The following is a 131694-nucleotide window of genomic DNA, read 5'->3' as shown; positions in this document are numbered from 1 at the left end:
CTTCTAAATAACACATGGGTCAAAGAAGACATCTCAAGAGAAATTTTAAAATATTTTGAACTAAATGAAAATGCAACTTCTCAAAATTCATGCGATGCAGCAATGCAGTACTTCGAGGGAAACTTATAGCATTAAATACATATATTTTAAAAAGAGATCTAAAATTGACCATCTAAAATAAGGAAATGAGAAGGAAGAGCAATACAAGCCTAAAGCAAGCAGAAGTATAAAAATAATAAAAATTAGAGAAATCAATGAAACTGAAAACAGGAAACAATAGAGAAAATAAAACAAAAGCTGTTTCTTTGAAAAGATCAATAAAATTGGTAAACCTCTAGTCAACCTAACCAAGAAAAAAAGAGAGAAGGCAAAAATTACTCATATCAGAAACAAAAGAGAGATCATCACTATGGATCTCATAGACAATAAAAGGATACTGAAGGAATATTACAAATGAATGGAGCCACTTGTGTATGGCAAGCTTGGTTATTCCTTTTCTTTCTTATCCTGAAATAAGGCAAAGGGTCCTAGCTCTCCATAATACTTTCCCTTCCTCACCACCTCACTCCCTTTCTCTGAGGGAAATTGAGACATGAATCTATCAATCCCAGGAAAATCATGTAATCTCACTGGGCATTATTTTTTCCCATATTTTAGCCAAAATATATGCTAAAATCTCACCACTCAAAAAAAAATGGTTAAAGAAGTTTCCCAAATTGCATAAGCTTTAGGCCCCATAGGAACTCTATCTGCTTTGTTTGCCACACTGAAATTTCTGCTAAGATCCAGAGGGGGAGCAGGGGCAGTCAGGGTGAATTTGAGGCATCGGTTTGGTGCGCCGGAGTTTTTCTTTTTCAATAAGGTGTTTTGTGGTTGAAGAAATAGCATTGTAATTCCTACAGTGTAAGAGCTGAAAGACATTAACCTCCTTGAGTTAAAAGTTAGAAAACAGAAGCACAAAAGGACAAGAACAGACAATCCACAAACAAAAAAGATAATTCAAGTGATTACAGATCTACAGAAAAACCGTCAACCACAATAAAAATCAAAGGAGATTGTAAAAATTGTCCCACTTCTTGCTTCTCTCAAAATAACATTGATGCATGTACACACACACACATACACACACACACACACACTCCACACATACTAAGTCCTCACTTAACTTCATGTATAGGTTTTTGGAAACTGATTTTAAGCAAAATAACATACAGCAGATCCTCAAAAAGTATTTTTTCATTCAATGTTGTTTTGTTACAATGTTGATTGAAAAAATGGTTTTATTATATGTTGTTTGGCTTAAAGTTGCAGTTTCCAAGAACCTATGGATGACAGTGAAGACTTACTATATGCGCGCGCGCGCGCGCGCGTGTGTGTGTGTGTGTGTGTAATTTTTTTTAATTCCTGGGGCTGACCAGGGGTTAGTGAAAGAAGAACTCTGATGCAGCCAACAGTATACATCTGTCAAATCTTTAAAAGGCCAACTTGCCTTTAACAGCCATTTCCTTCTAAAAATTCAAACCAAGAAAATAATTCAAATGCACAAAAAGATATATAAGCCAAAATGTTTCTTTGTTTATTACTTTAACAGCCATGTGGTTTTTATATTCCATAACATCACTTTAAAATATATAATGCACAAACTGTTAAAAATATAAAGAGGAGGCCGGGCGCGGTGGCTCACGCCTGTAATCCCAGCACTTTCTCGGAGGCCGAGGCAGGCGGATCACGAGGTCAGCAGATCGAGACCATCCTGGCTAACACCATGAAACCCCGTTTCTACTAAAAAATACAAAAAATTAGCCGGGCGTGGTGGTGGGCACCTGTAGCCCCAGCTACTCGGGAGGCTGAGGCAGGAGAACGGCGTGAACCCGGGAGGTGGAGCCTGCAGTGAGCCAAGATCTTGCCACTGCACACCAGCCTGGGCGACAGAGCGAGACTCCGTCTCAAAAAAAAAAAAAAAGAAAGAAAGAAAGAAATATAAAGAGGAAATAGTAAATCCACAAACACATCTGAAAAACTTACAGCTCTTTCAGAAATTAGATCAAGTAGATAAAAATTTTAAAAAGACATAGCAGATATGGATAATACATTTTACAAAGCTTGATCTAATATAAAGAATTTTGTGCCCAATCATTTATACAAAACTGTGCCTAAACTTATTTACGAAATCAACCATCAGTCAAAAACTTCAATTTCAAAAAGCGTAAATACAGCCACATTCTCAGACCACAGAGCAATAAAATTATGAACCAAGGAAGGGGGAAAAAACATATCCACTTAAAAATTTGTTATCACCTTTTAAGAACTCTTACGATAACTAAGAAACAAAAATTGAAATTATACACTATTTAGAAATTACTGTATCATAATTTAAAAAGTACACACGACCTTAATGTCTAATTAATTTGGCAAAGTATGAGTGGAATATTATGCAGATATCAGATAAGATTCATGAAGAACGTGTTATAAAAGAAATTGGCTGAAATAAAATTTTTATGGAACTTTACGATTAAAAAATTTTTAAAGCAGGCTGGAGACCTGAGTAGGAAATATGATGACAGTGATGGAAAAAAATTAAAAATACATAAGCATAAGATAAAAACGAAGCAAATACAAAACAATATACCAAAATGTTACGAGTGATTATAATTCCATATTGGCACTATAAGCCATTATTTTTGTTTTGTTTTCTATTCTCCAAAATATTTTTAACCTGAAAAAGACAGCAAAAGTGAGGCAGAGAGGAATTTAGGGACTTGCTAAAGTCACAAATTCAATGCACGGCCCAGGCCACCCCCAGCTTCCATTGCTGTGTCTAATCAGCCCGGGACTTCAGTAAACAACAACAACAACAACAAACGAGGATTCACATCGCCAGGAGAGAAACGGGCTCGGCCAAAGGACTTGGTGGTGGCTGACAGCAGGACACGCTTCGACTAAGGGGCTCTGGTTCCAAGCACCCCCAGAGCCAGCGCAGGAGAGGACCTTCCAGGTAAACTAAAACCAAGAGCGGAATGAAATCGGCGAATAAGCCAAAAGAACCTCAGAGAGACCTTGGCTCCCGCACCCCGCCCCGCACCTTAATGCTGCGAGCCTTTCCCCGTCCCTAGCGCGCAAGGCTGTCAGATCCTTACGCCGACCCTTCTCTGCACCGCGACCTCAGTGTCCTGCGCGGGACATCAGAGGCCGGACGCTCCACCTGCCCCAGGGCACGCCCCGAGCGCCCAAGCCCATCTCCTTCCTGCCGGGTGCTCACCTCTTCCTCCCTGCGGGCCCAGGGCCTTCTTGAGGAGCTGCGGATGCGAAAGAGCCAGTGAAGGGCCGCCCGCGGCCCCTCGGCACCTCTGCCCAGCCGTCCCGACCAGGGGACCAGCTCAGCCCCGGTCGGGGCCCCGGCACCCAGGACCGCTCAGGATCTCCATTCCAGTCCCTTCGCACTTTCTGACAGGGAAGGAGAGTTGGGAGAACGAGACTCTCAAGTCTGGGAACTTCTACCCACCATTAAAGCTTTGACATTCTGGCCATTTCTCTTTCTTTCCTTTCTTTTCTCTTTCTTTCTTTCTTTCTTTCTTTCTTTCTTTCTTTCTTTCTTTCTTTCTTTCTTTCTTTCTCTCTCTCTCTCTCTCTCTCTCTCTCTTTCTTTCTTTCTTTCTTTTTTTTTTTTTAGACGGAGTCTCGCTGCCGCCCAGGCTGGAAGGCAGTGGCGCGATCTCGGCTCACTGCAAGCTCCGCCCCCCGGGTTCACGCCATTCTCCTGCCTCAGCCTCCCGCGTAGCTGGGACCGCAGGCGCCCGCCACCTCGCCCGGCTAATTTTTTGTATTTTTAGTAGAGACGGGGTTTCACCGTGTTAGCCAGGATGGTCTCCATCTCCTGACCTCGTGATCCGCCCGCCTCGGCCTCCCAAAGTGCTGGGATTACAGGCGTGAGCCACCGCGCCCGGCCCCATTTCTTTCTTTTTAAAAAATTATTATTATTTTTTTATTTTTAGATGGGAGTCTCGCTCTGTCGCCCAGCTTGGAGTGCAGTGACTCCATCTCCGCTCGCTGCAACCTCCGCCTCCAGGGTTCAAACGATTCTTCTGCCTCAGCCTCCCGAATAGCTGGGACTACAGGCTTGCGCCATCACGCCCGGCTAATTTTTTTTTTTTTAAGACGGGATTTCGCCATGTTGGCCAGGCTGGTATCGAACTCCTGACCTCAGATGATCCGACCGCCTCGGCCTCCCAAAATGCTGGGATTACAGGAGTGAGCCACCGCGCACCGCGCCCGGCCCATTCTGGCCATTTCTATAGATGGATGCGTTGCACAGGAGGCTCAGCACTAATTGGTAGATACTGCGAGATGCTGGGAGGTTAAGGGGCCTATCCGCAATATCTCTGGCCAATGTCTTGGGCTAGAAATGCCATAATTAGCCGCTCTTTTGATACCTTGCAAAATGCGAATTCCGCCGCACCTCCACCCCACCCGAGTGGTAATCTCCTAATGGTAATCTAAGTGAGCCTGTGATAAGATAGGTAGCTCCTGGTGGTGGGGGTGAGAAATTGGGGAGCTGGAGCCCCAGCCAGGGGCGAGGCTGTAGGGGCTGGGGCGAAGATGGAGGCTGCTGGGCTCCCAGATGGAGGACGGTAACGTGCACCCGCTTTGTTTTTGCTCGAGGTCAGTCAGGTGCAGACTGAATTCGAAGTCGCTCCCTCCTCCGCTCAACCGCGACCAGGCCAAAACTAAAGCAGCACCGCCTCCTGCTGTGCCGACAGGGCATCAGATTTTGCTGGACGCGGGTGACGGGCGAGATAGGGAGTGTCCCTGCTGCTAGCCTCCAGTTACCTGCAGTGCTCACCCTCCCTGGGCCTCAGTTTTTCTTCCTCTGTAAAATAAATGCGCTGGGCCGGATCTTTTCTGAGTTCTCTTCTCTCTACGAATTCTAGATCCCTCCTCTGTCCTCCCTGAGTCAGGGACCTTCGGGCGACCCTTCCCTGTACCCCCACCCCATCCTCTCTGGACTCCGTTTCTGCCTCAGTACGGCGCGCTGAGCTCTGCCCCCTGCCCAGGCCCTGACCTCCTCAGGAGCCGCGGTTTCCTGGGGTAACAGTGGGAAACGTGTCGGCCGTCTCCGCTCAGGGACTTGCTGTGCACAGAAAGGTGAATTCGTGGGAAAGGTGGCGGAGGGATCCAGGCTCTGGTGGACGCTTTACAGCTCCACCAACGCTGGCCCCGAGATTTGCGCAGAATGAGCGGCTGAGGATGGAAGGGCCGCAAGATCCACCGCCTTACTTAGCTGGGACCCGGCCCTACCTCCTCTACAGCCGACCCTGTCTCCACCGGTGCGGTTGGTGCTAGGTTCCCAAACACACTGCTGCCGTTTCTGGTCTGACATCGCAGCCCTGCTCCTGCCTGCCTTCAGCCTGGCTAGCCCCCCGCCCTTCCCCCCGCTCCCTGCCCCTGCGCCCACCACACTCCTCCTCCGTCTCCTTTAGGCTGATTCAGGCACACCGGCTCTCGTCGCCCTGGTGGCCCTCCCCAGCCCTCCTCCGCGCCTGCTCCGGGTGGCGCTCCGCTGGGCTCCTCGTGCGCCTGTCCGCGACCGCACCCACCGCATCCTGGCACCCCCATCGTGGCATCACGTGTTCCCTCATCTGTCCTCCTGGCTGGCGTGCCCCTCTGCGGTGGGACCTGCAGAACAGGAATTGGTGCGGGGTCAGCAGCCGGCGATGAAGCCGGACGAAGCCTGCAAACCCCACCCATACGCCAGCTTCACATAGCTCCTCTCCATTGCACAGCAGCGTAGGGAAGCACCGTTCTCTACCCTCCAAGTAAGAAGCTGACTATGGGGCACAGGGGAGATCCTATAGCATGGCTCTACTTTTGGGCACGGGCAGAAACATTCCCAAATGAATTTTTTTGTTGTTGTTTGTTTTGTTTTGTTTAAGAGACAGGGTCTTGCTCTGTCGCCCAGGCTGGAGAGCAGTGGTGCAATCACGGCTCACTACAGCCTCGACTTCCGGGCTCAAGCGATCCCCCCACCTCAGCCTCCCAAGTAGCTTGGACCATGGACCGTCGCCAGCACGCTGGCTTTTTTTTTTTTTTTTGAGAGAACCTGATTTCCTTCCAACCAATTGTGCTCTCCTGATTCCAACAACCAAATGAAGCTTCAGCGCTTCGTTTTGTTCAGAGGCCTCCTGAGTCCTGTCCTACTCACAGGAAAGGCTCTGGTAAAAACAAAAACAAAAACATCATGGGGCAAAATAAACTGCATCTTAAAAAGACTCATTTCTCTCTCTCTCTCCAATTTGTTATCTTGAAACGGTTTACCCAAAATAGAAACTTGAAAAAAAATAGTGGAAAATTTTCTTTCTGCACAAGATGGTTAATTCTTTTGGGTGCTGGCCTGGGATCCATGAAATAACCTACACTCGACCATAAAGCTTTTCACTCCCATGTTTTGCAAACTGACGACCTTGCTGGGGGCAAGCTCCCCGTGTGACTTTACGAGGGAATTTGAGTGGTGCAAGCCGGAGGATGGGGCCTCACTATGTTGCCCAGGCCGGTCTCCAACTCCTGGGCTCAAGTGATGCTCCCCTCACGGCCTCCCAAAGTGCTGGGATTACATGTGTGAGCCAACGTGCCCCGCCCAAAGGGCAGTTGACCTCAGCGTCTGAGGTGTGGAGGGAGCAGCTCGTTCCTCTTTTTCCTGCTCTACTGGGAAGGTACAAACCATACTAAGAAATCCTCTCCAGTCTGTCCCCACAAAAAGAGAAAGAGGAGTTGCTGCAGGCCAAGGACAAGGAGGAAGGGAGGAGAGAGCCCTTGACTTCTCCCTCTTCTTGACTTTCCTTGCCGTGGTCTTTCTTTCCTCTCTCCAGGTCCACACCTCTCCTTCTATAGTCCTAGAAATGGGTCACCCCCTACGGGAGTGAAAGCCTTCACCCAGCCCTCATGCTCTCAGGGTAAGTGGGTGGAAACAGTCGCCTTCCCTCTCGCAATGTTTCCATCACTGCATACTCCAGCTTGCACCACTCAGATCCCCTCGGAAAGTCACACGGGGGGCTTGCCACCAACAAGGTCGTCACCGTTTGCATAACGTGGGAGTGAACAGCTTTATGGTCGAGTTGAGGTTATTTCATGGATCCCAGGCCAGCACTCAAAAGAATTAACCATCTTATGCAAAAAGAAAAATTTCCACTGCTTTGCAAGGTTTCTATTTTGGGTAAACTGTTTTAAGATAACAAATTGTCACATACACATAAAAGAGAGAGAGAGAGAAAGAAAAAGAAATGAGCCTTTTTTGGATGCAGTGTATTTTTCCCCATGATTTATTTATGTATTTATTTATTTAGTTAGTTATTTTGCCAGAGCCTTTACTGTGAGTAGGACAGGACTCAGGAGGGCTCTGAACAAAAAGAAGAGTTGAAGCTTCATTTGTTTGTTGGAATTAGGAGAGCACAATTGGTTGGAAGGAAATCAGGTTCTGTAAGCATCAACAAAATTCGTATTTTAAGTGATGTGAGGTATGGAAGGCAGAGACTTCTTGGTATACGGAAGTTACTGAAACAGAGCAGTGGACAAACAGGCAGTCTGCAGAAGAGGAAAGCTGAATAGCCGGCAAACATGGGGCCAGATGCTCGGTCTCAACCTTAATAAGAGAAGTCAGGTTTAAACAACAAGATACCATCACACCTTATCAGATTGGCAGAATTAAAAAGACTGACAAAACCAGAAATAACAAAGCTCGTGGGTAAATGAAAAGTCCTCCACAGCTGGTGTGAGTGTGGGCTGGAACCATGACTTGGGAGAAAAGCGTATCAAAAGCTATGGGGCACATCTTTCGAATCAGTCACTTCTCACAAGGTTGCCATACTCCTCAAGTCATTCCTTTTCCAGGAAAACACCTTAGAGAAAATCTTGTATCTGGACTCTAGGGAATGTATACAAGGATGTCCATTGTAGTTTAGCGTATAACAGCAAAACCCAGCCGAAAAGTACATCAACAAAGGAATGAATAAATAAAAGTGGCAGTTGTCATTAAACCTTTTTCCTGTTCTTGTATCACCCCAAAGTATGAAAGACTAGGGACTCCTTCACTCATTAAAAAAAAAAAATTTAGGTCAGGTGTGGTGGCTCATGCCTGTAATCCCAACACTTAGGAAGGCTTAGGCAGGTGGATCACTTGAAGTCAGGAGTTCGAGACCAGTCTGGCCAACATGGCAAAACTCTGTCTCTACTGCAAATACAAAAATTAGCCAGGCATGGTGGCACGTGTCTGTAATCCCAGCTACTCAGGAAGCTGAAGTAGGAAAATCGCTTAAGCCCAGGAGGTGGAGCTTGCAGTGAGCCAAGATCGCACCACTGCACTCCAGCCTGGGTGACAGAGTGAGACTGTGTCTCAAAAAAAAAAAAAAAAGATTTAGCAAGGAACAGTGAATGGCTCACACCTGTAATCTCGGCACTTTGGGAGGCTGAGGCAGGAGGACTGCTTGAGCCCGGGAGTTGGAGGCAGCAGTGAGCTGTTGTCACACCAATGCACTCAACCTGATTGACAGAGCCAGACTCTGTCTCTTAAAAAAAAAAAATACTAATTTATTGTGGCAAAATACACATAACAATCTTTCTTAGCATTTTAACATTTTAAGTGTACAGTTCAGTGGTATTAAGTTCATGCACATTGTTGTGCAACCTTCACCACCATCCTTCTCTGTAACTCTTTTTATCTAGAAAAACTAAACCCTATAACTGTTAAACATAACTCCCAGTCCTCCCTCTCCCCAGCCTGTCCCAACCACCATTCTACTTTCTGTCTCTATTATTTTGACTACTTTAAATACCTCAAATACATAGAATCATGCAGTATTTTTTTTTTGTGACTGGCTTAATTCACTTCGCATAATATGCTCAAGATTCATCCATATTGTGGCATGTGTCAGAACTTCCTTTTTAAGGCTGAATAATATTCCACTCTGTGTATATACCACATTTTGTTTGTTTAAATAAATTTTATTGTGTATATGTAAGGTATATACAACATAATGGTATAAGACACACATATTTAGTAGAATGGATGCTATAGTGAAACAAATTGATTTATCCATCATCTCACTTAGTTACCCATTTATTTCCTCCTGTAGCAAAAGCAACTATGCTCATCTAGCAAAAATCCTGGAATAATACACTATTATTAACTATAGTCTTCATGTTGTACTTTATTTGACTTGTTCATCCTGTATGTTTGCTTAGGCCTACATCTCCCCATTTCCTCTCTCCTACTCTAATCTTGATAACCACTGTTTTATTCTCTATATATTTGAACTTTTTAAAAGATTCTACAGGCCAAGCACAATAGCTCACACCTGTAATCCCAGCACTTTGGGAGGCCAAGGCAGGTGGATCATCTGAGTTCAGGAGTTTGAGACCAGCCTGGCCAACATGGCAAAACCCCATCTCTACTAAAAATATAATTAGCCAGGTGTGGTGGTAGGTGCCTGTAGTCTCAGCTACTCAGGAGGCTGAGGCAGGAGAATTACTTGAACCCAGGAGGCAGAGGTTGCGGTGAGCCAAAATTGCGCCACTGCACTCCAGCCTGGGCAACAGTGAGACTCCGTCTAAGAAAATAAATAAATAAAAGATTCCACATACAAGTAAGATCATGCAATATTTTTTGTCTGTGTCTGGCTTATTTCATTTAGCATAATGTCCTCCAGGCCCGTCTAGATTATGGCAAATGGTATCTCCTCCTTTTTTAAGGCTGAATTCCCTTGTATATATCCATACCACAATTTCTTTAGCCATTCGTCCATTGATGGTTGTCTAGGCTGTCTCCCTATCTTGGTTATTATGAATAATGCTACAATAAACACACAAGTACAGATACCGTGGTGAGGTGGTGATTTCATTTCCTTTGGGTATGAGCCCAGAAGAGAGATTCCTGAGTCCACATTTTGTTTATCTATTCATCCAGTAATAAACACTTGGGTTGCTACCACATTTTAGCTATTGTGAAAAATGCTGTTATAAAATGAATGTACTTCTTTACTCACTTTTAACTTGACATCAAACATTTTTCATCACTATAAAGGATATAATTTCCAAAGTAAATGTTGATTTTTAAAATAAAACCTTATTCTTTTTAATTATTTCTAATAGCACATAAATAATATATCAATTTTATTTCAGGCATCACTCATTTTTAAAATGTAAGGAAAAGTTCTTAACTTTTGGAAATTTTTCATCACTCCTTTTTCTCCTTAAACTTATGAATTCTAGGCCAGGCGCGATGGTTCACACCTGTAATCCTAGCATTTTGGGAAGGCAAGGCAGGCAGATCACTTGAGGCCAAGAGTTCAAGACCAAGTTGGCCAATAGGGTGAAACCCCATCTCTACTAAAAATACAAAAATTAGTCGGGTGTGGTGGTGCACACCTGTAATCCCAGCTACTCGGGTGGCTGAGACACGAGAATCACTTGAACCAAGGAGGCAGAGGTTGCAGTGAGTGGAGATTGTGCCACTGCAGTCCAGCCTGGGTGGCAGAGTGAGACTCTGTCTCAAAAAAATAAAGAATAAAAACAAATGGACTTATGAATTCTATTCTACTTCCTCCATAAAAGTTTAATATAATAGATGCATATGCTTAAGGACCTTATATTGATCAATATTTCATACTTCTCTGCCAAAAAAGCATATGAGATGAATTTTTAATTTCCTGCAACCATAAGTTTCTAAATATTAAAAGTCTTAGATTATGTCATCATTGCGACTATTAATAGTGCACAATTGTCCTTTATAGCATAAATAAACTGCAAGTCTTCAAAATTAATGAACATTAAAAGTAACCTTTGGCCGGGCATGGTGGCTCACACGTGTAATCCCAGCACTTTGGGAGGCCGAGGCAGGCAGATCACTAGAGTTCAGGAGTTCGAGGCCAGCCTGGCTAACATGGCAAAATCCCGTCTCTACTAAAAATACAAAAATTAGCCGGGCATGATGGCGGGTGCCTGTAATCCTAGCTACTAGGGAGGCTGAAGCAGGAGACTCACTTGAATCCAGGAGGCAGAGGTTGCAGTGGGCCAAGATCACACCACTGCACTCCAGCCTGGGCAACAGAAGAAGATTCTGTCTCTAAAAATAAATAAATGAATATAAATGTTAGGGGAAATTGGGTGAAGGGTATGGAATTCTCTGTACCCTTTCTTGTATGTGCATGTCAATCTACAATTATCTCAAAAAAAAGCTTTTTAAAAAATAATTTTGGGGGAAAATTCAGCTCTTAATGAAAATGGACCCCCCACAAATGAATTTTGGGGTCCAATAATTAATGAACCCATAAAATAGCAGGATTTATTGATTGCTAGAATGAGACGAGTTCAGCATTAATTTTGTTTTGTTTTTGTTTGTCATACAATGTAAGTACTGAGAAATTGTGTCTCCATAAATAAATAGTTGGTTTTGTTATAGCAGAATCACTAAATCTTTTAACTTTTTCCTTTTTTTTTTTTTTTTCAAAAGGACAAAAGCATGAACCAGGTGCAGTGGCTCATGTCTGTAATCCCAGCATTTTGGAGGCAAAGGTGGATGGATGGATTCCTTGAGTCCGGGAGTTCAAGACCAGCCTGGGCAACATGGTGAACCCCCATCTCTACAAAAAATTAGCCAGGTGTGATGGTGTGCACCCGTAGTCCCAGCTGCTTGGGAGGCTGAGGTGAGAGGATTGCTTGAACCCCGGAGGTTGAGGCTGCAGTGACTCCACTGCACTCCAGCCTGGGCGAAAGTGCAAGACCCTCTCTCTGAGGAAGAGAGAGAGAGAGAGAGAGAGAGAAAGGGAGAAAGAGAAAGAGAGAGGGAAGGAGGGAAGGAAGGAAGGAAGGAGGGAAGGAAGGAAGATGTTATGTATCATCAAAAATTAATTTTAATGATCTATTAGTTGCTGTATTGGTTTGCCAGGGCTGTTTTAACAAAGTACCACAAACTAGGTGGCTTCAACAAAAGAAATTTATAGCCTCACAGTTCTAGAAGCTAGAAGTTCAGGATCAAGGTGTCAGCTGGGTGTGTTCCTTCTGAGGGCTAGAGAAGGCATTTGTTCCATGCCTCTCACCTAGCTTCTAGTCAGTTGCAGGCAATCTTTGGCATTCCTTGGCTTGTAGAAACATCATTCCATCTCTGCCTTGTTTTCAGATGATGTTCTCCGTATGTGTGTCCTGATTGCCCCTTTCCATAAGGACACCAGTTATATTGGATTAGGACCCATCCTAATGGCCTCATTTGAACTTGATTACCCCTGTAAGGACCTTATCTCCAAATAAGGTCACATTCTGAGATGCTAGAGTATAAAACTTCAACAAATGTACTTGGGGGGACACAATTCAACCCATGATAGTTGCCGAATCTAGAAGGCCTTATTCCAATTTTGTTGAAAGCAAAGACTTAGGAACCACTGACCTGCACATGGATTTGTTACCATCTTTAGATTTATTCACTTTCTCAGGTTTTGGAAGCCGTAAACCAGGTTTTACAGAAGCCTACCAAGTAGCCATCAATGACACCATTCTTCCTCCACCTAAAAACATTGCTGAAATTAACTTGGAAAGTGTTGGGATATTAGAAATACTTTAATTTAATTTCAAGGCAAATTCCAGCACAAACAATATGTGATATAATGCTTTCATCTTTTTTTTTTTTTTTTCCTGAGACAGAGTCTTGCTCTGCCACCCAGGCTGTAGTGCAGTGGTGTGATCTCGGCTCACTGCAACCTCCGCCTCCCGGGTTCAAGCAATTCTCCTGCCTCAGCCTCCTGAGTAGCTGGGATTACAGGCATGTGCCACCACGCCCGGCTAAATTTTCTTTGTATTTTTAGTAGAGATGGGGTTTCACCATGTTGGCCAGGCTGGTCTTAAACTCCTGACCTTGTGATCCGCCCACTTCAGCCTCCCAGAATGCTGGGATTACAGGCATGAACCACTATACCTGGCCAAATGCTTTGATCTTATCATAGATTTTAAACTTGTTAAAATTGTTTTCTTTTTTTTTTTTTTTTCCTTTTCTAAGCTGTTTCTTAAGCGCTAAACTTGATTTTCATCAAAACCTTGGAGCTAAAGATTTGGCTTATTGGATTCAAGAAAATTAAAATACTGCCATTAACCTCATTGGCAAAGCTGGTCTTCAATGTCAAACCAATTAACAAATCAGACTTACTTTCTGTTCAAAAAAAAAAGAAGTCTGGCTTCTTTTGTAATCATAATGAACATGTTAATATGCATCCTCATAATGACTGTCTCACATCTGAACTCTAGCTCTACGATAGAGAGCTGAGTAGAGGGATGAGGCCCCAAAGTCTGCTGTGAGGCACTCTGCCTCCTGCATCCCCTACCAGATGACTCTTTTTTTTTTTGAGATGGAGTCTCGCTCTGTCGCCCAGGCTGGAGTGCAGTGGCTCAATCTTGGCTCACTGCAAGCTCTGCCTCCCAGGTTCACGCCATTCTCCTGCCTCAGCCTCCTGAGTACCTGGGACTACAGGCGCCCACCACCACGCCCGGCTAATTTTTTGTATTTTTGGTAGAGACAGGGTTTCACCGTGTTAGCCAGGATGGTCTCGATCTTCTGACTTTGTGATCCACCCGCCTCGGCCTCCCAAAGTGCTGGGATTACAAGCGTGAGCCACCATGCCCGGTCCCCAGATGACTCTACCTGGATACTGGGGACTATGCTCAGGAGAAATGCATTCTTTGGCAATTTCTAATGGATGGAAATTACATGAAAAATGTTTGGATTTGTCTTTTTATTGGTGGCCCAGAGGATTATGCACCCACCTCTGGGGCCTAGTAAGGAACAGGAGGGTGGGAAGTTTGCCTTTCAGTTTTAAAGTGGGAAATAAAACAATCATGAAAGAATAGGCCAGAAAGGAGAACCAGCACAATGCCTAAACACAGAGACTTGTTCTTGGGCAGATCCATTTTATGAAAAGAGAACCAATGGGAGTTGAGAATCTGGAAAACAATTTCCTTAAAATTATGTGTATCCCCAAGGACAGCCTCCATATACCTCCAGAGAGATGAACACTCTGGTTCAAGAACCACTGAACATGAAACTGTGGCACATTCACAGGATAATACACCACAAGGCATTTAAAATAAATCTATATGTATCAACATAGCTCAAAGACACACAATATGATGACATTTCTGTATTTTGAAACTCTCAGAAAATAAAATTATATAGCATTTATAGATATATATACACATGTACATGTATACATATCTAGTAAAAATTTCAAAACACAGAAGGGGAAGTTGAAAGTAAATGGATAGAAAAAGATACATTATGCAAGCTGGGCGCAGTGGTTCATGCCTGTAATCCCAGCACTTTGGAAGGCTGAGGTGGGCAGATTGCCTGAGGTCAGGAGTTCAAAACCAGCCTGGCCAACATAGTGAAACCCCATCTCTACTAAAAATATAAAAATTAGCTGGGCATGGTGCCGCACACCTGTAGTCCTAGCTACTCAGGAGGCTGAAGCAGGAGAATTGCTTGAACCCTGAAGCCAAAGTTGCAGTGAGATGAGATCATACCACTGCACTCCAGCCTGGGCAACAGAGCTAGACTCTGTCTCAAAAACAAGAAAAAGGAAAAGATACATTATGCAAACGGGAAGCATAAGAAAGCTGTGTTTCTGGCCAGGCACGGTGGCTCATGCCTGTAATTCCAGCACTTTGGGAGGCCGAGGTGGGTGGATCACCTGAGGTTGGGAGTTCAAGACCAGCCTGACCAACATGGAGAAATCCTGTCTCTACTAAAAATACAAAATTAGCCAGACTTGGTGGTGCATGCCTGTAATCCCAGCTACTCGGGAGGCTGAGGCAGGAGAATAGCTTGAACCTGGGAGGAGGAGGTTGCGGTGAGCCAAGATCGTGCCATTGCACTCCAACCTGAGCAACAAGAGGGAAACTCCATCTCAAAAAAAAAAAACAGAAAGCTGTGTTCCTTATGAATAAAAGGTAGACTTCAAAACAAAGTATTACCAGAGGCAGAGGTAAAGATGAACATTTCATAATGATAAAAGAGTAAATTCATCCAGAAGACACAATTCTAAATGTGTATGCACCTAATAACAAAGCTTCAAAATATAGGAGACAAAATATGAACTAAATTAAAAGGAGAAATAGACAAATCCACACTCATTGGACATTCGGCATCCTTCTCTCTCAGCTCCATAGGAAAGGTTAACAAATTAAAAATTAAAAAACCTACCATCTTTCTGTCAAAATTAATGAACAAAACTCCAAATTTAGCTTTTGGTGAGAAGTCAGGTGGGGTGGTACTTGGGAGGGTACAATTTTATCTATAATGTTCATACAAAGGAAATGCGACAAAATGCTAACAACTTATAAAGAGTGGGCATTTTATATTATTTGGCATAATTGTTCTATGTTAAAATGTTTTCAAAACTTTTTTTTTTAAGTGAATAGCAGAAATATTTAAATGAGTGAATAATGAATGAAGTTCGGAAGTCAACATCACTTCATCTGACATTACCCTCCACAGTTCCCCATGCTGCCCCTACCCTCGCTTGTTGGCCTTTCTCCTATGAGTCCTCCTCATCTTATCATCCACCAATGGCAAACATGTGGGACATCCTCATGTGGGTCAGGGACAGACATGAGCTTACAATCTCTACCTGCCACAGGCTTTGATGTCCTCTCTGTGCCTCTCTTATAGCCCAAACCTCCCCTGTGAAGTTTTTCCACCTTCTCAAGCCCCATTCTGAATTTCCTGCACTACCTGGATTCCTTGCCAATGTTTTATTTCCGGCTCTTCAATGTGAGCCTTCCCTGAAGATTCCATATCCTCTTCTATATGTTCTTTCCACACCACCTTCCTTTGTAATGACACCCACTCTCACAATTTATCACCTTCTTCCCAAGGCTACATCCCCAGCCCTGGCCCCTCTCCTGAACTCAAATCCTGGCTCTCCAGTTGCATTCAGAATGCTTCCGTTTCAGTATTATTGAGATTAAAGATCTACAACAATTTTGTTACCGAAACACCAGGGGATCCATCAAGGTCCTTCTGCTCACCTCGCAGAAAGCCAATCACTGAGACAACAAGTATTGCCAAGGAAGAAGAGTTTTGTCAGGTGCTGCGGCCAAGGAGATGGGAGATCAGTCTCAAATCCATCCCTCTGACCTGACTAAAATTAAGGGGTTTATATAGCAGGGAAGACATGTAACCATGTGTGGGAAAACAGGAAGTCGGGAGGAGTAAGGAAAAGGAGTTGGACAACAGGAAGCAGGAGGTTGGTTAGGCCATCATACCAGGTGAAGAGTCTGATGTCTTACTGTTCATAATAAGTGATCTGGTGAGTTTCAGCTCGTTGCTACTATCTGGGAGGCCTGATAGTTGGTTTCTCTAGAAAGGAACTCAGATAAGACAAATGGAACTTTCTCAGGTTTTAAGACTGCAAGGATCAATTTATATGTTTATTCAAAGAAACCACAAACATCAACTCTATGGGACCATTGGATCAGTTTTACAGTAAGCATGTGTCAGCACCAAGGGAGGGGATGACAGAGAGTCAATGCAAGGTGTAACCAAAATGTGTATATTTTTCCCCATTACAGTTCAGCTCCTTACTCTCTCTGTCCAATCCAAACTGCAACAAGCATTCTCTCAAGTATATTTCAAACATCCTGGCTTCCTGGGATGCCCTCTTCTCTTTACTCTTGATGTTTATAATTCACTTTGATATGTGCAAAGATGTATATGTTTTTATTCTTGGCACTAAGTATTTTTGATCTGAGAATGTTTGTCTTTAATTGTGAAAAATTTTCAGCCATGATTTCTTCCCATATTTCTTCTCCACATTCCCTTTGTTCTCCCCTTTCTGAAATCCTGTTTAACACTTCACCGTGCTAATATACATCTCAACAGCTTTTTCAAACTGCTTCTGTCTTCATCTCCCTGTGTTGCATTCTCTGTGAATTTCTCAATGCTAGCTTCCAATTCATTAATTATCCCTTCAACTATGTCCAACCTGGAGTATATCCTAGTTTAATATGTAGAGTGTTCATTTCTCGTATGCTCAGTATTTATCATCTTCAACTGTTCTTCTTTAATTTCTGCATTTTCTACATTTGTTGTTCTATTTGTTTTAAACTTTTTTCAAATTGTTCAATAATTTGCATCTTTTTGGAAGTGAATTCACTTCCACTTGTTGAGTCTTTTTTATGTATACTTTGAATTTTGAGTGTGTGTGCAGGGTTATCTTGAATAGAAATTTTTGAAAATCTCTTCCTCTCTTTACTCTCTCTTTTCCTGAGTTTTTTAAAGTAGCCTCTGACTTTCCAGGGCCCACAGTCAGAACTAGGCCTTACATGGGTGGCTGTGGGCTCTCTTTCAATCAAGAGAAACCCAGATCCAAATCCCTGTTTCAAGCAGAGAGCCTGGCTCCAGCCTTCCTCTATAGGCAAAGCACTGTGAAACTCTGTTAGCTGAAGGAGTCAAACTCTTGGTGCCTCTACACTAAGAACAGACCCTCAAGACCCAGGCCCAAGAATGGTTTGCTAAGAACAGATCCCAGCAAGCCAGCCCCTGATTCCAGCCATTGCCCTGCAATTACATCCTTGAAGATGTTTATCTTGCTTTTGAGTACATCTGCCTTCTCCCCTTCCTCCTCTTCCTTTTGTTTTTAACTATGCCATTAGTCTGTGTTAAAGCATTGTATCAGCTGATCTTGATCAGACATATAAAATGCCTTATTCTAAACAACCTCTCTCCTAATTCTTCCTTTATCTTCAAACCCAACTATGTGTGAAGCCTTTCCTGACCACTCTTACTTGGAATGAACTATCTCAGCCTCCTCTGGTCTGCTGTACCCTACTTCTACCTTCCTTTAGCTTTTACTGAGCAAGAATTTCTTGAGTGTGTGCCACTCAAATGTGTGCCAAGCCCGCTGTTTGGCACCCTGGTGTAAACATGAGAGGGACAAGTCTTCTTCCTCAAGGGACCAAGGGTTTGGTTGTCAAGCTGGACAGGCAAACAAACCATTGTGCTCCAGTCTGCAGATACCCAAGGTCCGGGTGACACAGAGAAGAGAAGGATGTGGTCTGTACTGTCTGGGAGTGGGAGGGGGAAGGAGCTGAACCCCACAGGAAGGAGATGCTTGAGGTGGGTCTTAAGGGAGAGGAGGTCGGTAAGCAGAGAGCAGAGGTGAGAACATTCTTGGCTGAGGGAATAGCATGTTTAATGGCTCTGAAGTGGAAAAGACTAGGGCCCCCTTGAGAAATGAGAGATGCTGAGCCTAGGAGGAGTGAAGAAGGTGACGGGCAAGAGGATAGAGACTATGAAACCAAGTGTGCAGGGCCTCACAGGCAACATTAGGGATCGCTGACATTCTACTAGGGACACCAGGAAGCCCTTTCAGGTTGAAGCAGGGGGTTGGCATGATGAGATTTTCACTAGAAGGGACCAGAGTAGAAATGGGGTTGGCAAGTTAAGAGGCCATTGCAAAAGTCCAGGAAAGAAGGACAGCAGCTAGATGAACTTGGGGAACTCGGGGTGGAGGAAAAGAAAGATGACAGAAATGAGGCCAAATTGATTGGTATTTCTAATTAAGATAAAACAAAGCCCTTGATAACTCTACAGTTTCTAGCCCTGGACAAGCTAACTCCTTCCAAGAACAGCAACATCTCCACAGGCCTGAATTGGCGATGGGGACACAGCAGGCAATTTCCCAGCCATGATTCCAAGACATTGTCCTTGCAGTTCATGTCTTAGAAGCAGTGGCACAGAACCCTGATGAATTTCCTACCACTGCTCTGCCCGGTTTTGCATTTTGAATACGTCTTTAGTCTGCATTAAAATTTTCCTTTTCCATGGACCAGTTTAAATCAGTATAGAAACTGGTTACTATCTTACTCTATCTACTTCTGGATATTTTTTAAAATAAGGGGCTTCCTTAAAGGAGTGCAGTCATTCACATTTCTTCATGCCATCCCAAGTGAGTGCTACGGTGTGGGGTTTGGGAGCTTACCTGGCAGTGATGGACAGGCCCAAACCAGCCCTCTGCATACCTGGTCTACAGAAAGTTTCTCCAGATCTTGTGCAATTGCATCTGTTCTGCCTACTGCAAGGCGGATGTCATTGTGGTTACATCGAAAATCCACCACGTTTTGCAAAAAATATCATTGGGGTCACAAAGCCTCCTTGATGGGTTTGACATGTTGCCTTGTCCTCCCCCCCCAACCCCCATGGTGCTCTGTACAAAGGGGCTGCCACCCCCCGGGTGACACTTTTCTGAGCTGCAGGGCTAGAAGGCCCCCAAGCTGATTTCCGGGAGACTGAGATGGAACTACTCTATTTTAAAGCAGTACACCCCCAAATCTGGCCATCATCATACTCAGGGTCCTGATTCCCAAGATCCAAATATGTGGAGGTTGACTCTGGCCCCCTCAATGCTTCCACTACTGGACAAGTGCAGTTTCGTGTCTAGCCATCTTCCTTACCACCCTCTTGATTGTAGCCTTTGGCCAGCAGGGCCATTTGACACTCCTGATACAGTGCTGGTGGTGCTGAGCAAAATGACAAACTACCATCTACAGCAAGGACTGATGTGTTGGTGGCCTGTCTGGACTTGATTGCTTCCTTGTCTCCCTCATTCATGTGAGTTGAGGGACAGCACTGTGTCTACACAGCAAGGGACCCACGTACCATGCACACACACACATGCATACATCGATAGGCCAGTTATAACCATCATTGTAAAGGTGTTTTCTTCCCCAACCCCCTCATCTCCCATTTGAAAAAGCTGCAGGTACTGGTGCAAGCCCTCAGTGATACAGATACATTATATCTACCACAGCCTTGCTAGTGTTGCAATAATGAGAAATTGCCTAAATGACCACTAACAGCAGAATTAAATTATGGAACACCCATATAAAATGCGCCCATTTATAAGAATGGGGTGGATCTTTATCTGCTGAAAGCTCTCCTTCTACTGTGAAACAACATAGGTTGCAAAAAAATATATATCTCATACAATCCCGTGTGTCTAAGATGATGTATAAACATCTGTTTACGTACAGATAATATCTGAGGGACACATTCAACTGTAACGGTGGTTTTCTGTGGGGAGCAGGTGACAGTGAGGAGAGTTGAGACGGGACTTCGTGTTTGTTTTTGTACAAGAATATATTGCACTGTTGTCACTTAAAAGACATTTTTAAAAAATTCTGAATATAAAATGTTACATGTTCCATGCTAGAATAAGCATCTTGGATGCTTTGAGGGAGCTGGAAGGAGGTACTGAAATCAAAATAATTAAAAAAAAAAAAAGCCCATCCAGGCCCTGATATGGTGGCTCACACCTGTAATCTCAACACTTTGGAGGCCAAGGTGGGGCAAAGCGCTTGACCTCGGGCATTGGAGACCAGCCCGGGCAGCATGGTGAAACCCCATCTCTACCAAAAATACAAAAAATTAGCCGGGCATGGTGGTGCACTCCTGTGGTCCCAGCTACTTGGGAGGCTGAGGTGGAAGGATCACTTGAGCCTGGGAGGTAGAGGCTGCAGTGAGCCGAGATGGTGCCACTGCACTCCAGCCTGGGCAACACAGCCAGACCCCATCTCAAACAAAAAATAGCAACAACAACAAAGAACCCATCCAACACTTAAGTTTGGACCTCACAAGGACAAGAAGAATGCAGTTCAACAAGCACAACTCAGCCCATGCTGTGTTTCTGGGGATGGAGGACACATCATGAAGTCTGGGGCATGGTCCTCGCCCAGCAAAACCCATGGGTGGGGCAGACACATGGAACACAGAATGCCAGGTGTCTTGTCTCTAGGATCAACCAGTAGCAATGTGAGGTGCAGCCACTATGGGATTCAAAGTGGAAAGACTCAGAAACCCTGAAGAAATGGGAAGGGGGCATGCCACTGGAGCTGGAAGCTTTCAGGACAGCAACAGGCAAAAAGGAAAGATGAGCCTGTAGTCCCAGCTACTCAGGGGGCTGGGGCGGGAGGATCACTGGAGCCCAGGAGTCCCAAGGCCAGCCTGAGCAAAACAGCGAGACTCCAGTCTTTTTTTTTTTTAAAGAAACAAAAAGGAAGGGGACACACATGTGTTGGGGATAGAAAAGAGAAAACCACCTCCACCCAAGCATTCACCCACGTCACCCACACCTCCCTGCAGAGCACCCAGAGCTGGGGTGAAAGAAATGAGGTCCAAATGAGACAGCACAGGAGCTGCCTCCAGGGCTTAAACAGACCAGCATTCTATGCAGAGGGACCGCAAGTGCAAGGACGTGAAAGCACAGAGCGCAGGGGTTGAATGACTTCAAGCCTGTGAAGCTGCAGCTGCAGCTGCAGGTGTATGGGAAAGGCAGGGCAGGGGGCTGTGCGGAGGCTGGGAGGAGCCAGTACCCAAGGGCTGGTCAACCAAACTGGGGGTTGAGTTTCCATCCAGCAATGCAGGCCATGGCAGGCTGCAAGGGTGACGCTGTCAGATCCCCTTGGTGAGAATAATTTTTATAACAACGTGGCTGGAGGACTGGTCAGGAGAGAGACTGGTATGGAGGCTGTTGCAATGGCTCCAAGAAGAGAAGAGGCTGTGTGGTGAGTTTAGCCGCTGGATGAAAGGCCGGAAGGATGAGGTCAGCAGCGCACTGACACCGCCACCCAAAGCTTCGGCTGCTGCCGCCCTCATGGAAATCTCCTGGGGGAAGGGAGAGGGTCCTTCCTCGGTGAACCCTGGGGCTGCTCTACGCGAGTTCCTGAGAAGCGGGCAGGTCGCTAGCTCCTCTTCCTTTTCAGCCCTCAGTGCCCATTTTGCCGACAAAAAGCCCCAAGGTGACAGTACAAGAGACTTCTTTAGTGAAGGCAAAAGAAGGGACACTCCCCTCCTTTCCTGCCTACTCTCGCCCTCACTTCTTGAAATCTTTGGTCTCCCTTCACCCACTCTGTCACTCTCACAAGACAACCATTTCCAAGGACTATGTCCAAGCCCTTTTCCTTATCCCCAAACCCGCACTTTTCAGCTGCCCCCAGTTGCCTGGCCAGGCTGCCTCGACGGCCCTATTCACGGGCCCCAGCCTCCTCACTGGGCTGGAAGGCGACAACCGCGAAAAGGAGGGTGACTCTTCTCGGCGGGGGCTTCGGGTGACATCACATCCTCCAAATGCGAAATCAGGCTCCGGGCCGGCCGAAGGGCGCAATTTCCCCCGCTCAGCGCCCCACCGGCTCCCGCGCGCCTCCCCTCGCGCCCGAGCTTCGAGCCTAGCAGCGTCCTGGGGGGCGCGTCATGTCCTTACCCGTGACCGCCTTGCTCCTGCCGCTGGCCTTGATGCTCCGTGAGTTTGAGACCCCCGGGAAGGCAGGGGATGGGGAGGGCGGGGGACGGGGGGCGCGGGATTCGGGGCTCAGCCTCGCTGCTTGCCGCCTGCAGACGCCGCCAGGCCGAGCCAGTTCCGGGTGTCGCCGCTGGATCGGACCTGGAACCTGGGCGAGACAGTGGAGCTGAAGTGCCAGGTGCTGCTGTCCAACCCGACGTCGGGCTGCTCGTGGCTCTTCCAGCCGCGCGGCGCCGCCGCCAGTCCCACCTTCCTCCTATACCTCTCCCAAAACAAGCCCAAGGCGGCCGAGGGGCTGGACACCCAGCGGTTCTCGGGCAAGAGGCTGGGGGACACCTTCGTCCTCACCCTGAGCGACTTCCGCCGGGAGAACGAGGGCTACTATTTCTGCTCGGCCCTGAGCAACTCCATCATGTACTTCAGCCACTTCGTGCCGGTCTTCCTGCCAGGTCCGGGCGCCGGGTGCGGCACCTCTCCGCGTGGGGCTTGGGGTTCACCTCAACCTGTTTTCCACACGTGGGCCCTACTTTCAAGCCTGTTAGCGCACCTGGAAGCGACTTAGATACTGTTCCCATTTCACAGACACAGCAAACTGAGGCTAACGTGCGGCTGAATAGGGACTGGTAATGGCTTTTTACGTCCGGCCGATCTGGGCTCCAGTTAGGATTCTTGTGTGGTTCTGGGCAAATGACTTAAATTCACTGCGCCTCCGTTTGCTCGTGGGTAAAATGCGGACAGCAATCAACCCGCTCTCCAGGGTTGCTGGTTCAGCCCGGGAGAGAGGCCAGGTGCAGGGGAGCCGGCTCCTGCGCTCGGGCTGAGCCGAGGCCCGAGCACAGGGGTCCGCGCGCATCCTGGGGTCCCCATCCTGTCTCCTCTGCCATCCCTTCTCCCAGGAAAACCGGGGGGAGGCGTCCCCATGGGGAAAGGTGCGCGAGGCCGGGGCTGGGGCGGGGGCGCGTCCATAACCCCAGTCTGGCCCCCAACCACGCTCTGTTGCTCCTGCAGCGAAGCCCACCACGACGCCAGCGCCGCGACCACCCACACCGGCGGCCACCACCGCGTCGCAGCCCCTGTCCCTGCGCCCAGAGGCGTGCCGGCCAGCGGCGGGGGGCGCAGGTGAGGCGTACGGGGGCCCGGGGCGGGGGCGGCACGGACCGCGGGGAGAGCCCATGCCAGGGACAGCCCTCATACTGTAGGTAGAGTCAAGGGCTGTCCAAGTGGTGGGAGACCGAGATCCGAGGCGGAGAGACGTGCCCGGGACGGTGGGGCGGTTGGGAGGTCCCCGGCCCGCTCCTAAATGTCTGCGTCTTTGGTGTCGTCAGTGCACACGAGGGGGCTGGACTTCGCCTGTGATATCTACATCTGGGCGCCCTTGGCCGGGACCTGTGGGGTCCTTCTCCTGTCACTGGTTATCACCCTTTACTGCAACCACAGTAAGTCCCGAGGAATCGCGGCGGGGAGGAGTCGGCCCCGCTCCTGCGCTTGGCTCTGCTAGCTCCAGGCAGACCTTGCGGGGAGGGGTGGGGGGGCTTGGGGTTGAGTTTTCTGGGACTCCCGAGCTGCCCCGCAGGTACAGGCACTTCTTTCCTGGAGATAGAATGCGAGAAAGCCCTTCCCGCCCCTCGCGCTCTCGGAGAGGTTTTGGGAGACAAAGCCCAGTTCCCAGAGCCGCTGCAGCGTGTGTGTTCCGTCGACGAAGCCCGCAGCGCGCGCACATGTCTGGACACACGACAAGCGCCCGCCGGGAGGGGGCTGCTGTGGCCCTGGGTCAAGTGCCCAGGAGGGTTAGTCAAAACTACGATCAGTTTGAGGTTCGTCCTTGGCCCTCTTCCGGCGAACCGCCCACCCTGCTTTGGGTCCCACGCAAGGGAGGTGCCTGATCAGGTCTGCAGGCTCACCGCTTTCGCCCGCGTCTGTGGTTGCAATTTTTTTTTTTTTAAATTGATGCTTGAGACGAAGGATGGATAAGAAGCCCTTACCCGGCTCTCAAGAGTTATAATCCTCAAGGAAATAGGGGAAAGGAAGGAGAATTCGTAGAGGCAATTCCCTATTTGCCTCATCCAATTTCAGCCCATGATCGTTCTGAAATGATTTTTTGTAAAACCAAAAAACAGCAGCAACAACAACAACAACAACAAAATACACTGTCTTTGGGGACTATTGATGGATGAGGCACTCACTTTTTCCCTTCTTTTTCCTTATCCAGGGAACCGAAGACGTGTTTGCAAATGTCCCCGGTGAGTCTCTTTTGAACTCTCAGCCTGCTCACCTTGGCCAGCCCTGGGGTGGGGTCCTGGTTTCCCCAGAAGCAAATAGTGGGAACTTTTCCCAGAGAGAGGTCATGGCGGTGGAGTCCTGGAGCAGGGAGTCAGCTAGCTCCTGAGCAAAGGGAGACCAAGGCTGGCATCTGGCCTGTGTCTTTGAGAAAAAGGAGGCCCGGGTTAGGCTGCTGCCGACAGCAGTGTGACTCCAGTAAATCTCCATCTTATTTGGCCTGGCACTTCAAAAAAAAAAAAAAAAAAAAAAAAAACCTGAGGGATTCCCCCAATTCATCCTAGCTCCTCATAGGACTGAACTCCTCTTTATTCTGATTATTCCATTCTGGGTTTTGTTGTTTTCGGAAGAAAACAATTTTTTTTCCTACTTGGCTGGTCTAGTTTTTTGAGGGAGAGCCAATCTTTTATCAGCTGAACCAAAAAAATAATGGCTTTGGTTCCTAACTTCTGTGTGTCATGTAGGACCTTGGTTTGCTGCCAAGGACTGGAGTAGAAAAAAGGAGAATGAGATGCAGGGACAGTTGGCTATCTGGCAGCTCAAGTGACTGCCCCATCCAGTTTCAGCCCATGATCACACACGCGTGCACACACACACACACACACACATTGTCTGTTAAAAACCTCTCTTCACCCGTTGGCTGAGGCATCCCCGTGGTAGCATCTAACAAGTGCCTGTTCTAGTCAGGCACTGTGGTAGGGGTAATACTCCCCATCTCTTTTAATCCTCACAGCAACCTTGTCCCGTTTCACGGCTCAGGCATTAGTAAAGTGGCAAAGGCACAATTAAACTCAGATTTTCAATAATAATAACCATTTGATGAAAGTCTACAATGCACGTTACTTGCTTTATAGATTTTTTTAATTTTAAGTTTTATGACAACTTTTAAAGTAGTCATGATTACCTGCATTTTACAGATAAGGAAACTGAGGCTTAGAACATTTAGTGATTTGTCCAAGGTCATACTGCCGGGGAGCTGCAACTTCCATCCAAAGCTCAGACACCTTCCCCATGGCTGCAGGCTGAAGTGTTAAGGATAACCGACTATGTACATTAGTTCTTTTCAGTAGATGAAATATTTTACATTTTATACCTGGAGTTAGCATTTTGTACTCCTTTACATTTTTCTGAGGAAATCCAAGTTCAGGACTTTACACATTGTTATTTTTAGCAATGGAAATGCACTGAATTTCCAATGCATATGTTACAGGTGATATACCAAGGGAATAAAGACTCTTTAAAAATGAGCCGGGTGTTGTGGTGCATGCCTATAATCCAAGCTACTCAGGAGGCTGAGCAGGAAAATCGCTTGAACGCAGGAGGCGGAGGTTGCAGTGAGCTGAGATTGTACCACTGCACTCCAGCCTGGGTAACAGAGCAAGATTCCATCTCAAAAAAAAAAAGAAAAAGAAAAGTTTTTAGGATTTTTTTTTTTTTTTTTTTTTGAGACGGAGTCTTGCTCTGTCGCCCAGGCTGGAGTGCAGTGGGACGATCTCGGCTCACTGCAACCTCTGCCTCCCGGGTTCACGCCATTCTCCTGCCTCAGCCTCCTGAGTAGCTGGGACTACAGGCGCCCGACACCATACCCGGCTAATTTTTTGTATTTTTAGTAGAGACGGGGTTTCACCGTGTTAGCCAGAATGGTCTTGATCTCCTGACCAGGTGATCTGCCCACCTCGGCCTCTCAAAGTGCTGGGATTACAGGCGTGAGACACTGCGCCTGGCCAGTTTTTAGCATTTTTATTATTCAGGGTGCACTTTGAAACTTTTGCAGAAGAACCATCCCTTTTCTCAAAACTCTCATTTTGAGATGAATAACTGAGAATAAATTTCTGCGTTAAAATACAAAGCTATACAGATTAAACACATCTGGGAAATTCCAGCACCTGAGTTAATATACTCAGTGATGATGGTGGGCCGCTCAGCTTGAGCAGAGAGGTTTTAGAGGGCTGAGAGTGCAGACACGACACTCGTGATGAATTAGCATGTTTACGAGGTGCCAGCCTGGTGCTGAATTAACCATGTTTTTAGCGTAACATCATTTGGCTGATGGTGGTGATTTGCTCACATCCTCCTCTCTCCCTGTGATCCTCCGGGGCTGAGAATCAGGTCAGCTAACGACTTTGGCTATCAGTCTCACTCTCACACCTCTGTGGAGACCTTGACAAGGGCTCCAGGAAGCTAGACTAACTCCGTTTAGATCCTGGCTCAGCCACCTCCTAGATGTGTGACCTTGGGCAAGTTTAACTTCTCAATCTCAGTGCCCACCCTTAAGGCTGCTGTGAGGATTACATGAGATGGTGCAAGTAACGCATTTAGCAGGGGTGCTGTGCTGAGGTCATTCACCCAGTCCCATGCTGGTGCCCCAGGAACAGGTTCTCAGACCTTTCAAAGGCTGGGGGATTGGGAGGCCGGACATGGCTGGATGGATGCTGCACTGATGGGGTTCTTGCTACAATGATGGTCGCTTTCCTCTCTTTCAGGCCTGTGGTCAAATCGGGAGACAAGCCCAGCCTTTCGGAGAGATACGTCTAACCCTGTGCGACAGCCACTACATTACTTCAAACTGAGATCCTTCCTTTTGAGGGAGCAAGTCCTTCCCTTTCATTTTTTCCAGTCTTCCTCCCTATGTATTCATTCTCATGATTATTATTTTAGTGGGGGTGGGGTGGGAAAGATTACTTTTTCTTTATGTGTTTGACGGGAAACAAAACTAGGTAAAATCTACAGTACACCACAAGGGTCACAATACTGTTGTGTGCACACCGGGTTAGGGTGTGGAAAGGGGCAGGCCAGAGCTACCCCGCAGAGTTCTCAGAATCATGCTGACAGAGCTAGAGGCACCCATGCCGTCTCAACCTCTTCCCCACCCATTTTACAAAGGGGGAGGCTAAAGCTCGGAGACAGCTTGATCGAAGGCACACAGCAAGTCAGGGTTGGAGCAGTAGCTGGAGGGACCTTGTCTCCCAGCCCAGGGCTCTTTGCTCCACACCATTCAGGTCTTTCTTTCCGAGGCCCCTGTCTCAGGGTGAGGAGCTTGAGTCTCCAACTGCAAGGGAACAAGTACTTCTTGATACCTGGGATACTGTGTCCAGAGCCTCGAGGAGGTAATGAATTAAAGAAGAGAACTGCCTTTGGCAGAGTTCTATAATGTAGCTAAACAATATCAGACTTTTTTTTATAATCAAGCCTAAAATAGTATAGACCTAAAATAAAATGAAGGGGTGAGCTTAACCCTGGAAAATGAATCCCTCTGTCTCTAAAGAAAATCTCCGTGAAACCACTACGTGGAGGCGGAATTGCTCTCCCAGACTTTGCATTGCAGAGGGGCCCGTGAAAGAGGACAGGCCACTCCTTCACAAATAGAATTTGAGCATCAGTGAGGTTAAACTAAGGCCTTCTTGAATCTCTGAATTTGAGATACAAACATGCTCCTGGGATCACTGATGACTTTTTATACTTTGTAAAGACAATTTTTGGAGAGCCCCTCACGCAGCCCTGGCCTCTGCTCAACTAGCAGATACAGGGATGAGGCAGACCTGACTCTCTTAAGGAGGCTGAGAGCCCAAATTGCTGTCCCAAACACGCACTTCCTTGCTTACGGTATGCTACAAGCAATGCCTGCCCATTGGAGAGAAAAAACTTAGGTAGATAAGGAAATAAGAACCACTCATAATTCTTCACCTTAGGAATAATCTCCTGTTAATATGGTGTACATTCTTCCTGATTATTTTCTACACATACATGTAAAATATGTCTTTCTTTTTACCATGGGATTGTACTATGCTGTTATAAGTGGCTTTAATGAATAAACATTTGTAGCATCCTCTTTAATGGGTAAACAGCATCCGATTTTGGTTGTGCCATCATTTATTTAACTATTACCTGGTATTTAGTTGTTTCCAACCTTTTCCTACTATAACACTATTAAAATGTTGCATATATCTTTGTTTCTTTAGGATAAAAACCTAAAAGCAAAATTATTGAATCAGTCCCCACCTTCACCTGAGCCTGCCATTTTCACATAAGTCAAAACAGATTAGCTTCATCCTGCATCACCCTTCTTCCTTTTGTTCTTTCTTGGTAACAGATGAGACGATGCTCCTTTCATGATAAATCACGAAGTCATCTTGTTGTTGAGGTAAAATATTCGTACTGAAAATTGCTTAAGTTGTAAATGTACAGCTCGATGACATCATAAAGCAAACACACCCATGTAATCAGCCCTCCAGAAGTCTGTCGTTAGTTTTAAAACCAAGATACTTTTAGAGAACAGAAAGCAAGAGTGGCTTTCCATTCCCTAAATGAAGTAGCCTATGTGTGAAAGCAGAAGAGAAAGCTGATAAATTACCCATGAGACAAATTCTCCATGTCGCTCCTCCCTGAGCCCAGCTGACCGGGCAGGAGGTGCCCAGCACACCCAGTCAGGGCAGGTGCCAGGTTTTGAGGCCTCCTGTGGAAGCAGGGCCTGGGCTCGGGGCTATCTCTGGATTCCCTGGGAAGGATGAGCATCTCACAACAGGTCGCTCCCCTTCTCATGGGAGAAACTTGTGAAGTTGACCCTGGAGCACCAATGAATGTCAAAGAATCTGTGCCAGGGCAAAAACAGGAAAAGGGCATTTCTGCCGAAAGCAGCATTTCCTCTTCAACCTTGAGCTCAAAGTTGGTGCTGGTGAGCGGTGGAGGGGCCACCCTTGGGAGGCTCCGGAGAGGGCCAAATACTTACTGATTTTTTTTATACCCTCAAAACAACCAGGATTTCACTTGCCACAAGTAAAATGGTAAACAATAATTTGGAAATTAAAAATATCAATATAGGAACACCCATTCATTAGAGTTGGCCCTCTGGACCAGGAAGAAAATAGAAAACAAATCTGCAAGCCATGCAGGCCTAAAGCATGCTCGTGGTGGGCTGTGAATTCAGGCTTAGCAATCACTGACAACCACAGACCTCCAACCTGTTCATTCTACACACGCAGAAGGAGCACCCAACAGTTCAGAACTGCCAGCCTTGGGTCCAACAATGTTTATTTGCCACTTGCTAGCCTGAGACATTGGTTCTACAAACCCTCTTACTATGTGGAAGATGCCCATAACAGGTTTTTTTGATCCCGAAAAACACAAAGGAGAGAAATGACTCCTCTATTATGCTATAAACTTGTTATCAGCTGCTGGAATCCAGCCTCAGTGTGGTTCATTTAACATTCATTCATTTAATAAAAACATATCCTATTTGTGGAAGAGAAAAGCCAGAGAGAAATTTGTCATTTTCCTTCTCCAGCTTTCAGTTGGTTTTAAGAGAGCCCATTCTACCTTTCAAAATTCCCCATGAATCTTTATCCAAGTGGGTTAGGAAGAAATCTCCCTTTTCTATCAGCCAGAAACTGCCCCCATTCCTGCCCTGGGTCTGTGTGCAAATACTTCTCTGCACGCAATTTTATAAATACCTGGGGGCAGCACCACTTAAGCTGCTCCTAAAAGCAGGGTTGAGCAGCATTTCTCCACCAAAGGGAACTAAAGGATGCCTCAGTAGCATAGTGGTTAAACGCAGAGGCTCTAAACCAGCCTCCTGACGCCAGGCACAGCAGCTCAGGTCTGTAATCCCAGCACTTTGGGAGGCCATGACAGGCAGACCGACTGAGCCCAAGAGTTCGAGACCAGCCTGGGAAACATGGTGAAACCCCATTTCTACAAAAAATACAAAAAAATTAGTCAGGTGTGGTGGCACACAGCTGTAGTCCCAGCTACTCAGGAGGTTCTCTTGGGCCCAGACGTTTGAGGCTTCAGTGAGCCAAGACGGTGCCACTGCACTTCATCCTGCGCGATGGAGCACGACCGTCTCAAACAAAAACAAAATAAACCAGCCTCCTGGCTCTGCTACTTGTTAACTACATGTTCTCTGGCAAGCGACTTAATGTCTTGATCCCTCAGTTTCCCCACTTATAAAATGGAACTAATAATAGTCCCTACCTCAAAGTACATGAGTTTATACATGTTTTCTCAGTTGCCTAGAACAGCTCATGGAACATGGTAAGCAAATAATAAATATATGCTGAAAAAATGAACTTGTACTGAATTTTCCAAACCAGTGTCGTATTGATTATACTCTGAATGTAGCTACTTGAGTCTGATTCTTCTCATTTCTATTCTTCCCCCAGAAGGGTAAACAGTAGCCCTTTCTGACCGGTATATATGTTATTACACATACCCCAGGATCTCGGCACCCAGTGCACGGCAGGCCAACATCTCAGGAAAGCTCCATCCCAGATAGACTCAGCCCCTGACAGCACTGTGTCATTTGAAATTCCCCTCAGCCTTGAATCCTGAGTGCCACCACCCCACTTCTGCTGTTGATGGCTATGGCCATTGATTCTACAAGGGAGCTCTGTCATCCTCTGGGCAGCTGAGGAAAGGCGGAGGAGGAAAAAAGTGTGCTATACCATCTTGCCATCTTGGCACCTACTGAAGGCCCCTCCATCCCTTCAGACACATCTCACTTCTGAGTGCCAGTTACTATTTCCCCCTTTTCTGTTCCTCCTTAGCTGACAGTGTTCTGCAAATGTCATTTATGTTTTATTGACTTAATAAAACTACCAGTTTATTCAACGTTCACCATAGGTCAGTACCTCATTTAGGTCTCATCAAAACTATGATATAGGAACTACTATCATTCTACTTTGCAGATGAGGAAGCAAAAGTGTAGGAAGTTTCTATCACTTGCCCAAGACCACACAATTAGAATCTGAAAAGGTGGTAATGTGTCCGCCTAAAAGCCCACGTTTCCCAGACAACCTGCAGCCATACACAGTGAATAAGGTGCCAGGTGGGGCTTCCAGGAAGGACTCCTAGAGGGGCTATCTCAATGGGGAAGTTCGCTCTTTCCCCACCCACTTCCTCTTCCTTCCTGCCTGGAACACAACTAGGATTAGACAAGGGTAAATTTGAGGTCGTATGTTAAGGCCATGGAGCAGAAAAGAGTCTGGGACCCTGATGGTCATGAAGCCACCATACAAACCCCACGCTACCTACTCCACACTTGCCACTAAGCCTAGTCCTAACGGCACACCCTAGGAAGGACAGAGGCCCTCAGCCCTGTATTTCCTGAGCTACCCTTGAAAGTTTTCAAGACAATTTAATAATGTCCCATGAAATTCCTCTTTAGGGCAGATTAGCTCACTAACCTGAAATAACTAAAGGCAACATAGTCTTGTGCTTAATTAAGAATGAAAGAAAACCTAAAATGCATTTCTAATCTATTCTGAAGGGGAGAGCTTGGCCTTGAATGCTGAGGACATGTCTTCTAAGAAACGTTTTTACTTCAGAGGGGAAATGACACACCAGAATCCTTCATTTGAATGGATCCAACACTTGAGCGATGGCTAAATGTCTTATATATTATTTATTTATTTATTTAGAGACAGAGTCTTGCTCTGTTGCCCAGGCTGGAGTGCAGTAGCCCAGTTTCAGCTCACTGCAACCTCCACCTCCCGGGTTCATGCAATTCCCCTGCCTCAGTCTCCCAAGTAGCTGGGACTACAGGTGCACACCACTGTGCCCAGCTAAGTTTTGTATTTTTTAGTAGAGACAGGGTTTCGCCATGTTGGCCAGGCTGGTCTCGAACTCCTGACCTCAAGTGGTCCCCCCCACCTCAGCCTCCAAAAGTGCTGGCATAAGCCACCGTGCCCAGCCATGAAATGTCTTTAAATAGAGTAAAAAGGCCAACCCCAAGTGGAATTTGGGAGAATTTTACACAACCCACACAGTGTAGGAGACCAATATACAGAGACTGGTGAAGTTAGAAATTCATCCTTCTAGAAAACATAGATAAAGAAAGAAGTGGGAATACAGGTAAAATGCTAGAGCAAGGAAGCCCACTATCACCTGAGACAAGAACATCATACTGCTTCTCTAAGTAATGGGAGGTTCAGAGCACTGTGTGATGTGCACATTGCCTTCCTGTATTTCCTTCATGACCTTGATTCTCACTTAGAGAACAAGTCTGCCTCGTTTACCACTCTATCCGAGACCTCCAAGAGTACCCGAGACCAATACTCAACAAATACTCACATTGACCTTAACTACCTACTGTCCTCCCTGGCTCTAGCCTTATCCCCTCCCCAACCACCCTTCATCCCATTGTAGCTAGAGTGGGCCTTAAAAACACACAATTACAGCTCTCCTTTCTCTTTCAACACCCTCTTGTTATTAACCTCATTACAGGACCTTGGCTCTACTTTTCTGTATTTTCCAGCAGTTTGTAGGCTGTTTCATCTCAGTGCCCAGCAGAGTGGAATTTTAAAAATCTGTTAGATGAGTGACTGCTAAGATGTCATACCACATGTTAAAATACATGTCTTTTTATTAAAGGATTCTACTTTACATGCCAATGTCTAGCATGAAGCACTTTGTACTTTTCTAAGCCAAAAGGAAGTATAGCTAAATAAATGCAACATCGCCTGACACACAGGAGAGCTCAGTAATTAGTAGCTCTGGATTATACAAGCCTTCTAACATTGAGATGTATCGCCACATTTGCTAGCATAGGAGGCTCACACAAAGGTATGAAATACCCTACTGCTACAAGGAAAGTGTTTTTTTTTTTTTAAGTACTTTCTATCATAGATATATTGACAGATTTCAAAGAAGTTTGGTGGATAAGTGGACCACTGCATCATTTTCCCGTCATGCAAGGTTTTAAAAACTGGCTCATTAGCAGTCCACAAAATCAAATTAGTCTTGGTGAGCATTAAAAATAAAATCACACATTTGTAGCACTAAATATTGTTTTGTAAAATGTTTCAGAATTCTAAGTTTTGTGTACACAGAGTTATACTATTAAGCTTCTTACTAGGTGCTGAAGGAAAAAGAAAAGAAAGCCTATCTTCTGCTGGGATATTGTTTATTATCAAGTTTCTCTGCTGGGGGGTGAGAAGCATCAAGCTGTTTGGTTTAAAGACGCATTTTTAGTCCTTATTTTGTCATTACGAAAATTATTTTTCATCTTTGATGCTCACCTTCCCCATTTTGGTGGAGGGGGTGGAAAATGCTTTTTACCATACTGCAAATACAGTACTCCCTCAATTACCTACATGCTTCAAGAAATACACTGATTTTTAAAATTAGAACTAGAGTTCAAAGCACACTAAATTAAAATTTTCTTGATGACTAACAGATTTACCCTTAGTCCTCAAGGGTAAATTCTGTTCAGTATGTGTGATCTTGACCTGCCGCATTTAAGAGGGAGGATACTTCCTGAATAGGAAGCATCCACGACACTCCTTATAAGGGAAGCCCGTTTTCTCACGACCATGCAGATTTTGGTTCAGCAGGGTTGAGCTGAGGCCTGAGATTCTGCATTTCTCACAGGCTCCCAGGTGATGCTGATGCTGCTGGTCCATGGACCATACTTTGAGTCCTGAGGAGCCCCAATGCTGGAGGGAAAGGTGGTGAGACCTTGGCCTGGCCTGCCAGGCCTCTTCTATACTACCTGGGCCACTAGCTGCAACCTGACTAGATGGGACCACAACGGTTTCCATAGGTAAGAAACATTCTAAAATCTCAGGTAACACCAAGTCTTTCTCTTAAAAAATTATACAAAAGGAGTACAAATAAATGCTTGGTCTCTACCACCTTGGCCTGCCATAGAGGACAAGGCAATTCAGTTTCTGTCTTCCCTGGTAATGCTGACAGCACAAGTTCCACCCACTCCAGCAGCCCGGACATCAAGCTGTTTCTGGGCTCCACTTTACCAGTCATACACTCACTGCCACTCTGGTCAGTACACAGGGCAGGGTCCCCGCTGTGCACAGGAGGGGCGAGAGGGGGCAGCAGCCTGCAAACATTAAAACAAACCCCTACTCAGAAACTTGGGACTCAGCCGGGCGCAGTGGCTCATGCCGGTAATCCCAGCACTTTGGGAGGCTGAGATGGGCAGATCACTTGACGGTCGGGAGTTCGAGACCAGCCTGGCCAACATGGTGAAACACTGTCTCTACTAAAAATAAAAATTAGCTAGGCATGGTGGCATAGGCCTGTAATCCCAGCTACCCGGGAGGCTGAGGCACGGGAATCGCTTGAACCCAGGAGGTGGAGGTTGCAGTGAGCCGAGATTGGGCTACTGCACTCCAGCCCAGGCAACAGAGTGAGAGTCTGTCTCAAAACAGTAACAAAAAACAACTCAGGACACTGCCCAGTCACCTTCTCTTCTCACTGTTGGTGGCATAGAAACAGGGTTAAGATGGGGACAGATATTTTCTTAAATTCTTGACATGCAGACCCTTAGCAAATGCAGACAGCAATTTTCTCTTCTCACAGTCAGCACCTCCCTACTCCCTCCTTCATATCTTTGACACCTGGCACATTTATACAGACTGGTTCCACAAAACACTTTTTAAATGTGCATTTCTTTAATTTTTAAAAATATACACAGGAGAAGCCATGTGTTTTACATAGGAATACACACATTAACAAAGCATTTCTTATAGTTTTCCAAAACTCTATTGTATCAGTCTGAAATTTATAAATTAAATATATCAGAATTCTTAAAGTTAAAATGAATTCCCTGAAACTACTGGATATGCTAGACTTTTTCCAAAATCAAATGAACAAAGGATATGGATGTGGTTTGTGTTAAATAAGGTTTATTGTTAGCTTTATTGCCTATAGTCTATAAGATGCAACTTTATTGTGCCTTTGCAAACAGGATACATTTCTTAAAAAATTGATCAAAATTTTCCATACATATAGCTCTATATGATAGATTACAGTGCAACACTATTCTCGTTACATAATTATAGAAATACTATAGAACCCAAGAGCACGGGGTAAGCAAAATAAATACAATCCTGAGCCATCTGAACAAGATGATTTGATGAATCCTTTAGTGTAAGTTTAGAAAACACAGAGAAGGAAAAAAATACATGCATACTGCAGTCATGAGCAAAATACATCAAACACCTGTTCCTTGCTAGGTGCAGGTGGGGGCAATGGTGAACTTCAGACACATGCACACTCACTCACGCTCCCATTTTCTTCTGCTTCCCTCCCAACCCCAACACATTCATTCCCGCCCCTTCCCCAAAAAAAGATCAGGCACTAAATCCTAGTGAACCCCACAACTGCCTTGCTGGAGAAGGTTAAGTGACTGCTAAAATAAGAGTGTATGTAGGTCCTCACCTATAACATGAAACAAAGCACGTGCTGTAAGCCAATTCCAGCTGCTTTTGCCTCTTTGGAAGTAAATGAAGCATATGCCCACTACAGCTTGAAACTGTAGCGGAAATGTCTTGAAAACAAAATTTTGTTTCTCTTGCTATGTCTTGAAGTAAAATCAACAGTGGAAAATTCATCCTAAAACTGCCTCATCTGCTATTAAAATACATTTGTCATTCTATTTTTGGTATCTATTCAATTATAGTTCATTAAGAACGGTTCATGAAGCTTGTACCTGCTTATGATAAACATCAGTGTACCACACAAAACCTGACACAGCTAGACAGGCTTATGAAACACCAAACCTTCTATGCGTTCGTTGCTAACATTCCCTCAAGACCACAGCATTCTAGTGTTACCAGAGATAAAGTACGTATAGTTAAGTGATGAAAGAAAGGTATTTGGTTTGTGTCGTCACCTTATACATCCTAGTGATGAAACTAACCAAACTATGCCTCCATGCCTTCCCTGAAAATAACCTGAGTCGGCTGACTAAACAGACTGAGCAGCATGGCTGTCAGTCCACTTTATCAGAGGTTGAGCTGGAAAACCAGAGGGCTAATGTAGTCTACCAGCAGCTTGTGCGGATAACCAAGTTCTTGGCTGTTGCAGTGTCCACTGTCCCAAAGGCTAAGCCACTGAGGTGGAAATCAATCACAGCATAAAGAAGACTGAACTTAAGCTGCATAACCTGCGAGACTACCTGCAGAGGACAAAAGAGGATCCTCATTTCCCACAAAATGTGGTGTGGGTTTTAGTGTCTCTGTATACATTAGCTGCTACAGAAAAGTTAAGATTTACTTCACAACTTTCTTATTTTCAATTAAATGCTCACACACTCAAAAAATACACACCCTATGAATATGAGGTGGCTCTTTTCTTCAAAATTTTTAAAATAAAGAGGCACCAATACCCGTTCATTTATGTATTAGAAGTCTTGTATAATCACCAATAAAACAGAAATAGCATCTGTGATCACACAACGGAGAAAAAAGATCAAGAGACAACCTTAGCCACTGTAAAACTGTACTTGAACACTCAGATGCTCTGGCTAAGTCAGAATCTAAAGATTTGCTAATAAGGTTTTATTGGTTTAGCATAGTCCCATGGCCTTTGTCTATAACTGATATGTGGAAATGGTTCCCAAGGAAATTTAAGAAACCATTCTGAAATTCTGTCTTTGATGTACATTATAATTAAATGTGACTGTTATAAACATTGCCTCTATCATATTATCTTTTGTAAAGTGGAGGCAAAGAGAGACAAAAAGCATCCTCCTGGACTGCTGACATGCAGAAAGCATCAGTGATGATAGGGTTGTGACAGCATTTATGGAGTTTCTAGGGTAGAGAAGACAGAATGCTGTATCTCAGCATCTTTGGCTAAGGTCTGGCCTCTTTAAATCCACCTCTCCCTCACATTTAGTCTCTCATGAATTTTAAGTCCATGCACTTAAAGACGGTCACAAGATATAATTTCCATGTAATATGTCAGATTCACAACAGTTTCAGATTTTTGGTCCTCACCCTGCCCAGTGGGAGTACCCAGGCCTTACATAGAAAGCTGCAGAGTCCAATGCTTCAGTTAAAGCATGTTCTTTTCAAAGTTTTCTTGAGCTGCACAAAAAACCGTCAACAGTTTTTTGGCTCCCAGCACTGGGAGAGGCATAAAGCTGAGCTCTGGCTTTTGTCCTTAGAAGTGGCCCGAGCCGACTGTATGAAGTGTCTGGTCATCAAACACATTTACCACCAGCCTTCAGAGTACACCTGTCTCATTCAAACCTTACAGGAAGCCTAAACGTTGTGTAGGTGTTTGGGGTGGTGGAAAGATGAGAATAAGCTAAACTTGGCCTAAAGAGAAAAAGGGAAAAAAAAAAAAAAAGAAAGAAAAAAGAAACAAAAATACAACACTCTAGGTTTTAATTCAAAGGAAAAATATATATATAATAAACTGGTTTACACCCTTGGTCAGACCGTTGCCTGGAATTCTCTACCTTCTCTTTCACAGTCCAAAGAGTTTGTCTCTGTTCTCTTCCTTCACTGCTTTAGTAAAGAGAGGGGGAACTTCAAAGAAGATTCCAACAGTGAAGCAGAATCATGGGGCAAAAGTCACTATGGGGCCAGACTGAGGTTGGACCACACAAGCACTCCGAGCTGGGCCAATCCCAAGCGCTGGTGAACCTGCACAGCATGGAGTAGCCATCCACATAGACTTGGCCACATGGTACTCACGCAGAGGTTTTCCACAGTACTCTTTCTCCTCACAAACCAACCCCAGCTCTCCCAGGTAAACATTTCAGAAAAAACATCCAGGCTGGTGTACTACTGTAAAACGCTGCCAGTTTCTAATTAACTTAGCACCAAATCTGTGATTCCCCCTCCCTCGAACCAAGTCCATCTGTAGTTTAAAATGTGAAGTGCCACATTTCTCTTTGCTTCTGTGTTTTCTTTTTTTCATTTTCTTTGAAAGTATTCCTATTGATGTTCACTCTATGTCAGATGAAATAAAGTTGCAAAATATTTGGTGATTTCCGTGTAACATTCTTCTTATACTGAAGTAACTGCATGGGTTTCGGTCAGAATTATGTCCACAGAAGTTTTTTCCATGTAGTTCGTCATACAGAGAGACTCTTACACATGGCTATTTTTTGGACAGTGCATTAAATCAAGATACCTCACAAGAGAAAAGATCATTATCTGTATCCATTAGAATAATATACAGATTCACAGTCAATGAGATGATACACTTTGAAGAGAGGCATCAAACATTATACTATTCAAACACAAAAACAGCAATAAACGTTCTGCACTACAGAAAATTTGCTAGCTTCTAACTTTAAGGATTTAAAGTGATGGGTCTGGTAACTGCATTTTAGAACTGGAACATGCTGCTTTCCTTCCAGATACACAATGTTTGATGCTGGTGCACATATATAATACACACATGCACAACACTGTGTCTGCAATGATATAATAGGGCTACCAAGACCAAGAGAGCAAATATCAACTTAAGAACACTTCTAACTTTAGAATTTCATTTTATTAAACATACTTTTAAAACAAGCACCTCTTGGCAATAAAAGCAAAAAAAAAAAAAAAAACCCCAACCAAACAATAGTACTCCTTCCACTCTATGCTAACGGAAGACTTCTCACACCACCCGGTTAAACAATGAAATTCTTAAACACGCAGCCTGCTGGGGCTGCATGCAGAGCTAAAATGCAGGTGTGCTGACTTCTTGGAGCTGGAGCAGAGGAAAACATCAAAAAGCAAATCTGGAATCTATCACAGCTTTCTTTCTTAAGCAAATAAAAATGCAAATTAGTTTCATAACCACAATTCCATTTATCAAACTTTTTCTGAAGAATTTTCATTTAATTATGTATACATAACAAGAAATAAAACTTTTTCACAAACACTCTCAAGGCTTACGATTATCAAGAAAATGACAAAAGTAAAAGCAGGAGAAATATTAAACACATGGCGGGGAGGTCAATTTCCTTTTCTGCTCTTAAAAAGTAAAAAAATCACCATATAATTAAGTACAAAAACCTGCATTGAATGACAACTGCTGGTGTATTTACTTGATCAGAAATGAAGACCAAGAATATAATAAAGCCCTATGATAATATTCACCGGGAGCACTCCCCTCAGTGTGTGTACACTAACAGGTTGGCAAAGTTTCTGGAGCATTAGCTTATAGAAACACAGGAGTCCTTGGTTAGCTGCATTATATGGAACGTTCTCTTCTGAAATGCACCCACGATTCAGTTTCACTTACAAATTACAAACTAAAGTTATCTCTTCAGAAAAATATCTGTTTGGCATCTCCTGGACTTTGTTCCATTGGACAGTAGGGACATTTTAATCTAAAGACAAAGAAGGAAACACTGAGTGAAGGAGCAGGCTCAGTACTGTGTATTCAATTTTTATCTAGTTATAGAGTATCTTTAACAATCATACACACATATAAGAACACACAAAAACAAGTCTGTTTGTATTTTGCATTGAGGATGAACTATGCTTTCCCTTAATATAGGTGCCAAGATTTGAAGGGTCACAAATACATACCACCCATGCCAGATCCTAAATTGTTTCTTAAACAAAACAAAGGTAACTTTTCTGGAAATTGTTTTTGGGGTTTCGAAAATAAATTCAATTTATCTTTCCCAAAGGTTTAGGTTGCATCAGTCTTTAAATGAATTTCAAACGTACTGGTCACACAATCCATTCAAGGGCAGCAAATGTGATGGCAGCTACAAGCCCACACCAAGAACGGTCCACATGCCTCACAGTGACACATGAAACCAGTACAGCCTGAACTAAGGTCAACAATTTTGGCCAGGCATGGTGGCTCACACCTGGGAGGCTGAGGTGGATGGATCACTTGAGCTCAGGAGTTTGAGAACAGCCTGAGCAACATGGTGAAACCCTGTCTCTATTAAAAATACAAAAATCAACCAAGCATGGTGGTGTGCATCTGTAATTCCAGCTACTCAGGAAGCTGAGGCATGAAAATTGCTTGAACCCAGGAGGCAGAGGTTGCAGTGAGCTAAGACAGCACCGCTGCACTCCAGCCTGAATGATGGAGTGAGACTCAATCTCAAAAAAAAAAAAAAAAAAGCTGAGCTCACTAACTAAAATAAATTACAAATGCATATATCCTTTGAACCAGCAATTTCAGTTCTACGAATTTATGTATCAGGTATAGATAATTCATTCAGCACTCTGTTTTTTTGTTTTGTTTTGTTTTTTGTTTTTGTTTTTTTGAGATGGAGTCTTGCTCTGTCGCCCAGGCTGGAGTGCAGTGGCATGATCTCGGCTCACTGCAAGCTCCGCCTCCTGGGTTCACGCCCTTCTCCCACCTCAGCCTCCTAACTGAGACTACAGGTGCCCACCACCACACCTGGCTAATTTTTGTTTTTGTATTTTTAGTAGAGACAGGATTCCACCGTGTTAGCCAGGATGGTTTCAATCTCCTGACCCTGTGATCCGCCTGCCTCGGCCTCCCACAGTGCTGGGATTACAGGCATGAGCCACCACGACTGGCCTTCACTTAGCACTGTTTAGAGAAACAAATGTTCATCAATAGGGAACTGGCTACCCAATCATATTTCTATACAGTAGAATATACTGTAGCTTTAACAAAAAAATAATGAAGGCTGTTTCTGCAGCATAGAAAAAGATCTCCAAGATACATCACTAAGTGAAAACAGCAAAGTATAGAACATTTTTTAGTATGTGACCATTTGTATAGAAAAGGGGAAAATCTATCACCTACCCCAAAAGTTAAGTTAAAGACATGCTTATAAATCTAATCACCAAATCCATAGACAAATTAAAAATACTCAACTCAGATACCCACTTTGCCAGATGAATAGTTAAGAAATTTATTTAGTTCTAAATCTAGCTACATTTTTTAAATCCTCATCACTTCTTATTCTCCTACCAAGTTCCAAAACAAAATTTATTTGCTAACATTTTTTAAAAGTCAGACACTTACTTGCTACCATTAAACATTTTATTCAGGGCATCTCTTGATATAATATGACCACAGACCAATTTCATGGGTGGATTGTTATCTGTTGTTTGCTGACGAAGAATGGGGCAGGCAAATATAGAGTGATACCAGCACTTTTTACCAAGGTCCACTTCAATCTGTTAAAAAAAAAAAAAAAAACTAAAAAAGCTGAAGTCACATTTCACAAAACCATCCACATGGTAATATACATTGTGCAGCAAAGAACACTGATCAGATCTATTCACCTGAATGTAACTTTCTATAGCACTCTTCTAACTCAGATGGACAGTCTTAGTGATTCAAAGTGTTAAATTAGCCTTCAAGATTATTTTCAAGAAAGCTGACAAAGTGTAAAAACAAGTCTGACAAACAATGACCAGATCACCACCTCTAATGGCTTTAGTGGCTTGACACACAGTCTTTAGGTGAATTCAGATTTTAGTCTGCTCTTAGTGCATGTCAGAGATGCTTACAACATAAATGGGAAACTGCCAGATGCCAGGCACCTGCCTCCACAAAACAAGTGAAGGCTCAAGTTCTTTTCACTTGTTCAAGTTAGCAGCAGTAGAGCAGGAGTGCTACTTGTGTCCTGACCACACTCAGGACCAGGACTGCACCTGTGCCTTTAATCAGAAAAGATCTTTGAGGAGAAGCTGGGGCAACCAACTGACAGGGTTACCCACTGGAAGAACAAGGTAACTGCAAATAAACCTGTGTACAGGTGTGGTATAAAACGGGCAAAAAAACAAATGCGTATGTTAGCTTTTCAGGGTCTGTGACACAATCATGACAGGAATGACAATTCCAGGCCAGAGCCTCAGTGCCTGTCAGAGACCTGGTGGAAACATACATACAATGACCTTTGCCACTTCACATCATAACTGCACCATGGCAGCCACAATTTGAGTGCCTACCATGTATCCCGTCTTGTTCTAAGCATGCTTATGTTATCTCTAGCCTTCAGCAGCCCCATAAAGAGAAAGCTGGTCCTTGTCTTAGAGACGAATACACTACTGCTTAGAGAAGTTCTAGAGTTGGCAAGTGATTGCGCTGATGTTTAAAACCATGGTCTTTCCATGAGAGCAGTAGAAATACAGTACTAGAGACCCACTGATGACTGCAAGTGTTATGACCTTTAAGAGCTCTATACTTATTCTATTGGCATTAGGAAAATGTAACCAGAACAAACTCATGATCTGATCGACACCAATAGTTAAGACAAAAGTAAATCCAATTAAATTTGCGTTTATATTAGAAAAACAATCACAGGAGTGGTTTGTGAACTGCACTGAACACACTGCATGCTACTGTATGTACAACCCTCCCCACTTCTGATGTTTCCCTTCACCAGCTTTCAAAGGCACCTCAAGTCAAAATTATAATACTCCTCCTCCAGGGTTCCCAAAATGTACTAGGCTCCTCATTTGTATTGTTTAATCTTTTATATATCCATAAAAGAACTCCTGTCAAATGGCTACAATGTTTCCTGGTTAAAAGGTAAGATGAACATTTAAAGATGCCATCTTCTTCTAATGGCAGTAAAAGTAAATAGCCAATAGAAAATGGAACTCACAGGTAATTCATCTTTCTGGTTCCAAACTCCAGTACACTGCCTCTGTTCAATCACGGCTTTGATGTTAATTAAAGCTGGCAGTGCCACACAACCTGCTGAGAAACTGGGAGAGCAGAAGAAGAAACGTCAGTGCCAGGCCAGGTGTCAGGCCGCTTGGTCCAAGGAGACATCAATTTCTCCAGACTCTATGTGCCACAGACCCTGGCCACTGGACAGGGTGAGAGCCTTCTGTTCTGCTAAAAGTAAATCCAGCCATTTCCACTAGAAGAAAAATAACTTGTTTTCCCTCCCCTTCTTCCCCAGGCCCACTGGTATATTTCCTGAAGTTACTGAAAACCAATCCCAGTTAAAAAACAAAACAAAAAATAAAACTCTAAATTTTCTAAATAAACCTCACCAATATGGGGGTAAATGCAGTTAAAGAATGCAAACGTTAAAAAAAAAAAAAAAAACTCATCTGCTAGGGTAATTTAACTTTAGCTTACTTCCTCACAAAATAGAAAAATAAAGTTTTAAAACATGCATTTTAAAAAAGAAAGCAACTTTGGAGAACCAATTAATTCAAATGAAGAGCAGAAATTAAGAACTATTACTCTTCCAAATATGGTAGTTTTAGCATCTGAGTTTGAAGGAAAAAGAGATGTTCTTGCACAAAATTCTTCATTCAGCAATATACAAGACATAACTTCCTTTCCTATTCCCTTCCTTACAGACCATATACCACCATATTTATTTTTCTTACAAAATGTGCTCCAAGGTATATGCTAATTAGAACAATGATACTCAAAATGTGGTCTGCAGATGGTGCTGATTTATATACCATTTTCAATCCATAGGAAAGAAGTATAGAATTGAGAATAAGGTTTTTAGAGAATTTCATAACAGCAGATGGTGGTGGCTCACTCCTGTAATTGCAGCACCTTGGGAGGCCAAGGTGGGAAGATTACTTAAGTCTGGGAGTTTGAGACCAGCCTGGGACATAGTGAGACCCCCGTCTCTGCAAAAGATATAAAAATTAGCCATTAGCCAGGTGTGGTAGTGTGTGCCTAGAGTCCCAGCTACTGAGCAGGCTGAGATGGGAGGACGCCAGGAGGTTGAGGCTGCAGTGAGCCACGATCGTGCCACTGCACTCCAACCTGGGCAACAGAATGAGACCCTGTTTCAAAAAGTAAAATATAAAGAATTTCATAATAATCTTACATTAGTGCCAAAAAAGGTTTTATATTGCACAAAACAACTGGATTTAATGGGCTCAGCTTATCAGTCAAATGACATGCTTGCTCCTGAAACATGTTTTCTGCATAGTTCCTCTTATCCCCACATCACCCCTGTCCAGGGTGGAAGCACTCATTTCTCAGATCTGGAAGTGTTGGCAGCCAACTCTCAGCTGTGTCCGTCTCTTCAGTACTGTCCTCAGTTGAAGAGAGTCATCTGACCACAGTCACATCCAGCAATTGCTCCATGTGAGGGTACAAAAGCCCAGCCCTATAGGCCCAATTTGGGACAACTCCACAGGCCCACAGCAGCTCCAGAGCTCCTCAGGGATGGGAGAGACCTTGTTGCCACTCTAATACAGTCCAACTTTCCTCTCTGCCCAATCCTGCTGTTTTCATTCTCCCACAGGTGCTGATGTCAATAAACTTTCTGAATGTACATTCCCACTTCACAGTCTTCCTCAGAGAACTTGATGGCATCAACGCCTCACATTATAGCTAATTGCATCTGTCCACTCCTACTCTAGGATGGAGCACCCTGTGGAATGCACCTTATTCATCTTCATATCCAACACGGTGCCCACAGTGCCTGGCACATAGCAGGTATGCAAAACATTCGTGGAATTAAATGAATAGAAGAGCTAAAAAAGAGTTATTTTCTTACAAGAGTTTCTTAAAATGTTTTGGTTTCAGGACCCCTTTATATGCTTCAGTATTAAGGATCTCAAAGAGCTTTTCTTTTTGTGGATTATATCTCTAATGCATTAGAAATTAAAATGAGAAACGTAAAAGGTGCCGATTAGTTCATGTAAAAATAAAATACCATGCAATTATTGCAAACATTCTTATAAAAAAATAACTACCGTTTCCAAAACAAAAATATATTTGTGAGAAGAGTGGCACTGTTCCACACTTTCACAACTCTCCTGAATGCCTACCTTAACAGAAAGACAACTGGATTCTTATAGCTTACTCTGCATTAAATCTATTGTGATATGTTCTTCTGGTTGAGGTAAGTGAAAAAAAAAACCTTGTTTCACACATATGTGTAGTACTACTTTGATCGCTTTGGATCACTGTGGATACTCCTCCTTAATACCACACCAAAACTGACTTTTCATAGTTTTGGCTAAAATAGGTAGTAAAGTTTTCTAAGGTTAGTTGCAGAGCAGAATCTGAAATTTTACCATTGAATTTTTTGTACCCTGCTACATTGAAATCCATTTGTCTGTCTTGTACTTTGAATGACTCTTTTATTCATGCATGCTTTCGTAAAATCATACTTAATTAAGACCTTTCAAATGTGACAGGCTTGCTTCATTCACTTAAAAAAATGGCTGGGTGATGTGGCACACAACTGTACTCCCAGCTACTCAGGAGCCTGAGGCAGGAGAATCACTTGAGCCCAGGAGTTTGAGTCCAACCTGAACAACATAGCAAGACTGTCTTAAAAATTTAAGAAGATTTAAAAAAAAAAAAAAAAAGAAAAAGAAAAAGAAAAAAGACTGCCAAAAACCTGAGTGTGAGTAACTATGTTAATGATTCTTCCAAGTAAAAACTATTCCATGGCTGGTGCAGTGGCTCACGCCTATAAACCCAGCACCTTGGGAGGCTGAGGTGGTGGATTGCCTGAGGTCAGGAATTCGAGACCAGCCTGGCCAACATGATGAAACCTTGTCTCTACCAAAAATACAAAAATTAGCTGGGCGTGGTGGCAGGCACCTGTAATCCCAGCTACTCCAGAGGCTGAGGCAGGAGAATCGCTTGAATCCAAGAGTTGGAGGTTGCAATGAGCTGAGATTGCGCCACTACACTCCAGCCAGGGGACAGAGGGAGACTCCATCTCAAAAAAGCAAACACAAGAAAAAACAAGTAACAAACAAAACAAGTATGCCATGAAAAAAAGTGACTAGCTAGCTCATAACTCAAAACAACATACTTTTTCTCAAGACAATTACCATACTTTGACATGAAACTGAAGTGCTTTATGCGGATTTCCTATTTTGTCATACAAATTATTAAGATGATGTGTACTGAGAGGTCAAGATTTAATAAAACTAGTAATTTTAATGTTTCACCAAGAACATCCTTTTTTAAAAAAGTTTTTTGTAGAAATGGAGTCTAGCTGTGTTGCCCAGGTGGGTCTCGAATTCCTCGTCTCAAGAGATTCCCCCACCTCAGCTTCTCAAAGTGCTGGAATTACAGATGTGAGCCACCACACCAGGCCAAAAATATTTTTTTTTTTTTTGAGACAGTCTCGCACTGTTGCATGGGGCTGGAGTGCAATGCTGCAATCTCGGCTCACAGCAACCTCCGCCTCCTGGGTTCAAGAGATTCTTCTGCCTCGGCCTCCCGACTAGCTGGGATTAAAGGCACCCGCCACCACGTCCGGCTAATTTTTTGTGTTTTTAGTAGAGACAGGGTTTCACTATGTTGGCCAGGCTGGTCTCAAACTCCTGATCTCGTGATCCACCCTCCTAGGCCTCCTAAAATGCTGGGATTACAGGCGTGGTTAAGTAAAACTAGCATTTCTTAAACTGCAAGTGTGTGGTGGTGAGGAATCCAGCAAGTATTTGTGGAGTTTGTACCACTGCCCCGACTTGTGCTAAGGCTCTAGCAGTTTAGTCCACCACTGTTTCTGGACCATCTATACTAATGTCAACACAGTGGAAAAGGCTCTCAGGATCCTGTGAGGTTCATACACTACACTTTCAAAACCGCTTCTCTAAAACAGCGTCATTGCCAATTGTGATATCTTTTGAAATACCAATTGCACTCTTCTTCAGAAAGACAAAAGTTATTTTGCCTTTAAACATCAAGAACCAAACAAGTTAAGGGAAGGTGATAATGCAGTGCATACTTCAATAACAGACAGGGCCAATTTCCATACCTGACACTGAGAGGGGACTCCACGGAGAGCCCCAGGAGGGCACAAGCATCCCGTGTAAAGATGTCACAGATATCAGCCCACTGGTTTGCATCAAGTAGGTGAACATATGGTGAGTTCTCAATCCCTTGTCTCAGGTACACAAGGCTTCCCATCAAAACCTGAATGTCTAAAAAAAGCACCAGCAAGAAAGCATTAGTTTGCTTGCAGTAATAAGCTGGGAAAAGCAAGAATACCCCCACCCATACTGATACAGCCTAAAATAATGTATTAACAGGTCTTTTAAAACTCTGGTCCTTAAGCTTGGTTTCTTCCTTCATCCTAAATTAAACAGCATGGAGAGAAAAGGGAAGAAAAGGAATGTGGTGAAAATACTGAACTTATAATTTAAATTCTTACCTATAGCATAGTATAATTACCATTACCTAGAGGAGTAACAATTATGTCATCACATTATCTCTGACTGCAGAGTTAATGTATTCCCACACAGATTCGTGGGGTTGACAGTTGCCACCTTGGCTCTCTGACACTTTGCTGTGGCAAGAGCAGCAGCACACAGCCAGGTGGGGGTAGAAAAGAGCAAGTGCACACCTTGCTCTTTCTCAGATCTCCTCTTAGTTTAATATGGAATTCCAAAATCTGCAACATCTCTGACTTCTAAGAGCTTTAATATTTTTGGTTTTGTTCTAGAGCCAGTCAGAGCTTTTCCTGTAAGTGATTATCAACTACAACTGTTTACTGGCAAACATGTATTAGCTCTAGTTAAGAACTGTTAAGTTACAGTGGTGGCTATAGCCCTGTTTCAAACATTAATAACATCTGACTCCAGACTCACCTTTTTGATGATTTAGGGCAAATGGCTGAAAATTTTTAGCATATTGTAATGCCTCTCGCTGATTTGTGGTTCCACCCATTAACAAGCTAATAAAATACAGTCTGTGTAGCTTAAATTCCAAGGAGCTGTTTTGAGCTATAAGCATTTCCCGGTTTGACACTGCCCACCTAAAGAAAAGGCAAAAAAGACTTTAAGAATAATCAAAAGCATAAGCCAGGTGTCTTAAAAACTATTTGAAACCCAGTAAAACAAAAAAGGGGCTTGGTCTGCCATCTTGTGGAAGTCTATGGTAACATCAATCTCTAGGGCTGAGACTTTTGTCAGGAAAGTAACCACCAATAACTACACCTGCAGAGGCCCTTCAGCCAGTGAAAGAAACAGCATTAAGGTAGATGACAATCACTAGAATGACTCTGATGTGTCACATGATGCATCTGAACTTGCACAGGACCACACTTTGAAGCAGTGTCAGCCATGAGATTCACAATTAGATTGCCTAGGTCCACTGCTCTTTTCCTACAAAACTGGCCTAATATATACAAGCATGAATCAAAGATCCTGAAAGGGAACTATACTTTTAAACTTTCAACAGTTCCAAGATTTTGTTCACTTTGGGATTAAAAACAGTAAATACCATTATTTCCCCCCAAGGTGCTTTCAATCTGATCAGGAAGATAAAGCTAGACAAGTATCATACAGTAAATCTTACTCTGCAAAATGATTTGTACAAACAGTTCTAATAAGGGAAAAAACAAGATTCAATTTTAAATGAGCCAAAATACAGCCCCTCAGGCTTCTATAGAACAGTTGGAACAATCAATCTTGAACTGGAACTACCAGGTCAGGTGAGGGCAAAGGCAGGAAAGTATATAGCCAGCTGTTAAAATCAAATTTTGCAATAAGGCAATAAGGAAACATTACTTTATTTCTCTAAATATATTAACATATAGAAGTTGTTAGCATTGTATTATTTAATTTGACCATCAGTTAGACAAATACTCCCCACCTAACCTAATTCACCAAAGACCACTAGAATCTGAACTGGGTAAGAATATAAAATCTCAGTAACTCCATAAACTACAAGAGTAAAACCTTTCAAATTATTTATAATGAATTTGCTGATTGGGATTGGACTTCACAGAGCTGCACTTTACTGGGTCCTAACCTTCCCAGAAAGGGCTGCACAAGCATATAAACATTCTAATTAACTTGCTGATGTATTCACATCTTACAGTCAAATCATGAGGCATCTCTGACTTCAAAGTCAAAGTGGTTTTTAAAAATATTAATCATCTGGATCTTAGAAATATTTACCTAAATTTGTAAGCCTTGGTTCCTTGCCTGGCACTAAAATTATGCAGTCAAGTGGTAACACCAAGTCAAGTAAACCTGCTGACAATAATGTACTTTTTTTTTTTTTTTTTTGAGACAGGGTCTCACTCTGTCACCCAAGCTGCAATGCAGTAGTGTAATTGTGGCTCACTGCAGCCTCAGCCTCTTGGGCTCAAGTGATCCTCCTACCTCAGTCTCTGAAGTAGCTAGGACCACAGGTGCATGCTGCCAGTCCTGGCTAATTTTTTTAAAAATTGTTTTTGTAAACACTATGTTGCCCAGGCTGGTTTTGAACTCCTGGGTTCAAGTGATCCTCCCACCTCAGCTTCCCAAAGTGCTGCGGTTACAGGTGTGAGCTTCCATGCCTGGTCAACCAGCAAAGTACTTCTGGCAGTGGTCTTTCGTCAGTGCCCCACATCAATCAACAGTACCAACAGCACTGTGCTTTTTGCAGTCTAATCTGCCAGGCACCTTATGGATTTCCAGTTCCAAGTAGTGCATTTAAATTAGATCACTTTCCAAAAGTTTATACACCCCTTCAATCATATAAGCATGAGTATGTTTTCCTATTAGCAAATAAGGAAAGGCAGTAAGATTTTTCTTTTTTCTGTTTCTGATATGAGATGTATGTGTAAGGGCTTGTAAAGTCAAAGACTGGAGCTAATAGAGTAACTACAAATTTTAATTTTAAAAAAGTCAATAGAAAAAGAGGAAAAATTCATAAATAGACAATTCACAAAAAAACAAAATCTCATTTTCATAGGAATATGTTCATGATATAGTGTTAAACGGGAGGAAAGTGTGATTTTTTTATTTTTTATTTTTATTTTTGAGAAAGGGTTTCACTTTCGTCGCCCAGGCTGCAGTGCAGTGGTGTGGTCTCAGCTCACCACTGCAACCTCCACCTCCCAGGCTCAAGCGATTTTCCCGCCTCAGCCTCCCAAGTAGCTGTCACCACAGGCGCACGCCACCGCACCCAGCTAATGTTTTGTATTTTTTTGTAGAGACAAGGTTTCACCATGTTGCCCAGGCTGGTCTTGAACTTCTGGACTCAAGCCATCCTCCCGCCTTGGCCTCCCAAAGTGCTGGGATTACAGGCGTGAGCCATCGTGCTCAGCTTGAAAGTGTGATATATATATATATATATATATGTGATATGATATATATATGATATGATATATATTATATATATATATATAAAAAATATAAATTTTTTTTTTTTTTGAGACAGAGTTTCACTCTGTTGCCCAGGCTGGAGTGCAGTGGCAAGATCTCAGCAGACTGCAACCTTCACCTCCCAGGTTCAAGCCATTCTCCTGCCTCAGCCTCCCGAGTAGGTGGGACTACAAGCATGCACCACTGCACCCGGCTCATTTTTGCATTTTTAGTAGAGACAGGGTCTCACCATGTTGGCCAGGCTGGTCTTGAACCCCTGGCCTCTGGTGATCCACCCGCTTTGGCCTCCCAAAGTGCTGGGATTACAGGCATGAGCCACCATGCCCGGCCAAAAGTGTGATATATTTTTAAAAGTAACTTTTAGACACCAGAATGTTTAGCAGTAATGACTCTGGGATTTCAAGCATTATTTATCAACTGCTATACCATGGGCCATGACTAATCGGAACAAGGCACCAACTCTTACATCAGCACCAGGGGTCTGAAACCACCAGGAAGACACACCAATCAATACCAGCTGACCAGCAGTCCATATTACAGTGATTTCTATAACAGTCTATGCTGTCCTATATTTTCCAGGTTTTCTGTAACGAACATGTATTAATTTTACACTTTAAAAGGTAGTAACTTTTTAAGCTAATGTAAAAGTAAAATTTCTTAACTTCCTTTTTTTTAAATGAACAGGCCTATAGAGTAATTATAAATTACTTTTCCTGAAAGTTATGAATTATCAATTTAAGCTTTATAAGCTATAAACACCTGTACTCCACTTAACCTGGAGAGGCATTTATTTAGACAAATACAATTTTTAATGTACTAAATTTATGTTTGCACAGTTTCAAATTTTGCTATAAACAAGGCTATGAAATAAGAAAAAAACTAGCATTGCTTAATTCCTCCCCGCTCCTTGCCAAGAAATATTTAGAAAAGTAAGTAGATACCTTTACAAAAAGGAACTGGGAGGAGGAAAGGACAACACAAAACCCAAATTCATAGAATACAAGTTTTCAAATTTCTTAAAAGTCATATTTCTTTTCATCCTATTCTGAAACAATACTGTCCTCATTTAACTTCTTAATACTATATTAAGCCTAAATTGTACAAGGCAAGGGACTTCCAAGCTTCTCCCTCCCAGGCAAAATGTCATTTTCTAAACCAAGGATGAGACACCCCATTTTTAACTCTCCCAAACATTGAAGCACATGTAAGCAATTAAGGTGAAATCCTCACCTGACATGATAGGACCTCTCTACAGACTCCAGGATTGTAGCCAGAAACCCACATTTGTATTTTCTTGACCTCAATTCCCGGGCCACAGTTAACTGGCCAAATAAGCATAGGTTCTATTCAAAGTTACTCTCCGCAGCTGCCTCCTAATAAGAAAGTCAATCTATTTTTAACTCTATTCACTATTCTTCACTATTCTATGCCTTTTGCTAAGCTCTGGTATCAAGAGTTGCCTTCTGTGATGATCATCGTTAACATCTGCCTTAACAAATCCTTGAAATCTGAGTACAAATTTCACAGTAGCATTCTTACAATAGCAGCTTCTTCAGATAGCTTTACATTAGTCAATTCACAACTTCTGAACATGATAAAAGCATCTTTTCCTGGCAGTGAAGTTCTTCAATATCCTTGTAATTACCATCTTCTTTCAATAAGGCAACTATTATCAATTTGGCCCAAATAGTAGCCAAACTGATTGAGACACACACATACACACATACACACACACACACACACACACACACTTCTCTCTCTCAATCCAAAGTAGAAGTAAATGCTCCATCTAAACCACAAGCATCTTTCTATTCTAGTGCAATATAAGTGAAAAGATGGTGAAGTGACTTTACCCTGGTCTTTATAGTGACAGGACTTTTCCAATATGCTTTGTACCATTAGCTTCCTGTAGGCTTAGGTCTTGCCCTAGCTTCATCTTGCTGTTGTCCTTTTCAAACCTTTCTAATCACATTCAATTTCACTTCTAGAGATTTTTCTTGTCGCCAAGTCCGTCTTCCAATTATCCATTTTTGTAAAATGTCACGTGGGTTTACCCCTGGGAGTTAAGGAGGTGACACAACCACAAAGGTGTTGCCTGAGGGTAACCGACAGTAGATGTGCAGTGATCAAGAGCGAAGTAACAGAACTGGTCATGACCATGATGCACCTGTTATGTACTGATGTGTAGACTGAAGAGCTGGCAGAGAAGTCCGTATTTTATACAATTGTTCACAGTTAATACACCATGGTGACTGAAATCTGAACTGTGTTGTTGGCAGCCAGGTGTTATTTAACTAAACTGTGGTAAAAACGAATTTATGTATGTTAGAAACCCGCAAAGACTGCCCATAGGTTCAGTAAAGAATACAAGGGCTGGGTGCAGTGGCTCAGGCCTGTAATCCCAGCACTTTGGGAGGCTGAGGTGGGTGGATCACCTGAGGCTGGGAGTTTGAGGCCAGCCTGATGAACATGGAGAAACCCCATCTCTACCGAAAATACAAAATTAGTCGGCTATAGTGGCGCATGCCTGTAATCCCATCTACTCGGGAGGCTGAGGCAGGAGAATTGCTTGAACCCGGGAGGCAGAGGTTGTGGTGAGCCAAGATTGCGCCATTGTACTCCAGCCTGGGCAACAAGAGTGAAACTCCGTCTCAAAAAAAAAAAAAAAGAATACAAACAGGAGAGAAAGAACACAGAGATCTCAGTGGTAAGAGGTTACTTTATAAAGACAAGGAAGTTCCAGATTGATATAATGAGGAAAGACATAAAGTTTGAGAACCTGAGCAAGTCAGGGTGTCTGTGGCCCATTCTCATAAATCTTAAAGAATTACAAAGAAAAATTAGTTTTCTATTTCTCACTAAAATGATTCCTGCCCCTGCCCCTCCCCCTTCCTTCCTCCCCACGTTTTTGTTTTTGTTTTTGAGACAAAGCCTCATTCCGTTGCCCAGGCTGGAGTACAGTGGCGTGATCTCGGCTCACTGCAACCTCTGCCTCCCGGGTTCAAGTGATTCTTCTGCCTCAGCCTCCCGAGTAGCTGGGGTTACAGGTGCTCACCACCGCGCCTGGCTAATTTTGTATTTTTAGTAGAGATGGTGGGGCGGGGGGCAAGCAAACTAAAAACGCAGTGAAATTATTAACTCTATAATTTTTTTAAAAAAAATTCTGATCCCAAATTTCCAGCATGGACCACGAGAACACTGTCACCTTTGGAATTACTCCATTTAGAGAAACACTGAAGACCCCAAAAATGACAGTAAGATCAACAGTGTTACACTGATCTCTGTGCACTGCCACTACATTCTTCTGATGAAGAGCCTTTTGGGGCCTTTCCACCAACAAACCCCAAAACAATATTACTTATAAGAAGACTAACTTAGAAGCAATCCACATGTATACAATTACCCAGCAGAAACATTAGCATTAATTATCTTAATTGTCAGGCCTGTGAAAAGACTTGGCACGCAGTTACCTCCATATTTAGAATTTCTACATCATTCCAAAAATAAATACAAGATTTTACCTTCATAGTTAGTGGTTCTCCCTCAGGAAACTAACAGACAGCATTAGTAGACTTATCTCTCTCATCTTACAATTTTGCCAGCCTGGGTGGGTGTCTATTCCTAGTAATACTAGGGAAAAAAAGCCTCTTGCCAATCCCACAGCACATTCCACTATAACCTTTCACAGCATTTAAAGGCTTACAAAAACCTCTTTTTCTAATTTCCTTTAAGGCTATACTCTTGGAGGTAAAAGCTGAAGTCCAGGGGAATTAATGACATTTATTTTTACTCCACAGGTGTGGACCTGGTGAAATGTCCTTAGTAACATGAATCAAATGCTTAAAAATTCAGAGAATGGCAAACCTGACAAAAATCAAAGTTCAGTCAAAAAAGTGAGGAACTCTATAACTTTGCTTTAGAGACTGAAAAGAACACTCAATGTTTCATTTCTTAGATATTTTCAAATGGTAATTTTTCAGCTATGGGCTGAGTCCATTGCTGGAACTACTACCATTAAACTCATCTCAGAGTTGGTGTGAGTCTCTGTCCTTTTCACATGCTATTTAAGAAACCACACAAACTATGGTATTGCATATCTGACTCTATTTAAGACACACACACACACACACACCCTTTTATATGAGGTTCTCAGTAATGCACAGATTAGTAAGAGCTACACATAGGAGTGGTCACCATATTGGACAACACAACTCTACAGATTAGTGATCTTTTTAAAGTACTTAATATGACATTGCCTTATTTACTGCTAGTTTCCTACCACAAAAATAAAAACAAGATATTTTATAAACCTAATACTAGACCTGCATTTTACAAGCACATGTACAGTGTCTTTCCCAGGTCTCCCTTTTCTTTTCTATCATGTGTGTTTAGCCTCCCAGCTAGTTTAGCTCCTTAGGTTTTTAAACATTTATTCTCAGGGACCATTTAAATTTTCTCTTTCTGTGAAGACTCTCAATTTCTCTAGTCACAGATTGCCCACTTATTTCCAATACTGCTCAAGTCTTTGGTGAGGATGTATTCAGATAATGTCTATTCTTTCTCCTACGGAATACCTACAGTCTTGGAATTTCTATAAACTTTCACCAGCAACAAATATAAAATAGACAATAGAAAACAGTGTTATCAACGCAATTTTTTTTTCTCTTCTGGCTTTTTTCTATTCCTTCTTTTCTGTATCCTTCTGAAAAATGGCACCTCTTTCTACTTTCAATTAGCTTCTCTTTAAGAGGTATGCTTTCTCCACCAGACTTAGGGCATAGAGAGTGAGTTAAAATGTATCCATTAACTCTTTCCTCTTCTGCCTTTTCAAAATTAAGACCAAAAGGTGAGGGAGGAAAGAAAAAAAATGAACCTCTGGAAAAAAATCCAACTTGTTCAAGCCTTGATTGTTCCTTCTGTTAGGCCGGCACATCTATCAGAGCCTTGTTTCCTCTGTGGTTCTATGTGGCTATTAAAATGTGCCTGAGTCAGGGAGACCACTCACCTACAGGAAGCCACGAGTAGTAATAAGAAAACAGACACCAGGCCGGGCACTGCGGCTCACGCCTGTAATCCCAGCACTTTAGGAGGCCAAGGTGGAAGGACCACTTGAGCTCAGAGTTCAAGACCAGCCTGGGCGACAACATAGTGAGACCCCATCTCTATCTATTCCTCTATTCAACTAAAAAAGCGGCGGGGGAGGGAGGGAACACTAGAAATTGCTGAATCACCGTTACCCTCATTTCCAGTGATAGTCAAGGCCCCGTGATCAGGCACCTCTGCCTGCTTCCTCCAATTTCATTTTCTACAACTATTTCCTGCTTATAAACTGTTTTACCCATTGGTGCTAGAATTTCTATTAAGTCTGTCAAGCATCTTCACATCTTTAGGACTACTGGCCACACACACCACGAAGAAACCTGTGGCTTCTTTCTATACCCACCTATCTGCTAGCTTTGGAGATGGAGTCTTCCCATATTTCAGCAGCCTGCCTGATATTGTTCTTGGCCTGTCCAATCTAAACCCTTCTGTGGTCTGAAGTAATTTTTTTTTCTCTTCTGTGAAAAATGCTGTAACATCTCTCTTCCCTTTCTCATAACCATTCAGTTGCTTTTTTTTTTTGAGACGGAGTATTACTTTGTCACCCAGGCTGGAATGCAGACACAATCTAAGCTCACTGCAACCTCCGCCTCCCCAGTTCAAGGGATTCTCCTCCCTCAGCCTCCCAAGTAGCTGGGATTACAGGCATGCACCACCACACCCGGCTAATTTTGTATTTTTAGTAGAGACTGGGTTTTGCCATGTTGGCCAGGCTGGTCTTGAACTCGTGACCTCAGGTGATTCACCCGCCTAGGCCTCCCAAAGTGCTGGGATTACAGGCGTGAGCCTCTGCGCCCGGCCAGCTGCTTTCGTTATGGCATTTTACTGAGGCTTTGCTATTAGCAAATTCTTTGAAAAAAGTGTTACAAGGTTCCCCAGAGGCAGTGATGAAATGCTCTCACAGGCCCATGGAAATGATTTTGTAGTATACGTGGTCACATATCTCAGCACTGGTCCCTTCTGCCTTAAGACTGCCCTCAGAGTCAAAGACTTAGCCCAGGCCAGAAGTCTAGTGGACTTAGCCTTTGCCACAGTGAAGGTGTGAACATATCTAGAAAAGATGTGGTTCAACTCAACTCAACTCATATGATAAATGTAAACTGAAAATATGACATGTCATTCTTCCCCTACCACACACACCTATCAGTTATCAGGCTCACAAAGTTTTTTGTTTTTGTTTTTGTTTTTAATGGAAGGAAAATCAGCTGTGACAGCAAGGATGTGAAATGATCTTTGCTATTTTGTGGTAGGGTTGTATTTCAGGGCAACCTTTATAGAGAGAAATGTGGTAAGATCAATCCAAATTTTAAATGTACCTTAACCCAATATTCTAGAAATGTTCCCTACATATCTAGCAGGCATGTTCAAAATAATGTGCAATGGATATTCAATGCTGCATCACTTATAAAGCAAAAGATCGGAAACTACAAATGTCTATCCATAGGAACTGGTTAAATAAAATTAAGGTATAATCCCTAAAAGAGAACACTAAGCAGCCACCAAAAAAAAAAAAGATAGTTCTATATGTTCTGATATAGGCAAATACTTCAAGATTTTTCAAGTAAAAAGCAGAACACTGTGTATAGTATGCAACCACTTGTGCATAAAAATGTACATATACATAACACAGTTAATGGTGGCTGCCTGTTTGGAGAGTAACTGTGATTAGAAGGCAAAGGTGGGGAGATTTACTTTTCACTGTATTTTTATTTTGTTGTGCCTTTTGATTTTGTACTCTTATTTATTACCTATTGGGATACTTAATGCTGACTCAAAACTCAACCAAGGCAAGCCAAGGACAATTTTGAGAAAAGGAGTCAGTGAATGAAGTCTGAACTGCCCAAAGGCTCTGCAACACAACCTCCATGGTGGAGATAATGGCATCAGGACATTTCAGCCTGAGAACTTTGAACATTTTCTAGAACAATCTCCTCTTATTCCAACTCTAGGCTTAGCAAGCTCATGTGCCTTCCACATGGACCTGCCTACCACAAGCTAGTTTCACAGCCACTAATAATCCAAACTATACACGCAGCTTAGCAATTCAGGTTTTTATCGTTTTTAAAGGCCTGTTCTTAGCGAAAACAAAACAAAATAAGGGGCCGGGCACGGTGGCTCATGCCTGTAATCACAGCACTTTGGGAGGCCGAGGCGGGTGGATCACGAGGTCACGAGATAGTGACCAGCCTGACCAACATGGTGAAACCCCATCTCTACTAAAAATAGAAAAATTAGCTGGGCGTGGTGGCACGAGCCTGTAATCCCAGCTACTCGGGAGGCTGAGGCAGGAGAATTGCTTGAACCTGGGAAGCGGAGGTTGCAGTGAGCCGAGATCGCGCCACTGCACTCCAGCCTGGTGATGGAGCGAGACTACATCTCAAAAAAAAAAAAAAAATAAGGACACCAAAAACAAGTTTCCAAGCCTGCAAGGCTGAAAGTCAGATACTAGACTGTGGCAAATCCAGCAAGGTAGTATTACTATTTGAGACACGTTTAGGAAGGCAACCAAGCAGCTTCCCCTAAAGATAGTGCTTTCTTTCAATATGTATGTTAATAATGCCATAGCTACACGGACAGTTTCTATTTTTTCTAATATTTCCCCCACCTTGTTGTATTAAGTTACTATTCTCTCGTTAACACTTAACACTATTTTTGGCTTTCTATCTGCCACCATGAAAGAGGATGACAAGTTTGCTCTAAATTCTCCTGCGGATTACTGTTATTCATTGAGGGCCTACTATGAGGTAAGCACTACTCTAGGCACCAAGAGAAATTCAAAAAGCAAATAAAACAATCTGGGTGAGCATAAAAGAAATCTGGATGAGGGGGAAAATCTGTACAAACTCAGAGGTACAAGGGCACGGAACACAGAAGCAGGCAAGGTCCTGATTAGATCTATGTAATCAGGTGTTGTTCTGCCACATCTCTCCACAATATCACCGTTCCCCTAGGCCCTCAATGGCCTTTAGCTAGGCATATAATAACCACTCAAGAAGAGTTAACTATAATTACCACTACATTCCCTCATGCTGATATTAAACACTATTCCCAGAAACATGAAATGAGAAAATTTTTACTTATGGAACAAGTCCTCTCTCTGCCTGAGAGGAATTGTCTTAAGGCAACAAATAATAGACAAAATTTACAGAAATAATCAATATACATAACATGCTTATCAATAAGAAACATATCTTATATGTGCACAAAGTTAAAAAGGGTCTTAGGAGAAAAGTCTGGAGTACTCTGAAGGCTAAGGCAGCAAATACTATGTGCCAGTGACTATAGATATAGTCATAGTATGTACATGACTAGCATATATGAAAAAAGTTTAATGAAAAAACCTAAGAAACGCATAGATAAGTGAATATTACCTTGAATAACAACCCAAATATTATTTGCTAATCACTATAAAACAACTGGGAAACCCATTACATGTTCATATGTATGTAGGCTTTCTCGGGCACATTGGCCCATGCCTATAATCCCAGTACTTTGGGCAGCTGACCCTCCAGGAGGATCACTTGAGGCCAGCAGTTTGAGACCAGACTGAGCGAGACAGAGAAATCCTCTCTCTATAAAATATTTAAAAATTAGCCAGGTGTGGCGGTGTGCACCTGTAGTCTTAGCTACTCAGGAGGCTGGGGCAGGAGGATTACTTAAGCCCAGGAGTTTGGGAGGGTGCAGTGAGCTACGATCATCCCACTGCACTCCAGCCTGGGCCACAGAGCAAGACTCTGTCTCTCTGGGGGGGACAAAAAAAAAGTAGTTGTTGCCATATTTTGTTTAAGAGGTGTTAGAGGTATTTGGTTGAATTTATCTCCCAGATGTGTCACAATCTGAAATTTGCTTAAACAAATTCTACAAAGGTAATATGCATCTTACACAGAGGTACAGTTCTTAAGTGAGATCTATTATAATTTATACAAGAATTTTATATAAATTTATACAGGAATTTCTATCTAGTCATCTGCGCTGGTTTTAGAGCTATACAAAATTTTCTCAGAACTGAGAAATGGCCGAGTACAGTGGCTCAAGTCTGTAATTCCAGCACTTTGGGAAGCCGAGGTGGGAGAATCGCTTGAGCCCAGGAGTTCGAAACCAGCCTGGGTAACATAGTGAGATCCTGTCTCTACAAAAAAATTTTTTTTTTAAATTAGCTGGGCGTAACGGCACAGTCCTGTAGTCCCAACTACTTGGGAGGCTAAGGTGGGAGGTTGGGGGGTTGGGGCTGTAGTGAGCCATGATTATGCCACTGCACTCCAGCCTGGATGACAGGGAGACCCTGTCTCAAAAAGGAAAAAGAACTGAGAAATGATCAGAAAGAAAAATCTAAGCTATGAAGAATTAAATGGGTTAGTGGAACTAAATTTTAAGGGAAAAAGTGTACATTTTATAAAAGTCAACTTCCCAACTAACCCCGTAACACTGATGGTTAATTTTTCTGGTTTTAAAATACCAGGATTCCAAAGGTATAACCTCACAACAAATCACTGCTTCTATAATCCAGTTTCTTTCCTTTATTTCATGAGCTATTTATTACAAATAACATGGTAATCCTCACAGTAGAAAATTTTAGGACTGGGGCCAGCAAACTATGGCACAGGCCACATACAGCTTGCTGCCTGTTTTGTATAGCAGATGGCCAAGAATGGGTTTTTAAATTTTTAAAGGGTTGTAAAATAAAATGAAGAATATGCGACAGAGACCTTACGTGGACTGAAAAGCCTAAAATATTTCCTACTTGGTCCTTTATGGAAAAGCTTGCTGACCCTGCTCTAGAGTAATATTTATTATAGCTTACTCAGTAATTTCAGACAATTCTTATCAATGAGAGGTTCATGGTCAATTACCAAAATCCACAGTAATTAAGAATAGAGTACCTTTATAAAAATATTTGTTCTCTTCATCCACACCACCTAGAATGCTAGCATAAAACCCAGCAAAACCCAGCACATTATGGAAGCTTAAATATCAAACTTGCACTGGCTGAACAATAGTGCTTGTTGTAATGTCAGCCCACACAAAGTGGTGGTGTAGCCTGGAAACAGAAAACCCTTTTCTCTCATGGGAATTCAGACCAACTGATAAGTGAAATAGGCTCCAACCATTTTCTCATATTGCACACCCCCCATATTTCACTTAGCCAAAATAAATAAAATAATTCTCCTTTGACTTCTCTGAAGTCTACCACAGGTAAGACAAATATATCTAAAAATCTCTACTGTGTTTTCTGATTGAGTTTTTTTACAGAGAGTTCTCAGAGTACTCAAAAGAAAGCAAACTCAATACTCACTCCAGAGCAGGTCTCAGAACTCTGACCTTTAATGCCTCTAATATTCTATTTAACTCCACAAATGGTTCCTTCTGACTTGGGTCTACAGAAAGACCAGATTCCTGGAAAAAAGAAAGAAAGAAAGAACTTTTGTTAGCAGTAATCAGGGTAAGGAGCTAGTGGTAAAAGTATATTCTAGATTGTAAAATATGGGGCAAGCCATTAAAGATAATTCCCTATAGTAGAGACTGATGACTGACCCCTAGTACCATTCTTCCCCTCTTTTCCATAGTAGAATCCCCAAATTTCAGCAGGGTACATAAGCAAATAGAATAAAGCTTGGTATGGCTTTGTAAGAAGTTAAGTTCTGACCAGTGAAATATAAATATGCACTCTGCCCCTTCCTGGGATACAAATGTATGGCTGGAGCTGTGGCTGCTATCCTGGACCCTGAAGACAGGAGACACCCTGGGAATAACAGAGGTACGAGGTGCTAAGTCCCTAAGAGTTTCACGATGCAGAGCTACCAAACATGCTGTGGACGTCTTACTACCGATTTCTGTGCAAGAAAAAAACTTCACTTTTGCTTAAGCCACTGTAATTGTGGGTCTTTTGTTACTTAAAAGCAAACAATCTTCAATGACAGTTTACTGCAGGAAATTACATGGAGACATACACAAAATCCCTGTAAGGTACAGAGAAAAACCGAGTTATCATTTATCTGAATTGTTTAAAATAGAAAAGGCTTAGATTAGAGGTTTGGTTTACAGACTGATTTTAAACTATTTAATTCTTTCGGTCCTTCATGTTTCTAAACAAAAATGCAACAGCACATGGTGGCTTAAAACGGAGTGTGAAGACATCAATCAGGGACTGAATCCCAGTTCTTTCACAAAGAACCTGTTAAGGCCTCGGGCAACTTACTTCTCCAGACCTTAGATTTTTCATCTGTAGAATGGAAACAATAATTTGTACTTCATGGGATTGCAGCAAGGAATAAAGGCGGGGCTTGGCTTAAGGTAAGCACTCAATATATGGCAGCTGCTACTATTATGACTACATGGTGTTTGTAAACTGTTCTAGAGTTCTAACTCGTGTGATAGAAATAAAAGACAAATGCTGCTAATGCGAAGTAAAAAATTTTGGTTGGAAATTCATTTGATAAAATTGTTTAAGCTGGGCTAGAACAGAAGAACAAACATCAATGTTTTTGTCCCTTTCCTCTTATCTGCTATACTAACCTTCTCTATCAAAAATGGAAATAAAGAAAGAATATCGCTTCTGAGCCCTTTGATTCATGAACTGGGACTAACCTTCTGGGATGGGAACAAGAAAAAAATGATCTGGATAACAAGTTCTAGAACTATAATTTTTGCCACTTAAAAAATTCCTCAAAATACGCCTAGTAAAATGAGGTCACCTCTGATAATTTAAATATTAAAAATCTACCTACAGCTAGAGGAAGACTCAAAACCCCATCCTGCAAATACTGTAAACTCCAAGGAGTTCCCTTGTTTCTTTTTCATATCCTCCCAGTTGGCACACTGTTACCTGACAGAGCTCCTCAGCTACATCCAGCATTCCTTGTCGAAAGAAGTGCTCCACCATCACCTCATTGAGAAGCCTTTGGCTGTCTGCCTGCCAGCAGCCATCTATTCCCACACTGCTAATGTCAGAATCAAAATTCTGGGGAAAAAAAAGAGAAAGAGAATCATAAATAGATTATTTTCACCCCACTTAACAGGAAAAAAATGGTCTTTGTTTCAGTCTGAGATACCCCAATAAGTACTCAACTGCAATTTATAGCATACCATAGGAAGGAATTTTTCCACTGCTCCTTTCTAAAACTTGTCATGCTAGAAGAGTAAATAGGTATAATTTTAGATAATATTTTTTAAAGTAGATTTAATAATGGTGTCCATGAATAAAATAAAATCAAGCAAATGAACTGATTCCTAGGCATTATATGCAGCAATATTTTTAGAAGAATGCAATGATGACCTGTAAAAGCATGCTCACTGCAGCACTGTCTATAATGGGAGGGGAAAAAAGGAGAAAAAACACATATGCCTATCAATATAATAATCCATGGCACATCCCAACAACTGCAGTATTGAGGCTGAAAGTGGTTGTGGGGGCATGGCCAAGTAGTTAAGACAGGGGTTTAGGTACACCTCTGGGTTTGCCTTTGAGCTATACATGCATGGTCCTGACTCTAAACAGCATACTACAGATTTTGAAAACTGAACTAGGGAATAGACCTAATTCCTAGGTCCCATATTGGCTACCAGGCGGTACACACACAGGACAAATCTAAATAACTGTAATGGCTTTAGAAACAAAACTAACATTGAAACTACAACCCAGAAAAGACTGGTTAGAACTTGTGGCCTGAATCCAACAAGGTTGATTGCCAGCTAAAACAAAAATACCAACATTCTCCACAGAACTTAAACAAGACCCAGAGTACTATAACACATATTCAAAATGTTCAAGATACTGCAAAATTACTTGGCATACAAAGAACCAAGAAAATCTCAACTCACATGGAAAAAGATGATCAACAGACACCAATGCCAATATGACAGAGATGCTGGAACCATCCAAAACTTTAGAGTAGTTATTATAAAAATACAAACAATCTTGAAACAAAGGGAGAGACTTAGCAAGGAAAAAGCCGATACAGTAACCAAAATAAAAAATTCATTGGATGAATTTTTCAACAGCAGAAGCAAAGTGGCAGTGCAAAAAGTCAGTGAAGATCAATAGAATTCATCCAATCTGAACACCAGTAAAAAACAACAACAACAACAACAAAAAACAGAGCCTCAGGGACCTGTGGGAAAATTGCAAAAGATCTAGTGTGTGTGTCATCAGAATACTAGGAGAAGAGAAACAGTATGGTATAGAAAAAAATAGTTGAGGAGTATTTCCCAAGTTTAGCAAAAGACATAAATCTACAGATTCTAGAAGGTCAGTGAACTCCAACATGGACAAATTCAAAGAAATCTGACCCAAACATCTCACATTTAAACTGTTAAAACTAAAGATAAAGCAAAAAATCTTGCAGGCAGCCAGAGAAAGGTGACATGTTACTTACAGGGGAACCATGATTCAAATGACTACAGATTTCTCAACAGAAACTATGGAGGCCAGAAAGAAGTGGCATGACATTTGTCAAGTACTGAAAGAAAATAACTGTCATCCTAGAATTCTATATCCCGTGAAAATATCCTTCAGGAATGAAGATGAAATAAAGACATTCTCAGACGGAGAGAAACTGAATTTACTGCCATCAGACTTGCTCTAAAAGCACTGCTAAAGTCTTCAGACAGAAGAAAATGACACCAGAAGGAACATGAAACATCAAGAGTGAAAGAAGAGCAAACGTACATCACAGTGTGAAAGCTTTCCCAGCCTAATTCCACTTCAGCACCCTTTATTTTTCATAGGCATTGCTCCCTAATAAATGTTTTGCATTTCTTTTAAAAAATATATAAACTTAACTAGACAAGGCCATTTAGATTTAACTAAAATTGCAATCCTGGTCAACCACTGCTTAAATATACAGTCCAACCAATACACAATTATTTTACATGATGTACAAGAACAGGTAGTAAGTAACCAGCAACAGCAACTGCAAACAATCCACTATTTACAGTCACAATGCAGGAGTGCTTTTCTCCAAAAGTAAGCACATTTTTCTCCCTAAAAAGAGCTATCTACCCTATTTCTAGATGTGAAAACAGTAGCCTAAAACTGAATACATACATTAAGGTTTGGAATCACTCAAGACAAAACAAACACAAAAAAAACCAAGAGTGTTGTCAGTCTTAATTTTTATTCATTTTCTTTTCACAGACATTTTTCTTAGCCAAGTATTTAACCTAAAGAATAGAAATAACGAGGTGGGCATGGTGGCTCACCTGTAATTCCAGCACTTTGGGAGGCCGAGGTGGGAGGATCACCTGAAGTCGGGAGTTCAAGACCAACCTGGCCAACATGGTGAAACCTCGTCTCTACTAAAAATACAAAATTAGCTGGGCGTGGTGGTGGGTGCCTGTGATCCCATCTACTTGGGAGGCTGAGGAAGGAGAATTGCTTGAACCCAGGGAGGCAGAGGTTGCAGTGAGCCTAGATCATGCCATTGCACTCCAGCCTGAGAGACAGAGCAAGACTCCATCTCAAAAAAAAAAAGAAAGAAAAAGAAATAATACAAAGTACCTAGATGCTAAAGCAACAGCATCCATGTATATAATGAAAAAAACTGTTACCTAGCACTGAAGAACCACAACTGCTTGTACAAGATTATCCTGTTTAATTTCTATTTATCAGATTCTGCCTGTTGAGAGCTAATTTTATAACAGTTCATCAGTATTTTTAAGTAAATTATTTTATCTTTATGCTGTCTATGACAACTAGAATACTGGAGATGGCACTGCTTTCTGTCTCTTCTGGAATAGAGGCTCAGAGGCTGATCAGTGCTATTCTCTCCCAAATTCTACTTCCCAAAGGGCCATTCAAATGCATAAAGGAATGGGTTTCTAAAGATCTGAAGATGACAGTTTATTATAAACTCAGGAACCTGCCCATAACTCTCTAAATGTCTAAATGTACAGTATAAGCAAAGAATCAAGAGATTAATTAAGAAAGTTCTCTCCCTAACTTATCAACTGCATTAAATCCAAATACAACCTTCAGGTTTCTGCTTATTCATTTAATGATTTTTCCCCAAACAACAAATTTATTAGTGCCTATTCCTTAGGGAAAAATAAAATAAAACAACGCTGGAAGACACGCTGGTCAGCTCAAAGCACAGATCATGTTGAAACAATTTTATCTGGTAGTATATATATTAGGTCAGAATTTTAATAAGCTACCATCTGACAGTATTTGCTCAGATCAAACAAAATAATCCCTTGAATTCTTTCCTTAATATACATATTAAAAGTAAATATTCATCACCTAGAAAATTACAAAAAAAGTCTAATATTTAAACAATTTTCTTTGGGTTTGCTACAAAGTTTTACAACGATGCCCTATGTGTATCTCTATTTTCTTAAGGCTTACTATGGTCACTACTACATAGGTAAGAAAAGTCAAACACCTTTACACTCAAAATCTAACTACATTCAAGCTCATGACTTATTTGCTGCTCTTGGAAAAGAAGCATGAATGAGCAATGCATTCGATTGTTTTCTGGACACTTCTGAGCTCCCCTTCTACCATTCTGATTTTCCAGTATAAACTACTGAGGTAGATAAGTAAATTTCCATAGCTTATTTTCTGGTCACATGCATTAAAAATTAAAGCTAAGATTATAAAATGTATAGAGGTTGAGGAAATACAATACAGTGTCAAACTCCTTTTGTTATAACTGCAGGTTCTTACTGCTGCATCAGAGCCAGCATTAGTTCCAGTTTCTGTTGCTAGGTAACCAAGCTCGTTTGCATGGCTGCCCAGAAAATCCACAGCACTGCAAACCAGCCAAGAGGTGGCTAATGAAGAGAAATACCATCTATAATTAACATCTTCTGTCTTACTATACTTTTTCTTTTCATATTTTTTAAGCAAAGAAAAGCTTTGGCATCCTGTTCTTAATTGGGAAGAAAGGATCCAAACAAGAACCAAAAGCAAAAAAGCACACATCCAAGGGTGTGTCCATCCGGAGAGGATGTTCTGACTTGGAAGGAGAAATCCAGGACATACTAAATCTAGAAGCTGAGGCAGAAGAGGAGTAAATAACTTTGATACAACATCATTATGAAAATGTGAGATCTAAACATGCCACCCTACCTCTGTGGCCATATCATGAACACATAAATCAATCAGAAATGGCTTTCACTGTTTACCATCAAAAACCAATCCGTTTCTCAAATATATTTTATAAAATTATAATGACTGAGCAGACAGTGGTCACAATACATATATAAAACTCAGTATTTAATTCCTAAGTACCAATTCCCTAATAGTATTAACATGTATTTTGAAACTTCTCCAACTACTTTGAAGAAAAATTAGTGTATGAACCAACAATGTGCCATTGTTGCACCTATCAGGAATTAATTTCCCTTTAAGCATCCAGTTAATCTGGTTTAGCAGTGAGAGGCAGACAGCAAAGGATACTTAACAGAGTAAGAAGACCTGCATTCTGGTTCCCCTCAGACTAACAGATGATAGCTACTTCACATACAAACCACACAAGATTAGTATTCAGAAGAGTCTGAAACAAACACACGTCTCTCAATAAGAAAGACAACTTAACAGAAAAAATGGACAGAAGAACATGAAATGCACAAATGGGAAATTCCTGAAGTTAAACATGAGAAGATGCCCCACCTTCAAGATGGTCAAAGAAAGGCAAAATTAGTACAACTAGATACTACTTCACACCCATCTGATTAATCTTTAAACATTTAAAGTCTGATAATACCAGGTATAGGTGAGAAATGAGGAAGCAGGAAGTGTTATAGGTGTTTGGTAGGGCTGTAAATTGGTATAAACCCTTCAGGGGAAAATTTTACAATACCTAGTAAAGCTGATAATGAGGCACCTGTCCTATGACGAAATAATCCATATTTAGGCATATACCAGATAGTAGTGCTTTACAAACCAAGAGCTGGAAAATAAACTTGGTAGTGTGTCATAATCAGCATTTTGTAGATGCATTTTTTGATGTAGACATTCCATTATTCTCCTTACGGTATTTACACCTCTTCTTTGGTTATCAACATTAAGAGAACGGTAGATTCACACTGTTATGTTATTGCTTTATTTAAAAAAGTGAGGGAGTAATGTGCCGAACCACTCTGCTAGGCCTTTCTGTCACATTTGCATCCCTATCCCTCCACTATCAGTTATCTGCCTTTCTGTGGCTATTTTATTAATTCTCCCAAGGATGATATGTATCTCTTACCATTCTATGGAAAGGAGAGAAATTCATATGAATTCTCTCAAGGAACTCCAGTTGAGAAAGGTTCCTCCAAGTCTTAAAATCTGGGTTTTAATCCCAACTCTGTGACTTCAGGCAGGTTACTTACAAATCTAAGTTTTCACATCTGTATCTAGAGACAATAATCTCGACCTTACAAGTGTTTGGTGAAGATTAAGGTAAATAATGTACACGAAAACCTCTATGAATATCCATCCATCAGTAAACCTTTAATACACAGTAGCTGAATCTGAGAGCCAGGCCAAACCTAACCAAACCTGAATCTGAGGGTCAGGTTGCCACCAAACCGTCTGCTTCTGTATTTAAAAGAATCCTTATTAGAAAATATAAATAAAAACAAATACACAAAAGCATACAGAGATATTAATATTCATTAATTTAAAAGCACTTAAATGCAATTGCAGACTGGATTAGCTAGCACAGTTTAATGGATGTTAAGTCCTTTTGTCCCTCTCTACCCAATACACATACCTTGTTTACCACACACCTACATAAAAGGCAGTTCTGGACTGCTCATCCAGAACTATCTTAAAATATTCTATATGTCATTTTTTTATACCATTACTCCATTCACTCCTTAATACAGTCAGCATTTTGCCTCTCCAATGTAGATACTCCACCCAGTGGCAAAAGATCTGTTTAGATAATGAGGTTTAAAATTTTTTTTAACTATTATTGTTCCCCTTCAACATTACCAGCTCTGCAATGGCCTCAGTGATTTCCTAGTACAGCACAGTGTTTAAGAACAGATTCTTGAGTGAAAACTTTTTCCAAACCTTGATCCACTACTTCCAAATTATATACCTGGGGTAAGTTATTTCATATCATTGAGTCTCAGTTTCCTCACATATAAAATGGGAATAATGCCCCTGCATCATGGGATAGATATAAATGTATGTAAAGCACTTAGCTCAGTATCTGGAACACGGTCAACACTCAATATGTGATAGCTATTATCCTCCTACCTATGACTACTACTTAGTCTGTTTTCATCCTACTTAATGAGGTCAAGTAAATCCTCAACTGCTTTCATCATCTGATCAAATCCACACCTCTCAGGCCTTCCATCATTTGCCCTTCCCTATTCCCAACAGGAGCTGTCACTCTAATCAAGTCAATCTTGAAGCATCTTAAACGTGAGTCAGGCATATTCTCAGTTGCTGTTTTGCCCTTTCCCAGCCTCAAGGAAAAATCTCATCTCACTGTTCTGCTGATCTTACCCATTCTTCCAAGGCAAATTTAAGATAGCAACTACCTTTACTTTAAAATAAGCAGTGTCTATTCCATGCAAACTTCTTTCATGTAGCCTCAGAATTTTTCCAGTTATTTTACATATACAAAACAGCAATCTTATAAAGGACATGTAGTATGTGGTCAGCTTTTAATTATACCACATCAGATTTTAGATATTAAAATCTTCAGTACTATTTAACACATATGCACACATACCTAGAAGTCTAAAGCAATAATCATTTTTATTGACTTTTCTTAAGAAGTAAACTTTAAAAGTCAATTTGACTAAATAAAATACTGAATAAAATACCCTAAACTGGACTGAATTCTAGATTATCTAAAAATGGGAGAGGAAATCAAGAACAGCCCAAACACATTATTTTTACTTAAAAAAAAAACTGTCACAGAGCAAATATTATTTATTTAAAATAAATAATGGGCCAGGCACAGTGGCTCACACCAATAATCTCAACACTGGGAGGCCAGGAGTTCAAGACTAGCCTGGGCAACACTGCAAGACCACATCTCTACACAAAAATGAAAAAAATTAACTGGGCATGGTAGCAAGCGCATGTATGCCCAGCTACTTGGCTGGGACTTGGATGCTGAGGTGGGAGGACCACTCAAGCCCAGGGAGGTCAAGGCTGTAGTGAGCTGTGATGGTGCCACTGCACTCCAGCCTAGGCAACAGAGTGAGACTCTGTTCATAATAATTAAAAGCCAAACAATATCTTGGCTACCACCACCAGAAACTTCTATTCTGCTTACATTTTCAGAGACATGATAGGTAGGGAATTTTAAAACATAAGTATTAAAATATAAAAGGAAAAATACCACTGAGCATGACTAAAATTTACTAATGTTTCTCACTCAAAACCAGCCTGCTCATATAGGAGCCACTGGCTTCTTTGTCCTCACCCTGTGAGGGTGGGAGCATGTGTCCATAAACTGGTACTCACAGGCTGATGGACATTCCAGTTTATTACTCAGGTCTGTTTGGTGTGGTTCTTAAAAGCCTTGTGCCACACTGGATTCAGCTTTATCCTGTTTGGTCACCACCAATCAGGTCCACCCAGCCTTTACAACAGGCTGCCCAGAGCTTACACAACTACCAGGTTCAAATTAAAAGAGCTCCTAGAGGACTTAACAAGTCAATGGAGTCTTATGTGAAACAGCCTACACGGAATTCCTGATGTATGTGAGAAGCCCATTCACAACGTCTAGGTACTTCTATTGGGGAAACAGCTTCCTCTTCAACTGAGGCCAAATAGATGCCAAAAATATCGGGAGAGTGTGTACTGAAAGATATTAGGGAACTGAGTTAAAAGACCCAGGCTTTCCTCTGTGGTGGCAGACTACAGTACCACAAACACTATTCAGTGTCAGCTAAATAATATAGTATGTATGTATTTTTTCTTTTTTTGAGATGGAGTCTCGCTCTGTTGCCCAGGCTGGAGTGCAGTGGTGCAATCTCGACTCACTGCAACCTCCAACTCCCAGGTTCAAGCGATTCTCCTGCCTCAGTCTCCTGAGTAACTGGGATTAGAGGAATGTGCCTAATTTTTTGTTGTATTTTTAGTAGAGATGGGAGTTTGCCATGTTGGCCAAGCTAGTCTCGAACTCCTGACCTCAGGTGACCCGCCTGCCTCGGCCTCCCAAAGTGCTGGGATTACAAGTGTGAGCCACCATGCCCAGCAGACTAAATAATACAGTTTCATATGACAGATGAGAAGAATCCAGAATCCAGGTCACCTAGAACCAAAACTACTTTCACAGGAACATAAAACAATTTTTTGGGCTGGGCACTACTCAGGAGTCTGAGGCAGGTGAATTGCTTGAACCTGGGAGGCAGAGTTGCAGTGAGCTGAGATGGTGCCACTGCACTCCAGCTTGGGCAAAAGAGCAAGAGTCCTTCTCAAAAACAAACAAACAAACAAAAACACCCCATTTTTTTTTAAAGAAACTGTATAAGAATTACTTGAAAAAGTCCTTATAACTTCCAAGGGCATTAAAAAAAAAAAGTCCTCAAAAGAGCAACGAGTAAATTAAAATATGTAATTAGGAATCTTTACCTCAAACACATCCCCCTGCCCAAATAAGCCAGAATGTAGATTATTCATTATAAATGTGTTCCCTTGATATCCATTTCCAAAAAGATACTTCCATTTTTGGCACCAAGTACATCCAGATAATGTTTTGCCTTAAAGATTAGTCAAAATATCTGACAACCCTTATGAATATCTATAAAGACCTGCTAGGTCTGGAGTAAGACATGCTCAGTCAGGCACCATTAGCAAGCAGGACAACAGCAAAAGAAGGTTCTGATCATCATGACAGGACAACAAACATAAACTAGGAAACAGGGACATATATGGCATATATGGTCACCCTACCAGCTGCAGAAAGCATAATCGGTGAATTATTTGCCCAACTGCTCCAGATCCTGGTCAGTAGCCCACACACTAGAATTATAGTTGCTGAGCCCATCTCCCCTTATTCCAAGAATCTCTGATTGGCTGCCTTCGAAGCTTTAGCTCTTCTCACTGTCATAGCACCTTTGGTTCTACCGTCCAAATGCTGACCTTCTGTTATAACTGCAGGCAGCCTGGTAGTCACACAGATGTCCCCAGGAACTTCCTGGGGTTCTCTCTGAACTTTGAGCCATTTAGAATCACCAGGATGCCTTGGTCACTGTCAACATCAGAATCTGAATCTTCTTAGACACCACCAGTAGTTACTGTACCTCTAGAGGAACTGAGGGTTCTTCACCCACAGTGATTCAGACCATCTCTAAAGTGCTCCATCACATCCTAGAAGGATACAGCTGCTGGAAGAAAATAAAGTGTCCCACCACCACTCCCACAGTTCTTAAGCTCATACACACCAACAACCACTCCAGGAACCAACTGAAGACTTCAAATACCATAGTACCAGATAGGGTTTATGCCAAACCCACTTCTAAAACTGTGTTTACTCTCTTGGAGTTATCAAACAGGCTTCACAACCTCAAAGCCATTTCACAGTCTCCCCAAAGTCTCAATCTCCCCACAATCTTCCCAGTCACAATCTCCCCAAAGTCTGCCTTCCCAGACTTTGCTGGTGACTGCCATCACTGACATAACGTGGCTGGAACTCTGCTGCTGCCAAAACCACCCTCCGACTCTCTGGCCAAGTCAAACCCCTCACACCACTATGGGAATGGTGAGAACTCTCTGAAAGACCACTAACACTTCTGTAAGCCACAGCCACCACAACAAGTCCTCTGAGCCCATGCCACTCACAGTCTTGTCATACCACACCTACCAGTGAACAGTACTGCTTTATAAGCACATAGTTCTGACTCAAGCAGCATCAAGCCTAGCCTTTTCACAGGATAATTTCTAACAGTTAGGTCTACCCATGAGTTACATGAACCACTCTCCAGATTCAATGAGCTTCTATTACCTCTGTTACAACTATCACTCTTGTGAGTACAGACTAAGTAACTCATAAGACTGTTTAGAAGATGCCTTTGCTACAAAGGGCACTCCTCGAAAGTTCTTCCTACCCTCCCAGAAATTTATGATGTGTGAAGAGACACACCCCAACCAGTCACAATCTCCCCAATGTCTGAAGCAGTCAGAGGTATCACACGGTAACCTTGAACTACTTCTCTTAGGCCCCAATAGGACTATGAACTCCATGAATAAAATCAGTGGGTACTAGCAATGATAACTGCTTATAAGTCAACCACCAGGTCAAACATGGCTTACTCAAAAAATGTCCCAAGAAAAAAAACATCAAATAAAAGTGACCAGCCTCACTGCCTAGCAACCAACCCACTCACTCATTCACACAGAAGGCAAAATTGAAAGGTAGCTGGGACGCCCATAGGAAGAAAACAGTTAGGATGATGCAGGGGAGACTGATACAAGGCTGTTATTCTAATCATCCCATAACAGAGACAGAGTCACAGCTAGGGAATTACTCACGAATTAGGAAAAGTTACTTCTGGTAAACAAACTCCCACATACTGGGTTAAAATTTCTTTGGAACTTTATTTATCATGACCCTAGGAGCTCTAGTCTTGTATGCAAATGGATAAACAACAAAGCTATAAAAGCAGAGGGTTTTAATTTTGCTTTTATTTTTTAAATAATAGCAACAAGGAACTTTCGTAAGAATAACATAGTAAAACTAGACCTGTAAAAGTTATCAAAAGCAAACATGACAGGAATAGCATAAAGTAATTTGTGAAAGCTAGTGTTATCAAAGTACTGACAGAAGAAAAAGAATTATGCTAAAAAATACAAAACACTTCTTTCAATACCATACCTTATCAATGGCTTTTCCAACCCGAGAAACACTGCTGTGGATGTCTTTGTGGTCTGAGGCCAATTTTTGAACAGTATCCTTTATTCTTTTACAGCACTGTGTCAAAACAAGTGAAAGTGTCCCTGATAATTCAGCATCTTGGCCTATAAAAAAACAAAGGAAGGACTGGTTACTCACTGAAGCAAACCCAAAGATGGCAAGTTTCTAATGGGCCTTTTGGACCATGAAAGATGGAAGAAAAGTGAAGAAAAATCAGTATCTGCTTTGAAGCTGATGGTCATATTCATAGATGTAATTTTTCAAATGGATACTCAAAGATATAATTTTTGGAAATAAGAAAATTTTACTGTGAAAGGAATCAGTTTTATCATTACAAAAACCAGCACAGGCTGTGAATAATACTGTCAAGGCAGTATTATTTTTGAGAAAATACGTCTAAGTGAATAAACTCACTTATTAAACCCAGTTACACTGTTCAAGTCATTCTCAAAACGTTCTGGTTGTTAGTAAATTTCCTCAAGAGAGATGATTTAGTGCAAATGCTTCATATTCCATATAAAGAGGTAGAAGAAAACAAACTTTCCTGGGTACCACGATGTGCAGAAAGGAGTTAACACAGCAGGTCATAGACTACTACCCTTAGAAAGTCCTGCTTACAAAGTCGCCTCTTGGCTGGCATATAGAAACTTGGGAGTTGGGGAGTGTTCCCATCATTCCCTAACTCAGTGTTCCCCAACCTTTTTGGCACCAGAGACCAGTTTCGTGGAAGACATTTCTTCCACGGACGAGGGCTGGGGGGAATGGTTTCGGGATGAAACTGTTCCACCTCAGATCAGGCATTAGTTAGATTCTCATAAGGAGCACGTGAGCCAGATCCCCCGAATGTGCAGTTCACAACAGGGTTCATGCTCCTATGAGAATCTAATGCTGCCACTGATCTGACAGCGGGTGGAGCTCAGGCGGCAATGCTCGTTCACCGCCGCTTGCCTCCTGCTGTGTGCATCCTGGTTCCTAACAGGCCACAGAGGGGTACTGGTCCATACCCGGGAGTTTGGGGACCCCTGCCCTAGCTGAAAAGAATGGCTCATTGTGCCTAAACTGTTGTACAGTGTGATTTATGGTGAACATCTGCTTTCCTTCTGGGAATCTAGAATTTTGATACATGCTAGGCAGTGAGTACCTGGCTTTCTCCTGGCTTGGAGAAAGTTTCCAATAGTCCTCTCCCGTGAAGTCACACGGAACATGCTTAATTCCTGCAGCCATGGTTTGCGAGAAGAGTTAAGTGTTGCCTACCAGGGAAGCTCATTAGAAGCTCAGTGCCCAGAGTTTTTACTGGGGGCTGGTCACCAGGGCACCCACTGCCTAACTCTGGACTGCCTAACTTTGGACTTTTGCCCCATGAGTCTTTTCCCTTTGGTGATTTTGCTTTACACCCTTTTGCTGTAATAAATTTTAGCTAAGAGTATGATTATATGCTGAATTATGTGACTCCTTTTAATGAATCACTGGAACCTAAAGGTGGTTTTGAAGGCCCCTGACACACATGATCAACCGAAAGTTACTACAGTTTACATCCTTTCCCTGAGCCACCTCCCTCCAAATTTTGTTCCTATAGCAGGAAAAAAAGGAGGAGAAGGGAGAAAAAGAGACAGATAAAACAAACCCAGTTATGGTATTTGTCATTTATCTCTCTATCTACATATTCCCACCTGTAAGCAACAGGCCTGGTTTCTGAAATCCTAACCAACATTATATAGCAGAGGTTCTTGAATTTTAATTTACATCAGAATCACTTAAAGTTAAAACAAAGCAGCTGGACCCCATCCCCAGAGTTTCTCATTCAATAGGTCTGGGATGGAACCTGAGAATTTGAACAAGGAGCCCAAGAGTACAACACCCCTAGGATGCCCACTCATTTAACCAATATTTATTGAGCCCTCACTATATATGACAGGTACAGCAGTGAAACAAAATAACCAAAAATCGCTTCCCAAGAACTTAACTTCTGGCAAGAGAGGTAACACACAAAATAAGCAAATTATATACTAAGACAAAAGATGATACATGTTACCTGGGGAAAAAAAGCAGGGTAAGAGAGATGGGGAGTGTGTGTGGGTGGAGCAACCGCAACTTTAAAACAGTGCTGGCATGGTAGGCTTCACTGAGTAGATGACACTGGAGCCAAGACTTGAAAAAAGTGAAGGAATTACCATGTGGCTGGCTACTTTGTGGAAAGCATGCCAGGCTGAGGGGAGAAAAGCCCTATTGCAAAAATACACCTAGACTATTCAAACAACAAAGAGGCCAGTGTGTCAAAAGTGGATTTCTGGCCAAGGAAAATAGAAGAAGAGGTCCAAGAGATAATGGTCCTGGTTTGGTAGGATCTCTTTGGCATTGTAAAGACTTATGCTTTTACTTTGACTGAAAGGGACCACTGCAAGGTTTTGAGCAGAGAAGGCATGTAAACTAACAACAAAAAAAACCCCACAAAAAACATTTTTTTTTTTTTTTTTTTTGAGACAGGGTCTCGCTCTGTTGCCCACACTGGAGTGCAGTGGCACAATCTGGGCTCACTGCAACCTCTGCTTCCTGTGCTCAAGCAATCCTCCTACCTCAGCCTCCCAAGTAGCTTGGATGACAGGCGCCCACCACCACACTGGATAATTTTTGTATTTTTTTGCAGAGACAGAGCTTCATTATGTTGCCCAGGCTGGTCTCAAACTTCTGTGCTCAAGTAATCCTCCCGCCTCGGCCTCCCAAAGTACTCGTATTACAGGCGTGAGCCACCATGCCTGGCCGATAAAACATTTCAATATGGTCAGTCTAACTGGCAATAGGAGTACCAGAACTGAGCAGGAAAATAAGAGGCTGTGGCAGCAATCCAGATGAGAAATGACACTGGCTCAGTCCAGGATTTCATGACTGGACATGAGTGAAGAAAAGGACTCACAGATGTCTCCAAGATTTCTAGCCTGGGTCAACTAGAAAGATGGAGTTGTCTTCAATTAAAACAAAAACAATGTCAGCACTTCGGGAGGCCAAGGCAGGAAGATCACTTGAGCACAGGAGTTTGAAACCAACCTTGGGCAACAGAGTCAGACCCTGTCTCTACAAAACATACAAAAATTAGCTGGGCATGGTGACACACGACTGTGGTCCCAGCTACTTGGGAAGCTGAGGTGTGAGGATCACTTGAGCCTGGGACGTCTAGGCTGCAGGGGGCTACAGCACTACACTCCAGCTTGAGTGACAGAGCGAGACCTCAACTCCCCATCCTGTCAAAAAAGAATAAAGGCTAAGCATGTATGAGGGGTGAGGAGAGACAGAAAGTTCAGTTTGGGGCTTGTTAAGTTTGAGACATTGAGTAGGCACTGCAGTGCATAAGTGGAGGAGTTGGTGAGATATACAAACCTGGAGTTCAACAGCAATGTTAGGGCTGGAGATACAAATTTGTGAGTCACTGACATATATATATATATATATATGCATGTATGACACTTAATGCATGGGACTATATGAAATCACCAGGGGAGTCAGTACAGACACAGAGAAGTGATAAAAGAACTGAGTCTCGAGAACTCCAAGTTTATGAGGCTGGGAAGAAATAGAACGGGAAAAGGAGGCTAACAAAGACTACTGAAGCACTAACTGTGATGGAGGAGGAAACTCAAGAAAAGTATAATGTTGGGGAAACCAAGAGAAGAAAACGTGTCAAGGAAGAAGGAGTAACCAGCTGTGTTGATGTGCTACTAGGTCAAGTAAAATGTGGACTGAGAATTGGCCACTGGATTTACAATGTGGAAGTAATCAGTGATGATGACAAGAATAGTTTCTCTAAAATTCTATGAAAAGACATCCCAGAAGGTTACAGGGAACTGTGAAGAGGGACTATATTAAGTCTGGTTCAATGACAACTACTGAGATAAATGAAAAGATAAGAAAAAAGCTTTCCTTATCTCTAAATACAGTTGCACAAAGTTTCTATCAAGTGTTTCCAACTTCCAATAACACAATTAGGCTTCCAACTTCTAATAACATAATTTAGGCTAAGGCAAGGCTTGGTATTTCAAGAAAATTTCAAAATCTGTTTAAAAGGTGTTCCATAGATTTCTTGGACCAAAAGCATCTGATTGCTTCAGTAGCTCTGTTCTGGCCATTTCTGATCTTTCTGTACCTAAAGCACACCTAACCTCAATAGCCTTATCTTCTCTATGAACCCATCTGACCACAGACTCACTCCCTCTTCTGAATTCCTGGTAACTTCTGATCTCTCCCCTACTCCCCCAGCACTTAATTATAACCCATTTTAACAATTTCATGTATATATACCATCATCAGTCTCTACTAAACATAATCCCCCAAGGGAAGACCAAGTCCTTATTATAAATGGTATACTCTGGTTTTATATTAATAGTGCCCGCAAATGTGCAAGACATGTAAGTATCTGAATTGATGGTAAATAAAGTGAGGAAAAATAGTTTTTTTTTTTTTGCTTTTGTTAGAGCCATATTCAACAAATGGTGCTGAGACAACAAGATATCCACATGCAAAAGAATCATATAATATATAAAAACTAATTCAAATGGGCCAAATGCAGTGGCTCAAGCCTGTAATACAAGCACTTTGGGAGCCCGAGGTGGGTGGATTGCTTGAGCCTAGGAGTTTGAGACTAACTTGGGCAACATGGCAGAACTCCATCCCTACAAAGAATACAAAAATTAGCAGGGGGTGGTGGTGCATGCCCATAGTCCAAGCTTCTAGGGAGGCTTGAGGTGGGAGGACTGCTTGAGCCCAGAAGGTCGAAGCTGCAGTGAGCCGTGAGCATGTCACTACACTCCAGCCTGGGCAACAGAGTGAGACCCTGTCTCAAAAAAATAAAAACAAAAATAAAAATTAACTCAAATGGAATAAAGACCTAAATGTAAGAGCTGAAACTACCAAATTCTTACAAGAAAACAGATGCATTTCTGACCTTCAATTAGGCAATGGCTTTTCAGATATGACACCAAAAGCACAAGCAACCAAAGAAAAAATAATTAAAATGGACTTCATCAAAATTAAAAACTTCTGTGTTGCACACACTATCAATAAAGTGAAAAGACAATTCATAGAAGGGGAGCAAATATTTGCAAATCACATTCTGATAAGGGTCTAGTATCCAGAATATATAAAGAAGTCTTCAAGCTCAACAAAAACAAGACAAACAATGCAATTTAAAAGTGGGCAAAGCACAAGGCACAGTTCATGCCTGTAATCCCAGCACTCTGGGAGGCCAAGGTGGGAGAACCACTTAAGCCCAGGAGTTTGAGACTAGCCTGGACAACAAAGCGAGACTCTGTCTCTACAAAAAAAAACACAAAAATGTGGCTGAGCACAGCGGCTCATGCCTGTAGTCCTAGCAACTAGGGAGGCCGAGGCCAAGTGGATCCCTTGAGCCCAGGAGGTTGAGGCTGCAGTGAGCTACGATTGCGCCACTGCATTCCAGCCTGGATGAAGAACAAGACCCTAACTCAAAAAAAAAAAAAAAAAAAAAAAAAAAGGTCAAGGATTTGAATAGACATTTTTCAAAAGAAGATATACAAATAGGAACAGGCACAAAGGCGCTCAATATTATTGGTCACTATGAGATGAAAATCAAAACTACAATGAGATACTACTTCATGCCCACGAGATTGGCTATCAGGAAAACACAATAATAACTGTTAGAAAGGATGTGGAGAAATTCAAAGCTTTATCCATTGCTAGTGGAATATAAAATGGTGCAGATGCCATAGAAAACAATTTGGCAGTTCCTCAGAACGTTAAACAGTTACCATATGACCCAGAAATTCCACTCCTAGTTATATCCTAGTTAAATACCCAAAACAACATGTCCACACAAAAACCTGAATTAGAATGTTCACAGTAGCATTATTCATAAGACAAAAACTGGTAACAAACCAAACCTCCAAAGAATGAACAGATAAACAATGGATTATCCAGTCATTAAAGGAAATGAGGTACTGATACATACTATGACATAGATGAACCTTGAAAATACTACATTAAGTATTCAATAAGCCAGACACAAAAGGCCACATATTGTGTCATTTCATTTACATGAAAGGTACAGAATAGACAAATCTATAGAGACAGACATAGATTAATGGTAGTTGGAGTGAGAGGAGGCAGGGTGGGAATGGAGAGTGACTGTTAATAAGTACTGGATTTCTTTTGGAAATAAAGAAAATGTTTTTAAAAAGAAGTCATACCTCCTATCCATCCAGACACATTTATTTCTACAACCAGCAGACAACAAGGTAGGAAAAATATAAAAAATAAAAAGGGCGCCAGGTACGATGGCTCACGCCTGTAATTCCAGCACTAAGGAAGGCTGAGGCAGGCGGATCACTTGAGGTCAGGAGTCTGAGACCAGCCTGGCCAATATGGTGAAACCCCGTCTCTACTAAAAATACAAAAATTAGCTGGGCGTGGTGGTGAGCACCTGTAATCCCAGCTACTAGGGAGGCTGAGGCAAGAGAATAGCTTGAACCCTGGAGGCAGAGGCTGCAGTAAGCTGAGATTGCGCCACCACACTGCAGCCTCGGTGACAGAGCAAGACTCAGTCTCAAAAATAATAATAATAAAAATAAAAAAGGAGAAACCAAGCTGGAGGAGAGAGGTCACCTAGAATTTACCACTGAACTTCCATGCACCAACCTTGAAATCCACTGATATTTTCAAATCGTAGTAACTTACATATCTGGAGTTTGGTGCTATTTGTTACCTCCTTTTCTTCCTTTACCATCCACAAATTCCTCTAATTTTTGGTTTTCAATTTTATGAATGACAGATACAAGCAGTTTATGGCCAATTAATTGAGAGTTCTCAGAATGCTCCAAGGAAAAATAATTTCTATAAGGTATTTGGAAACTCAAGAAAAGCAGAATGGAATAATCTGAAAGAGAATCCTGGGAAAGCCCTGTTAAGAGAGAAAGAGTTCACTAATGCATTTTCAAATGGATTCAGTGGAAAGCAGCCAAAGGTTTAAAACAGGTTTGAAAATTGCTATAATGATCAGACTGACAGTCAACCAAACTTCTGTAAGTCCTACTGGGAGAGTTCTAATGTTCTTTTGATTTCTCTGTATGAAAACACAACCTGCTTCTAGGAGAACCTTTATGTGAAAGAAACTGGATTCAGTTCCTAGAAGAAACGCTGGGGAATTACTGTGACAGCCATCTCCACCATAACTACATCCAGGTTGGCCACTGCGGTGGTCACTTGTCACCCAGGAAAAAGTCCTGCACTAACTGTGTCTTTCAATGTAATAAACCCACGGAACCCAGGCCCAATACGTGAGCCTGAAAGAAACAACTCTGACGCAATGCTCACTCATCACTGGAGGGTCATAAGTACTTTTTAAAGTCACTTTTATGATTAAACAAGTGTAAGAATTAGCATGTTCAATATAAGCAAAGAACCAACATATGTAGACCATCTACATGTGTTGCTTTATTAAGTTAAAATTTTCAATAAAATAGAACAACACCTTTTATCATACAAACAGATTTTAAGCATGACTCTCAAAATTTTCAAGTTCTGCCCTTGAGCCTCACTGCTTTGCCATTTTAGGATGTATGCCCACTAGTTTCACAGAAACAATAAATTAGAAAAATGTTTGTTTCCATAGTATCCTATACTTCCCTATCAGAGTTTCACACTTTGTTGTAGTTATTTGTCCATTACGCCCATAAAATTAACTTTAGTAGGAAATATGACCAATCCCCAACGTTTAGTATAGTAACTGACAAATACTACACATTCAGTAACTAGTTACCAAAAGAATATGAAAATAATTAATTATGTATTACATAATCTCAATTTCAAACCCAGCATTGAAGACTGTCTGGTACTATCAACACCCTCTGAAATTGCCAGCAGTTTCACTCAGCAGTTCACTGATCCCTCACTCTCTCACAGAATGTTTGGCGTCTGCTGCACAATAACACTGCAGCCTAAGTTCTGCAAATACCAAGTTAAGTTAGGAAATAATACTGTTCCTATTACTGTCAATAATATTATTGCCTAAGTAGAAAATCCCAAAGAATCTACACACAACCACAATCCAAGAATAGATGAGAGTTCAACAAGGTCACAGTATCCAAGATCAACACGAACATACAAACACACATATGCACACATATTTTCAAATAAGACACACTCACAAAAGAGTCCCCTGGCATCAATTATAAGTTCCTTCTCTCTTCCAAATAACGACCTCTCCCACCAACCCCAGGAATTAATGGGCTTGTGCTCTGACTCAAGTCACTTTTGAGACAGTTTCTTTTTTACAAAACTATTTCCACATTTGTCAAAGATGCAATGAAACATCTCTAATATATAATGTGACCCTATAAAAGTATATTCTAAGTCAGATAGGAAGGTAGAACAAACTTACATATTAAAAGGGTGACTGGTTGCACAAAGCTAAAAACTATAAAATCCCTAGTTATGCCTTGGTTACACCTTCAATACAGTTTTAGCATTTTGTACATACACTTGTTTTACTTTCTTCCCTACTGATCACAAGGCTCAAAAAAACCACGTCTCGTGTCCAGCTCCGTGACAAGATTTGCCCACTATTTTGGCTCACCTTAATACAATCAAGACAAATATATCATTAATATTGACAAGTATGTTTCTCATCCCTACTCAGTATTTGCACTTTTAATTTTCCGTCTGCCACTTATTTTTATGAGATGGGGGGAGGGGGTTCAACTGCACAAACACACTGTTAAAGATAGCATTGCTAAAACTAAACAGCTGGTTGGTAGGCAGCACACCATGTTGTAGCCCGAAATGTCTGCCATCAGGAGATAATAAGTTCTAATTTGGTCTATAAAAGGCAGTTTAAAGGTGTCAATTACACCATGAAATACATGCTGCCCACGAGTCAAACACATGAGAGATGAGACCCACCATACTTGAGAGCACTCTATAAAAAAATAGGGAGGCACAATATAAAAAAGTATTGTTATGGTGATGATTTTCGAAAAGGTTGAAAATATCACCAGCTAAGACTGGAATATTTCGAGAAATAAGATTCCCCAGAAATCACTAAGACCTGGCTTGACATTTTAATGAATATCGATCGTGTAGGCAGGAAAAATTTAAAATATCCAAGTTTATAAATATTACATGTATTGCATTTGAGCTCTTCTGAGTTATGAAAAGTTAACTCCACTTTCATAAGATGGACAGAGATCTTAAATGTAGAATTAAGTGGAAAGCAAAATGGAACACAAGTTTTGATGGAGATAAATACGAAGAAATCCATTTAGGAAACAAACCTAACTGTACCTAAATGAAAACTCAGACCTCATAGAGATATACTCCAGAATTCATTCTAGATTAGCTATTTAAATAAAAACATTAAAATCAGAAAGCTAAAAGAGTATTAGGCATCACTAAGAAGGCTGGTGGGGGGGAAAATCTATGATATACTACTCTTATAAAAGCCATGATGCCTTAAAATACAAAATGAAACCAAGAAAAAACAGAAAAAATATAAAAGGGAGAACTATGACATTTAGAGTCAATTAACATTTATTGAGTGCTGAAGGCCTGTGTCAGCAATGTTCAAGATACTTTTCCCATGTTATGAATTTCTACACAGATTTAAGAAATTTAGAATGGGAATAAAGTAGATAAAGGATAAAAAGATCTAAGATTGACTCTAGAAAAGTCACTGACAAGGTGACCATGGATATCCTTGCGAAGTACTAGAATAGAAAAACTTGAAACTTGAAAAGGTAAGGTTGGTATTTTTAAAAAATAAGGGACTATTTCATTTTGTCTGTAGTAAAATACACTGCGGCCCATTGAAACTTTGGGATTCTTGTGAGCTACTTCAGCACCTAGGACACAGCAGCTGCTTAGAGGAAGGAGAAAAGGCACAAATAGAACACGTTCATTTTTTTCTGGAGGAGGTAAACACTGAAAACAAAATTTTTTCAGTATATTAGTAGCTGGTAAATCTGCAAAGTAAAAGAAAGTATGGTATTTGGTGTTCAACTCCTGACCTTTCAGAGAACGGTAGACTGACAGACACGCGTTCTGATCCAGACAGATTATTAAAGACCACTACATCAAATCAGAGGCACAGTGTGCTGCAAAACCAAACATGAGGAAGAAAAAAAACGAAATAAAGTTAATATTTAGAGCGAAAGTACATGGTACAGACTAATAGTGCTCCTGGAGCAAAGAATAGTATCAATGACTATCATAGAGAAGACAGGAAAGGCTTCAAAGTATATGAGGCAAGAACTGCAGAGAGAAGAAAAAAGATACAGGCACAAGATTTTAAACATGTGTCTGTGACAGTCACATTTTAGAGAACCTGTTCACTCCCTTCAAATTCCAAATAGAAAGACTTAATCTCTAGGCATCTCATTTATCTCTGAAATGAATGGTGGAACCACACTAGGTTTCCCATAGCATTGGAATCTGGATTTCATATTTAAAAATCAAACTCACGCTGGGTGCAGTGGCTCACGCCTGTAATCCCAGCACTCTGGGAGGCCGAGACGGGTGGATCATTTGAGGTCAGGAGTTCAAGACCAGCCTGGCCAACATGGTGAAACCCTATCTCTACTAAAACTACAAAAATTAGCCAGGTGGCAGTGGCGCATGCCTGTAATCCCAGCTATTCGGGAGGCTGAGGCAGAAGAATCACTTGAACCCAGGAGGCAGAGATTGTGGTAAGCCGAGACACTGCAAATCCAGTCTGGGCGACAGAGTGAGATCCCCCCCTCCCCTACCCCCCCAAAAAAACAAAAACAAAAACAAAAAAAATCAAACTCAGATTTCTACCTTCCCCTCTCCTAAACTTCCTATTTTCTACCTGGTTCCATAATGATCTACCCATCATTCATGTTTAAAACCTTGGATTAACCTTTGTTTTTTCCTGCCCTTTTCTCCTACTCTGCCAGACTCCATCCGTGCACCAACTCCTGGTCATTCCTTCCCTCAGAAATCCCTTTCATGTGTCCCTTTAAATTTCTACCACCAGTACCCAAAGACAGGTCCCTATTTCATCAAATCTAGGTTGACAGCCTTAACTAACCTTCTTGCCTCTAGTCAAACCTCACTCCCAACTCTAAACCAACCTAAATACTGCTGACAACTGGTCTCTGATCGTGTCCCTGTCCCCTCCCTATTCAAAATGTCCCCACCCCACCCCCAAGTAATTCAGTATCTTCCCAGTCTACTACTTTCCCTGGTAGCCATGGCTTTACAAAACCTGATTCCAATTTAATTTTAATGCTCTTATCGCCTTTCCCCTGCAATCTGGTCCTTCACCTCTCACTCCTCTACACCTTTGTTCTCGCCATCTTCCCCTCCAGGCACTCCATCTGCTCTTTCTACTATCCATATTCAATCTCTGCTACTAAAACTTCCCATAGGTGAAAAGAGTCTCTCCTTGTCTCAAATCCTACCTCTTTTTGTCCACATCACTCATGTAGCATTTAGCCTAGATACATAACCGTGCATTACAGGGCACTGCTTTTGTTTGTGTGTTTGTTAAAAAATGCCAGTCTTATCTCCCTAACTGGACACAAAGTTCTTAGCGGATGAAAATGCTTGTTCTTTGTAACTCCTAGAAGATTTTGCTTAGTTTTACCTATAAATGGTGATTAATAACTACTGATGAGGTGATCTAAAGTTCAGTTGAAATAATGCCTATCTACTCCCACGCAATTCTTTCTAAGGGCTCTCTCTCTTCACTGGTGTCTGTACTAACCAGAAGCACTGTTATACACTGTGCCATGGTCTTGTTTTTTCCCCCTTTCAAATATGAGTCTGGTCTCTCCAACTAACTTCTAAGTTCCTTAAAGACTTTCTTATACCTTTTAAGCATTCTTTACAATGTTAAGCAGACCACTGGACACAGAATGGTATTTAACATAAACCAGTAATAAAGACACCTAAATAATACCCAAAATGTCTCAATTAAACAGTGCTTGGGCAGGGCGTGGTGGCTCACGCCTATAATCCCAGCACTTTGGGAGGCCGAGGCGGGCAGATCACGAGGTCAAGAGATCGAGACCATCCTGGCCAACGTGGTAAAACCTCGTCTCTACTAAAATAAAAAATAAAAAATAAAAAAAAAATATGCCTGGTGGCATGTGCCTGTAATCGCAGCTACTCGGGGGGCTGAGGCAGGGGAATCGCTTGAACTTGGGAGGCGGAGGTTGCAGTGAGCCAAGATCATGCCACTGCACTCCGGCCTGGGTGACAGAGCGAGACTCAGCCTCGAAAAAAAAAAAAAAAAAAAAAAAAGCTTAACACTTCTTAAGGCACAGACTTTATAAATAACACGTTTACCCTGTTCTACAAATTTCAAAGCCAGTTCACATCTATTATCTATTTCACTCTCATAACTCTGTGATGTCAGTTTACTGAAGGAGAAGCTGGCTAAGCAAGATTGTAGGATCAGGCCGGGTGTGGTGGCTCATGCCTGTAATCCCAGCACTTTGGGAGGCTGAGGCAGGTGGATTACTTGAGCCCAGGAGTTCAAGATCAGCCTGGCCAACATGGTGAAACTCCATCACTACTAAAAATACAAAAGTTAACCATGCATTGTGCACACCTGTAATCCCAGCTACTTGGGAGCACAAGAATCGCTTGAACCTGGGAGGCAGAGGTTGCAGTGAGCTGAGATCACACACCACTGCACTCCAGCCTAGGTGACAGAGTGAGACTCTGTCTCCAAAAAAAAAAAAAAAAAAAAAAAAAAAAAGACTGTAGAACCAGTAAATTGGCAGTGCAAGGATTCAAACCCAGACCTTCTGGGCCCAGGGTCAAAATTTTAGGTACTACTCCCCAAGTACAGATTCATCTTCTCAATTAGCCTCCAAGTTCCTGGAGGACCAGGGCCATGAATAATGTTTCTTTTAAAATATTCTCTCCTCATCTCCTCCTAAATGTCTTCATGTATCAATAAGATGAATTAAACCTATATGAATTCTGCAGATACAAGAAACTCATCATAAATAACACACAACCTGACACTACACTGTGCCCCCATAACATAAGAAATCACCATCCAGGCCTCCATCTTAAGTGGAGAAAGACTTGGTAATATAAGCCTATGGCCTCTCCAAGCGACATTCCCAAACAACCATTTTGAGCTCAGCCACACAATCACCACACCCATATAAGGTGAAAGCATACTGCATTTCTCAAAATCCTCGAGTCCTGCCAGACAGTCTAATCTTTGTTCTTTGAAGGGTTGAGTTAACATCTAATCTAAAGAGAACGGCCAGAAGTGTCTGATACTCTTAGAGCTTTCAAGGAAACGGCCAGTTAGAGAGCATCATCTCCTGGAAGTACCATGGGTCTCCAAGTACACATAGCTCAGAGCCAGCGCCCTCCACAATTTTCTCCCTAAACTGCATTTTTGGATCATTTTTAAAGACTTTGGAAGCCTTACAGATGAAGAAGCAGGGCCCTAAATAAAAATAAGTTAGTTTTAATATTCCAAGTGAACAGTTTGGTAAAATACCATTTTCACCATCCTAAAGACTAAGAGACTAAGACATGAAAACAACAGAAACTTCTCTATTAGCTGTAGTATGACAGTATCACAGAAGTGTTGGCAAGTTTCTCCTTACCAATGTTATTATCCAGAGTTAGAAACTACTTTAGAAATAAAATAACTTTAGGAAAATAACTTTACTATGTCAAGCATTAAAGTAATTTCAAAAAAGTTCCCAAGAGGAACATGAACCAAGTTGTATTCTCTAGTCTATAGATTAAGTCATACTAACAACTCACTACTTGAATTATATGAGCATGATAGTTAGGAGGCCAGGCAAAAGCTGAGAAGGCGAGGCAAGACAGGAAAACATCTCAGAGAATGTTACTGATATAACATGTAGCTGTTCCACCGTAATAGACATAAATTACTCTGTCTGGGTTTAAGTGTTCCTCTCTAGAACTGTCTCTTCTCTACCTGATGAACAGTGTATCATAAGGCCATATACCTCCTGAGGGGGTGAGCACCGCTCAAGGTGGCCAGAAGACCTCACTCCCTGGTCCCAGTTACTGATTCAGGGAAAGGATCCATAACGGAATAATAAAGGTACTCCCTGGAGGATCTCCAACAAAATGGCCATCTTCCTGTCTTTTGAGCTCCACTGGTCATCTCTACCCCATGTGAAGAAAACTCCCCTGAAAATGAAGCCAACAGTTGACAGAAGAGAACAAGATCAGTCCTGATGACATTCCTGGTGCCCCTGGAGCCAACCTAGCCCTAACCTCAGCCTATTTATACATCAACAAATTCCATTTTAATGAAAACTATTATGTCACCTGCCAGTCTAAATGAATACGGTGCCAAATAAAAAAGAATTAATTATCTCCAGAGTACGTCTGGAAAAAAAATGGCTAACAAAGTTAAATCTACTTCTAAACCCAACTGGAAACACCAATATACTGACTTTTTATTCTTACCACCTAAAATGGCCTAAATAACTTGAGAACCAGTCTGTTCTTCTCTTAGAATATTTGAACAATGTCCACCCAAACTTTTATCTATGACCTACTAATATACTATTTTCCAGACTAGATGTTAAAAACAGATATCAAATTGTATTCAAAACAAAGTCACTATTCTCTCAAGAGTGTCTTGTTAGTATTTAGCAAAAGTCTAGGTAACAAATGGGCAACCTGGCTATGTGGCCTACTCCATGCACACCAAAGAATAAGGCTAAAAGGGTAAACAAGCTACTAGTCTACCAACCCCGGATATAATACATTTACTTTCATTCAAAACAATATATTCAACACTGGTCGGCTCTGAAAAAGCACAGATCATTCATATATACAAATAAGCATACTTTTCAACACATATGTTTAATATACACAACCCAAATTCTAGAGTGGAAGATTATACCTAACATGCGACCCTCAACCTCTGGTTTCTGTGTATTGATGCAATATCATACCACAGCAATGAGTTAAAAATGTGACCTCCACAAGTTTCTTTTTTTTCTTTTCGTGTTTTACTTGCCTGCTTACCTTCTCATTTGTTACCTTCACATTCTTAAAAAAAAAGCAGTTCTCCAACTGGTAACCAAAGTTTCAACAGTTTCTTTGATTCACCAAAGAGATAAGGGTAGGAGTTATGGTTTACATGAGTTTTACTACTAGAAGTCACAACGTACACACACACCAAAGGAGTTTTAGGTGCTAATACAGTATATGTTGATCACTCCCATAGATGAAGACATCTTTACCAACTTGCAAAGTGAGATAACACTAAGCCTTCATCATAGTAAATGGAAATACATATCCGATACGTTAAAGAAAAAAGGAAAAGTGACAAATTGTCATTTCACTGGATTCTTTTAAAATTTTTTCTGGAGGTCGGGCGCAGTGGCTCTCGCCTGTAATCCCTGCACTTTGGGAGGCCAAGGCGGGTGGACTGCTCGAGGTCAGGAGTTGAGCCTGACCCACGTGTTGAAACCCCGTCTCTACTAAAAATACAAAAATTAGCCAGGTATGGTGGCAGGTGGTGCTTGTAATCCCAGCTACTCAGGAGGCTGAGGCAGGAGAACTGCTTGAAGCCAGGAGGCGGAGGTTGCAGTGAGCCAAAATCGCACCACTGCACTCCAGCCTGGGTGACAGAGGGAGGCTGTCTCAAAAAAACAACAAAAATTTTTTTTTTCTGGAGACTCGCATTTATGTCTGTGAAGTGGGCAACCAAGTGGTCCAGGAACAAGAGTAGAAAGATTTTTCACTGGGTGTCCTTTTTTATCATTTGAGTTTATACCATTTGAATGTACTATTCACTGGATTATCTTTTTCATTGTTTGAATGGATACCATTTTGAATCTATGACCTACTAAAAATTAATAAATTTTAAATTTAGAAAATTCCTTGAAAGTCACTTTCAGAAACCACATTAGAACTCCGTTAGTCTAAAAATAATCAGAAAAGAATACTGCATGTCCTTCACTCTTACAAAAAACTGCAATTTTCCCAAGTATACTTTGAAATGTGTCCTGAAACCATTACCAACTGTTTCTGCCTAATTTTCTTTCACAAAGTATGAGTTCAGAACACCAGCAAAACATGATAAATAGTTCTTTTGTGTTTTTCCCTTCCACCACAGAGGTGCTAATGGGAAACAATATAAATTTGCCAATAGGAAAAAAATGCTAAAAGGCATATAATCACAAATCAAATCACCAAAATTTAACCATACAGTAGTTAACCCTGTTAATGCAGAGTTATCCAAAGCACGGCTCCCATACCACTGATGCAAATGGTAAATTTTAGCTAGTATGTAAACTAATATTTTAATTGTTATGAATTTATTTTAACATGTAGTTTATTATACCTAATACCTACATACCACATGTAGGACTACACAAATATCATTGCCTAAATCTACTTAAGTAAAATCGTCAATCCATCTGAAAAATAAGAGTGCACATGTGTATGAGTGAAGTTTTAGAAGCACGAGTGCACTATACATATTAGATCGAGGCACACTGGGAATGACCACCAGCCTACATTAACCATAATGAATCTTAGACCAAACTTCATGCTCAGAGGGAAACTCACTGAAAGGCTGGCACAACTAAATGACAGAAGTTGTGATCTCTATTCCTCTTACCTTGGACACCTTACTGCAGGCTCTGGATCACTCCCTACCCTCCTATCTACAACCCTAAGGATTCTAATTCCAAAGGCATGAAGAGAAGTCTAGAGTCAATCAGTCTCCAGGGAAAGGAATGTCTTGGCCTCGGCAGAGCTCTTCAGTATTCTCCCTGGTTCTCAGTGCCTCTTCATATTTCTATTACACCTATGTTGTCCCCGAACCACCAATATTCCCTGTCTATGGCACCAAGTCAAAGCCTGCACTTCCCTCTCAGAGCCTTATATTCCATTATTGTTCTCTGCTGCAGGCCTGATACCAGTCCAACCCCATTTAAAAGAAAAAAAAAAAAAGATATTCCTGTTCTCAGGCTGATAGATTTGGCTAGAGGTGGATTAAACGGCAGAGCACAAATCAATTCACCAGGTATGAGAGACCAGCCCATACTATCCTCATTCCTCCAAGGGTATTTGCATTAAGAAACTTGCATTTTAAAAAAAGATTAACGAGAGAAATTTCATGTAAAAGAATTTCAGGCTACTTAAAGGCGATTTAGACCACCTGAGAAATTTTAGGGCTCACTGCAGGACTATCTCCCAGACAGCAATTAGGCAGTATTTACAATCTGGAATCAGGGTGCTGAGACTAGAAAAGGGTTGTCAATGGGCTAACTAAACTCTTATTTATGTATGATCAGTTTCCATCACAAACTATCCTAACAGCTCATTTAGTATATAGCTGTCTGCTCACAACTTTAGAGATGAAAAAAAAATTTTAACACAAAACATTCATCCTCAGAAACTGAATCAATCCCTTTAGGTTGGCTAAAGGATGCTTCTGCAACAGTCATTCACCAGTATGATGCAATGATGTGTTCTATATAGTCCTCAAAAATTCTGTTTTATTCATACCAGATTCTTGCAAGTACTACCACAAGTAATCTCAGAGAATGAGGTCCGAAGTCCTGACAGAGGGGTCCCAATTAGAGCCTCTCAGGTTATCAGGATCATTTGCCCAGACAGGTATATTCAGAAGCCCAAAAATCTTCCCTTTAAACTTGAAAATAGAGTTCCAAACTCAGTTTTCAGTAAAATACCTTTGAGAAGGGTATATTTAAGTTTCAATGTAATATCTACCACATCACCTGCCGAGAACTTTTAGAAATCATCCGTTTTCAAAAAAACCATAGCCCAGATGCCAAAGCATGATGTTTATCTTTACACAAAAAAAAACACCAAAAGAAGAAAGATTTTATTTGGGAAACTAGACCTGGCACTTGTAGTATTTATTTTCTTTCACGTTTTATAACTACCTTTAGTCACTTAATCCTGTTATTGAAGAATTAAAGGAAATCAAAGAAATACCAATATAAGACTAGCAATTTGGTAGACAAGAGGGAAAAAATTAGGAGGCTGAAAAAGGAACACACAAACTCACCAAGTCAGACTGTTTTTAACAGCATAGCATACTGTGTGGCCAATACCCCTCAAACCATAAATTCTGAGAAAAGTTCCCTAGTACCCAGTGAAGAGTCAAAAACAAATTCCTGCCTCAGCAATTCCTCACCATCATTTTATCCATCTGAGTCTGGCCCTAAATTTTCTAAAACAAAGCTCACAATCACATCCCCCTCCAACTTACATCCTCTCTCATGGAAGAAAGGTACTTTCTGTTTCATCATTTTCCTCTCAAACTCTGCCTATGACCTGGTCCCTAAAAAGGAAATGTTCCTTCCACCTCTCCAAGTCTAGGCCCTTCATTCTCTTCCTCCACTGGTTCCTCGGCGGGGCGGGGAGCACAGAGGGAATACCTCCCACCGCTGTACTGGATTTCCCACACCTCGGTTCACATCACATTTTTCTTCTTAACCCCCAGTAATCTGGCTTGTCTTAGCAATTCTATGAAATTGCAAGCACAGAGGATTACTGACTCCCAAAAGCCAAATAAAAGCCGACCAACCTCTCATTTTCTAAACCCTCGCCCTTTTCGGTTTCTGCTGGCTCTATCTAGCCTTGGCTCTCCACTCACCAAGGAAAATTCAAGACTGTGGTTAGACCCTAGTCTTTCTTCTGTGCAATCTAAGTGATCCCCTCCACTGTCCTCCTAGAAATGACATCAGAAAACAGTCTTAGACCTATGCATCTCCAGCCACCAGTAAATATGAGAGCCCTCGATTCTATCTTCATTAAGCCCTTCAACTTTACTTCACATGTCCAAAACCAAATTCAAAGTCTTCCCAGGATTCCTGTCCCATTCCACCTTCACTTCCCTGTATCTACCAACTATATCATCATCGCCAGGTCAGTCAAATTTCCCTTCACAGGCAGCCACCAAGGTCTGCTCGTTTTTCCACACTAGTATTGCAACTCCTACGAGAATTAATACGGTTTTTCCATATTAATATCTTTATCCACTATGACTGCAGATTTGCTTCCTTCCTGGAGTTCAAAAATGACTGCAGTGTCCAGAATGAGAAGCTGCTGTAAGACTCCTTTCCCATTGACCAGCACCCATCCTCAACTGAAATGCAATCTGGGAAAGTGTGAAAAAATGAAGGAGAGAGACACTCAGCTAACGCCACTGCCCTCATCTCACCTGCCACAAATAATCTGCATCTTCCCCCAGCTACCAAACCGTCCTTCACATAAATTTCTGTTCAGCCCACAAGCTAAGAAGCCCCCTCAGCCTCTTATTAAAGACCCATTAAATAAGTCCTTTACTTCTTGATCAAAAGGAATCATCGCTGTGACTTTAAAAGTGTAAAAAAAACAAGCCTTTAAAAGTACCTGTCCTCAGGGCTTGGGGCAACAACAAAAAAAAAATCTAGGTGAAACACCTTCTATAGGAAAATTTATTTTTTTTTTTTAAAGGACTTGACCAGGCAAAGCAAGTAACTAGCAACATGTGCACAATTTACTTGGGCAAACGTCGCCCGTTCCTCCTCGGTGTCATCAGAAGGTACACTAGGAGAACAGAAAGGTTTGAGCTGGTTTCCAAGGAACCATGTCAGAGCCGCTGCGGAGTTAAGAGCTGCGTCCACACAGCAGCCAAATCATGAAGTTGCAGGAGCGGCTGTTGTTAACCCACAGCTAAGAATAACGCTCGACTTTCCAAAATAAGACGAAGAAACGAAGTCCCCTGGCCAAGGATTCGGGGCGGCACAGAAGGGAAAGGGAGCTTCCTGCACTGCCCTCATCACTCAGAGCCTGGGGTCCCAGGCGATTCGCTCACCGCCCGCAGGACCGCGCCGCGGGCACCACGTGAGACTCCCGGGGCCGGCTGGGGGCGGGGGACGAGGGGCGCCCACTCGGGGGGCGGCAGTTTGCAGGTGCGGTGGGCGGCCCCCTCACCCACGTTTATCCAGACTAGAGCCAGCGGCTCCCGGCCGGGTTTCCGGTGGTTCGCGCTCCTTCTGAATTGGCAGCGAGGTCGCGGCAGGTTCGAGGTAAATCGGGCGAAAAGAGGCGAAAAAGTCTCAGAGGTCTGGGGGCCTCCGCGCCTCAAGGGAGGCAAGGGCCGGGCCAGAGGCGCTAGGGTGGGTGAGGGGTTCCCGCCGCGGGGCCGGGACCGGGGCACGGGCAGTGGGCCCTGCCCCGCGCGCCCAGGCCGGCCGCCCTACCGTGGCTCTGCAGGATCTCGTGCTTGAGGCCGCCGGTGTAGTCGATGAGCTCCTCCAGGCCGCGCTCGCACAGCTGCCCGTAGCCCGAGAACTTGTGCAGCACCTTCTCCAGCTCGCGCTCCACGGTCACGCACTGATCCATGCCGAAGGCGGCGGCGCTCGGCTCCTCGGCGCCCGGGTGTCCGCAGCCGTTCGGCCCGGGCCCTGCCGAGACCGCGTCCTGCTCCTCGTCCCCCAAGCGGGCGACGCGGGAGGCTGAGGCGGCCGAGGCGGCGGGCGCACTAGCCGCGGCGCCTGGGGAGCCCCGCGCAGCCGGAGCCCGCCTGCCCCATGGCGCCCTGGGCCCCCGGCGCGTCGCCGCTGCTCCCGTTCGCTCGCTCCACTCGGCCCCGCGTCCCCAGGCCCCGCTCGCGACGTTCGGGTGCCCGCGACGGCGCGACCGATTGTTTTTGTTTTCACGGGAACCGACCGATGACCTGGTTCTCCCGGGCGGCACCAAGCGCCGCCGACTGGGGGGAGGGGGATGCGAGGAAAGGAGGCGGCGCGGGCCGTACCAAGTACACCCTCGGGGTGGGGGGTGCGACCCGGGGAGAACGGGCGGAGGAACGAGACGGGCGCCCACACGCGCCGCCGCTCTAATGGTGTGGGCCGTACCACGCGGAAAGCGTGCGAGGAAGAGGGCGAGGGTGGAGCGAGGCCCCAATTGGCCTGAGGAGCTAAATAGGGAACTTTGGAGACAGCCCCAGCGCTCGGAGAGCGCTACAACTACGCGCTCCGTAAACAAGGGGGCGGGAAACGGCCATCACCACTCCGCCCAGAAGCGGGGAACCCCAACCAATGGGCGCGGGGAGTGGTAAGAAGCCAATCCCTGTCCGAGGCGTAAGCCTTCAGCCAATCCGGGCTGAGGGGCAAACCAACGGGCTCGCTGTTGGAGGGGGTGACTTAGAGAGTGTACCGACAAACGAGTAGTTTCTGGAAAGCCATGGGGGAAAACTAGACAAAAATAGAAAGGGCTGTTTTCCATAGGTCGTCGTCCTGACCCCAATTTATTTCGTCTCCTCATCGCTCTTAAGGGAAAGGGGTACCGTCATTCCGAAATTTTGGGCGACGGATCCATCTCCTGGGATGAAAAACCAAGCCAGGCCGCCCGGGGGCTGGTGCTGCGTCGGGTGGGGGTCCCTAATGGGAATTAAAGGCGGGGGTGATCCGGCCCGGGTGAGGGGAGCCGCTTGCTGCTCGCGAAAGGCCCGCGCCGGCTGTCAGCGCTGCCCCGGGCTTGCGACACCCAGGAGGTCATGTCCCCATCCCCCGCGGGCCGTGGCCCTTTGGCCCCTTGGCCTGGAACCTCTCCTGACGGTGGCCTCGCCCCAGAGCCATGTGCCGGGCAGCTTAGCCGGTGGAAAGAACACGCGCTGGAGAGCCGGGCAGCCTGGCCCTTGCTCCCTAGGAAGCCTTATGCTATCGGATCCGATCGGCTTTACCCCCTCAGGTAAATCCTTCCCATAGTTTGCTATGGCGTCTCCAGCCTTGGCCTAGACCTCCTTGATCAGCGTCGGCTGCACTACCTTTGCATTTCTTCAGGAGCCCAGCTAGTTCGTGCCTCAGGGCCTCTGCACTTGCCCTTTCCTTGGCCCAGAAGACTCTTCCTCCTACCTTTTTCATCCTGAAGTTCCCAGCTCACTTGTCCCCTTACAGGGTCCTCCCCTGGCTGACCACACTAATGTACTTCCTCCCCACCGTTTAATACCATAACACATTTTATTATTTCCACACCACTTAAACTCTGAAATGATCTGATGTTTTATTTTTCTGTCTGCACCACTTACATAAAACCATGAAGGCAGGCCCCCTGCCTGTCTGAATTTTCTGCCTAGAACAGCCCCTGGCGTGAGGTGGTAGGCAATTCTTTTTCTTAAATTAAAGTGATAACGTTTTTGAGCCTTAACTTCCGTATAACTGAGAAATAATTGGAATTAATACTTAACTAAATTGTTAGATAAAGGAGAATATATGTAAATACCCGTAATAGGCTCATGATAACCACATGATAAAGGTGGTGGTAGTCATTATTAGGGCAGCCCCAACTGATGTTATTTCAGATCTCCCTTCTCCCCACCCCATTTTTCTTCCCTCTTTTCTTGGCAGATGTCTCTGATTCTTCACTGAGATTAAAAAAAAAAAAAATCTAGCTCCAGCAACCTCTATCACTCTTCTCCAAGTATTGCTGTGTACCACCCATTTTGTGAATATTCTCATGTACCCAAAGGACCAGGAGTCCCTTCTCCCTGTCCAAGACAGCCGCTGGGGCCTGCGAGCTGCCTCTCACCCCTGTCCAGATCTTCCCCCTCTTTCTCTGCAGTAGGTTCTTCCTTTCTACTTTCAGCCCAAATGGGTTTGACCTACCTGGGGGAGGAACCTTCATTTAACCCTCCTCAAGCACTCATTTCTTTCACTGCCAAACTGCCTAGACAAATCTATGTTTATTCCTCCCTTTTCTTCAAGGATCTCCTTGATAAGCTCAGTCACCCTTTTCTCAGTCTTTTTTTTTCTTCTTCTTCAAAGGGTTGTTATAGTATGAAATATTCCATTTAAGGCACTCAACAAAATGCCTGGCACAAGGTAAGAGCCATGATAATCCACTGATCACAAATAATCAATGACTCCTCATTACGTACAGCTTCACATCCTCTCTCCAGGACGTGGTCTGCCCAGTGTAGCAACACAGCACAAACCCCTATCCAGGCATGAAGCACTTTCCCACCCTCAGTGTGACCTGAGTACAGCTCATTCATACTTTGTCTTCTCCTGGAACACTTTTCTTTATTCTGTTTTTTGAATCCTCCCTTTCTTAAAGTAACAAGACAAGTCTTACTTTAACTAGTGACACCTTCTAGAACCTAGGCCTGCACTCTTCAATACCATAATCACCAGCCACAAGCAGGTTTTTTTTTTTTTTTTTTTTTTTGAGATGGAGTCTTACTCTGTCACCAAGGCTGGAGTGCAGTGGTGGGATCTCGGCTGACTGCAACCTCCGCCTCCCGGGTTCAAGTGATTCTCCTACCTCAGCCTCCTGAGCAGCTGGGACTACAGGCGCACACCACTACGCCCAGCTAATTTTTGTATTTTTGGTAGAGACAGGGTTTCACCATATTGGCCTGGCTGGTCTCAAACTCCTGGCCTTGTGATCCACCCGCCTCAGCCTCCCAAAGTGTTGGGATTACAGGCGTGAGCCACTGCACCCGACCCACATGTAGCTATTTAAATTGAAATATAAGCTAGATAATTTAAAATTTGGGGTGGGGGGGAGGGACAGCATTAGGAGATATACCTAATGCTAAATGATGAGTTAATGGGTGCAGCAAAACAACATGGCACATGGATACATATGTAACAAACCTGCACATTGTGCACATGTACCCTAAAACCTAAAGTATAATAATAAAAAATAAAAAAAATAAAATAAAATAAAACAAAATTTAGTTCCCCAATTGTACTAACCACATATCAAATAACCACATGTAGCTGGTGGCTACTGTATTAATCAGCGCAAAATAAATATTTCCATCACTGTAGAAAGTTTTGTTGGACAGTGCTGATCTAGACCATGACCACAGTAGTTACCAGCCCTACCTTTAACTGCTGTAAGACCTCTGTGTAAGTCATTTCATGCCTTACTGCATACTGCCCCCATATTTTTAGTTAACTTTTCCAACATGTGCCTTGTTGACTCAACTAGACTATCAGTTTTCAGATCTGGGCTGACTTCTTTTTATCTCCCATGATTTAATCAGCATGAAAAGAAGTGTTTGTTAAAGGAAAAAGAATACGCAAATTAGAGGAGAAGAGGCTTCAGAGTTTACTGGGAGAGAAAAATAGTACTTGTAAGGGCAGAGATTTATGTTGCCTCTTTACTTTGTATTGGCCCTTTCTACACAGTGCCTAATTTCCTAATTGCTTTAAGCCTAAACTGTGAATTGTCAAAGAAGCACCTCTAGAAACAACAGAGAAACAAATTTAGTTTTCAGAGCAACTGCAAATTAGTTTTCTTTTTTTTTCTTTTCTTTTTTTTTTTTTTTGAGACAGAGTCTCGCTCTGTCGCCCAGGCTGGAGTGCAGTGGCGCTATCTCAGCTCACTGCAAGCTCCGCCTCCTGGGTTCATGCAATTCTCCTGCCTCAGCCTCCCCAGTAGCTGGGACTACAGGCGCCAGCCACCACGCCCAGCTAATTTTTTTTTTTTTTGTATTTTTAGTAGAGACGGGGTTTTACTGTGTTAGCCAGGATGATCTCGATCTCCTGAACTCGTGATCCGCCCACCTCGGCCTCTGAAACTGCTGGGATTACAGGCATGAGCCACCACACGCCATGCAAATTAGTTTTCTATAATTGCATTTTCACCACACAACAAAGAACTCACACACACACACACACACACACACACACACAATCCCACTTTAGTATCAAGTGGACTCCTGCCCCCACATGCTGTTCAGCCTGGAGAAGCTTTAATTGACACTCATTCTGGACTTTGCTCTTGTCTTCCCCTCCACTCCAGATTTGACCCTCTAAAATATAAGTAAACATCAAAAAAAGAAAGGAAAAAGAAAACCTTTTGTCTTTCAGCCAAAATGCATATTAATTGTAGGAAAATTAGAAAATACAAACAAGTAAACAGAAATAAAAGTCCCATGAAAGCCCAAGACCCAGAAAAAGAAAATCAGTTTTAACATTCGGGGTGAATTTCCACAGATTTTTTTTCTTTTTTGTGCATACACATAAACTCATATGCACATTTTTATGAAAGAAAGCTCTCATTGTATTTACTATTTTGTAAACAGCTTTTGTTGTCCTCTTAACGTTTCTCCAACAAGAAAAAGTTTTTAGAACTGCTTTTGACATCTTTTTAAAATGCTTAATAGCTGTTACACTAGCTTGTAGCTTATTCAACATATCTCATACATATTCTTTTCACTTTGAATTATTCTTAGAAGACTGAAACCAGAGAGAGACAAGATAGAAAAAGGCAAAATTTCATCTCTTAAATTTGAGAAATTATATTTTTAAAAACCTTCTGCTTTTATGAAAAATACACTTTCAGATAAGGGTAAGAAAGACTTACGTTTATAATTCTATTAATGAAAATGAATCAGCGAGGTTGGCAAAGAATTTACTAATTTCCTGACTACTCTAGCTCAAAACTAATATAAAAGTAAAAGTAAACTGACAAAATATGTTATTAAAAGAAATACTGAATTGCGAAAAATAGCATTTCTTCTCATTTAAACAAATCAATTTTTATCTTGTTTTGTTTTGTTTTGTGTTTTAAGAGTCAGTGTCTCGCCGTGTCACCCAGGCCAGAGTGCAGTGATGCAATTATGGCTCACTGCAGTCTCAAACTCCTGGGCTCAAGCGATTCTTCTGCTTCAGCCTCCTAAGTAGTTGAGATTACAGGCATGAGCTACCCACTGCACCTGGCATATTTTTATCATTTTCAAGTAAAATATATATATCTATCTGAGACATTTCTGGGAATTGCTGCTATGACCAGTTGAAGAAATGGGTGAAAGCGCAACTATTAGCAAAAAGTCTTAATCTGAATATTTTCTACATCTTTTATGTCACCTGTGTGGTTTGGGGCCCGTTTGCTGGCTGGATTAATGATACTTGCTCGCCATTATGACTGACTCTTAGGGATTGGATATGCAGTATTGACAGTATTGCACGTCTGTGTCCACCATCCCCGTCTTTCAGCTCCACTGTTTGTAGAAGATAGCCTCTGCTCAGTGGCATAGCCCTCCTCACTGTGGCCTTCACCACTCATGAAGTCCAGGGCAGTTCTAGTCTGGTTGACTACCAGTTAAATTACCCCCTCATAGACTTCCATGAGGACCTCATAGACTTCCTTGAGTATAGTTTGTAGGCACTGCCCTCGTACCTGGGTGCTTAGCCTGTAGGGGGTTATTTATAACTTTTGAAACCTGCTCTCTCAGGTTTTATTGTCTGAGTCTTTTCCTTTCTGGAATCTGGATGTTTTTCTTAGGTTTGTTTCCTGCTCACTGTTGGTGTGCTTTACCAGCTGTAGCAGGAAGAGTGCTAGCACTGTAATCTTGAAGTAATTCATTCAATCCCTCTCAGCCTCAGATTCTTTATCTATAAAATGAGAAGCTTGGAATAGATGACCTTTAAGTTCCTTCCAGTTCTAAAATTACAGAGATGCCAGGGCTTATTAAGTAACATGTGAGGTGCAACACAACCAAACAGGAATAGACAGAGGCATCTTTCCTGTTTTTGAAAGCTTGGAGTCTGAATCATTACTTCCTCATTATGGAAATGCGATGAGGTTTGTTTTTTTGTTTTGGTTTGGATTTTTGATTTTTGATTTTGGTTTTAATAAATAGCTACAATTTATTGAGTGCTTATAACATGCTAGGCATTCTGCTTTAAATGTGTGATTATCTCAGTCCTCAAAGCAACCTTTTAAAGTAAATAATGTGGGTGTGGTGGCTCATGCCTGTAATCTCAGCACTTTGGGAGGCCGAGGCTGGCAGATCACCTGAGGTTGGGAGTTTGAGACCAGCTTGACCAACATGGAGAAACCCTGTCTCTACTAAAAATACAAAATTAGCCGGGCATGGTGGCGCATGCCTGTCATCCCAGCTACTCAGGAGCCTGGGGCGGGAGAATTGCTTGAACCCTGGAGGCAGAGGTTGCGGTGAGCCAAAATCGTGCCATTGCACTCTAGGTTGAGCAACAAGAGCAAAACTCTGTCTCTAAATAAATAAATAAATAAATAATAAAATTTAAAATTAAATAGTATTTGGATTATTATCCCTGTGTTATAGATGAAGAAATTGAGGCACAGAGGGGATTAGTAATTTATCCAAGATTACACAGCTGATAAAGTGGTAGAGTTGGAATTTGAATTCAAATCTTTCTGACTCTATAACTTGTAAGTCATTGTACTTCAAAAGGTGAAATTATGCTCCATGATTACTTGTTAAGCATGCTATGTCCTGTAAAATAAAAGAGGACAATTTATTCTAGGTAGCATGGTTTGCTAATAGGAGCACAGGGCTAAAATTCACAAAAATTGTTAACATTTTCTCTTACCAACTTTTTAACCTTAGGTAAGAACCTTAACCGAACTTCATTGTTCTGTTTTGTTTTGTTTTGTTTTGTTTTCAATAACAAAGTCTACTCCACCTACCTTGCAACATTGTTGAGAGAATATATATTAATGTTGCAAGGTAGGTGAAGTAAACATTGTTAAATATGTATTTTTAAATTACACATATATTTAAAAATATACACATATTTTTATATATATGATTTTTTTTTAGTGCTCATAAACCATGAAGCCCCCTAGAAGTGCAGGGTGCTATTATTTCCTCCTATGATTTCACTTTCTCTCTTTCCTTTCTTAGCATATGAATTGTACTTCTTTTTTCAACTTTTTTTAGTAGTTGCCCTAAAGTTGCAATACACATTTACAACTAATCCAAGTCCACTTTCAAATAGCACTGTACCACTTCATGGGTAGTGCAAATACTTTATAATAATGAAATATCCCTCATTATTCCCTCCAGTCCCTCATATAACTGCTGTCATTCTTTGCATTTATATATAAACTATAATCATTCAATACATCATTGCTATCATTTTGAATAAACTATTATCTGTTAGATCAACTAGGAAAAAGTTCAGTTTTTTACTTTATTTTCAACTATTCTTTCTCTATTGCTCTTCCTTTCTCCACGTAGATCAGAATTTCTGACCTACATCATTTTCCTTCTCTCTGAAGAACTTCTTTTAACATTTCTTGCAAGGCAGGTCTACTGGCAACAAATTCCCTCAATTTTCGTTTGTCTGAGAAAGTGCTTATTTCTCCTTCGTTTTTGAAGGATAATTCCACAGGATACAGAATTCTACCTTGGAGGGTTTTTTCTCAACACTTGAAATACTTCATTCTACTCCCTTCTTGCTTGCATAGTTTCTGAGAAGTCCTGATATAATTCTTATCTTTGTTCTTCTATAGGTAAGGTACTTTTCTCCTCTGGCTCTTCCAAGACTTTTTTCTTTATCATTGAATGCTCTGGCATATTTCAAAATAACTTTTTCCTTTCTCCTTCCAGAAGCATGGATTTTTTTCTCTGATATTCACTGTGAGAACCTGCCAAAGCTCTAAGAGGTAAAACCCACACAAGTGTGAGTACCTTCTGATAGCCTCACCCCACTGCCCCATCCTAGGGTTTTTAACTCTCAGACTTGTCTACTGTGAGTCTCAGCATTTCCTCAATTTTTAGGTTTTCCTCATGAGTACTGCTTCACTCAGAGATTTCTGTTTCTGAGATTCTGCTCCAGCATGTTGCAATTCTCTGCATCTGCTTATCTGACCCTCCAGCTTAGGAGGCAGCAGTTTGCCCTGTGACCTCACTTCTGTAAAGAATCTAAGAGGCTGGGCGCGGTGGCTCACGCCTGTAATCCCAGCACTTTGGGAGGCCGAGGTGGGTGGATCACGAGGTCAGGAGATCAAGACCATCCTGGCTAACACAGTGAAACCCCGTCTCTACTAAAAATACAAAAAATTAGCTGGGCGAGGTGGCAGGCGCCTGTAGTCCCAGCTACTCGGGAGGCTGAGGCAGGAGAATGGCGTGAACCCCAGGGGGCGGAGCCTGCAGTGAGCCGAGATCACGCCACTGCACTCCAGCCTGGGCGACAGTGAGACTCTGTCTCAAAAAAAAAAAAAAAAAAAAAAGAATCTAAGAATACTGGCCTCAGCAACATGGTGAAAAACACCTCTTCAAAAAAAATACAAAAAATGAGTCAGGCGTGGTGATGTGCACCTATAGTCCCAGCTACGCGGGAGGCTGAGGCGGGAGGATAACTTGAGCCCAGGAGGTTGAGGCTGTAGTAAGCCATGATCGTGCCCCTGCACTCAACTTGGGCAAAAGAGACCCTGTCTCAAAACAAAACAAAACAAAATCTAAGAAGAGTTTGTTCAGTTTTTGCTTGTGGTTAGAATGGAGTGATGACTTCCAAACTCCTTATATGAACTGGAAACCAGAAGTCTTCTTATGTATTTGATTCAGCCTGTTTATATGTCTTATGCATCTGTGCAGGGTAACGTTTGGGTTGTAAATTGATAAAGTACAGGATTCATGGCTTTTGACAACCTGGAGGAGACTCTAGGCAGTAAACTAAAGCAAGTGTTTAAAAATGGCCTTTTGAGGCCAGGCACTGTGGCTCACACCTGTAATCCCAGCAGTTTGGGAGGCCAAGGTGGGCAGATTGCTTGAACCGAGGAGTTCAAGACCAGCCTGGGCACCACGGCGAAATGCCATCTCTACAAAAAATATAAAAATTAGCAGGGCATGGTGGCATGTGCCTGTAGTCCCAGCTACTTGGGAGGCTGAGGTAGAAGGATAGCTTGAGCCCAGGAGGTAGAGGTTGCAGTGAGCCTAAATCACAACACTGCATTCCAGCCTAGGCAACAGAGCCATACCCTGTCTCAAAAAATAAAATAAAATAAAAATGGCCTTTTGAGACTTCTGGTTCCACCAAGATAGAGTAGTCCCATTTTTCCTAGGCCCTCCCAGAAAAACCTGGATATAACACAAAAAACAAGCATAGGAAAACTTTGAAAGGTGGAGAGAAGTCAGACTGCCTAGGGATCTCAAGGCCTGAGGAATGACATGTGGTAAATTCCCTAGTTTCCTCATTTCCTCCTAAATTTCGGACAAGGCACTACAGAATTCTGCAGCCCTGCACCATGAATAGGCACAGACAAAACAAAGACTCGTGGAAAGCCTGTTTTCCCTAGTCAAAGAATAGAAAAAAGTGTGGCCCAACAACGAAAAACCTCATCAGCTTCTTTCCTAGTCCAACCAAACACTGATGGAACAACTGCATTCCCCAAACCTCAACCCCCAGCACAGTTTCAGCAAAGCCAACCAGGAAGTTGATATTCCACCCTACCCCTTAACCTGTGGAAGTGGGAGGCAGCTCTCCAGTTCCCTGTGGGTGACTTTGGCAGGCCTGACTGGGAGCTGACCTTTTATTCCCTACCTTATAGAAGCAGGCAATGCTCCAGTTCCCCCAGCAGATTGGGCAAGGAGCCAAGCTTACATCCCCAGTCAGAGGCATCAAGGTGGTTGAAGTTGGTGCCACACTTTCACTGGGATGTTGTCAGTGGATCAATAGGACAGCTGAACTTCCAGCCCACCATTTGCAATAAGGCCATGTGAGTCAGTACTTCAGTTTTGCCAAGGTACTGTCAGTGGGGCCCAGAGGGAAACTAAACATGCCTGTGAAGAAGAAGGAAGAAGGAAGAAGAAGAAGAAGAATTATTAAATAGGATACAAATCCAAACTCTTATAATATGCTATCCAAAATATGCAGGATACAATAAAATATCATTCATCCAAGAACCAGAAAAATCACAACACGGATGAGAAAAGCAATCAACTGCTGTCAAATGATGAGATAAATCAAGTGTTGAAATTATCTAACAATTATATTAAAATAGCATCATAAAATGCTTCAACAATCATTCAAATTCTCTTGAAACAAAAATTTAAAACCCAGCAAAAAGAAACAGAATTTATTAAAGAATTAAATGAAAATTATAGAGCAGAAAACAGGTACAAGTAAAATTTTAAAACTTGCTGTGTGGGCTCAATAGTAGATTGAAGATACCATAGGATAGAATCAGTGGATTGAGGACAGACCAATAGAACTTACCCAATCTGAACAATAGAGATAGGGGAAATAATGAACAGGGTCTCAAGGATCTGCATGATATTTAAAAGGAAAAAAAATTCAAAGAATAGCTGAAAATTCCCCTTATTTGGCAAAAGAGATGAACCTTCAGATTCAGGAAACTGAACAAATCCCAAGTAGGATAAACCGAAAGAAATCTACGATGCTAAGACGTGGTAATTAAGCTTCTGAAGGTTGAAGATAAAGAAAAAATATTGATACTGAAAACAGCCAGAGAGAAATAGTGCATTATTGACAGGGGAGAACCAATTCAAGTGACAGCAGATTTTTAACCTGAAACCAGGGAGACCAGAGGGAAATGGCGTAACATTCTTCAAATACTGAACTAAAAGAATTGTCTACCTAGAATCCAATGTCCGGTGAAAATGTCCTTCGGTAATGAAAGGGAAATGGAGACATGTCAGATGAAGGAAAGATAAGAGAATTTGTTACCAGCAGACCTACCAAAAAGAATGGCTAAGGAAATTTTCTAAACAGAAAGGAAATTATAAAAGAAGGAAACTTGGAACACGAAGGAAAACCACAGCAAAAAATACGGGTATATACAATAAACTTTCCTCCTCTTGAATTTTTAAAAATCTCTAAATTGATAGTGGAAGCAAAAATTATAGCATTGTTTGATGTAGTTCTAAATGCATGTAGAGAAAATATTTAAGACTATTATAAACAGGGTGATAATGTAAAGGGAGGTAAGGTTTCTATACTTATCTTAAACTGGTAAAAAGATGACACCAGTAGACTGTGATGAATATATATGATGTAAAACGTAGAGCAACCACTAAAAAGATATACAAAGGGGTGCAATAAAAACATTGTAGATAAAGGGGAAGGGGTGTTATTGTTTAATGGGTAGAGAGTTTCTGTTTGGGGTGATGAAAAGATTCTGGAGATGAATAGTGGTGATGATTGAACGAATAACCCACAGGATGGCAGGATACAGGAAATCAGATAAATGAAAGAGAACACACAGAAACAAAAAAGATGGCATACATAAGCCCTAACATGTAATTACATTAAATGTAAATGTACATTTGCAAATATAACAATTAAAAATCAGATTGGCAGAGTGGATTAAAAGCCAGGTGCTGTGGTGCATACCTGTAATCCCAGCTACTCAGGAGGCTGAGGCAGGAGGATCACTTCAGCCCAGGAGTTTGAGACCAGCCTGGGCAGCATAGTGAGACCCTGACTCAAAAGAAAAAAAAATGACCCAACTCTATGATGTCTGCAATAAGTTCATTTCAAATATAATGATACAGGCAGGTTAAATGTAAAAAGATATGCAAACATAATCAAAAGAAAACATAAATGGCTATATTAATACCACCTAAAGAAGACTTAAGAGCAAAGAAAATTATCAGTGACAGAATTGGATAGAATATAAGAGGGTCAATCCACCAAGAAGACATGGCAATTCAAAATATATAAGCACTAGACAACAGAACAGCAAAATATGTGAAATAAAAAACTGAAAGAACTGGAAGGAGAAATAGATCAATTCAAAATAATAGTTGGAGACTTCAACACCCATCTATCAATGACTGATAGAACAACTAGACAAAATCAGCAGGGATATGAAAAAACTCAGCATCACCACCAACAGACGTGATTTAATCAACATTATAGAGTACTCCACCCAATAACATCAAGAATATACATTCTTTTTCAGTGCCCATGAAACATATACCAACATAGATCATATCCTGAGGCATAGAACAAAACTCAACAAATTATAAAAAATTGAAATTTGTTCAATTTGTTCAATTGAAATTGAAGTTATGTTCTGTGAGCACAATGGAATCGAACCAGAAACAATCAAACAGAAAGATAACAAGAAAATCTCCAAACACTTGGGAACTAACCAGCACATTTCTAAAAATCCATGGGTCAGAAAGGAAGTCTCACTTCAAGACACAAGAAAAAGAAGAGCAAAATAAACTCAAAACAAGCAGAAGGAAGGAAATAATAAAGAGAAAAACCCAATAAATTGAAAACGAAAACAATAGAGGAGGCCGGGCATGGTGGCTCATGCTTGTAATCCCAGCACTTTGGGAGGCTGAGGCGGGCGGATCACAAGGTCAGGAGTTTGAAACCAGCCTGGGCAACATGGTGAAACCCCGTCACTACTAAAAATACAAAAATTAGCCGGGTGTGGTGGTGGGCGCCTGTAATCTCAGGTACTCAGGAGGCTGAGGCAGGAGAATCGCTTCAACCCAGGAGGCTGAGGTTTTAGTGAGCTGAGATCATACCACTGCACTCCAGCCTGGGCAACAGAGTGAGACTCAGTCTCAAAAATAAATAAATAAATAAATAAATAAATAAATAAATAAATAAATCGTTTAATGTAAAATGTAAAACTTAGAAAAAATAGATGAAAATCTTTGGAACATAGGACTACATAAAGAGGTCTTAAATTTGACACCAAAAGCACAGTCTATGAAATGAAAAGTTGTTAAACTGAACTTCATCAAAATTAAAAACTTTTACTCTGCAAAGGATTCTGTGAAGACGTTGGAAAAAACAAAATACAGGCTGACAGAATACCTTTGCAAACCACATCTCCTGCTAAGGACTTGTATCTAGACTATGTACATAGAACTCTCAAAACTCAACAGTACAAAAAATCCTATCAGAAAAAGGTAAAGGACGAACATACATTTCATTAAAGAGGCTATACAGATGGCAAATAAGGACATGAAAAGAATTCAACAATTATTAGTTATTAGTAAAATACAAATGTATACCACAATGAGATACTGCTACACACCTATCAAGATGGCTAAAATAAAATATAGTAATATACCAAATGCTGCTGAGGATGCAGAAAAATTGGGATTACTTATACGTTGCTGGTGGGAGTATAAAAAGATACAGCCACTTTGGAACAGAGTATGGTGTTTTGTTTCGTTTACAAAACTAAACATGCATTCAGCAATTACATTCTTGGGCACTTATGTTCCCACAAAAACCTGTACACAAATGCTTATATAAACTCTATTTGTGATAGCTCCACATAAGAAACAACCCAAATGCCCTTCAGTGGGTGAACAGTTAAACTGTGGTACATCCATACCATGGAATGCGACTCAGCAATAAATTGGAATGAACTATTAATACCACAACAACATGGATGAATCTCAAAGGAATTATGCTGAGTGAAAAAAGCCTCAAAAGATTATTTTTATATAGTGTTCTTGAAATGACAAAACTGTAGAGATGAAGAACAGATTGGTCGTTGCCAGGGACTGGGGACAATAAGAGGGATAGAAATGGCTGTGGCTACAGAAGTGTGGCATGAAGGATCCTTGTGATGGAACAGTTCTGTACCTTGATTGTGGTGGTCACACGATTCTACACACATGATAAAATTGCATAGAAGTAAGCACATACACACACAAGTGCATGTAAAACTGAAGAAAATGGAATAAATTCCATGGACTGCATCAGTGTTAATTTTTTGGTTGTAATGTCATGCTGTAGTTAGGCAAAATGTTATTATTGGGGGAAACTGGGTGAAGGGTATATGGGATCACCCTGCATTATTTCTTACAACTGCATTAAATCTACAATTATCTCAAAACCATTTTAATGACTCTTTAAGGATAATTAATGAGGGGAAAAGGCAACCACTCTTTTTATGTCCCTAGTTATATCTACAGCCTCTTCTCTCTGTTTTTAGTGTTACCTCTTTTAATTTTTCCAGTGAATAATTAATACCCCCTTTTTTTCTGTTCTCATTTTTTCTGTCATATTTGGGTCCGATGTGAGACTATTTATTTATTTTTATTTTTATATTTTGAAGTCAGAGTCTCACTCCATCCCCCAGGCTGGAGTGCAGTGGCGCAATCTCGGCTCACTGCAACCTCCGCCTCCCAGGTTCAAGCAATTCTCATGCTTCAGCCTCCTGAGTAACTGGGATTATGGGAGCCCGCCACCACACCTGGCTAATTTTTGTATTTTTAGTAGAGACAGGGTTTCACCATGTTGGCCAGGCTGGTCTCAAACTCCTGACCTCAGGTGATCCACCCGCCTCAGCCCCCCAAAGTGCTGGGATTACAGGCGTGAGCCACCGCACCCGGCCAAGATTATTTAAAGTTACATTTAAATATGGAAACTTGATTGTGGTTATCAAACTTATGACTGATCTTTCCCTTATTCCCAAGAGCAGTGGACAGCATTGTAGTGGTTGGGCACTCCAAGTGGACAGCACGTAGACAGTGTGTAAACAATGTGCTTCTGTTGCTACAAGAGACAAGTGCCTCTATTGCTAATCCCCTAAATCACCTCGTGTTAAAACAAACAAGGTGATTTTTCTGCTCAACTTATTCTGAGCCTCTGTCATTGCACTTGGTTCAGAATCAGGAATTACACTTTTCTTAAAAAGAGTAATGGTTTACTAGAATTCAGAGACGGTGGTGTTTATCAATAGAAATGAAGGTCAGAATATGAAGAAGACCACACTACCTGATTACAAACATTTGAAAGGAATAGTAACAGTCAGTCTTTGCCCCCATACCTTAACATATGCTATTCCATCTGACTGGAATCCCTTTCCTCCGTCTTTCAAAGACTACTTAGGTGTCTGCAAATCTTCTGACCCTTTTATCCTACAGATACAATCATTCTCCATGCTGTAGTACTTCCATAAAGCATACATACTTCTATTATGGTATATGAAATGGCAAGAGGCAGTACAAATGAACATGAAATCTGGCACCAAACTGAGTTTGACACTCAGCTCTACTGTGTGACCATGAGCAAGTTATTTAACCTCATGTTGCCTTAATTTCTTTATAAAATGATGATAGTAATAATACCTAATAGAGTTGTCATAAAGGTGAAATGATTGGCTGGGCACGGTGGCTCACGCCTGTAATCCCAACACTTTGGGAGGCCAACGTGGGCAGATCTCATGAGGTCAGGAGTTTGAGACCAACCTGCCCAACATGGCAAAACCCCGTCTCTACTAAAAGTACAAAAAAAAAAAAAAATTAGCCGAGCATGGTGGTGGAAGCCTGTACTCCCAGCTACTCAGGAGGCTGAGGCAGGAGAATCACTTGAACCCAGAAGACAGAGGTTGCAGTTGCTGTGAGCTGAGATCGTGCCACTGCACTCCAGCCTGGGTGACAGAGCAAGACACTGTCTGAAAAAGAAAAAAAAAGATTAATGATTGGCCAGGAGTGATGGCTCATGCCTGTAATCCCAGCACTGTGGGAGGCTGAGTTGGGTGGATCACTCGAGCTCAGGAGATCAAGACCACCAGCCTGGGCAACATGTCGAAACTCCATCTCTACAAAAAATACAAAAATTAGCCGGGTGTGGTGACACGCACCTGTATTCCCAGCTACTTGGAAGGCTGAGGTGGGAGGATTACCTGAGCCTGGGGAGTTTGAGGCTGCAGTGAGCAGTGATCACGCCACTGCACTCCAGTCTGGGTGACAGAGTGAGACCCTGTCTCAAAAAATAAATAAATAAAATGATTAATGATTAATTAAATGTAAAATGCTTAGAAGAATCTCTGGCATATAGTGAATACTATACTTGTTAGCTATTATTTATGTGCTTAATTTACTTAATTAGACCATATGCTACTTGAGGGCTGTGTAAATTAAGCTCTAAATTACTCCAGACTTACTCCAAAACTTAACATTGTCTCACAGGTGGGTCAGGAATCTGGGAGTGCTTAGCTGGGTCACTCACAGGATGCAATTAAGGTGTTGGCTGAGCCTGCAGCCATCTGAAGGCTTCATCTGTTTTCAAGCTCTCTCACGTGGTTGTTGGCAGGATTCAAGTCCTCATGGGTTGTTAGATTCAGCCTCAGTTCTTCACTAGCTGTTGGCCGGAGGCCACTCTCAGTTCTTTGCCACATAGGGCATGTCCATGGGGTGCTTACAACAAGGCAGCTGGCCCCCCTCAGAATAAGCAAGCAAGAGAGCAAGACAGACGTCACCCTATTTTTATAACCTAATCTCAGAAGTGACTCACCTTTCTGGCATTCTATTTGTTAGAAGCGAATCACTAGATCCAGGCCACAATCAAGGTGAGGGAATTATACAAGAACAAGAATAAGAGGAGGCTGCTGTCACTGGGAGCCATCTAGGGGCTGCCTACCCCAGTCTACCTTCTGACCTCTGTGATTCACATTCCACGTGCACAATATACTCACTGCCTCCTGAAGTACCCCAGAGCCTCATCCCATTGTATGTAGGTGACTACAACTTATTTGTAACTACAGCCACTTTTTCTTATTGATTTGAACAAAAGGAAAAGGGTAATCTTAATTATGAAAGAAAAGTATAGAAACCCATGTCTCTAAAACTAAAGCCATATGAATAAAATTGCATAAAAATACAATAAAGAATAAGATTTTTTTTCTTAGCTGTTAATTTGTATACCCTAATATGTGATGGTCACTATGGGACTGAACAAAGGAGGACAAACGCCGCTTGTGACAGTTACTACGGGACTGAACGAAAGAGGACAAACGCAGAAATGAAAATTTAGGAAAAAAGAATCTATTTTAAAGAAGGGGTCGGGGGCTCCTTGCTTCTAGTGAGCAAGGGCCTTGAGCTTTCACAGCCCTCCGTATTGATTGGATAGAAAGAGCAGAGAGGAGGAGGTAACGATCGGTCAGCTGCTTGATTGAGCATAGGTTCCCATTATTGCTAACAGGCTTCAGATGTGCCTAATCATAAGAAACACTTGCGCCTGAGGCGTAACTGCCCTCAGCATTCCCTCTGGGCGGCAGACGCAGTTTGTCAGTTTGCCAACATTCTGCATTTATGAGAACAGTTTGCTGTTTACTCATATAGCCTCCAGTGGTATACTGAGTTGATCACAACCCTCATTCTTTTGGCCTCCAACACTGATATAGTTGGAGAATTTAATAACTACATTTTAAACATGCGTCGTTTTATTTCACATCCATGTTTGATTCAAGGGCAAAGGTGCAAGAGATCAGAAGGTAAAACCTCATTTTATGTTTTAAATTTTAATAAGCTCGTTCATATAATTCTGTTTACAGTTGGGTTCACAATTGCAAGGAATGTGGATAATTTATACACCTTTTTCCAAATCAACCCCGATCATGGTTATCCAATAATGTACAATCAGCTAAAACACATTATTGCATTGAAATAGATCATTTCTCATCCCATCATATCCAGGGTACTTCTCCAATCCCTAGATATGGGCGCATGCAGTCTTAGTGTCTACACCCCGTGATATGGAAGAAAGACAGAGTAGGTATACATAGTACCATGTGCCCTTTTCTCTCTAACCCTCTTCTCCATGACACATTTTCCAAGGCATAAGCAAGAGCCACAGAACCAACTATTCATACTTTGCCGGGATCCTCTGGCTTGGGTCTGCAACAGCTTTTTCAATGAAGAGTTGAGTTCAATGCCTTGAAGCAAATCGGAGGAAATGAACCTAAGGTCTACAGGTCTGCTCAAGGTGTATATTTCGATGGCATAATGACTGAAATCTTTTTTTTTTGTTTTGTTACTGGTCTAGTGGACCAGAAAATGGTTTTCCTCTTTTTAAACAAGGATTTAAAGACAAAGGTTTTTAGGTTTAAATTACTGAAATAAGGGGAGATTCTCAAGCTACTTTATCTATCAGGGATAAAAATCCTTGTACCTTATCCTGCCAAAAAAAAGCAATAAAGTCCTCCAGTAGGGATCTTTAGGATAAAATATTATTTTTCATGAGAAACTATGAAGGAATTTATTCACAAAAAATCAAACGGTTTATTTTAAATAATAAATAGTTATGTCTGTAAATGACTAATCTGCTGAAATAGCACCTCCAGGGGTCTCCATGCACTGCCCATTTATTAAACCCAATAACCTTCTTTGTCTCTCTCAACTGATCCATTCGTTCTGGAAATTACTTCCTGGCATAAGCCTTTACTCCTGATCTAAATTCATTGCCTTATTTTGTCTGTTCACACTGTTCTTGGTGCTCCCCTCAGCTCCTCTGCTAATCTAGTGCCTTCCTTTCAATCCCAAGTCTGATCCTACTGTCAGAGCCCAGCTGAAATCACACCTTCTCCTTGAAGCCTCCCTACATCACAGGAGCCCTCTGGGACCTCTCCCTCCTACATTTCTCTTGTAGGTAAAATTGTCACTGCTTACTCTGGTTCTTCACCAAATACTCTCTGTTTAGCTATAACCTTTTTTTTTCTTTTTTTTTTTTTTTTTTTTTTTGAGACAGGGTCTGGTTCTGTCACCTGGAGTGGAGTGCAGTAGTGTAATCTTGACTCACTGCAACGGTCACCTCCCAGCCTCAAGTGATCCTCCTGCCTCAGCCTCCTGAGTAGTGGGGACCACAGGTGTGCACCACCATACCTGCTAATTTTTATATTTTTTGTAGAGACAGAGTTTCACAATGCTGCCCAGGCTGGTCTCGAATTTCTGGACTCAAGCAATCCACCCACCTCAGCCCCCAACGTGCTAGGATTACAGGTGTGAGCCACCAGGCCAGGCCTATAATCTTTTTTTTTTTTTTTTGAGACAGAATCTCTGTCTGTTGCCCAGGGTGGAGTGCAATGGCATGATCTCAGCTCACTGCACCCTTCACCTCCCGGGTTGAAGCAATTCTCCTGCCTCAGCCTCCGAGTAGCTGGGACTACAGGTGTGTGCCACCACACTGGGCTAATTTTTGTATTTTTTCATGCAGACAGGGTTTCACCATGTTGGCCAGGCTGGTCTCGAACTATTGACCTCAAGTGATCCACCCGCCTCAGCCTCCCAAAGTGCTGAGATTACAGGTATGAGCCACTGTAATATAACCTTTTCATAAATGTGTCCACCATAAAGCTGTTATGAGAATTGTTTTGCAATTTTAGACCTTTGGAGATTAAATATGTCTATGAAGGGGGGAGTTAGTCCTGCAGATGCTGTACAACTTTACCAAGTGGTGGTAAGCAGTGCTACATTTTCTTGGAATCCTTGGGAAAGGTGCAGGAGCAGAAGATGTCTTTCCTTAACGAAATGATGGGTTTCTGCCTGACCCTATACCAAAGTTAGAGTTCCAAAACACAGCATAGAAATCAGCTAAAACAATTTGCAGTTAAAGTCACCTAAAGCCTATCTCTCTATATATATATATATTTGTTTGTTTGTTTGTTTGTTTGTTTGTTTTTGAGACAGAGTCTCGCTCTTATTGCCCAGGCTGGAGTACAATGGCACCATCTCAGCTCACTGCAACCTCTGCCTCTCAAGCCATTCTCCTGCGTCATCCTCCTGAGTAGTTGGGATTACAGGTGTGCACCACCACGCCTGACTAATTTTTTTTGTATTATTAGTAGAGACAGGATTTTACCATGTTGGCCAGGCTGGTCTCGAACTCCTGACCTCCAGTGATCCACCTGCCTCGGCCTCCCAAAGTTCTGGGATTACAGGCGTGAGCCACCATGCCCGGCCAAGCCAATATTTCCTTAGAATAGTTTACTAAAAATATTGTACATGAGTGTGCATGTGTGTGTATATGCATGTGTGTATATATTCTATGACACATATGGATTTCTTTCCTCATGGTTTCTTCATTCTCTCTAAAACTCTATAATTTTCTAAATTTCCTGAAGTTTTACTTAGACTAAGTCCTTTTGTTGGCAGTTTGTCAAATTTACTACTTTTTCTGGGAAGAATTTTATATGACTGCTCCTGAGACTCAGAAGTAAAATATCTACATGCTTCTGAAAGAAATTGTAAAAACAGTGACAAGATTTTTTCAATCTTCCTTGGGCAGCTTGTCACATATTTTTCCAACCTCACTCTCACTTTTCTCACTCTCATTTCTCCATATAAAACATACAAGACACTGTGTTATAGTCAGGAGCCAAAACTTCTTGCATATTTTCCACCAAACAGAAGATAGTTTTCAGCCACTTAGGAAAATTCAACCTAATTTTACCGTCTCCCATGGCCATCTTAGGCAGGAACCCAGTTTGGCAATTTTAAGTTACTAACCTAAGTTACCAATTTAACAACTCTTTTGCCAGTTTCCCTTGGCAGATCAGTGTTTGCTTTGTATTAAATTTAAAGTGACAGCATCCCTTTTAGGAGAACAGAAAGATAACTGGTTTCAACATACCCGATCACTAAATTGTCCATTTATCTTCAATTTTCTCTTCCCTGCACCTCTCCCAATTTAGCCCTAGTATTTAAGTAGTATAGAAACACTGAATTAAAATTGTGTTTTATGCCAGGCGTGGTAGCTCATCCCTGTAATCCCAGCACTTTGGGAGGTCAAAGCAGGAGGATCACTTGAGCCCAGGAGTTCAAGACCAGCCCGCGAAACATAGCAAGACCCTTCTCTCCAAAAAAATTAAAAATTAGCTGGGCATGGTTGCATGCGCCTATAGTCCCAGCGATTTAGGACTCTGAAGTGGGAGGATCACTTGAGCCCTGAGGGTTGAGGCTGCAGTGAGTCGTAATCACACCACTGCACTCTAGCCTGGATGACAGAGTGAGACCCTGTATCAAAAAACAAAAATTCTGTTCTATAATACAAAAATTATAATATGTCAATGCACTGACTGTTATGAAAAATTCTAGGTCTCCTCCTTTTCTATTACCATTAATATTAACCATAATTATATAAATTTCACTTGTTAGAAATGAAATTTTTAAGACCAAGGAATAATTAGCAGTTTAATACATTACATTGCCGGGTGCAGTGGCTTACGCCTGTAATCCCATCACTTTGGGAGGCGGAGGCCGGCAGATCACCTGAGGTCAGGAGTTCCAGACCAGCCTGGTCAACATGGTGAAACCCCATCTCTAGTAAAAATACAAAAGTTAGCCGGGCGCAGTGGCACGCGCCTGTAATCTCAGCTTCTCGGGAGGCTGAGGCAGAAGAATCACTTGAACCCGGGAGGCAGAGGTTGCAGTGAGCCAAGATTCCGCCACTACACTCCAGCCTGGAGGACAAGAAACAGACTCCGTCTCAAAAACAAACAAAAAATTACATTTAATGCCTGTTGATGAGGGCTCAAGATGATGATACTGCTTAATTTTTCAACAGATTATCTTTTTTTTTTTTTTTTGAAACGGAGTCTCCCTCTGTCGCCCAGGCTGGAGTGCAGTGACGTGATCTCAGCTCACTGCAACCTCCCTCTGCCTCCCAGGTTCAAGCGATTCTCCTGACTCAGCCTCCCGAGTAGCTGGGATTACAGGCGAGCGCCACCGCGCGGCTAATTTTTGTATTTTGAGTAGAGATGCGTTTTCACCACGTTGGCCAGGCTGGTCTGGAGCTTCTGACCTCAGGTGATCCGCCCATCTCGGCCTCCCAAAGTGCTGGGATTACAGGCGTGAGCCACCATGCCCGGCCTCAACACATCAACTTTATACACACATAAAGAGAAAAATGCCTTCTGTAAGAGACTCCATGTTCTTGCTATGAACAGTCACGGTTCTCCCCCTTTAGAACTAAGGGAGTGCTGGAAATCCATGACTCGATTTACTATTGGAAAAGAAGTGACAAAGCATTGATCCAACCACTCCCAATGATGAAAGCCCTGGAACAATTTCCTGAGCTGGTCTTCCTTTCTCATTGCCCAGTCCCTTGTACCCTGAAAGAGTTTGGAGGAAACGTCATGGCAGAGTTGCTGTATTAGTTAAGTATGACTGCATAACAAATTATCCCAATACTTAGCAGCTTGAAACAACAAACATTATGTTACACAGTTTCAGACATTCAGAAATCCAGGAGTAGCTTAGTTGGGTGGTTCCAGCTCAGTGTCTGTAAAATAGATGATTGTTTTTACTCTTTATAAAAATGTGTACATATAGATAATTGCAAATAAGTAAGCACATTTTGTTTTATATGAACATTATGTTTCATCAGATGTGTCATGTGTTTTATTATAATTCCAATTGATTTCTGATCCTTTAAAAAAATAGTTTCTGAAACGTTGCTCTGGCCTGCATAGTTCTGGGAAAAGGAATTCTAGTACAGTGGTCCACCATGTGCCCCCACAAAAGCAGCATTTAATTTAACTGTAATATACATGTAACTATCCTTTATCTTTTATTTTAAAGTTTAACATTAATTAATAATCTTAGTTAATTGATATCATGATTTTGATGCTAATATATTTGCTCAGTGTATTTTTAGTTAAATTATTTTCATGCACACTTTCTCATTTGATTTTATATCAATTCTGTTTACTATACCTGGTAGCAAGAGCTCATCAGGGAAACAAGAGGTGCTCAGATAGATGGCTCACAAGGGGAGGAGTCAGATAAAAACTATTTACCATCCTAATCTTTATTGATAATTTACTTCACATGATAGTTTGTAGAATACAATTGAACTTCTGTGTTTTCCCGAGTTATAAGCAAAAGGGTTCTGTGAAGAAGATAGAATGAATATGAGAGTTTTGGGAAAACCCACTAAAGTAACAATAGAGATGTAGAAGACAAACAAAATAAGATTAAACAAGACGTGAATTAACAAAGTAAGTCTCAGTCATAATGAGGGTGGGAGGGAAAGGTTTTTTAACCAGAAGATCCCAAAGAAAAAGGAAGAAAATAGAGGGAAAATCTTAAGAACCACAAACATGAGACTGAAGCAACTGAATTGACTGTAAGAAAAGAAAGTAAAAACAACAAGACCTGAGGACTACAAATTAGGAAAAAACAGTGTTATCAAAAGATAGGTCATAGTCATAGAGTAACAGGGTAGGGGAAAGAGTTATTAAAAGCTTTCTCACACAACATAGGTTTGCTTCCCCAAGAGAAACGAGGCAATGTAGCTAATAAGTAATAAAGGAAACAACATGAAAACATGTCTCAAGCCATGGGGAAGTTAAGCAGAGAACCCTTAAATGGAAATGACGATCCATCCTAAAAAGATGAAAAAGAGGATGTGGAGTACAAAGGGCATAGAACAGCAAATTAAAACTTTGATGTTCCAAACCAGTTCACCCAGTTATTTGGCCTTAGGTAAGACATTCTCTGTGCCTTTGTTTCCTTGTCTATAAGTTGAAGAGGTTGGGAGATCATAGTATCCAAAGTCTCTTCCAAAAAAGATGTGGCTCTGTGCATCTAAGCTCCAACTGACAAGACACAGAGCTATACAAAAACGTAAAGGAAAGGCCAGCAATATGCGCAATTTTTTTTTTTTTTAGACGGAGTTTCGCTCTTGTTGCCCAGGCTGGAGTACAATGGTGCGATCTCGGCTCACTGTAACCTCTGCCTCCTGGGTTCAAGCAATTCTCCTACCTTAGTCGCCAGAGTCATTGGCCAGGCTGGTCTCTAACTCCTGACCTCAGGTGATCCACCTGCCTCGGCCTCCCAAAAGTGCTGGGATTACAGGCGCGAGCCACCACACCCAGCTAATAGGCACAATTTAAGAAATAATTAAGCTGGGTGTGATGGCTCATACCTGTAAACCCAGCACTTTGGGAGGCCGAGGTGAAAGGATCACTTCAGCCTGGGAGTTCAAGACCAGCCTGGGCAACATAGCAAGACCTCATTTGTACTTAAAAAAAAAAAAAAAAAAAAAAAAGGCCAGGCACGGTGGCTCATACCTGTAATCCCAGCACTTTGGGAGGCCGAGGTGGGCAGATCACAAGGTCAACAGATCGAGACCATCCTGGCCAACACAGTGAAACCCTGTCTCTACTAAAAATACAAAAATTAGCTGGGCATGGTGGCATGTGCTTGTAGTCCCAGCTACTCGGGAGGCTGAGGCAGGAGAATTGCTTAAACCTGGGAGGCAGAAGTTACAGTGAGCCAAAATCACACCACTGCACTCCAGCCTGGCAACAGAGTGAGACTCTGTCTCAAAAAAAAAGAAAAAAAAAAAGAAAAAAAAGCTGGGTGTAGTGCCACTTGCCTGTAGTTCCAACTTCTCAGGAGGCTGAAGTGGGAGGATCACTTGAGCCAGGGAGGTCGAGGCTGCAGTGAGCCATGATTGGGCTACTTCACTCCAGCCTGGGTGACAGAGCGAGACCTTGTCAAAAAAAAAAAAAAAAAAGGAATCATTGAAGATAAAAATTCTGAAGCAATTAAAAAAAGAGCCCCAACTTAATGTAGAGATTAAGAAATTTCAAGTTGCCTCCACAGAACCACCCCCAAATAAGGCTCCCTCCCCACACCCCAGTCAAGCATATGTAAAAGAATCATCTATCATCAATGAAACAATAAATAAATGTGTAATTATAATTGAAGACAATAAATCTACATTATCAAAATAATTTAAAAATTTCATAAAGATACAATAGATTTGACTAATACAATGAATAAAATGGAACGATACAAAATCTATAACTGTACTTCCTTTTAAGTGATTTCAGAATATTCAAATGAATCTTTTGTAAGAACTACACAATAGATATAGAGTGTAAATTCTATAAATGATTTTATAGAATTCCAAATGATAATTAATACAGCATTGTAAAGTACCTAACCATAAGGATAAAACATTATTTTAAAACAGATTTTCTTCAAGGAGGAAATATAAAATATAATAATGGAGTTTTAATTAAGCTTTATTGAGATATGGTTAATATACAATAAACAGCACATGTTTAAAGTATACAATTGGTGAGTTTTGACATATGTATACACCTGTGAAACAATCATCACAGTCCAGCCAATGAACACACCCATCACACCAAAAGGTTCATGTGCCACTTGGTAATCTCTCCCTCCTGCACTTCCCTGCCTTATGCCTGTCCACATGATATACTTCCTGTCATTATAGATTATTTTGCATTTTCTAGACTTTTACACAAATGGAGTTATAGAATATGTACTCTTTTTTGCCTACCCTCTTGTACTTCATGTAATTAGTTTGAGATTCATCCATGTTATAGCATGTATCAATATTTCATTTATTTTATTGTTCCTTAGACTGAGTAGTATTCCATTGTACAAATTTACCACAATTTGTTTATCCATTAACCCGCTGATGCACATTTGGGTTATTTCTAGTCTGAGGCTCTTACAAATAAAGTTGGTATGAACAATTGTGCACAAGAAATTTTATGGGCATATGCTTTCATTTCTCCTAGGTAAATACCTAGGAGTAGAATGACTGTGTTAGAAATAAATTTTTGGTGCTGCAAAAGAAATAGCACTCAAACATAAATTTAATTTTCTCAACAGAAAGGTGCGCCTCATGGATGGAGCAATGGCGAGAGCACATCTTAACAAGAGAGGGGAAGGGGTTCTTATTCCTGACGCAGGTAGCCGCTACTGCTGTGTCGTTCCCCTATTGGCTAGGGTCAGATGGCACAGTCTAAGCTAATTCTGATGGGCTATTTTAAAGAGAGCAGGGGTAGCCGGGCGCGGTGGCTCAGGCTTGTAATCCCAGCACTTTGGGAGGCCGAGGCGGGCGGATCACGAGGTCAGGAGATCGAGACCATGGTGAAACCCTGTCTCTACTAAATGTATAAAAAAAAATAAGCCGGGCGCGGTGGCGGGCGCCTGTAGTCCCAGCTACTCGGGAGGCTGAGGCAGGAGAATGGCGTGAACTCGGGAGGCGGAGCTTGCAGTGAGCCGAGACTGCGCCACTGCACTCCAGCCTGGGCGACAGAGCAAGACTCCGTCTCAAAAAAAAAATAAATAAAAAAAAAAAAATAAAAAAAAAAATAAATAAAAGAGAGCAGGGGTATGAGTCAGAGTGGCTGGGTGGGTAGTGTAGCGGGAAGGACGGTTACAGAACAGGTGACTCAGGATGACTCAGGTCAGAGCAGGTGACCAGAGGTGACTCAGGATGGAGCAGGTGATAGAGGCTAGGAGGGGGTTGTTTACTGAAACTAGGGGCAAGGAGACAAAGAGAACGAGGAAGTTAAGCTTTAAAATAAAGAACAGGGAGCTGAATCCAACTTACAAGGGATGTGAAGGATCTCTTCAAGGAGAACTACAAACCACTGCTCAATGAAATAAAAGAGGATACAAACAAATGGAAGAACATTCCATGCTCATGGGTTGGAAGAATCAATATCGTGAAAATGGCCATACTGCCCAAGGTAATTTATAGATTCAATGCCATCCCCATCAAGCTACCAATGACTTTCTTCACAGAATTGGAAAAAACTACTTTAAAGTTCATATGGAACCAAAAAAGAGCCCGCATCGCCAAGTCAATCCTAAGCCAAAAGAACAAAGCTGGAGGCATCACGCTACCTGACTTCAAACTATACTATAAGGCTACAGTAACCAAAACAGCATGGTACTGGTACCACAACAGAGACATAAATCAATGGAACAGAACAGAGCCCTCAGAAATGATGCCGCATATCTACAACTATCTGATCTTTGACAAACCTGACAAAAACAAGAAATGGGGAAAGGATTCCCTATTTAATAAATGGTGCTGGGAAAACTGGCTAGCCATATGTAGAAAGCTGAAACTGGATCCCTTCCTTACACCTTATACAAAAATTAATTCAAGATGGATTAAAGACTTAAATGTTAGACCTAAAACCATTAAAATCCTACAAGAAAACCTAGGCAATACCATTCAGGACATAGGCGTGGCCAAGGACTTCATGTCTAAAACACCAAAAGCAATGGCAACAAAAGCCAAAATTGGCAAATGGGATCTAATTAAACTGAAGAGCTTCTGCACAGCAAAAGAAACTACCATGAGAGTGAACAGGCAACCTACAGAATGGGAGAAAATTTTTGCAACCTACTCATCTGACAAAGGGCTAATATCCAGAATCTACAATGAACTCAAACAAATTTACAAGAAAAAAACAAACAACCCCATCAAAAAGTGGGCAAAGGACATGAACAAACACTTCTCAAAAGAAGGCATTTATGCAGCCAAAAAACACATGAAAAAATGCTCATCATCACTGGCCATCAGAGAAATGCAAATCAAAACCACAGTGAGATACCATCTCACACCAGTTAGAATGGCCATCATTAAAAAGTCAGGAAACAACTGGTGCTGGAGAGGATGTGGAGAAATAGGAACACTTTTACACTGTTGGTGGGACTGTAAACTAGTTCAACCATTGTGGAAGTCAGTGTGGCGATTCCTCAGGGACCTAGAACTAGAAATACTATTTGACCCAGCCATCCCATTACTGGGTATATACCCAAAGGACTATAAATCATGCTGCTATAAAGACACATGCACACGTATGTTTATTGCGGCACTATTCACAATAGCAAAGAGTTGGAACCAACCCAAATGTCCAACAACGATAGACTGGATTAAGAAAATGTGGCACATATACACCATGGAATACTATGCAGCCATAAAAAATGATGAGTTCATGTCCTTTGTAGGGACATGGATGAAACTGGAAAACATCATTCTCAGTAAACTATCACAAGGACAAAAAACCAAACACCGCATGTTCTCACTCATAGGTGGGAATTGAACAATGAGAACTCATGGACACAGGAAGGGGAACATCACACTCCGGGGACTGTTGTGGGGTGGGGGAAGGGGGGAGGGACAGCATTAGGAGATATACCTAATGCTAAATGACGAGTTAATGGGTGCAGCAAAACAACATGGCACATGGATACATATGTAACAAACCTGCACATTGTGCACATGTACCCTAAAACCTAAAGTATAATAATAAAAAAAAAAGAACAGGGAGCTGAACATACTGATACCAGAACTCATTGTACTTAAAAATTTACAGGCTAAAACCTTGGAAGAGGAATTTATTATATCCTACAACTGGGTTATATGATAAGAGTATGTTTAAATTTTAAGAAACTGCCAGACTTTTTCAAAGTGGTTAACCATTTTTCATTCCCACCAGCAATATATAAGAGTTACAGTTGCTCCACATCCTTGACAACACTTGCCATGGACAGTCTTCAAAATTTAAGATGTTCCAATTGGGGTGCAGAAGAATCTCATTGTGATTTTTAATTTGTATTTATCTAATGGCTAATGAATTGTTGAACATCTCTTCATTTGCTTATTCGCTGTCTGTGTATCTACTTTGATGAAGCCTTATTTTGCCCATTTTTGTATTGGGTTGTTAATGTTTTTTTCTTTTTTTTTTTTTTTGAGATGGAGTCTCACTGTGTTGCTCAGGCTGGAGTGCAGTAGCGCGATCTCGGCTCACTGCAAGCTCCACCTCCTGGGTTCACGCCATTCTCCTGCCTCAGCCTCCTGAGTAGCTGGGACTACAGGCACCCACCACCATGCCCAGCTAATTTTTTTGTATTTTTTTAGTAAAGACAGCGTTTCACCGTGTTGGCCGGGATGGTCTTGATCTCCTGACCTCATGATCTGCCTGTCTTGGCCTCCCAAAGTGCTGGGATTACAGGCATGAGCCACCATGCCCGGCAGGTTGTTAATTTTTTAAAATTTTTTAGTTAGTTTTGAAAATATATATATTCTTTGCACATTAAAGGACACAGTTCTTTATCAGATATGTGATTTACAAATATTTTTCCAACACTTGTCTCTTGTCTTTTCATTCTCTTAACAGTATTTTTCAAAGAGCAGAAGTTCTTCATTTGGATAAAGTAAAAAAAAAAATTATGGATGGATTGTGATTTTGGTATTGTTTCTAAGAAACCATTGACGAAACCAGGGTCACAAAGACTTTCTCCTGCGTTTTCTTCCAGAACATTTATAGTTTTAGGTTTTACATTTAGGTTTGTGATCCAGTTTGAATTAATTTTTTTATGTACTGTGTGGTATGGCTCAAAGTTCATTTTCTTTCTTTCTTTTTTTTTTTTGGATATGGATATCCAATTGTTCCAGTAAAATTTGTTGAAAAAAATAGAATTGCCTTTAAAGTTGATGAAAACATCAGTTGTTTACGTATATGTGGGTTTATTTCTGGGATCCACCATCTTTCTATTTATCTATTTGTCTGTCTTAATCCCAATTCCATACTGTCTCTATTACTTTGGTTTTATAGTGCCTTGGAATCATGTAATGAAAGTTCTTTAATTTTCTTCTTCTTTTGTAAAAGTTGTTTTGGCTATTCTAGGTACTTTGTATTTCCATTTGAATTTAATAATCAATTTGTCAATTTTTACAAAAAGCCTATTGGGATTTTAGTTGGGATTGCATTGAATATATAAATCAATTTGGGGACAGTTGACATCTTAATGTTGAGTCTTCCAATCCATGAACAAAGTGTGTTTCTCCATTTAGGTCTTCTTTAATTTCTTTTAGCAATATTTTGTAGTTTTCAGTCATCATTAAGTATTTAATTTTTTAGGCAATCATATGTGTGGTTTTTAAATTTTTTTCAGTTTCAAATTGTTCTTCAATAGTGTATGGAAATACAATTGAATTTTGTATTTTGACCTTGTATCCCATAACTTTGTTAAACCTACTTCTAATCACTTGTCACTTCTAACATCTACCTGTTTTGCAAATTCCTTTGGATTTTCTGTAATGATCATATTGTCTTCAAATAATAACAATTTTCCTTCTTCCTTTTCAGTCTGGATGCCCTGTATTTCTTTTTCTTGTCTGATTGCACTGGTTGTAATCTCCAGTGCCATATTGAATAGCAGTGGTGAAAGTAAACATCCTTATCTGTTCCTGATGTTAGGAAGAAAGCATTTAGGTTTTTGCTAGTAGGTATAATGGTAACTGTAATTTTTTTAGATGCCCTTTATCAAGTTCAGGATGTTCTAATAGTAATTTGCTTCGAGTTTTTATCAGAAATTGTTGTTGAGTTTTGCTAAATGTATTTTCTTCAGAAGATCATATGTTTTTTTCTTTTTGGCTTGTTAACATGGTATATTACATTGATTGGTTTTTGGGTTTTATTTGTTTGTTTTTAAGAGACAGCTTCTCACTCTGTCACCCAGGCTGGAGTGCAGTAATGCAATCATGGCTTACTGCACCTTTGACCTCCCTGGCTCAAGTGATCCTCCCACTTCAGCCTCCCAAGTACCTAGGACTATAGGCAAGGGCCAGCACAGCTGGCTTTTTTTATTTTATTTTTTGGTCAAGACGGGGGCTCACTATGTTGCCCAGGCTGTTCTTGAACTCCTGGGCTGAAGTGATCCCCCTGTCTTGGCCTCCCAAAGTGCTAGAATTACAGGCATGAGCCACTGCACCTGGCCTTGATTGGCTTCTGGATCTCAAACCAGCCTTGCATTCTTAGAATAAACCCCATTTTGGTCATGATGCATTATCCTTTTTTTTTTTTTTTCGAGATGGAGTCTCACTCTGTGACCCAGGCTGGAGTGCTGTGGCACCATCTTGGCTCACTGCAACCTCCACCTTGTGGGTTCAAGCAATTCTTCTGCCTCAGCCTCCCGAGTAGCTGGGACTACAAGCATGAGCCACCATGTCCGGCTAATTTTTTTTGTATTTTTGGTGGAGATGGGGTGTCACCACATTGGCCAGGCTGGTTTTGAACTCCTGACCTCGTGATCCCTCCACCTCAGCCTCCAAAAGTGCTGGGATTACAGGCATGAGCCACCCCACCTGGCCACATTATCCTTTTTATATATGGTTGAATTAAATTTGCTAATATTTTGTTTAGAATTTTTGCATCTGTGCTCATGAGGAATATTGGTCTGTAGTTTGCTTGTCTTTGTCTGCTTTTTGGTATCAGGTTAATCCTTAATTTATGGAATTCATTGCAATATTCCCTACTTTTCAATTTTCTAAAAGAGTTTTAGTAGAATTAGTATTATTTTATTTTTGTGATTTTGTAGACTTCATCAGAGCAGCAAGCCATCTGGATATGGAGTCTTTTGTGAGAAAACCTTTAACTACAAATTAAATGTTTAAAAATAATATAGGACTATTTAGGCTATCTATTTCTGCTTGAGTGAGCTTTGGTATGTTGTTCCTTTCAAAGAATTTGCTCTAACTTGTTGAATTCGTTGGTGTAGAGTCATTCATAATATTCCATTATTATCTTTTAATATCTGTATACCTGCAATGATGTTGCATCCCACATTACTGACATTGTTAATTTGCATCTTCTATCTTTTTTTCCTAATCACCTTAGCTAGAGGTCTATCAATTTCATTGATTTATTTTTTCAAAGAAGCAGTTTTAGTTTCACAGGTTTTTGCTGTTGTTTTTCTGATTTTTATTTCATTATTTTTGCTATGATCTTTATTATTTTCTTTTTTCTATGCATGTTGAGTTTAATCTTCTTTTTCTGGTATCTTAAGATGGAAGCTGAAGTCATTGATTTGAGACTTTTTTTTCTATTCTAACATAAGTGTTTTGTGTTGTAAAATTTTCCTTAAGTGCTGCTTCAAGGGCATCCCAGACATTTTGATATATTGGGTTTTCATTTTCACTCCATTTAAAATACTCCCATTTCTCTTTTGATTTCTTCTTGGCCCGTTGATTATTTAGAAGTCTGTTATTTAGTTCCCAAATATTTGGGGTCTACCCAGCAATTTTTCAGCAGTCATTGATTTCTAATTTATTTTAATTGTTGTCAGAGAACATACTATATGTGACTTAAATTCTTTTTAGCTTATTGACACTTGCTTTATGGCCCAAAATATGCCATATTTTAATAAATATTCCCATTGTCAGTTGAAAAGAATTTACATTCTGCTGTTGTGGGGTGGAATGGCCAATAAATCTTAATCAAATGAGGTTAGTTGGTAGTGTTAATGATAAAATTCTATGACTGGAACAGTAGCTTCCAAAGTGGGTGTATGCATCCCTAAATGTATGAAAAATGATTTATTGAGGTACAGAAAGAAACTATTAAAATTAGGCCAGGTGTAGTGTCTTACATCTGTAATCCTAGCACTTTGGTTGGCCAAAGTGGGAAGATCACTGAGCCCAAGAGTTCAAGACCAGCCTGGACAACATAGTGAGACCCTATCTCTACAAAATATTTAAAAATTTTAAAAATAAGAATTAGCCAGGCATGGTGGCACATGCCTGTAGTCCCAGCTACTCAAGAGCCTGAGCCAGAAAGATCTCTTAAGTCCAGGAGGTCAAGGCTGCAGTGAGCTGCAATCATGCCACTATGCTCCAGCCTTGATGACACAGCAAGACTCTGTCTCAAAAAAAAAAAGAAATTATTAAAATTTTATATATATATAATTTATTTAATGTATTATGTATATAATTTGCTAAAATTATATGTAATTATTAAAATAAAAAGTATATAGATAGTATCATATACTTTTTCTTTTATTTTTTGTATTGTTACAAATTACAGTGTATTTGCCACAGGATGTCATGAACATGATTAATATTTTAAAAATTCTAAGTGATAGACTCTATACAGTACTTTGTACTGAGATGAGGAGATACTGTGCAATTTTTTTTATCCCACAGGCAGGTTGACCAGCACAGTCTTTCTCCTCTGGAGGAGCTCTTGAAATAATTTCCAGGTCTCAGGGGACCTCTGTATAAAAATTATTTTATCTAAGCCCATAGTACATTAGCATGATCAGTAAGTTGTAGATCTAATAATCCAATAATAATTGCCAATGCTCTTTTGAGTAGAGAATGATATTTTTTCCTGAAGATCTGTTTATTTTGGCTAACTTATTTGCCTATCATTTTATGTGGTTCCTCCTCCCAAAAAAAGACATTAATTCATTATGTCTACTTGAATTTTTACCTTATCCAGGTAGATCCCAAACTCTTATCACAAATTTCACTAAATGAGATTCTACTGTGGTTGCTATGTCTTTTTAACAATCTGTCCCTGAAATAAAATCAGATAGTTAAGATTAGCTTACCTTTCTTGAAATTAATCTCCCTAGTGGCTTTTCATAAAATTTTAAAACTCACATAGTAAAAATAATACATTTTTGTTAAACAGGCTTAATACAAAATGAAATTTTTCTAAAGGTAGAAGGAGTTGATTTAATTTATATAAAGGTTGTAAATTGATTTTAATTAATGTTATTTACAACATGAAAATTTATTAAAAATGTTAAAAGTTAGTAAAACTGCGAAGAAAACAATATGAATAAAAATGGCCTAAGACTGTTTTAAGACAGTTTAAAAACATTTCCTTACTGAGTGACATGATCAGGCTGCCTGATACGGTTTGGATATTTGTTCCCTCCAATTTCATGTTGAAATATGATAAAGTTGGAGGTGGGGCCTAATGGGAGGAGTTTGGATCATGGGAGCAGATCCCTCATGAATGGTTTGAGGCTGTCCCGGTGGTAATGAATGAGTTCTTGCTCTGTTAGTTTATACAAGAATTAGTTGTTTAAGAAAACACTGCCCCTCCACCTTCTCTCTCTTTTCCTCTCTCACTATGTGACATTCTGGGCCCCCTTCACCTTCAGCCATGATTGGAAGCTTCCTGAAGGCCTAGCTAGGAACAGATGTTGGCATCATGCTTCTTGTATAGCCTGCAGAACCATAAGCAAAATAAACCTCTTTATAAATTACCCAGCCTTAGGTATTCCTTTATGGCAATACAAAATGGACTAACACACTCCCAGGTAGGCCTAGCAATTACAAAATTATTATATACATGTATTACTTTCTTGATCTCTTTAATTGGTCTACATAAAAGTATTAAAAGTGTATTAAACACTTTTTTTAAACTAAAACTAAAGAATGGACTTTACCCCTTAATTGAAACTTGTGCCTGTGTATTTGCTTGTCAAATACACAATTTTCAACATAAATATGACAATTTCAAATACTTCTTAAAGAAGAAGAACCAGCCTGAGCAATATAAGGTGATCCTGCCTCTGCAAAAAAAAAAAAAAATAGCCAGGTGTGATGGCATGCATGTGTTGTCCCAGCTACTCATGAGACTGAGGTGGGAGGATGGCCTGAGGCCGGGAAGTTGAGGCTGCAATGAGCTCTGATCATGCCACTGCACCAGCCTGGGCAACAGAATGAGACCTTGTCTCAAAAAACAAAAACAAGAAAAAGTTTATTTACAAGTTTAAGAAGTTAAAAACCAACCAGCCATGGTGACTCACGCCTGTAATCCCAGCACTTTGGGATGCCGAGGTGGGAGGATCACCTAAGGTCAGGAGTTCGAGATCAGCCTGACCAACATGGAGAAACCCAAGTCTCTACTAAAAATACAAAAATTAGTCATGCATGATGGCACATGACTGTAATCCCAGCTACTCGGGAGGCTGAGGCAGGAGAATCGCTTGAACCCGGGAGGCAGAGGTTGCCATAAGCCAAGATTGAGCCATTGCACTCCAGCCTGGGCAACAAGAGCAAAACTCCATCTCAAAAAAAAAGAAGTTAAAAACCACCGAGGTGTTCGTTGCTTTCCCATGAATAGCAGAAATCTATTTTTTCATAGAAATCCACAGTTTGTCAAGAGATAGATGAGTAAATCTCATCTTCAGTACATGATCAGACTGTAGCTCTATTTAAGAAAGTTGACTATTTTTGTCACATCATCCAGACTTTTAAAATTTCTTCTTTGACAGGCTTTGACACCAGCACCTCTCTGTGAAGAAAAGAGTGTGTTGTGAACGAAGTCAGAATTTCCTGTGTTCCCTTTGCCGCTCCTGGAGCTCACTCGTGAGTCCTGTCAGTATAGATGCCCACATATTTCTTCCAGGATCAGACCTTTTCATTCCAGATACAACGACAGAACATTAAATGCACCCGGGGCCGGGCACGGTGGCTCACGCCTGTAATTCCAGCACTTTGGGAGGCTGAGGCGGGCGGATCACCTGAGGTCAGCAGTTCAGACCAGCCTGACCAAAATGGAGAAACCTGTCTCTATTAAAAATACTAAATTAGCTGGGCGTCGTGGTGCATGCCTGTAATCCCAGCTACTCGGGAGGCTGAGGCAGGAGAATCACTTGAACCCAGCAGGCGGAGGTTGCAGTGGGCCGAGATCGCGCCATTGCGCTCCAGTCTGGGTGACAGAGAGAGACTCCGTCTCAAAAAAAAAAATTTATCCGGGATTTTGCTTGTTTGGGACAGCTCTTTGCACCAGAAAAAAAAAAAAGTCTTGAAAACCACCTTGTTTACAAATCTTACAAATGTTATGATATTAATTAGCCAGGTGTGGTGGCCTGTACCCTGTAGTCCCAGCTACTTGAGAGGCTGAGGCAGGAGAATGGCTTGAACCTGGAAGGCTGAGGTTGCAGTGAACCGAGATCGCACCACTGCACTCCAGCCTGGGCGACAGAGCGAGATTCTGTCTCAAACAACAACAACCACTAATGTTATAATATGACATTTATTGGTAAAATCTGTTGATTCATCAACCTACATAGAGAACCATTTGTTTCCGTTTATGACATATATCATCAATACGTTGACTAATGGTATTGAGAGAGAAAACTTTTCATTTTCGCATACTACATCGTGTCCTAGTATTTTATGTTTGTTTGTTTTTAGAGACAGCATCTCGTTATGTTGCCCAAACTGGACTCAATCCTGGGCTCGAGCTGGCCCTAGCATTTTATTTACTCTAATTTAGGTTCTCATTACTGTGTGCATTTTCCTTTTCTGGACCATAAATAACTGCTACTAAATAGCTTGCTTCCTGAGGCTATTCACTGACTACGACTTTTTTGTTGTTTTTTTGTTTTGTTTTTTAACAAAAGCTTTACTGTCTTTCAATGTTCCAGTAACCACTGAAAATAATCTGCCCTTTTACTTGTCAAATGTCTGTGCTTTGGAGTTAAGAGTCTTTGCAGTTTTGCCGGAGCCATTGCTGGATGTGTAAGTTGTTTACCACAGACAATGCACAAAGGAATGGAACAATTTTGATTACCAGAGTTCCTTGTTGCCTGGTGTAGTAAAATGCTTCAAAGGATTAAAATTCTTGACTGGGCATGGTGGCTGTCATCTGTAATCCCAGCATTTTGGGAGGCTAACATGGTAGGATTGGTTGAGGCTAGTAGTTTGAAAACACCTGGGCAACATGGCAGGATCTCTTCTCTACAACAACAAGAAAATAACAAGGCATGGTGGCACATGCCTGTAGTCCTAGCTACTCTGAAGGCTAAGGCAGGAGGATCATTTGGGCCCAGGAGTTTGCGGCTTCAGTGAGCTATAATTACACCACTGCACTCTAGCCTGGGCAACAGAGTGAGACCCTGTCTCCAAAATAAATAAATAAATATCGGTTAAAACACTTCATCAACCCCATCAGAAGAGTCCATGGATCTAGGCCTATAATATTTTCTTCTGTCTCATACCTTGTCTTCAAAAATCACTGGATCACTAATAAAATATAAAATCACTAATAAAATATAAAATGGTAGAGCACAATAACAGCCACATGAGAAAAATTATTTACAAAATACATGAAATTTTCGCTATATCAATTTAGTTCTAACCTATACAATCCATGCTTTCAGTGACCATTGCTTATGAATAAGTGAAATGAACGGCCGCAATGCTGTAAGGCGTGGGAGGGAGGCACTGGGAAAACCATTATAAGGTACTTGTACTGTGAAGCAGTACACTATTACTTTAAAGTGGGTTTGCATTAGTTATACATGTATATTAAAAATTTTAGGGAAACCACTAAAAAGAAATATAACTGATATAAGACAGAAGAGAAAATGGAATCTTAAAATAATTAAAACCAGAGAAGGCAAAAAAACAAAAACAAAAATAGAGAAGGCAGAACAAGAGTGGAAAATAAAAAAAGAAACAGAACATAAGCGATGAATAGAAAAGTTTAAAATATGGTAGATATTAATCCAATGATATCAATATTCACTTTAAATGTGAATGGCCTAAGTACACCAATTAAAAAAGACTGTCAGAGTGGATAAAAAAACAAGTCCCCACAAGACGAAAAAATTAGGAAAAAAAAAAAAAGGCCTAACTAAATTTTTTTAAAAGAAACACATTTTAAATATAAAGACGCAAATAGAATACAAATAAAAAATTAAAGAATTATGCCATGCTAATACTAGTCAAAAGAAAACCAGAGTTCTACATTAATTTCAGACAAAGAATTTAGCACAAGGAAAATTATCAGGGACACAGAGGAGCAGTACAAGATTTTTAAAATCTCCAAGAAAATATAACAATCCTTAATGTGTGCATACCTAACAAGAGTGTCAAAATACATGCAGTGAAACTGATAGAACTGCAAGGAGAAATTGATGAATACACTATTATACTTAAAGACTTCAACACCCCTCTATTAGTAGTTGACAGATCCAGTAGGCATGAAATCAGTAATTATATAGTTGAACTAAACATAAACAGCACCACCAATCAACTGAATCTAATTGACATTTATAAAATACTTCATCCAACAGCAACAAAATACACATTCTTCCCAAGATCACATGGAACATTCACCAAGAGAGACCACATTCTGGGTGATAAAACAAATCTTGACAATGGGATTAAACTAGAAATAATAACAGAAAGATAGCTCAAAAATCCAAAAATATTTGGCAATTAAACTATACATTTCTAAATAATCAGTAGGTCAAGGAAGAAGCCTCAAGAGAAGTGAAATTTTAAAATATTTTAACTCAATAAAAATGAAATTACAACTTATCAAAATTTGTCAGATGCAGTGAAAGCAGTGCTTAAAGGA

The 131694-nt window shown here is 41.6% G+C and overlaps 2 protein-coding genes across 3 annotated transcripts; one reads left to right on the top strand and one right to left on the bottom strand.

The window, feature by feature from the left end:
- Positions 1-21405: 21405 nt before the first annotated feature.
- Positions 21406-28449, top strand: CD8A (CD8 subunit alpha). 2 transcript variants are annotated; one of them, XM_055242813.2, is made up of 7 exons: positions 21406-21825; positions 22014-22325; positions 22421-22774; positions 23334-23444; positions 23651-23761; positions 24535-24565; positions 27086-28449. In XM_055242813.2, the coding sequence occupies exons 2-7, from the start codon at positions 22277-22279 to the stop codon at positions 27135-27137; spliced, it is 708 nt and encodes a 235-aa protein (XP_055098788.1). In that variant the 5' UTR covers positions 21406-21825; positions 22014-22276; the 3' UTR covers positions 27138-28449. The 2 variants fall into 2 exon arrangements, with proteins under 2 accessions (XP_055098788.1, XP_055098789.1); XM_055242814.2 differs by lacking the exons at positions 21406-21825; positions 23651-23761 and having other exon boundaries at positions 22183-22325.
- A 6773-nt stretch (positions 28450-35222) lies between these two features.
- On the bottom strand, positions 35223-94129 carry RMND5A (required for meiotic nuclear division 5 homolog A). Its single transcript, XM_055243619.2, has 9 exons — positions 93492-94129; positions 73222-73364; positions 62274-62408; positions 60744-60844; positions 47843-48009; positions 47011-47176; positions 42907-43009; positions 41316-41470; positions 35223-39681 (listed from the first exon to the last, which is right to left on the bottom strand). The coding sequence occupies exons 1-9, from the start codon at positions 93631-93633 to the stop codon at positions 39618-39620; spliced, it is 1176 nt and encodes a 391-aa protein (XP_055099594.1). The 5' UTR covers positions 93634-94129; the 3' UTR covers positions 35223-39617.
- Positions 94130-131694: the final 37565 nt, after the last annotated feature.

The sequence above is a fragment of the Symphalangus syndactylus genome, chromosome 14, assembly GCF_028878055.3.
Source record: "Symphalangus syndactylus isolate Jambi chromosome 14, NHGRI_mSymSyn1-v2.1_pri, whole genome shotgun sequence".
Taxonomy (NCBI): domain Eukaryota; kingdom Metazoa; phylum Chordata; class Mammalia; order Primates; family Hylobatidae; genus Symphalangus; species Symphalangus syndactylus.
Note: the sequence above shows the minus strand (reverse complement) of the source record. Positions and strands in the feature narration are given on the sequence as shown.

Excerpts from the sequence above, each read along its gene's own strand:
- RMND5A (XM_055243619.2), bottom strand. The coding sequence starts at position 93,633 with ATGGATCAGTGCGTGACCGTGGAGCGCGAGCTGGAGAAGGTGCTGCAC. Across the intron at positions 47,177-47,842 it reads TGCCCTAAATCATCAAAAAG|ACATTCAGGTTTTGATGGGA; the intron begins GTGAGTCTGGAG and ends TGCTTTTTTTAG. Across the intron at positions 41,471-42,906 it reads ACCAGAAAGATGAATTACCT|ATTGAAGTGGACCTTGGTAA; the intron begins GTGAGTTCCATT and ends TTTTTTTAACAG.
- CD8A (XM_055242813.2), top strand. The coding sequence starts at position 22,277 with ATGTCCTTACCCGTGACCGCCTTGCTCCTGCCGCTGGCCTTGATGCTC. Across the intron at positions 23,445-23,650 it reads GCCAGCGGCGGGGGGCGCAG|TGCACACGAGGGGGCTGGAC; the intron begins GTGAGGCGTACG and ends TGGTGTCGTCAG. Across the intron at positions 24,566-27,085 it reads CGTGTTTGCAAATGTCCCCG|GCCTGTGGTCAAATCGGGAG; the intron begins GTGAGTCTCTTT and ends CCTCTCTTTCAG.